At 38.7% G+C, this 141785-nt stretch overlaps 18 protein-coding genes across 23 annotated transcripts in view; 13 read left to right on the top strand and 5 right to left on the bottom strand.

Annotated features, from left to right (window-relative positions):
• Nucleotides 1-67, top strand: part of LOC118774152 (olfactory receptor 1468-like) — a 936-nt gene extending 869 nt beyond the window's left edge. Inside the window, exon 1 of the mRNA XM_036523308.1 lies at nucleotides 1-67. This exon is cut by the window's left edge and continues 869 nt beyond it. Within this exon, the coding sequence (XP_036379201.1) occupies nucleotides 1-67 (67 nt within the window).
• A 2954-nt stretch (nucleotides 68-3021) lies between these two features.
• Nucleotides 3022-3963, top strand: LOC118774151 (olfactory receptor 52E8-like). The gene has a single exon (XM_036523307.1). It carries the CDS (start codon nucleotides 3022-3024, stop codon nucleotides 3961-3963), a length of 942 nt encoding a protein of 313 aa, XP_036379200.1.
• A 4406-nt stretch (nucleotides 3964-8369) lies between these two features.
• LOC118774150 (olfactory receptor 1496-like) lies at nucleotides 8370-9317 on the top strand. The gene has a single exon (XM_036523306.1). It carries the CDS (start codon nucleotides 8370-8372, stop codon nucleotides 9315-9317), a length of 948 nt encoding a protein of 315 aa, XP_036379199.1.
• A 2194-nt stretch (nucleotides 9318-11511) lies between these two features.
• LOC118775506 (olfactory receptor 6N1-like) lies at nucleotides 11512-12432 on the top strand. The gene has a single exon (XM_036525460.1). It carries the CDS (start codon nucleotides 11512-11514, stop codon nucleotides 12430-12432), a length of 921 nt encoding a protein of 306 aa, XP_036381353.1.
• A 3455-nt stretch (nucleotides 12433-15887) lies between these two features.
• Nucleotides 15888-16835, top strand: LOC118774148 (olfactory receptor 52E4-like). Its single transcript, XM_036523305.1, has one exon. It carries the CDS (start codon nucleotides 15888-15890, stop codon nucleotides 16833-16835), a length of 948 nt encoding a protein of 315 aa, XP_036379198.1.
• Nucleotides 16836-19215: 2380 nt separating this feature from the next.
• On the top strand, nucleotides 19216-20172 carry LOC118774147 (olfactory receptor 52J3-like). The gene has a single exon (XM_036523304.1). The coding sequence runs from the start codon at nucleotides 19216-19218 to the stop codon at nucleotides 20170-20172; it is 957 nt and encodes a 318-aa protein (XP_036379197.1).
• Nucleotides 20173-23837: 3665 nt separating this feature from the next.
• LOC118774146 (olfactory receptor 52J3-like) lies at nucleotides 23838-24794 on the top strand. Its single transcript, XM_036523303.1, has one exon. It carries the CDS (start codon nucleotides 23838-23840, stop codon nucleotides 24792-24794), a length of 957 nt encoding a protein of 318 aa, XP_036379196.1.
• Nucleotides 24795-39504: 14710 nt separating this feature from the next.
• LOC118774145 (olfactory receptor 52D1-like) lies at nucleotides 39505-40455 on the top strand. Its single transcript, XM_036523302.1, has one exon. It carries the CDS (start codon nucleotides 39511-39513, stop codon nucleotides 40453-40455), a length of 945 nt encoding a protein of 314 aa, XP_036379195.1. The 5' UTR covers nucleotides 39505-39510.
• Nucleotides 40456-42882: 2427 nt separating this feature from the next.
• On the top strand, nucleotides 42883-48518 carry LOC118774144 (olfactory receptor 2G3-like). The gene is made up of 2 exons (XM_036523301.1): nucleotides 42883-43770; nucleotides 48513-48518. The coding sequence occupies exons 1-2, from the start codon at nucleotides 42883-42885 to the stop codon at nucleotides 48516-48518; spliced, it is 894 nt and encodes a 297-aa protein (XP_036379194.1).
• Nucleotides 48519-55127: 6609 nt separating this feature from the next.
• Nucleotides 55128-70858, bottom strand: LOC118774802 (glucose 1,6-bisphosphate synthase-like). 3 transcript variants are annotated; one of them, XM_036524314.1, is made up of 15 exons: nucleotides 70605-70858; nucleotides 70172-70285; nucleotides 63739-63906; nucleotides 62521-62627; nucleotides 60881-60965; nucleotides 60532-60615; nucleotides 60084-60277; nucleotides 59780-59969; nucleotides 59156-59253; nucleotides 58450-58630; nucleotides 57982-58075; nucleotides 57579-57708; nucleotides 57035-57224; nucleotides 56325-56458; nucleotides 55128-56126 (listed from the first exon to the last, which is right to left on the bottom strand). In XM_036524314.1, the coding sequence occupies exons 2-15, from the start codon at nucleotides 70271-70273 to the stop codon at nucleotides 56024-56026; spliced, it is 1860 nt and encodes a 619-aa protein (XP_036380207.1). In that variant the 5' UTR covers nucleotides 70274-70285; nucleotides 70605-70858; the 3' UTR covers nucleotides 55128-56023. The 3 variants fall into 3 exon arrangements, with proteins under 3 accessions (XP_036380207.1, XP_036380208.1, XP_036380206.1); XM_036524315.1 differs by lacking the exon at nucleotides 70605-70858 and adding an exon at nucleotides 70393-70514; XM_036524313.1 differs by lacking the exon at nucleotides 70605-70858 and having other exon boundaries at nucleotides 70172-70514.
• A 2060-nt stretch (nucleotides 70859-72918) lies between these two features.
• lipt2 (lipoyl(octanoyl) transferase 2) lies at nucleotides 72919-73842 on the bottom strand. The gene is made up of 2 exons (XM_036524793.1): nucleotides 73375-73842; nucleotides 72919-73267 (listed from the first exon to the last, which is right to left on the bottom strand). Exons 1-2 carry the CDS (start codon nucleotides 73817-73819, stop codon nucleotides 73011-73013), a joined length of 702 nt encoding a protein of 233 aa, XP_036380686.1. The 5' UTR covers nucleotides 73820-73842; the 3' UTR covers nucleotides 72919-73010.
• Nucleotides 73843-74132: 290 nt separating this feature from the next.
• Nucleotides 74133-78067, top strand: defbl1 (defensin, beta-like 1). Its single transcript, XM_036524794.1, has 5 exons — nucleotides 74133-74209; nucleotides 77024-77062; nucleotides 77367-77450; nucleotides 77694-77820; nucleotides 77970-78067. Exons 2-5 carry the CDS (start codon nucleotides 77047-77049, stop codon nucleotides 77992-77994), a joined length of 252 nt encoding a protein of 83 aa, XP_036380687.1. The 5' UTR covers nucleotides 74133-74209; nucleotides 77024-77046; the 3' UTR covers nucleotides 77995-78067.
• Nucleotides 78068-80700: 2633 nt separating this feature from the next.
• pold3 (polymerase (DNA-directed), delta 3, accessory subunit) lies at nucleotides 80701-91074 on the top strand. Of its 2 annotated transcripts, none has more exons than XM_036524759.1 (12): nucleotides 80701-80904; nucleotides 81418-81473; nucleotides 81764-81866; nucleotides 82147-82186; nucleotides 82535-82667; nucleotides 82990-83248; nucleotides 83488-83560; nucleotides 83704-83884; nucleotides 84283-84392; nucleotides 84929-85020; nucleotides 86841-86919; nucleotides 90602-91074. In XM_036524759.1, the coding sequence occupies exons 1-12, from the start codon at nucleotides 80848-80850 to the stop codon at nucleotides 90805-90807; spliced, it is 1389 nt and encodes a 462-aa protein (XP_036380652.1). In that variant the 5' UTR covers nucleotides 80701-80847; the 3' UTR covers nucleotides 90808-91074. The 2 variants fall into 2 exon arrangements, with proteins under 2 accessions (XP_036380652.1, XP_036380651.1); XM_036524758.1 differs by having other exon boundaries at nucleotides 84929-85029.
• Nucleotides 91075-101029: 9955 nt separating this feature from the next.
• Nucleotides 101030-108936, bottom strand: chrdl2 (chordin-like 2). Its single transcript, XM_036525084.1, has 11 exons — nucleotides 108764-108936; nucleotides 107856-107968; nucleotides 107283-107376; nucleotides 106818-106963; nucleotides 106366-106459; nucleotides 106068-106132; nucleotides 104987-105155; nucleotides 104489-104677; nucleotides 103757-103933; nucleotides 103515-103607; nucleotides 101030-101974 (listed from the first exon to the last, which is right to left on the bottom strand). Exons 1-11 carry the CDS (start codon nucleotides 108834-108836, stop codon nucleotides 101841-101843), a joined length of 1347 nt encoding a protein of 448 aa, XP_036380977.1. The 5' UTR covers nucleotides 108837-108936; the 3' UTR covers nucleotides 101030-101840.
• Nucleotides 108937-112405: 3469 nt separating this feature from the next.
• LOC118774861 (E3 ubiquitin-protein ligase RNF169-like) lies at nucleotides 112406-120589 on the top strand. Of its 2 annotated transcripts, XM_036524413.1 has the most exons (8): nucleotides 112502-112582; nucleotides 112684-112811; nucleotides 115149-115225; nucleotides 116451-116582; nucleotides 116940-117032; nucleotides 117231-117340; nucleotides 117625-117724; nucleotides 119370-120589. In XM_036524413.1, the coding sequence occupies exons 2-8, from the start codon at nucleotides 112778-112780 to the stop codon at nucleotides 120552-120554; spliced, it is 1731 nt and encodes a 576-aa protein (XP_036380306.1). In that variant the 5' UTR covers nucleotides 112502-112582; nucleotides 112684-112777; the 3' UTR covers nucleotides 120555-120589. The 2 variants fall into 2 exon arrangements, with proteins under 2 accessions (XP_036380305.1, XP_036380306.1); XM_036524412.1 differs by having other exon boundaries at nucleotides 112406-112811.
• A 7-nt stretch (nucleotides 120590-120596) lies between these two features.
• xrra1 (X-ray radiation resistance associated 1) lies at nucleotides 120597-128278 on the bottom strand. Its single transcript, XM_036524411.1, has 16 exons — nucleotides 127994-128278; nucleotides 127590-127747; nucleotides 127381-127452; nucleotides 127178-127250; nucleotides 126782-126879; nucleotides 126199-126347; nucleotides 125702-125806; nucleotides 125250-125451; nucleotides 124787-124918; nucleotides 124597-124690; nucleotides 124245-124363; nucleotides 123350-123646; nucleotides 123046-123199; nucleotides 122829-122944; nucleotides 122604-122709; nucleotides 120597-122390 (listed from the first exon to the last, which is right to left on the bottom strand). Exons 1-16 carry the CDS (start codon nucleotides 128085-128087, stop codon nucleotides 122215-122217), a joined length of 2145 nt encoding a protein of 714 aa, XP_036380304.1. The 5' UTR covers nucleotides 128088-128278; the 3' UTR covers nucleotides 120597-122214.
• A 1554-nt stretch (nucleotides 128279-129832) lies between these two features.
• neu3.1 (sialidase 3 (membrane sialidase), tandem duplicate 1) lies at nucleotides 129833-132213 on the top strand. The gene is made up of 3 exons (XM_036524669.1): nucleotides 129833-129956; nucleotides 130675-130923; nucleotides 131133-132213. The coding sequence occupies exons 2-3, from the start codon at nucleotides 130690-130692 to the stop codon at nucleotides 132138-132140; spliced, it is 1242 nt and encodes a 413-aa protein (XP_036380562.1). The 5' UTR covers nucleotides 129833-129956; nucleotides 130675-130689; the 3' UTR covers nucleotides 132141-132213.
• Nucleotides 132214-132278: 65 nt separating this feature from the next.
• Nucleotides 132279-136584, bottom strand: wdr73 (WD repeat domain 73). Of its 2 annotated transcripts, none has more exons than XM_036525129.1 (8): nucleotides 136522-136584; nucleotides 135933-136000; nucleotides 135722-135810; nucleotides 135439-135527; nucleotides 135017-135084; nucleotides 134452-134613; nucleotides 133791-134159; nucleotides 132279-133504 (listed from the first exon to the last, which is right to left on the bottom strand). In XM_036525129.1, the coding sequence occupies exons 1-8, from the start codon at nucleotides 136530-136532 to the stop codon at nucleotides 133263-133265; spliced, it is 1098 nt and encodes a 365-aa protein (XP_036381022.1). In that variant the 5' UTR covers nucleotides 136533-136584; the 3' UTR covers nucleotides 132279-133262. The 2 variants fall into 2 exon arrangements, with proteins under 2 accessions (XP_036381022.1, XP_036381021.1); XM_036525128.1 differs by lacking the exon at nucleotides 136522-136584 and adding an exon at nucleotides 136271-136337.
• Between the last annotated feature and the right edge of the window lie 5201 nt (nucleotides 136585-141785).

The raw sequence follows: 141785 nt of genomic DNA, 5'->3' as shown, positions 1-141785 counted from the left end.
ATTGACTGAAGTTCGTAAAAGAGCACTGAGAGCATTAATAAATTTCAAAGCAGCAAATTCTCTTTAATGACAAATTCCCTTTAATGCCATTTATTATTTCACATTATTAATACATGTCAAACTTGATTTTATTACACTATTATAATGACACTATTGTAAGCTCTACAAAAATATTGATATCATTTATGTACATAAATGACTGCTGTTTTCAGAGATGTTTCAGTAATGCTTTACATGGGCTGGGTCAAAGCTATGCAATTTGGCACAACCAAATCTCAAGAACAATAACCCACAGAAAATGTCAGACTGAAATCTCTTTGGTTTTGCTTTTCTTTTTGTTACCATAAATATTAAAATCTAATAAATGTGACAATATTTGTTCAAGAGGCAGTGTGTCTGTAAGTTTGCCTCCCAGAATACTGATTATATAAAGAGGTACAATCTTTTTTAACAATAAGCATCGGTTTTTAAAATGACAGCAAGAACCAATCATTCATCAGAATTTCATGTCAGAGATTCATCAGAACTACACCTCATCAATCTGACAATACTGAAGCTACATAATCAAATTAACCCCTAAAACACCTTACTGCCAGTCATGGAGATGGGGTGTTTCAAAATAGAAGAGGTTTTAAGGACGAGCTTTTATTTTGAACTTTGTTGGTGGGTCTTTCATTCTTCTCCTCAAATTTATTTTGCTTTAAGTAAATCCCCTGGATACAGTTATATGTAATACATGTTTATTCATATTAATGAATAAACTGAATATATTAATAAAATGAATGTATTAATCATGTTCACTAACAAAGCTCCTAGATCAGTGAGTGTGTGCATAACACCATTCAAGCCCCACCACAAGTTAGCTTGTGCAACCTGACTAGATAAGTGAAGCAAAGCACATTGCCATACATCAGTCACACGATCACAGAATCCAAAACATATTACAATACTACACATAAAATAAACAGCAAGTAATACAAATAATACAAGTAGCAGGTGTTAGGGGGTAGGGACTGAGGTGGAACCACGATGCAGTCTGAAGAGGTGGGTCTTCAGTCTGCATCAGAGGATACTTAAATCTTGAAACCAGAGTGATTAGTGCTGTCTGCTTAGCTAGCAAGAGAATCATTCATCATTCATGTAGAGTGATGAAGAGAAGTCGTTAAGAAGCCAATTCATGAATATGTTTGTCAATTTCAGGGAACTTATGCACCCACATATCTTTTAAATTGGGTGGTTTACTTTTGGCAAGATTTTTCCTGTGGGTGAGGAAGAGGGAACAGAAAGCGGTAATTGAAACTAAAATTGGAATGGAACTGAAACTGCAGTTGAGGATTTCACTTTATTTTACTTTCTAGTTTCTTTATTGTGCCTTTTATCCTTTTATTGACCATTGTGCTTGTGGCTTTTGTATTTGTTGCTTGCAAATGTACTGTTAATTGATCTCACCAGAATTCATTTAATGTAGGTCAAGTTCAGCTGCCATTGTTGATTGTTCCTTTTTCACAGCATGAGTGTATCCAAACTCTGTGTCTTTCTCTTTGGGGAAATAATATTCTGGAATAATAAAATAAAGACATTCTCAAGACTTTCAGCAGAGGACAATTGGAAACTGTAGACTTCTCTCCTCAAGTTCAGATTTCGTCTTCACAACACAAGATCACAAGATGGTAAGTGGCTATAATGTTATCAGTGGGGTGCTTTTTTTTAGCTGTTAGCCTACATGAGCCAAAAAAATCATATGTCTGTGGGCCACAGTGCTTCCACTGTTGGAGACCTTGTTTAACTATGAATAACCTCATAATATGTGCACGTTTCACAAATATTAACAATGTCTGAGCCAATCTGAATGTATGGTAGCTATCTAGAAGTAAATCCAGGAGACTTTGTTATAGTGATACTTAGCTAAAGCAAGTTTGCCTCATCACAGTGCAGGCTGACACACACACAATTCCCTGCCACCTCTCCCTTGGAGTGACAGCAAGGTAGACACATTTGCTAGCTAGCTTGCTACTTGCTTGCTTGGTACTCCCCCTGGTTCAGCTGAGTTGAACAATTCAACCTCATATCTACCCACACAAAGCAACTGCATAGTCAAAAAGAATTTGAATAAAATGTTTAGGTGGAAAATACTTTTTGTTCACTTGATAACAAAGTTGAAAGACAGCAAAATGATCAGCTGAATCATGTGTCACTGAAGTGTGAGTATGTGTAGAATGATACCTAACACAGAGGGGCGGGTAAGAGATATGTATTCAAATCAGTGTTCATGTACTGCTAAGCACTAGTGCTATCCAATTAAAATTGAATTACAAATGATTTGCTGAATTAAGGGGTTTTCCATTATATTTGAAATGGTCAGGCTCTTTTCCAACTACATAAAACTCCAAAAATATTCCTATGATACTCACAGGTGGAAAATATTCCAAGGTCATACTAATGTTCACATTTTGCAACCAATCAGCACACCCCTAATTATTATTACCATGTTTTGACGTATTCTTACATTAACTTGTGCAGACCATGAGGATTAGTTTTTGCACTTATTCTCTGCATAAATAAAAAAATATGCAGTATATGCATCCATGTAGGAGAGAATTTTTTTATGCACCCAATCATGTCTGGATTCTATATCTTCAGGGAGTAAGAGTAATTGACATGGTGTGTGATAACAGAGTATAAAAGAAGGGTTACAAGCATGCAGCTTTGGGATACTGGGACAGACATGTCTTTCTCACATCCTGTGTGCACAGTGTGCACAGGAACAAGTCAGAAGAGTTTTACTTTTACCATTCCTCGGAGTTGATATATTCAACAAATAGCCTTCAGTAAGATCAAAACAGAAAACCTTGTTCACATATCGGGTATATTTTTACTGCACGATGCATGTCTTGTTTATCATGGATACATAATGTACATGATTTCTCATAATTTTAAGTCATACATTTGTATGAATACATTGTTTCTCGTTAATGCTATTATCTTTGTCTAGGTTTGCAGTTGAAAGAAACAAGATTGCTGATGGACAATATATCCTACTTTACAGTATTCACTCTCTCAGAACCAAAAGCAACAAAGTCAGATAAACATATATATTTTGCTCTCTCTCTTATTTTGTATATTTTGATCATTTTTCTCAATCTGACTTTGATAGTGACAATCCTCCTGCAGAAAGCTCTCCATGAGCCCATGTATATCTTCCTGTGTAATCTGTGTATTAATGGACTGTTTGGAACAGCTGGGTTCTACCCTAAATTCCTGTCCGATTTACTGTCTGATACTTATGCGATCTCAGATGTTGGATGTTTTCTGCAGGTTTTTGTGATTTATGCCTCTGCTCTATGTGAATTTACAACATTAACTGTGATGTCTTATGACAGGTATGTGGCAATATGCAGGCCTTTGGATTATCACTCTGTTATGACAAACAACACTCTCATAAAATTGCTCCTGTTTTCCTGGCTATTACCTGTTTTCTCTGCATCTGTAGCACTCTTGTTAACAAACCGGTTGTCATTATGTGGATCCTACATTGATAAACTCTATTGTGACAACTGGTCCATAGTGAAGCTGTCTTGTGAACCAACTTTTATTAATAATATTTATGGATTCATCAATATATTCACATACTTGTCTCTTGTAGTTTTCATTATTTGTTCTTACTTTAAATTGATTGCTGCTTGTATAAAATCCATAGAGAGCAAAAACAAATTCATGCATACCTGCGTACCACATTTGCTCTCCTTAATTAATTTCACAGTTGCTTTACTTTTTGACACATTGTACACTCGATTTGAATCAAGGGATTTCCCACAGAGTCTACGCAATTTCTTGGTTTTAGAATTTCTAATAATCCCACCTATATTTAATCCTGTTATCTATGGATTAAAACTGGCAGAGGTTCGCAAAAGAGCCCTGAGTGTGTTTATAAAAGTGAATCACTCTAGGGTAAAAAATAGGTAGCAACTTACTGTTCTGTGTGACTCCTTAGATAACTTTTTAATCTTGATTTTAATATTTAACTATTTGTGTACTTAATTATTGTGCTGTGAAGAATTCTGTAATATGATCAAATGAATGGCAGGAAAACATTTAAAATGTAACCTGGTGGTTTGCAATTTGTTAAGACAATGATACATCCAGTTGATTACGTGTAAACTCTGCTGAGAAAACTGATGCACTGACTTATATACTATACTGACTCACACAGTATAGTGTACGCTTAGATTTATTTATCTTTATGTGGTCAAATGTCAGGCTTTTTTTTTTTTTTTTTTTTACGAGCACACAATTCACTGTCAGTTATTCATGTTATTGATGGGTGGGAAGGAATAATTGGAAAAAGGAACTATTCCATAAATCCTGATAGCCAAATGACAGAACAATACCATGGAAACATTTCTTTTTAGATCATTTGAATTTTTCATTTGTTTCATTTATGTGAATGTACATAAAATCCACAGAGAGTAAAAACAAATTTATGAATACCTGTGTGGCATATTTGGTCTCCTTAATTAATTTCACAGTTGCTTTTTGACACAATATACACACAATATAGAATAATGGATTTCCCACAGAGTCTACAAAATTTCTTGGTCTTAGAATTTCTAATAATTCCACCAATTTTCAACCCCTTTATCTTTGGATTAAAATAGGCAGAGGTTAGCAAAAGCCAGTTTGACTTGTATAAGTCAAACTGACTGACTACAGTGAAAAAAAGAGGTAGCAATTCACTGTTCTGTGTTCCTCATTAGCATCTTGACTGACTTTGTACAGTACTTGTGTACTTAATTGTATTGTAAATAATGTTTTGTACTGTGATCAAATGAATGGAAGTAAAGCATTTAAAAACTACCTTTGGCCATTTGTAGTTTAAGGCAATGATACATCCTGGTACATTACATTACATTATTGGCATTGAGCAGATGTTCTTATCCAGAGCAACTTACACAGGTTACAATTTTTACACCCATCTATACAGATGGATATTTACTAAGGCAACTGTGGATTAAGCACCTTGCCCAGGGGGACAATAGGGTGCCTCAGCAGGGAACTGAGCCAGCAACCTTTCGGTTATGAGCTCTCCTCCTCACCGCTGTGCTACATTACCACCCCCTGCCACCAGCTGCAGGCACTGCCCAGCCACTGCCTCCAGCTGAAGGCACACAAACTCTGTTGAGAAAACTGGTGCGCTGACATGACCATATACACAGTGCAGAGTTGGCACAGATGTACTGAACAATTTCAAGAGTCCCCAATGTCAGACTTCTCTGTTTTTAGCACACAATCCACCAATGGTGATTCATGTTATTGATGGATGGTAAGCAGCAATTCCATAAGCCTTAAATATCCAAAAAATGAACTATAACATGGAAACATTTCCTTTTGAAATCATGATTTATTTTGATTCATTTGTGTCATTTATTGGAAATATAAGTTATAAAAGGGACATTGTGCCCAACATACCTGGAAAGTGTTTTAAATGGCCTAGTTAGTAATATACAAACCACAGGTTATAGTCTGACATGGCTCAATCCACTGCTAATGCCTAAAAATGTGGGACAGGTCTGGTATCAATAACATTATAGAGTGGCCAGTCAGAACTTTCTCTGCCGTTGTTCCCAATCGTGGAATGAACTTCTTCCATTCTGCAAGTCCCTCACTATCATCAAGAAACATCTGAAGACACAGCTCTTCTGCGCTCACCTGAAACACTACCACATAAAGCAATTTCTTATGTCTTTTTATGTCTTTTTCTTATGTCTTCTTATGACTTTTTTCCTTTAAAAAAATTACGTTATGATTTAATGCACTCATATCCCTACCAGCTAGCTTGTACATTGCCTGGGTCAACTATTGAAACTTTGTCATGCAATGTTTCTAATATTGTTGACTCCTTATATGGGTTTTTGCTTGTGTTGTACCCTGCCTCACTTCTAGGTTGCTGTGGATAAAAGCATCTTGCAAGTGAATAAATGTAAATGTAAACCCAGACATCAAGCTCATCATATAAAGTTCAGTGATGGAAAGAGTACTGGGAAATACTGCTCAAATAGAAGTATACTGTTCATTAGAAAATATACTTGAGTGTAATTACAAGCACTTGACCTGAAAACTACTTCATTAAGGGTAAAAAAAGTATCTCATTAAAAACAACGTTTGCATGACATTTTTTGGAATCATTTACTATGATGTATAAATTACACAACTTTACATAATTTCCTTTGTGTTCCCCCAGCTGTCCTGTGCAACATTATGTGCATTCATCAAAAAGGAAGAACATACAAAATGTTTAGTTTGTTAACCATCTCACTGATATAGTTAGTAAGCCTACATGTTATTACAATTCTCTTGAATGTGGGGCATGATAGTATTATAGTGTAGCTAGCTGATAGTACCAAAGAATATAAAGAGGTAGGCAGTACATGAGCAACTAGCAAGTGACTAGCAAGTGGCTAGCAAACACCAATTGTATTTGTGAGTTCTTAGCTAACAGTACCACAAGCTAGGCTGGCAGGTTTGGCTTATACCATTTAGCTAAGTTTATGGGCATTTATTGTGATAGCAGCAAATGATTATCCTAGCATTGGCTAAGCCAATTAGTTGCCATTGTCATGGTACTGTTAACTAAATAGCTAGCAGCATTTAGCTTCCTTGCATCCTCTCAAACAATTATTTCCTAACAAAACTTTGGAAATCTATCACTTACATGTATCCTCAGCGTAAGGTAAGTATTGTATGCTAGCATCTCCATTCACACTACTTGCCTTTGTGTTTTGCAAATTCAATAGTTTGTGCAGGTGCAGTCAGGGATGTTCAGCCTCTCAGCACCTGGTAGTGGCCTTCCCCATGTCCTCCATTACCATTATGCCATATCTGTGTAAAACAGTCTTTAATCAACCACTGAAGAAAAAACTAATCACTCATTTTTTGTGGAATTTTGATTTGATTAGCTACTGACTTGCTACAATGACTGGTAGATGATTTAGCCAGTGGTGTGGCTCCAGTTATTTTCTGCTCAGAACTGGTGATATGATATGAACCAATGTGCGCAGCATTGTTTTGGATGCACTGCTTAGGGAGGGATATTGAAATAAAAAGTAGCATCTTTTATTCAAAATGTACACAAGTAAAAGTACTCTCATTTAAAAACACAAGATAAGTACTATTTGTTCAATGAAATACTAAAATACAAAAATGACAGTACTTATAATACATTGCTTTACACCTCTGATAAAGTCTTTAATGAAATGTTCCACGCGTCTGTCACAGGTTCACAACTTGTCTCTGCCATAAAGTGCCTGTCACACTCTCAGAATCTTCTTCCTTTAACTTGCACTAATGCAGAAGTAATAAAATATTAAGTTAGGGTCGACACTGTTTCAGTTTAAAAAAAGTTTGCAACAGCAAATACAACCTGCTCTCCCCTACCTTTCCCTATTATTCCACTCTACAGCTGCTTCCTTGGTGTCAGATGGTCGCGGAAAGGAGCAGCATTCATAACTTATTACATGAGTTTGCTGGTTTTCCCTAAGAGGCCACTGTTGTTGTACCCTTAGGCAAGTTACTTAACCTGAGGCACCTCTGTAAAAATATTCATCTGTATACTCTGAATGGAAAACATGTAACACTGGTAGGCTTTGTATAGCAAATTGCTCTGGATGAGAGCATCTGCTAAGCAATATGTACTTTAATGTACTTTAATTACCCATCACCTGGTCCAAATGCCTTCCACAACCTACTGGTCAAAACTGACATTAAAGAGATATGTTCAGAGTATTTTAACTTTAATAATAATAATAATAATAATAATAATAATAATCGTCATCATCATCATAATTATGAATTGACTGACATTTCTAGATTAACTTGTGCAAAACATGAGGGACAGTAAGGCTTTATGCCCCATTTGAATAAAAAAAGACATGTAGCCATGCCAATGGGAAGGGATGCATATTTTATTTTTAACTTGCTCAGTTGTGTCTGGAGGATCAAGGACCTTCAGGGATAGCAGCGTAACTGACATGAAAACTGAGAGTATAAAAGAAGAGATACAGCATCCAACCATTGAAGAGCAGAGTGGACAGTTTCCAGCAGAAACTGGAGTCACCCTCATCTGTGTGGACAGGAAAGAGTCAGAGGAAGGAGTTTACTCTCAGCAGTTTGTAGCCATAGTTAAGACCAAAGGATAAAGCTTTCTTCACATAGTTGGTAAATGTAAACAGCATGATGCATAATTTGTTTATCATAGACAATTTATATTTGTGATTTTCCATTATGTTATATCCTACACCCATATTTTTATTATTATTTTCTAATAACATGTCTTTTTCTGTCTAGGTTTTGTGTGAGAAGAAACAAGATCACTTATGGAGAATATATCCTACTTTACAATATTCACTCTCACAGAACCAAAAGCAACAAAGTCAGATAAACATATATATTTTGCTCTCTCTCTTATTTTGTATATTTTGATCATTTTTCTCAATCTGACTTTGATAGTGACAATCCTCCTGCAGAAAGCTCTTCATGAGCCCATGTATATCTTCCTGTGTAATCTGTGTATTAATGGACTGTTTGGAACAGCTGGTTTTTACCCTAAATTCCTCTCTGATTTATTTTGTGATACGTATGTGATCTCATATGTTGGATGTTCTCTGCAAGCTTTTGTGATTTATTGCTCTGTTATGTGTGAGTTTACAACATTAACTGTGATGTCCTATGACAGGTATGTGGCAATATGCAGACCTTTGGACTACCGCTCTGTTATGTCAAACAGCACTCTGGTAAAATTACTTCTGTTTTCCTGGCTTTTTCCAGCGCTATCTATGTCTGTCTTACTTGTGTTATCAAATCGGTTGCCATTATGTGGATCCCACATCGATAAACTCTATTGTGATAATTGGTCCATAGTGAAGCTGTCTTGTGAACCCACAATAATTAATAACATTTTTGGCTTCATAATTATTCTTGCATACTTTTGTCTTGTGATTTTTATTATTTGTTCTTACTTTAAATTGATTGCTGCTTGTATAAAATCCATAGAAAACAAAAACAAATTTATGCAAACATGCTTGCCCCATTTGCTCTCCTTAATTAATTTCACGGTTGCTTTACTTTTTGACACAATGTTTGCTCGATATGGATCAAGGGATTTCCCGCAGAGTCTACAAAATTTTCTGGTTTTAGAATTTCTAATAATCCCACCAATTTTCAATCCCTTTATCTATGGATTAAAACTGGCAGAGGTTCGCAAAAGAGCCCTGAGTGTGTTTATAAAAGTCAAAGTGGCTGACTCCAGTGAAAAAAAGAGGTAGCAATTTACTGTTCTGTGTGCCTCATTAGAATATTTTTTGTACAGTACGCTGTGTACGTTGTTGTATTATAAATAACATTTTGTAATGTGATTAAAAGACTGACAGAAAAGCATTTAAAACTAACTTTGTGGTCTGTATTTTGTTGTTTAAGGCAGTGGCACATCCAGCTGAAGGCATGCAAACTCTGTTGAGAAATCTGGCGCACTGACATGACAATTTATACAGTGTAGAGTCTGCATAGATGAATGATGAATGATTTTAACATTCTCTAATGTCAGACTTCTTTGTTTTTATTACACAATCCACCATCAATTATTCATGTTAGTGATGGGTGGGAAGGAGTAATCCCATAAACCTTACATAAACCAAAAAAGAACAATGACACAGAAAGATTTTAAATCATCATTTTGAAATTTTTATTTGTGCCATTCATTGGAATGGGGTATGTGTGCATGCCCCTGCTTTTGGATACAGGGGCTAAAATTTCCCTTCTAAATTTAGCAACCCACAATCCCTTGTTCAGCAGTATGGTGTAGTGGTGAGAAGCACCACCTGTAACATTATGGAGATGTGCTCAGAGTATTTTTTGGTCGTGACCTTTTGCTTCCCTTCTTCCTCCCATTGAATGAATGTCTTACAGCTACATATGTGTTTGTATATAAAACGGTTAATTCCGATCTATTGTTCCTATTTGTCCAATTACATTCCCTGATGTACCACTGGTAAATGAAATTTTTGTACATCGTCTGAATAGCATTGCACATTATAAAATCATTGTTTGATGAGCATAATGCTAATGTTAGCTAGTTACAAAAATGAGACAACAGGCCAGATTTGTCGAATTTTATTGATTAAATTAAACATTTGCATTATGCCTAAAAACACCCATAGCTATGCCAATGGCATTCATAGATTAACTGGTAGCTAGGTAGCAAATCCCAGCTAGGCTGCATGCCAGGGAAGTAATGTAACATTAGAATGAGCGGCCACAAGGTACAGCACTCACTACAAAGCCAGAGGTAACCATCAATTGAGAGCAGGAACCCATGGAGTATTTTGTCTGTCTGAAACTAAATGGGTGCATCCTCTGTTGCAAAAACAGAGACCAGTTTCCTGGACACTTACAGTATGTCAGTAACGTTAACTGTACTGTGAATGGTTGTGTAAGAATTAATGACTACAACAAAATGAACAACATTAACATGAAATAAATCACAATGTTTTTAAACCTCTGCTTGTTAGCCGGCTTGTTTAGTAGGTAGCTAGTGAATTTGGCAGCACCATTAGAGAAGGTTTGGAATGGGATTGTAGCAGCACTTTCACAAGAAGCTCAGTTACTACTTTCAATGACAGAATGATGTTTTATATAATTCATAAAATGTACATTCCGTCTCTCTTCATACTTTTTGTTTCTACATAGCAAAAATAATTTGAAGTCCATTTTATAAAAGCATAATAGCTCCCAAACCCATGGAATACCATGAATAGTGGCATGGCTAGGGAGTTGTAGGCACTCCTCTTTGTAACATGTTAAACAACAACCCCTATCCGTGCCAATATTCATGATATATCTTGGGTTTTCATGCTATAATGCTTTAATGTGTGTATTACTTATGCATTATATTTATTATTAGTAGCATTAGTAGTTCTATTATTATTATTATTATTATAGGTGTGGACTGATTACCATTTCTGCATTAACTTGTGCAAAACATCAGGGGCATCCTGCCTTCTGCATTTATGCTTTACTTGAACCACAAAACATAGCCATGCTATGACCCATATTTTTTATGCACTCATTAAGTTATGTCTGGGGGATCTTGGGTCTTCAGGGACAGCAGTGTTACTGACATGAACATTGAGAGTATAAAAGAAGAGATACAACAATGAAACTTTGCAGTACTAGACAGACATATCTTTTTTCAGTTTCCACTACAGACTGGAGTCATCATCATCAGTGAGGACAGGAAAGAGTCAGAGGAAAGAATTTACTCTTAGCTGTCTACAATCTTAAGTAAGACCAAAGAAGAAACCTTTCACATCATTGGTAAATATACTGCATGATGAATAATTTGTTTACCATAGAAAATTCATATTCATGATTTTCCATTGCTTTAAATACAGCTATATGATTTCTTTTGCTAATATGTCTTTTATCTGTCTAGGTTTGATGCCTGAAGAAATAAGATCACTTATGGAGAATATATCCTACTTTACAGTATTAACTCTCACAGAACCAAAAGCAGCAAACACAGATAAACATATATATTTTGCTCTCTCTCTTATTTTGTATATTTTGATCATTTTGCTCAATCTGATTTTGATAGTGACAATCCTCCTGGAGAAGGCTCTTCATGAGCCCATGTATATCTTCCTGTGTAATCTGTGTATTAATGGGCTGTTTGGAACAGCTGGGTTCTACCCTAAATTCCTTTCTGATTTATTGTGTGACACGTATGTAATCTCATATGTTGGATGTTCTGTGCAAGCTTTTGTGATTTATGCTTCCGTTATGTGTGAGTGTACAACATTAACAGTGATGTCCTACGACAGGTATGTGGCAATATGCAGACCATTAGACTATCATTCTATTATGACAAATGACACTCTTGTAAAATTGCTGCTGCTTTCCTGGATTTTTCCTGCTTTGTCTATGTCTGCAGCAATTGTGTTATCAAACAGGTTGCCATTATGTGGATCCCATATTGACAAACTCTACTGTGACAATTGGTCCATAGTGAAGCTGTCTTGTGAATCCACAATAATTAATAATATTTATGGCTTCATAATTATTCTTGCATACTTTTGTCTTGTAGTTTTCATTGCTTGTTCTTACTTTAAATTGATTGCTGCTTGTATAAAATCCATAGAGAGCAAAAACAAATTCATGCATACCTGTGTGCCACATTTTCTCTCCTTAATTAATTTCACGGTTGCTTTACTTTTTGATACAATGTACACTCGATATGGATCAAGGGATTTCCCACAAGGTTTGCAAAATTTTCTGGTTTTAGAATTTCTAATAATCCCACCTATTTTTAATCCTGTTATCTATGGATTAAAATTGGCAGAGGTTCGCAAAAGAGCTCTGGGTGTGTTTATAAAATCAAAGTGACTGACTCTAGGGTTAAAAAGAGACAGCAAATCATTATCTTCACTTATTTTATACAGTGTTAATGTGATTGATTGTGTTGTAAATACAATTTGTAATGTGATCGAATGAATGGCAGAAAAGCATTTAAAACGATCTTGGTGGTCAGCACTTTGTTGTTTTAACGCAAATAATACATCCCTTTGAAGGCACAAAAACCCTTTTGCGAAAACTGGTACACTGACATGACTATTTCACAATGAAGAGTCTAGATGTACTGAACAGCTTTTCAATTCTAAAATGACAAACTTCTTTGTTTTAGCACATCCATCATCAATTATTAATGTTATTTATGGGTTGGATAGTATGATTCCATAAAACCTTACATAACCAAAAGACATGAGAGCATGAGAATATTTTCTTCATTGCAATTGTTTGATCATCCCTATGGCAAAGCAGTGATGAATGTCATCACTGCTTTGCCATACCTGCCCACCACCTGCTCCACATGCCCTCCACAACCCATTGTGGCTAAGGCCAAAAACCCTGACATTGTGGAGATGTATTATCATTTCCATTATTATTATATCCACTCCCCCTTGCTTATCCAAAGTCTTGGAATAAGCAGAGTATAATAGACTAATGAGCTTCTTTTCCCATAATAAATTTCTATGGATTTACAGAAAAATCATTCACCTGAATATCGAAAGCATTAGTCAACAATGAATTCACCCTTGTTGTTTTTATTGACTTTGACACTGTCAACCATGAAATATTGGTTTAAAATGACCATGCTCAGTTCAATTTAATTCAGTTAATTGCTGGCAATTGACAGATTTTTTAGCAGTCATTTGTCTAACATAAAACATGTCAAAACAAATATGTCTGTTGGAATATAACTGAGTCCTCCTATATGAATGCACAACCTTTGGATTTCCTCAGGGATCCATACTTGATCCATTGTTATTATTTTTTTTATCAACATTGGTGATCTTCACCCTGAGTCAAAACATATATTCTTCATCCTGTTTGCTGATGACTCCAATATCTTTTTGGCACACAAAATAGCCAGATTTTAATATTTCTAATAATCTCCAACTAATCTCCAACAAAAATTGGTTTAAAGCCAATAAGCTATCATTCAGCATCAAAAAGTACATCCTATTTCCTACATCCCAAACATCTGCAAAAAACATCTATATATGTAACGTAATTAACGTAACCTATATATGTAATGTAAATTTACAAAATTGTTAGGTGAAGAAAGATTTCCTTCCAGACTGTTTTCATAACCAGATACTCAAGTTATTTTATTCTGCATTCTACAGGACAACCCATGGACAATATTCAATAAAATACAGAGAACCATTCTTCTTGAATAATTTACCCAGCCATTTGAATTTGGTTCCTTCAAAAAACATTTGCAAAAATCCATCATGGACCAGTTCCAGCAATTTCTGAAATCTCTGTAGCTCACTTAATCATTACATTATCTTTCTAGTCATTATGTAATCTGTTTATGTACAATTTTCATTTTTAATCTTGGTTGTTTCTGATCATAGTGTGTGGCTCAGTGTATAAACCCATTTTGGGTTTCTTCCCTCACCCTGCAAATGTATATTATCTTTAATCATATCTGTCTTGTTTCACCACTTCTTTCTCTTTCTGTGTGCAAACTAAATAAGGTATTTAATACTGAAATGAAAAACAATTCATATTAATATTTAACACCATTTTGCATAAATGTTTTAAAGTCTCTTAAAAATAAGTACTTACTAATTTCAGAATTTGTTCAATATAAGAAAAAGGCAGTTTTCCGGGTCTGAATAGGCCCTGGAACAAAGGAAATACTGAGGAGAGAGTAGCTGGTAAGAGCAAGACATGAAAGAAGTCAACATAGGTACAATGGGAGTTTACCAAGTATCGCCTATATAAAAACATAATGTTGCTGGCTACAAATGGACAGCAAGGTCTAGCCTACTGTTTGATATAAATGACAATGATGCTTTAACGATTTTACATTTGTAATGAATTGTAATGACGTGTGATAGGCTCACTCAGGCTTCTGTAGAACTGAGGGCAGAGCATGTACATACCATCACCATCAATAACATTTTTGTCATATTTTGTCAGTAACAGACAAAAACATACTTTGAACAAGGCTATAGGAAAAGCAATATTTGTTTTGAAAGCTACATTTAATTTCGAGTTTCTTCACAAGATTATCAGTTTGTTTCATGGGTGAGCTTACGGTCCAGCCATACACCTAAGTATTTGTAAAAGGACACCCATTTGATCGGTGTACCCCCTGACATGAGAATGCTGAGGCCAGTCAAATTTGGGTTTTTGTGCATCTGAGACTAAGTTAAGATAATGTAGAAAATGTTTTGTTGATTGTATAGCTTCTCCTAAATGACTTCTAAAAACAGAGAACAGAACAGGAGCCAGAATGAAGCCTAGAGGAACACCTCCTCTGATCTCAAGAAAGCTTGATTTATGACCCTCTGTATTAACAAAATTGGATATTACTTATAAGATAGCTGCTGAACCAACTAATAACCCTATCAAAATCTATACTAGTGTGTCTAGTTAAAAACAGTTCATGGTCATTTACTTTTGAAATACTTTTGAAAAATCATCAAAGAAAGCAGCCCAGTGTTTTTTCATTAAAGGCATTTATATCAGAATCAGAATCAGAATCTGAATTTCTTTATTGTCATTGTAACATGTACAACGAAATTTGAGTGCAATCCTCAACAGTGCAAACATCAATAAAAAAACTAGTAAAATAATCTATAAAAATAATTTAAAAGTAGACTATAAAAAAGTAAAAAAGGTAGAACACAAGTAAAAGCACCCAGACATATCTACACTGAAAAATTGCACAGATCCCTTGTTGCTTGCTGCCACCCGAGCTGCTGTTATGGTGCTATCTTCAGGGATAGCAGTGTTACTGACATGTGAAAACCGAGGGTATAAAAGAAGAGATACAGTTTCCAAACGTCGGAGTACAAGATAGACAGCTTTCTCACAGCATCCAGGAGAAACTGGGGTCACCTCATCAGTGTGGACAGGAAGGAGTCAGAAGGAGTTGTCTTTGCTGACTCTAACCACAATTAAGACCAAAGCAGAAAACCTTCACATAGTTGGTAAATATGCACTGCAAGATGCATTATTTATTTATTTATTTTTTTATGTGTGAGTGTGCGATCAGTTGTTTTTGGTGATTATTCAGACAAAGGAGATGCAGATAATGAAAGTTCGTGTGAAAAACACATGGTAATGTACAGAGACCACGCAGTAGCATAGAAAGGAGCAAAAGTAGAATACCAGAATACTGAACGTTGTGCAACAAAAATTCAGTGATAGCAGCGACCAACAATGCCCATGCCTTCAAATTCTGCACCCATATGATTTCTTTGCTTCTTGTATCTGTCTTTTTCTGTCTAGGTTTGTTGGGTGGAGAAAGAAGATCAGTTATGGACAATTCATCCTTCTTTATCATATTCACTCTCACAGAACCAAAAGCAGCAAAGTCAGATAAACATATATATTTTGCTCTCTCTCTTATTTTGTACCTTCTGATTATTATACTCAATCTGATTTTGATAGTGACAATCCTCCTGGAGAAATCCCTCCATGAGCCCATGTATATCTTCCTGTGTAATCTGTGTATTAATGGACTGTTTGGAACAGCTGGTTTTTACCCTAAATTCCTCTCTAATTTATTTTGTGATATGTATGTGATCTCGTATGTTGGATGTTCTCTGCAAGCTTTTGTGATTTATTGCTCTGTTATGTGTGAGTTTACAACATTAACTGTGATGTCCTATGACAGGTATGTGGCAATATGCAAACCGTTAGACTATCACTCTGTTATGACAAACAGCACTCTCATTATATTACTCCTGTTTTCCTGGCTTTTCCCTGCTTTCTCTATGTCTACCTTACTTGTGTTATCAAACCGGTTGCCATTATGTGGATCCCACATCGACAAACTCTATTGTGACAACTGGTCAATAGTAAAGCTTTCTTGTGATCCAGTTACAATTAATAACATTTATGGATTAATAATTATTCTTATATACTTTTGTCTTGTTATTTTCATTATTTCTTCTTACTGCAAATTGATTTCTGCTTGCACAAAATCCATAGAGAACAAAAACAAATTTATGCATACTTGTTTGCCACATTTGCTCTCCTTAGTTAATTTTACAGTTGCTTTATTTTTTGATTCAATGGACACTCGATATGGATCAAAGGATTTCCCACAAAGTCTACGCAATTTCATGATCTTGGAATATTTGATAATTCCACCTATTTTCAACCCTGTTATCTATGGATTAAAATTGACAGAGGTTCGCAAAAGAGCTCTTAGTGTGTTTATAAGAGTCAAAGTGACTGACTCTAGTGTAAAAAAGAGGTAGCAAATAACTGTTTTATGTGCCCGATTAGAACTGGAGTTATAGTCTACAGTGTGTATGTCCTTTACTGTATTATAAATATAAGTGCTCTAATACAACCAACTGAATGCTACCAAAGCATTTAAATCCTGGAAATTTATTTTTCAAGTACAATCTCTCATGTTCGTCTTTTTAGACCAATTTTGGAATGTGGTAGGGGGGCCCTGTCTAACAAGCATGCCATTTAGTGGAGTAATTCTGATTGGCACATCTATTCCAAACTCTGACCCCTCTGACTCCATGTGTTCTTTTTCTTCACCACCAACCCCTGACAATACATATATGATATGGAGCTCCAGACAAAGATTCGGGAGGAGAATTTTCAGAGAATCCCAAAGCAATTAACAAAACCTAAACACACCAGTCCCATCCACAACTGTAAAATCCCCGCTTCCTTTCCGCATCAGCTGTTCACAGCATCCCTCCTCCAGCCAATCTTCTCCTTACGCTTCCCTGTCGAAAATGTCCAAACGGTGGGTCGGCAACCTTGGCCCATGACCATATGTGATCCCTTTGGACTCCAAGCCAAATAGAAGTACCGCTATAACCACTTCAATCACAACTTCCACAGTTTCAGTTTCGTAAAATAAGCTTAATCAATGCAAAGACAAGGAGGAATCGGATACATCTTACAAAACAATACAGGTCAAACTGAAACCATCATAAGACAGATGTTCCTTACTAACTGATGTAATGGGATAATAGATATTAAACTAAAAGTGTCAGCTGACATTGTCATTGCCAAAATTATTTAAACGTGTTGAAACTTGTCAACAAGTTGTCAAACCTTGTCAAAAGCTGCCAAATTGGCATTTTAGTTTACTTACTAGTTACTTAACTAACACCTAGCTACAAGTAGCTGGCTCAGACAGTTTTCAGGAAAAACATTTGTCAGATAAATGTTAGTCATGCTATCATGTAGCTAAATGACGATGCACATTTAAGGAGGGCAAAGGGTTCATTGATCTTATAAATGTGTTCTGGCAATCTCTTTGGCTAGGACAAATGCACACTTATAGCAGACCTAGAGGAACAAGGTCAATAATTACCTTTAATTAAATTTAAGATTGATATTTCATTGTAATTTGCAGCTTTATTTGTTTATTTGTCAGCAAAAGTCAGAGATCAGTTATGGTTGAGATCCATATTTAACTATACATATTTTCCTCTATTAAGCATCATTACTGTGGCACTGCTGAACACCCAGCTGTAGCTATACAAAAGGAATGAATTAGGCTAATACCATTTTTAAAACATGTTCCACATGTTTTTGGTTGTTTGGTTTTTTTTTTTTTTTTTTTTTGCTAGTATTCAGAGAAATCTTACTAAAGTGATCTTAGAAATTTAGCAATTTAATCAATTTGAATCCTTCTTTTCTCTCTACCTAAACAATATATGTAACTGTATGCATATTTTATGTTAAATCACCATGAAAAATCTCACAAGCACTATGTAAATCTGCTGTTCATTCTGTAAAACATTGATACCAAGCCCCCTGCCTAACTACATGCTATCACCAAATGATCACATTGCACTAGCCATGGACAATGTTTCCTGCTTCAGCATTACGTTGAGCTGTGGTGTGTATTTTTGTATTAAAATGATTATTTAAAATTTAAACTTTAAACCGTTTTCCCTGCAAGTAACAAAATCATGAGGGAATTTAATGTACTCCTACTGCTACTAAATAATTGTTTACCGGTCTTGCAAAACACATGGGGTACATTACACCTACTGCATGCTGGTTGAACCAAAACAAAAATATAAAAAGAATCAATGCCTTAGAGAACCAACTTTTATGCAATTAAGTTGGGTCCAAAGAGTCCTGGCTAAAAGAAATATTTGAGTAAACAGCTGAAGAGTGAAGATCATGAGAGCAGAGAGTATAAAAGCAGAGATAGAGCATACAAGCTTGGGAGTACAGGACAGGGATGCGTCTCTCAGAGCTTCCAGTAAAGACTGGAATCACCCCTACCCTTTTGGACAAGAACAGGTAACAAACCAACAAGATGTGATATGGTTATAATACTCCCTGAGAGACAGGCTGCATTTAACGGCAAACATTTTATCTAAAACTGAATTAGATTAGGAGACATAGTATAAATGACATTTTTCATTGTTATGTGTACCAGGTGCACAATCTTGAAAAATAGTTTATGTGCAGCAGCAAACTAATTATACACATGTGGAAACATATTTGTAAATGGGTACTTTGCATAATCTGTAGAATAGACTATTGTACATTTTCAGGAAACCTCAAAGTTCAACACCCTTGTGAACACATTTGCTTACAATGTGAGTATTTTTTTTGTCTAGGTTTGCTGTTGAAAGAAAGAAGACATTTATGGACAATATGTCTTATTTTAAATTATTCACTCTGTCAGAGCTCAAAGAATCAAAGTCAGATAAAACAATGTATTTTGTTCTCTCTTTTTCTGTATATGTTTTAATAATTGTATTGAATGTGCTTTTGATAGTGACAATTATGCTGGAAAAAACCCTCCATGAGCCCATGTATATTTTTGTGTGTAATCAGTGTATTAATGGATTGTTTGGAACAACTGGTTTCTACCCCAAATTCCTATCAAATGTGATCCATGACTCCCATGTGATCACATATACAGAATGCTTTTTGCAAATTTTTATGATTTACACTTATGTTCAGTGTGACTGTACAACATTAACTGTGATGGCTTACGACAGGTATGTGGCAATCTGCAGACCCTTAGACTATCACTCTATTATGACTAACAGCACTCTTGTAAAATTACTTATCTTTTCCTGGCTTTTCCCTTCTTTCTCTACATTAGCAGTACTTCTGTTAACATACCGGTTGTCATTATGTGGATCCCACATTGACAAATTATATTGTGATAACTGGTCTATAGTGAGGCTGTCTTGTGAACCTACAATCATTAATAATATATATGGATTGGTTATGATATCCATATACATGTGTTTTGTTGTTGTCATTATTTGCTCGTATATTAAATTGGTAGTAGCCTTTATAAAATCCACAGAAAGCAAAAAAAAGTTTATGCACACCTGTCTACCACATTTGGTCACCATGATTAACTTTGCATGTGCTTTATTTTTTGATACACTTAACAACCGATTTCAATCACAGGACATCCCGCGGAGTGTGCGCAATTTCTTGGCATTAGAGTTTTTGATAATCCCACCTATTTTCAATCCTTTTGTCTATGGACTAAAACTGACTGAACTTCGCAAAAGAATTCTGAGAATGTTTATCAAAGTCAAAGTGGGAGACCCCCATTACAGTCTAAACATGGCAAAATAATGTTCCAATTCATGTGGGTAAGTTTGAAATTTTAATTTGCCACATATTTTTTCCATTTGTGTGTGGTAAAGAGAAAGTGTTAATGTAACCTAATAAATGGACAGAAACCTTGTCCTGGTGGCCTGCTTTTCTGTTCGGATGAATGATATTTTTGTTACGTGCTACACCATTGGGCAAAGTTGTGTGGTTTTCATTAAGCGTTCAAGGCTTTTAGGTTCATGCCAAGAAGATTATCAAGTGTTAGCAATCAATTTGATGGTGCTGGGCAGGCCTAAAAATGGGCCTGCACACACACCATGGTAGCACCGCCAGTCACGTCCCTTACTGCGCGGGGACACCGCCCCGATCCGCCACCTGCCCAGCCTGGGGCTCTGCTGCTCCGCCGCTCTCCAGCCTCTCTTCCCGTCTCCTTTCCCAGCCGGCCTCCATTGTATCGCCTGCTCTGTGCGTCACTCCAGGAAGGGGTCCAGGAAACTTATCACTAACAAAATATTTGCAAAGCAAAAAGAAACCCGGCCAAAAACATCAAAGAAAACCGAAACCAAAAATTAACCAAAAAGAAGCAATGAAAAATAATCAAACGGAACAAAAATAATTTCCCCAGTAAAACCAGCTAGCAGAGCCTTCCTTATGTATGTGATCTCGTATGTTGGATGTTCCTTGCAAGCTTTTGTGATTTATTGCTCTGTTATGTGTGACTGTGATGTCCTATCACAGGTATGTGGCAATATGCAAACCGTTAGACTATCACTCTATTATGACAAACAGCACTCTCATTATATTACTCCTGTTATCCTGGCTTTTCCCTGCTTTCTCTATGTCTACCTTACTTGTGTTATCAAACCGGTTGCCATTATGTGGATCCCACATCGATAAACTCTATTGTGACAACTGGTCAATAGTAAAGCTTTCTTGTGATCCAGTTACAATTAATAACATTTATGGATTAATAATTATTCTTATATACTTTTGTCTTGTTATTTTCATTATTTCTTCTTACTGCAAATTGATTTCTGCTTGCACAAAATCCATAGAGAACAAAAACAAATTTATGCATACTTGTTTGCCACATTTGCTCTCCTTAGTTAATTTTACAGTTGCTTTATTTTTTTATTCAATGGACACTCGATATGGATCAAAGGATTTCCCACAAAGTCTACGCACTTTCATGATCTTGGAATATTTGATAATTCCACCTATTGACAGAGGTTCGCAAAAGAGCTCTTAGTGTGTTTATAAGAGTCAAAGTGACTGACTCTAGTGTAAAAAAGAGGTAGCAAATAACTGTTTTATGTGCCCGATTAGATCTGGAGTTATAGTCTACAGTGTGTATGTCCTTTACTGTATTATAAATATAAGTGCTCTAATACAACCAACTGAATGCTACCAAAGCATTTAAATCCTGGAAATTTATTTTTCAAGTACAATCTCTCATGTTCGTCTTTTTAGACCAATTTTGGAATGTGGTAGGGGGGCCCTGTCTAACAAGCATGCCATTTAGTGGAGTAATTCTGATTGGCACATCTATTCCAAACTCTGACCCCTCTGACTCCATGTGTTCTTTTTCTTCACCACCAACCCCTGACAATACATATATGATATGGAGCTCCAGACAAAGATTCGGGAGGAGAATTTTCAGAGAATCCCAAAGCAATTAACAAAACCTAAACACACCAGTCCCATCCACAACTGTAAAATCCCCGCTTCCTTTCCGCATCAGCTGTTCACAGCATCCCTCCTCCAGCCAATCTTCTCCTTACGCTTCCCTGTCGAAAATGTCCAAACGGTGGGTCGGCAACCTTGGCCCATGACCATATGTGATCCCTTTGGACTCCAAGCCAAATAGAAGTACCGCTATAACCACTTCAATCACAACTTCCACAGTTTCAGTTTCGTAAAATAAGCTTAATCAATGCAAAGACAAGGAGGAATCGGATACATCTTACAAAACAATACAGGTCAAACTGAAACCATCATAAGACAGATGTTCCTTACTAACTGATGTAATGGGATAATAGATATTAAACTAAAAGTGTCAGCTGACATTGTCATTGCCAAAATTATTTAAACGTGTTGAAACTTGTCAACAAGTTGTCAAACCTTGTCAAAAGCTGCCAAATTGGCATTTTAGTTTACTTACTAGTTACTTAACTAACACCTAGCTACAAGTAGCTGGCTCAGACAGTTTTCAGGAAAAACATTTGTCAGATAAATGTCAGTCATGCTATCATGTAGCTAAATGACGATGCACATTTAAGGAGGGCAAAGGGTTCATTGATCTTATAAATGTGTTCTGGCAATCTCTTTGGCTAGGACAAATGCACACTTATAGCAGACCTAGAGGAACAAGGTCAGTAATTACCTTTAATTAAATTTAAGATTGATATTTCATTGTAATTTGCAGCTTTATTTGTTTATTTGTCAGCAAAAGTCAGAGATCAGTTATGGTTGAGATCCATATTTAACTATACATATTTTCCTCTATTAAGCATCATTACTGTGGCACTGCTGAACACCCAGCTGTAGCTATACAAAAGGAATGAATTAGGCTAATACCATTTTTAAAACATGTTCCACATGTTTTTGGTTGTTTGGTTTTTTTTTTTTTTTTTTGCTAGTATTCAGAGAAATCTTACTAAAGTGATCTTAGAAATTTAGCAATTTAATCAATTTGAATCCTTCTTTTCTCTCTACCTAAACAATATATGTAACTGTATGCATATTTTATGTTAAATCACCATGAAAAATCTCACAAGCACTATGTAAATCTGCTGTTCATTCTGTGATTGAATGAACAGCAGCATTGATACCAAGCCCCCTGCCTAACTACATGCTATCGCCAAATGATCACATTGCACTAGCCATGGACAATGTTTCCGGCTTCAGCATTACGTTGAGCTGTGGTGTGTATTTTTGTATTAAAATGATTATTTAAGATTTAAACTTTAAACCGTTTTCCCTGCAAGTAACAAAATCATGAGGGAATTTAATGTACTCCTACTGCTACTAAATAATTGTTTACCGGTCTTGCAAAACACATGGGGTACATTACACCTACTGCATGCTGGTTGAACCAAAACAAAAATATAAAAAGAATCAATGCCTTAGAGAACCAACTTTTATGCAATTAAGTTGGGTCCAAAGAGTCCTGGCTAAAAGAAATATTTGAGTAAACAGCTGAAGAGTGAAGATCATGAGAGCAGAGAGTATAAAAGCAGAGATAGAGCATACAAGCTTGGGAGTACAGGACAGGGATGCGTCTCTCAGAGCTTCCAGTAAAGACTGGAATCACCCCTACCCTTTTGGACAAGAACAGGTAACAAACCAACAAGATGTGATATGGTTATAATACTCCCTGAGAGACAGGCTGCATTTAACGGCAAACATTTTATCTAAAACTGAATTAGATTAGGAGACATAGTATAAATGACATTTTTCATTGTTATGTGTACCAGGTGCACAATCTTGAAAAATAGTTTATGTGCAGCAGCAAACTAATTATACACATGTGGAAACATATTTGTAAATGGGCACTTTGCATAATCTGTAGAATAGACTATTGTACATTTTCAGGAAACCTCGAAATCCAACACCCTTGTGAACACATTTTCTTACAATGTGAGTATTTTTTGTCTAGGTTTGCTGTTGAAAGAAAGAAGACATTTATGGACAATATGTCTTATTTTAAATTATTCACTCTGTCAGAGCTCAAAGAATCAAAGTCAGATAAAACAATGTATTTTGTTCTCTCTTTTTCTGTATATGTTTTAATAATTGTATTGAATGTGATTTTGATAGTGACAATTATGCTGGAAAAAACCCTCCATGAGCCCATGTATATTTTTGTGTGTAATCAGTGTATTAATGGATTGTTTGGAACAACTGGTTTCTACCCCAAATTCCTATCAAATGTGATCCATGACTCCCATGTGATCACATATACAGAATGCCTTTTGCAAATTTTTATGATTTACACTTATGTTCAGTGTGACTGTACAACATTAACAGTGATGGCATATGACAGGTATGTGGCAATCTGCAGACCCTTAGACTATCACTCTATTATGACTAAGAACACTCTTGTAAAATTACTTATCTTTTCCTGGCTTTTCCCTTCTCTCTCTACATTAGCATTAATTCTGTTAACATACCGGTTGTCATTATGTGGATCCCACATTGACAAATTATATTGTGATAGCTGGTCTATAGTGAGGCTGTCTTGTGAACCTACAATCATTAATAATATATATGGATTGGTTATGATATCCATATACATGTGTTTTGTTGTTGTCATTATTTGCTCGTATATTAAATTGGTAGGAGCCTCTATAAAATCCACAGACAGCAAAAAAAAGTTTATGCACACATGTCTACCACATTTGGTTACCATGATTAACTTTGCATGTGCTTTATTTTTTGATATACTTAACAACCGATTTCAATCACAGGACATCCCGCGGAGTGTGCGCAATTTCTTGGCATTAGAGTTTCTGATAATCCCACCTATTTTCAATCCTTTTGTCTATGGACTAAAACTGACTGAACTTCGCAAAAGAGTTCTGAGAATGTTTATCAAAGTCAAAGTGGGAGACCCCCATTACAGTCTAAACATGGCAAAATAATATTCCAATTCATGTGGGTAAGTTTGAAATTTTAATTTGCCACATATTTTTTCCATTTGTGTGTGGTAAAGAGAAAGTGTTAATGTAACCTAATAAATGGACAGAAACCTTGTCCTGGTGGTCTGCTTTTCTGTTCGGATGAATGATATTTTTGTTACGTGCTACACTATTGGGCAAAGTTGTGTGGTTTTCATTAAGCGTTCAAGGCTTTTAGGTTCATGCCAAGAAGACATTCAAGTGTTAGCAATCAATTTGATGGGGCTGAAGTACTTTGAACAACAACTTTGAGCAACTGAAAATCTTAATTAGTTGGGAATTTACTCTCGAGTAAGAAGATGACATCATCATCGTTGTACTGTAATTGCATAAACACATATTTTTGTTTTTCCACTGTTGTGTGCTTGGGTTTCACGTAGACAGCAACTGCCTCATGACAGTCCTGATACTACGCATGAATGAATAAAAACACCTAGCTGGCTAATTGGTGGGTCAAGCTGTAGCTAGCTAATTCCATTTTCAGTCAGTGGGCTCACTGAGTCATTGGTAAAGCAGCTGTCTCACTAGCCATCTACATTGGTAGCTAACATTATTTTTAAAGTTTTTTTTTCTCTAGGTAGATAGTATGCTCAACAGCTGAGTCACTGGCTAGACAAATAATTTAACAGCACTGTAACTACACAGATAGGCAGCTATCTACTTACCAGGATAGCAATTTATGGTAGGTCACTCAGTTTATAAAATGTAAATTTTGTAAAATTTTGAAAACAAAATGACTGAAACTGGAGAGAGAAATGAAGCATTTTGTCATCAGCTGCATATTACACCTTTACAATGCAAGAAATTGTATGTTAGGGTCAGTATGTAAAGTGGGAAGGTAACCACTTTGCCTTATTACAAAAATACTGTAGACATTCTGATTGTTTTAAACTTTAAACTTTTGTTTTGGTTCTTTTTGTGTGTGTGTGTGTGTGTCAGGAGGTAAGCTGACAGCTGCTGCCATGTGGAGCCTCTCATTCTGGGATGTTAATTGGGAACCGCAGGTGTATTGTGGAGCTGGGGTTATTCAATGATTTCCTCCGCCGAAGTGGCAGAGCTTGCAGCTGTTCTGAATTTTCATTACCAAGGTTACAGGTGTAAGAAGGCTACAATTCAGACAGTCAGGAGTCAGACGGCTCGGGGAAAGGAAGGCTCTGCTAGCTGGTTTTACTGGAGTTCCATATCATATATCAGGGGTTGGTGGTGAAGAAAAAGAACACATGGAGTCAGAGGGGTCAGAGTTTGGAATAGATGTGCCAATCAGAATTACTCCACTAAATGGCATGCTTGTTAAGGCCCATTTATACCCTCCGGTAATAACAGAAACGGACATTTTCATCCGTTTCCGGAGGTCGTTTCACCCGTCAGTTTGTCCGCTGGTCAAGAGCTTAGCATTCCGGTGAGCTCCGGGCGAAACGGAGCAATACCACATAAATGTGTGGGGGCAGTAGAGAGTCAGAAGTGTACAATTTCGAAAGTCCACGAAGAAGAGTGGGGTCTACGTCACATCCTTCTTTGGTCTACGTGAACTGTCAACACTGGACATTTAAATCTTAAAGAATTCTTAAAAATGGCGGCTAATTTGGAGGAGGGGATTTGCGAGTTGGTGAGGGGCTATGTACATCTGTACGACTCCACCGTACTGGGTCACCGTGACAAACAGCGTTGTAAAAACAGCTGGGAGGAAATAGCGGCAGTTGTGGGACTCCCGGTCAAAACAGTTGTTAACAAATGGACCCTTGCCCGTGACCGTTACGTTCGGGCGCACAACAAGGCAGTGGCAAAGAGGAGTGGGGATGCCGCTGGAGGACCCGAACATCCTGTCCTCCAGCGTCTAGCCTGGCTGAAGGTGCATGTGAGGCACCGAAATACTGCATCCAATTATGATGTAAGTGTATTATATTTATGTTTATTTTATATTTATTAGTATTTAATTATTTGATAATTTATTTGTGCTTTGTAAAACCATCAGTGTTAATGAGTTCGTTGTAGGTGCCATAGTCACTCACTTTGGTTATTCATGTCACATATGAATCAGTATTGATTATATTATCTGTATTATTAGCCTAATAATAATAATAATAATAATAACAATTTTGTATCTTTACAGACTCAAGATCAAGCGGGGGGAGAGGAGCTGGAGGGAGAGGAAGAGAGGGAGGAGGACGACGACAACAATGAGGGTGTTTCCCCGCCTGCAGGGCCTGTGTCCACATCAGCACATGTGGAAAGTACCCCCTCTCAGAGTCCCCACCCTGGATCTTCAAAAAAGAAGAGGAAAAATTCTATGGACGAGGTGGATGCTGCATTGCTGGCAAGGCTGGAGGAGTTACGAAAACAGGAGCAACAAAATAAAAATGTCTTCAGCACCTCTACAGCCTATCTAAACACCGTGCTTCAAGAGCTTCCTCAAGCTGAAGCAAAGAAGCTGATGAAAGAGATCCAGCAGCTGATGTTTAATTATCAGTAAATTATCAGTAAGATGTAAAGTGTTTTTATTACTGTTTTTACTGTTTCACTGTTTTACTGTTTTTTTTACCAAAGAGTTATGAAGCAATAGGTTCTTGTGGATTTAACTGTGTGTGTGAATTTTGTACCATCCCTGCTACTGAGGCTTGGGACATGCGCTGGGCGCGCAAGCCTGAGTAGTGGGTGAGTGCTCATTCAGTTTTGATGCCTTGAGTGAGAGTAGAGTATACTGTAAATAGTCATGAGAACACAGAACACATTGAATGAGGTGTGTCCAAACTTTTGGCATGTAGTGTATACACTATGTATTTGTTCATATGCTTTTCAGTTATCAATTTAGGTGTGTGCGTGTGTGCTCTTCTTTCAAGAATTTGACCATTGTATTATATTTTAGTTATATTTGCCCTTGCACTGTTCACTGTTCCCAGTGCCTATGGAGCTTAACTGTACTGTTTTAGGAAAATAAATGATCACTTTGTAATTGCCATTTTCCGACTGCCGGTATTTATTTGAAAACTTATTTAATTGATGCTTTTGCATTTTCCATGTCAAACAGGTTACTCCAAAATGCACTAGAATACAGTAAATTGCATCTAAGAAATCCATGGGGGTAATCCCCACATGTAAACAATGTTCAATGTACAATTTTCCTCACCAGCCGCCACAATACACATATAAAACATATACAACAAGGTAAAAAACTAACAATAAAAAGGGACCTAGTTTAAAAGTGTGCCACGTCTGACATGCCTGTCCTGCCACTCAATTCTTCCTTGGTCTGTTTGGAAATATTCCTTAAAAATCTCCCTAACAACCATGCCATCCTGCATGGCTCTTGCAGCTGTGATGCGGCGGGTGGGGAGGAGGTTGCTGTCTCCCTGAATCACCTGTCTCCATTCTCCAGGAGCACCTTCCGTGTCGACCATTCCGGGTGGTATGTACCGCTGTTGTTCAGGGAGGGATTGGTCTCCTTTGGACAGGAAATTGTGCAGAGCCACACATGCCTTTGTGACATCCTCTGCTGTTTCAATTGAGCACTCCATCGCCCTTCCGAGGATCCGCCACCGGGCAGCAAGAATGCCAAAGGCGTTTTCGATGACTCTCCTGGCTCTCGAGTGCCGAAAATTGTAAACCTTTTCCTCCAGAGACAGTTGCTGAGATCCTATTAACAGAATATAATTAGGCTATTAGAAATTATATTTACAGAGGATAAACACATGTTGCAACAATGTAGCTAGTCAGAGCCTTTGGGTAAAAGGCAATAAGGCTCCATTATAATTAAATCTTAATGTCAAAAATGAATTAAAGATTTATTAGAAAGATTTATTAGAAAGGCTACTCCACTCACTTACCAGGGAATGGGCGCATTAGATTTATCTTTTGTGGAAACGCTTCATCGGCCACAAAAACCGGAGGTGTGAGAACATCTGTTCCAGGCAGAGGAGCATGTGGAGGCAGAGGGAGACGTCCCTGGATTAGCTGCTCTCCAAACTTTGTTCTTGCGAAAACCCCAGCATCACTCTCCTTGCCGAAGGCTCCGATGTCAATGAAAGTGAAGCGATAATGTGCATCACAGGCAGCCATCAAAATAAAACTAAAAAAGCCCTTGTAATTAAAAAAACTACTGCCGCTGTTTGCCGGGGCTTTCACGCGGACATGTTTCCCGTCCAGGGCTCCAATGCAGTTGGGGTAATCCCATAACCTCCAGAAATCTCCACGGATGGCTTCCCATTGCTCTCCATGTGGGAATCTGACGTGGTCCTGCAAAACTACCCAGAGAGCCCGGCACACCTCCTTGATGATGTTGGACACCGTCGCGGTGCCCAATTTGTAACTTGCCGCCAGGGCTTGTTGACTAATCCCAGCAGCCAGAAATCGGAGAGTGAGGGAGAGGCGCTCTGCCTCACAAACGGGAGCTCTATGTGACCCTACATGGGTGATTTCTGGTGTTAACTGGCGAAGCAAATAGTCAAAAGTTGCAGCGGACATACGGAAATAGGAGAAATGCCTTTCTTCATCCAGTTCCCGCATCGGCAACACGAGTGAGAAAAATTCACCGTTCACAAATCGGTCTTCATTCAGTGGCCTTACATGCCACCGCCTCGCAGACCTCTGATTCTTTCGTTTTCTCCTATTTCTCAATACTGTCAGTATGATAACCTCCTCTACTGAAGCCATTACTGTTGCCGGTAAGCAGCTGACCACTGTATGCAGCCAAAGATACTTAAGTTATCTTCCTTGAAACTCTCTGATGCAGTTGACAGAAGCGTTGACAAGCGTTGACAAGGCAACGGCTGCCATGACAACGGCTCTGTAATTTACGACTCAACACTGCCCCCTAGAGGACACACTGACAAAACGCTGAAAACGGTCGGAGGGTATGAACACCAGCTCCGGGAGCAACGTCTGGAAGGGAAAGACAAATTTCGTCCGGATCCGGAGGGTATAAATGGGCCTTTAGGCAGGGCCCCCCTACCACATTCCAAAATTGGTCTAAAAAGACGAACATGAGAGATTGTACTTGAAAAATAAATTTCCAGGATTTAAATGCTTTGGTAGCATTCAGTTGGTTGTATTAGAGCAATTATATTTATAATACAGTAAAGGACATACACACTGTAGACTATAACGCCAGTTCTAATCGGGCACATAAAACAGTTATTTGCTACCTCTTTTTTACACTAGAGTCAGTCACTTTGACTTTTATAAACACACTAAGAGCTCTTTTGCGAACCTCTGTCAATTTTAATCCATAGATAACAGGGTTGAAAATAGGTGGGATTATCAAATATTCCAAGATCATGAAATTGCGTAGACTTTGTGGGAAATCCTTTGATCCATATCGAGTGTCCATTGAATCAAAAAATAAAGCAACTGTAAAATTAACTAAGGAGAGCAAATGTGGCAAACAAGTATGCATAAATTTGTTTTTGTTCTCTATGGATTTTGTGCAAGCAGAAATCAATTTGCAGTAAGAAGAAATAATGAAAATAACAAGACAAAAGTATATAAGAATAATTATTAATCCATAAATGTTATTAATTGTAACTGGATCACAAGAAAGCTTTACTATTGACCAGTTGTCACAATAGAGTTTATCGATGTGGGATCCACATAATGGCAACCGGTTTGATAACACAAGTAAGGTAGACATAGAGAAAGCAGGGAAAAGCCAGGATAACAGGAGTAATATAATGAGAGTGCTGTTTGTCATAATAGAGTGATAGTCTAACGGTTTGCATATTGCCACATACCTGTGATAGGACATCACAGTCACACATAACAGAGCAAAAAATCACAAAAGCTTGCAAGGAACATCCAACATACGAGATCACATACATAAAGAAGGCTCTGCTAGCTGGTTTTACTGGGGAAATTATTTTTGTTCCGTTTGATTATTTTTCATTGCTTCTTTTTGGTTAATTTTTGGTTTTGGTTTTCTTTGATGTTTTTGGCGGGGTTTCTTTTTGCTTTGCAAATATTTTGTTAGTGATAAGTTTCCTGGACCCCTTCCTGGAGTGACGCACAGAGCAGGCGATACAATGGAGGCTGGCTGGGAAAGGAGACGGGAAGAGAGGCTGGAGAGTGGCGGAGCAGCAGAGCCCCAGGCTGGGCAGGAGGCGGATCGGGCCGGTGGCCCCACGCAGTAAGGGACGTGACTGGCAGTGCTACCGTGGTGTGTGTGCAGGCCCATTTTTAGGCCTGCCCAGCCTAGCAGTGAGGGTGATCTGTACCGTGTGTCCCCCCCCCCCCCCCCCCCCCCGGTGCGGTCGAAGTTCCTGCTGTGGAGCTGCACGAGGAGGATGAGCAGCAAACACCAGCGTCTGGAGGCAGCGGTCCGGACCAAGAAAAGCAGCAGCATTCTGCCCTTTTTTTGTTTGGGTTTGGTTTTTTTTATTTTGGGGCGCAAGCGATGTCCGGCATAGAGGCATGGGTCGAGTTGCTTCCCACCCTTTTTTTTTCTTTTTGTGCGTGTGTTTGTGTGTGTGTGAGTGGACCTCCTCCCTGGTGTGTGGCACGCCTCCTTGGGCGGCCAAGAGGGGTCTCGCCTCTGTCAAGAGTCGCGTAATGGGGGGGGGGGGGTGGGGGGGGGGGGGGCGTGAGCCATCCACTCTATGAACTATGGTACTTTTACTGGAAGGCTTAATAAAGTTTCTGTACCTGTACCTCCAGTGTCCTGGTTGTCTGTGGCGGGCAGATCCTTTGGGGGGAACCTGTGCTGGGGTAGCAGGGGTTAGTGTTGGCAGCTCCTGACGTGTGTGTGTGTATTTCAATCAGACAGAGTAGTGTTACATCTCAAGTGGAACAAAGAACAGTTTACTGTCTGCCAATTAGCTAGCTCTTGCAGTATATAGTGCTGAAGAGCACAGTAAAGAAGAGAATTAATGAGACCTGACAGTAGAATATGGGGTTTGGTCTCCAACTGTAAAATAACAGTGTATTGTGACATGAGTCATGTGAGTCTACTTAGTAAATTATGTTACTGTTCTCAAATACATGTTACAGCCAGAGGTGGCAGGGTGGTGTAGCGGTGAGGAGCAGAGCTCATAACTGAAAGGTTACTAGTTTGATTCCCTGTTGCGGCACTGCTGTTGTACCCTTGGGCAAGGTTCTTAACCTAAAATTGCCTACATAAATATCCAGCTGTATAAATGGACCAAAAGTAAAATTGTAACCTGTGTAAGTTGCTCTGGATAAGAGTATCTGCTAAATGACAGTTATTTTTTCTTTCAATTCTCATAGAATGCCCAGACTCAGGAGAACCTGAGCATTGTTCAGTTTTTGGGATTCAGATTTAACATGCACACCCATGTATCTGTTCAATTGTTGCATTCAAAAATGCATGAATTGAACAACAGAGCCAATCATCCAACAATGAAGATGGACACAAGATAAACTTGCTTGCTACTCAAGCTTGCTAGCTAGCTAATAAGCTTCAAAATTGACTTTGTTCACAAGCAAGCTAGCAAGTAGGTTGTCAATGGAGTACTTTTGCTTTCTAGCTAGTAAGCTTGTTATCGGTCTTGGTAGCTTGTTTGATAATAGCATGTGAAAATGATATGCAAAGATTCACCATTTATAGCCTAAATAAACTTATCAATTATTATGCATAATTTCATTCTAATTGATAATTTATAGTACCAAAACAAATTATCTAATAAAGACAATAAACACAAACCGTGAACAAAACCTGAAGTGGTTACTCACATGTGCGATTCCCTGTGAGTTCGTATAAACACAAAAATATTCTAATCTTTAATGTCATTGATTAATAATTGGATCCAAGTTACACTAAACCATTTAAGTGTCTTTTTTTTGGGGGGGGGGGTGTCTCTTTTGTTTTGTTTTGTTGTGTCTCAAATTCAGAAAAGTGTCAGGAGTGATACGTGACATGCTATAATATGATACTGCTATGGAAAATGTATACTTCGGATGGTGTATGTCTGTGCATTCTTCTAACTTGCCTGTAGCTTCACATTACCTCTTTTTAAGTCCTAACTTGGATCATACTGTACAGTAATGACCTGTACTTACATTGTAGCAATACTTACACATACTGTATATATACCCCTTTTCTACAATCTATATTTAAAAACTGTTACAAAGTGTCAGATGCCAAACCTTGAAAGAATAATCTTTTCACTCTGACGTCTTTTCTATTCATGTCATCTACCACAGTTGAGACATGACTCTCCACAACAGATACGTGTATGTTTCCTCATATGATTTCTGATACTTACTGTAACATTACAACCTTTACAAGTACAACAGTATGACATACAGTGAAGACCAACTGTTACATTACAACAATGCCATACATATGTAGGCACCATTCTTATGCACTTATCTGAAGTGTTACAAAACCATGCAAAAAAAAACCTTGTCATGAACATAACTGTGTCTTGGTCTCTAAGACCATAATTATTGATAAATAATTATCACCTATAATTATCATAGTGATACATAGTGTTATCTTGTTCATACATTTTAATGGCAGACTATTTTTAAGTGTTTCCACCATCGTGTAGGAAAAAAGTATTTAGCATGTATGGGTAACTTGCTGTTTTTCTGTTTTCATGGAGAACAATGCAGTCACCACCTTATAATTGGGAGAAGTCAGGAGACAGGAAAGCTTCATTAAAGCAGATGTCTCTAAAAAGATATGCACAGATTTACATATGATTACAGCACCAGTATACTTTTTCTCACACAAGCATTCAGTACCTACACTCATACCTGTTAATGTGAGCTATCTTTGCTATATCTTTGGATATGCAGTATGTCTTTGTAAATGGGTGCATTTATTTCTGAGAAACTTTAAATACACATGGCATGTGTATAGATGAATATTAATTTCCATAACATTGGCCTGTGTGTTTCCTATAAACCCCAATAAAAACAGACACTAAAGGAATAAAAGGAAAAATAGGCAGAAAAAGCCCAGATGACTGAACCTACCACAAACATGTGTGGACTTTTAGATTGTTTTTGAGAAACTAACATTCACCCTAATTAATCTCACCAGTTAATCTTCCATCATGGCACATTCTCTAAGGGCCACCACAGACTTGGGGGTTTCAGTCCCATTACATCACAGTCTGTAATGATACACCTGATGATAACCCATCCTTCAGAGACAATCATTATTCATGTTCTCATTAAAAAAAATCAAAATGACCTGCTCTAAGGTACCAATTCAGACTTACTGTGGGAAGTTACTGACTTACTGTGGATTTTTTTCTGGACTCTTCACTATGCAGATGTCAGTTTTTTGGTATTCAGATTTAACTTAAAGCATACATCTATCACATAACAGCCAACACGTTATATGCTCTGTTTTTTTTTTCAATCCCAAAAACCACATCTCCGTGACCACAGCCTGGTGGCCAATAGATATTCTCATGAAGTTCCACTGAAGAATTTATCTGCAGGGCACTGAAACATGAAAGCTGTGAAAATGTTTTTGAAAAAATTAAAGTGGTGTCTGGAACCGACATAAGCAGTATCTTAAATATCAATTTCAGATATTTGAGTTAAAAAACCAAACACATGACAGTTATTTGTTTGAAAGTTTCCACTCACATGAGACAGAGAGTATGTAATTAGTGTACATAGGGTGAATAATGATATTCTTTTCAACAAGAATTTATTCCACTGAGAATTCAGCTAATCTCAAAATATCACTAATCTGCATTTTTGTAGAAATGTGAGCATATGCAAGCAATTTGAAAGTTTTGATTTTGTGTTTTTTGGGATTTCCTTGTGTTCCATTGAATAACACTACTTGGTTTCTTTCACAAAAGAGCTACAAAGATCCAATTCATTTCCTCACTGATTCATTTCAATTCCTGAAGTTCTATCAAGCTGACTCTGCTAATTGAATGCAATTCTGGTGCACAGCATTACAAAGGAAAACAAGTAATTGCTCCATCACTGAAATGTAATCCTATAGTCATTTTTTATTGTTCCTATTTTCATTTGTTGTTCCCATGGATATACTGTATTGGAATTAGCTAAACAAAAATTTGTTTAATATATTTAGTATTAGTTCTTATTGATCATTGGAATCTCAGTTTTACATATATTTACAGCTTTACATATTGTTTAGATTTTTCCAGATGGCCACCCTGTAGCCAAAGAACAAAATACACTGAACAGTATTCGCATAGTCATGAACCATGAAAAAAATGAACAAACTGGAACTGGAAATGAACTGAGAGAACTGGATGAACAAACCAACTGACAATCAGCACAAATCACTGATCTACTGATCCATTGTGGGGCATTGCTGATTCTATGCCTGAATAGTTTATGTTTTCCTGCACTCACTATCATTTTTAGATCTGTAGGCTAATGGTAATTGTTGCTCAATTGTTGCTCTCTATATACAACTGTTCTGGTTCTGATCATCCAGGCGCATGGCTTCTCCTACCACTGCTATGCTAATGACACCCACCTCTACCTCTCATTCCAACCTGATGACCTAACTGTCTCAGCGCGGATCTCTGCTTGTCTTTCAGACATCTCAGCCTGGATAAGGGAGCGCCACCTTCAACTCAACATATCCAAGACTGAGCTCCTAGTCATCCCAGCCAGCCTGTCGATCCAGCGCAACATCACCATTCAGCTCAGCTCAACGACACTGACTGTGTCCAGGTCTGCAAGGAACCTTGGGGTAGTGATTGATGACCAACTGGAATTTACTGACCACATCGCTACGACTACCATATCAGGCAGATTTGCGCTGTACAATATCAGGAAAACCAGGCCCTACCTATCTGAGCATGCTGCGCAGCTCCTTGTCCAGGCACTGGTCATCTCAAGACTGGACTACTGCAATGCTCTTTTGGCCAGCCTACCTGCATGCACTATTAAACCTCTGCAGTTGATACAGAACACAGCTGCATGTCTGGTTTTCAGCCAACCAAAAAGGGCTCATGTTACACCCCTCTTAGTCTCACTCCATTGGCTCCCTGTAGCTGCCCGCATCATGTTCAAGGCCTTGATGTTTCCACACAACTTCCACACCTCATCCGTTCTGCTGAGTCCCTCTCAAGAAACATCTGAAGACATAGCTCTTCCACTCTCACCTGAGCACCTGAAACACTTCCCCCCTTTTTCCTATTAAACTATATTTAAAATTAAAAAAAAAAAATGTAACGGTTTGGCTGTAATAGCTCAACGTAATGGTTTGGTGTAATGGTTTTGTAATGGTGTGGTTGTAATGGTTTGGTAGTAAAGGCTTAACACCCCTCTAATAGCTTTACCTGCTAGTTGGTACATCGCCTGGCCAACCTTTGGAACTTTGTCATGCAGTACTTCTAATATTGTTGACTCTGTATGGTTTTTTGCTTGTGTTGTATTGTATTAGACTTGTAAGTCACTTTGGATAAAAGCATCTTCCAAATGAATAAATGTAAATGTAAATGTTATGAACACATCTCTGAGCCTTAGGAGTCCACGCAGAAGCTGGTTGAGGTTTCAAGAAACTGATGGCTGTAAGATGCCAGCAACACCCCATTGGACCATTTTGCTATGGATGCAGACTGCTAGCTAGACGGATAGCAAGCTAGTTCAGTGGTTTGAGACACTTTCCAACTTTTCGAAGGCAGCTGTGTCTACTCTTTTATGTTATTGGTCCTTGGTACTGAAGCTTAAACTGTCAGCAATGCCAGCGTTTCTCAAACTTCTCCTGGCGGCCACTGTTCTGTGTATCTTCTATCTATCCTATCAGTTGTGCTCAGCTAATCAAAAGTGCCACTGATGAGTTCAGTCAAGTAGGTGGAGCAAGGATAGACAGAAGATATGCAGGACAGCGGGCCTCCAGGAGTAGGACTGAGAAATACTGAGCAATGCTGTTTTCAAACGAACAACAGTCATCATTTTTTATGACCCCTTCTAAAAACAGCTTTAAAGTATTATGGGTCATAATACAATTATTTCCATGTGTATTACGTTTGGATCATCACTCTATGGTAACAACTAGGATCATTACCAATTTAGTTTTGTTTTCCTTTATTTTCCCCTTTGTTTCATGTCTCCTGCAATTGTGTTAACAAGCAGGTTTCCATTATGTGGATTTCACGTTGATAAACTCTACTGTAACAACTGGTCAATTGTGAAGCTGTCTTGTGTACCATCTACAGGTAATAATATTTATGGGTTTAATGTAATCATTTCATTCATGGCAGATCAGATAGTAGTAATACTACTGCCAGCACGTAAATCACAGGCGTCAATGAATTACAGGAAGACTTCAGGCTAATTAGCTACCCTTATCTGTGTTTATAGTATTAGTCAACAATTGTGATTCATTAGCCAATTTACTGTATGTCATGCTTATTACCAAGCTATCAACTTAGATAATTTCACTCTTTCAAATCATACTGCTCTTAATCGACAAGGACGTCTGTACAGCAAAGACAATTTCAGGTAGCATGAGCAACACACAGCTGCTATTTGTCTTCATTAATTGTAGCTTTGTGATGTTATACAAAGTCTTCACATACTGTCAGTATTCAAATATAAGAAGGTCCTTTGGCTGACTGTTTGAAAGTTCGTTATTATGGCATAAATTTGCCCGGTGATGATTTCCTTCCTTTTTAGCTGATTGTTAATTCTGTCTTAATTAGATTGCAATTCGTGTTATGCACACATGTTATCATTTGATTGTCATTTGCGCTCAATCAAGACACATCATAACAAAACTCTATCCTCTGAAAAAACCTCTGTATTATGGATTTGTTTGTGCAAAGCAATTAGTAATTCCCAATTTGTTCAAATTATCAGAGGACAGATGACCTACATCTTCAAATAGAGAGGAGATAAAAATGGAACTGCATAGTCTTGTGATGCAGTCATTTCACCTGCCAACAGAACACAGGCACACTGAGACCACTGTACATAGAACCACCCCGTCACTTTCAAAGCAAGCAGGTAAAAATGGGAACAATACCATATGATTTGAATTTCTTAGATGACAGGTATAATTTGTCTAATGCAACTTTGTGGAGTTATATGACTGAACAAAATATTGAGTGTTAAGGTGAGCAGGTTTGCAGGTAAATTCAATGAGTGACAAGTGAAATTGTAGCAGCAGCTTAAGGCTGCTTAAAGAAATACATTTTGTGTTTTCTGAAAAGTTTGAGTTCTCTGAAAGTCATCATAACATTGTAAAGCTTGTTTTGATATGTGTAGAATAAATATAGCAGTATGCGGTTTTTGTAATAGTGTGGTTGTCAAATCTTTAGTATAGGTATAGGAGAATGGCTAATATATGACTTTTCCTGTTACTGCAGCATAATGATGTGCACAGCTATGCCACTGATAAATAAAACCTTTGCACAGTTTATGGCACTATGATTGTTTCCTTGTTACTGAAGAGATAGTGTAGAAACTGTGTGTGGAAATATACAAATGATTTTGATTGCATGGTGTTTATTGTCATATGGTGCTTTTGTTTTAATATAAATTACCTGTTTTCGATATGAAGATAATTAACTGCAAAGGAAGGGAAAGAGATGAATGCTCAGCAGAAATAAACATAGCATAAGGACATCTATGACAAGTTCTTAAGGAAAATGTTATGAAAAAGCAAAGCAAATGCAATTTATTTTAATTTGACTTTCTACTTTCATTTTTTCAAAACCACACAAATTTTCAAATGTATGTAAACGTCCATAACACCAATGCAGACAGGGCCTTGAGTGGAAAGGCGTTGCCTTTGAGCGCAGAGTGAGGCCTACAACCCATGTTATTTACCAAGAATAACTGGTATCCCATGGGGGTGGAGAAAATTGGCTTTGTTTCACCAGGCACGAGTTCCAAGGGGTTACTAGGTCATCCAGGGTTTTCTCTTCTCACCACTCTCAGGCACATGGCTTCTCTTTAGATGCCAACACATAGCTCAGATGATGTGAGCAGAGTAGCGCCTATCCTCAAATGAAAGCTGACTGCACAATGGTGCACTGTGGTGTTACTTGTAATGCAAAAAAAATATATCAGTTGGCTGCCTGTGGAGGATTGCAGTTGTCTCATTTTGTTACTTCTACATGGAGCAGGGATGCATAAAGGAGAAAAGGAATAAAACATTTAACTACATAATTAATGCAGACATGAATGGATTATGGTGCCAATCCAATTTTATATGAGGAATCATTACTTGCTACTACAGTATAATTTATTGACTAACAATTCACTTCAGGTGGCTGAAAAGAAGTTAAAGTGCTTCAGGTATTTCATTTAAAACAAGGAGCCTTTCACAGAGCAGTAAGTTTACAGCACTACCATTCATTGCTGTGTAGTTATTTCCATTTGGTGAAATGAAGAAGATCGTCATTGCTGAGGAAACCCCCTTTCCATGGGTATTGAATATTAAATCCCAACTTAAAATTCCAATTATAAAGTGGGACTGAATGTTGAATAATGTGCTTAGCTCACTTCTTAACATGAGGAAATTGTTTTTCAAAAAAAAAAAAAAAAAATATATATATATATATATATATATATATGTATATATATATGTGTGTGTGTCAGATGTACAGAGGACAGAGTTTTTTGTGGCAAACTAGCCAGCTACATCATGCTGGATTCTCATGGGTTAAGGAAGGATTGACTAAAAGAAGTAATGAGAGCTACTTCAGATGAAAGGCAGTTAAAGTGCATATATGTTATATATTGCTTTTTTTCCTTCTAGGTTTTATTCATCGAAATGGACAACACATCATTTAATATGGTATTCACCCTTTCTGCATTTAAAGAATCAAAAGCAAATAAATATATTTTCTTTCCTTTGACGAGTGCTGTTTATCTAGTAATTATTGTATGTAATTTGACCCTCATTGTGACAATCCTGCGAGAGAGAGCTCTCCATGACCCCATGTATATCTTCCTGTGTAATCTGTGTATTAATGGACTGTTTGGAACAGCTGGGTTCTACCCTAAATTCCTCTCCGATTTACTGTCTGACTCTCATGTAATCTCATACAATGGTTGTCTCCTACAAATATTTGTAATCTACTCTTACTCTATGTGTGAATACACAACGTTAACATTAATGGCTTATGACAGGTTTGTAGCTATCTGCAGACCATTGGAATATCACATGATCATGACAGCTCATACTATTGGCAAATTAATTTTATTTTCATGGAGTTTCCCCTTTCTGTCTGTGCTAATTGGAATTTTGTTGACAAACAGGTTGCCACTATGTGGATTTCACATTGATAAGCTCTACTGTGACAACTGGTCAGTTGTGAAGTTGTCTTGCATACCAACTACAACAAATAATGTGTTTGGGTTCATTGTAATCATTTTGTCCGTTGGACATGGAATTTTTATTCTGTATTCATACATGAAATTAATTCCTGCATGCAAAAAATCCAGAGATAACCAGAAAAAATTTATGCAGACTTGTTTACCACATTTAATTTCATTAATCAACTTTACAATAGCTATACTTTTTGACTTAATGTTCAGTCGATATGGACCAAAGGATTTTCCACAGAGTGTACGTCATTTCCTGCAAGTGGAATTTCTAGTTATCCCCCCTCTTTTCAACCCTCTTATCTATGGGCTAAAGGTTAATGAGGTACGTAAAAGGATTCTGAAGAAACATAAAGTCACAGATTCTTTACATACAAGGAAAAAAAGGTGAATAACTGAAAATATTCTGCAACTATATATGGTGTGTGTATTTTAATTTCCACCCTGTTTAAAATTGTTCTTCAACTTGAAAATAAACAGTGCAGCGCATGCAAAATCACATCAATTACTGATTTCAAGAAATGTATTACTAGAGGGTGTTAACTGAATGATCGGAGATCTCCAGATTGATCAACAAAATATTACTGAAGTTCCAAACAAAAGTTGGGAGGAATACTATCAGACAATTCCTATGCAATTAATCAAACCTAGACAAAATGTTCCTGTCCACAACTGTCATGACTGCGGCGTCTTAGCCGGTTGTTTTCTTTTCCCTGTCCATGTGCTTTGGTTTCCTTGTGTTCTAGCCCCGCCCCGCTCTCCGCCCTGTCTCCGCCCACCTGATTGTCTCTACCTGCCTGCCAGCACACCTGCTTCCCATCACCTCATCAGCCTAGCCCTATATCTACCCTGATTGTCTCTGTCTTGTTTGCCAGTTCGTCTCAGTTTGCGGTTTCGCTACTCGCCGTCTGTTCTGGTTTGCCTGTTGGTTCCTTTTGCTTTGCCTGTTTATTTTTGACTACGATTTCTGGACCTGATTTGTGGAATGTTTGCTGTGTTTTTCTGGTTTTGGACTTTGCCTGTTTTTCCTGACGTTCCTCATTCTTGCCCTGTGGTTTTGGTCACCATGTCTGCCCGGTTTTTGACTCTGCCTGCCCTGACTTCGTTTTGTGGATTACCCGTTTGGATTATTAAACCTGTTTTTGGCATCCATCTCCTCTGTCTGCGCTTGAGTCTCTGCCTGAGTTCTGACACACAACTATAAAAATCCCCCATGCAACTTCCTTTAATCATCAGCTGTTCATTGCATCCTTCCTCCACCCCATCTACCTTTTCCCTGTTTATGATGTCCAAACAGGTGATCAACAACCTTGTATGTGTTCCCTTTGTCAGATTCCAAGCCAAATACAAGTACCACTGCAACCACATCAAACACAGCCTTCATGCTTTGATTGTATGGAAATTCATATCTACTGAAATATTACTAATTAAAATTGTCACAAGGCTGTGAACATGAAGCAAAGACATTAGGAGACTCCTGGAAGACAGTGGAAATACTATTAACAGTGGGATCATCAGTTCATTTCATGTGTGTTATAGATACTGTGTTTAAGCTGATGAGTCCTTGTGTCTGTACTCCTTGATGTGTGGTTATCTACTAAAAAGTGAACTAGGTATTAATGTGAATGTACAGAACCTGATTGAGTGTTGCATAATGCAGGGCTATTTTAATAAGAACAATAAAAATAAGAATTTATGCACTCTTAACTCTATTTAGCTCTACTCAGCTTAGCTATTTAGCTCTACTCAGCTTAGCTAGCTCTACTCGTAGCTATTTAGATTCAGTAGAAAAAATTTTACCAGAGTTTCATTTTAAATTTCATTTCATTATAGTATTCCTAAGGCCCATAAAGGAAACAAATTCCTGTGATTGACATTCAGCTCGCTAAAATATAACATTCAAACAGTGCAACCGATTAGCTGTCCAACCAGTAATAAGATTTCTGCTGTTGCAGAACTTTTCAGAACATGAAAAAAAATTGCCGGGGAACAAAAAGTACAAAATGTCTTTAGAACTGGCCATTACAACAGAACAAATTATCACAACAATTTTACATTCTCATATTTCATATATAGGCATTGTAACAGGCAATATTTTTAGAATTATCTTTTTAAAAATTCTATGTTTTCAAGGGTTCTCATGACTACAGCCATATAACATGCTGTCCATTGTGTTCAGTGATGTATGCAACTCTACTTGCCAAAAAAGGTGTTTTTTTAAAAAAGTGATTACAGAGTAATCTGCTTTCTGTCCTAGTAAACTGGTTGTGAATTTCATGCTGACCCACCTTCAATGTACCTGCAGGAACCTTAGTAACCATATCTATATATATATAACCATAAGAGATTCAGCAGTTCTTCAATTTCAAAATCATTGTTTGATTGCTACATTCAACAAAGAAAAACAAAAGCAATGATTTTAGCTCGGCCTCTGAGAATTCTTCGAATAATGCAAAGCGATTAGGTCAATTCCCAGTGTCTTAACTATCGGAGGACCGAAACAGGAAAACAACAAGCGGCATTATAAATGATGCAGTATGTTCTCCTGATCAAGAACACTTGCTTTACCCTCAACCAGATCACAGGGACAGTAAGACTGCAATACCTGTATTCACTCCTATCATACTGGGAAAGCGAGTGGTTAACATTGCCAGGAGGTGAGTTTACTGAAGTAAAAAATATTGTTTTGGTAATAAATACTGAAGAATGAATGTAGCTGTATCACCTTGTTGATGTAACGTATTTAAATGTATATGTTATTTTATTTACAGATTTTTTTATCTTCCACCATTGATCTGCAAGATTTGTTGAAGACTTAATGGACAACATATCTATTACAATATTTACTTTTTCAGGAATAAATGAATCCAGGACAAGCAAACACATAATATTTGCTTTTGCTATTCAAGGTTACTTTTTGATCATTATTTTTAATCTGACTTTGATCTCAGTTGTCTTATTGGAGAAAGCTCTGCATGAACCCATGTACATCTTCCTGTGTAGCCTGTGCATTAATGGTCTGTTTGGAACGGCTGGATTTTTCCCTAAATTCCTGTCTGATTTACTCTCTGACACCCATGTGATCTCATACAGTGGGTGTCTGATCCAGAACTTTGTTATCTTTTCATACGTTCTATGTGAATTTACCAGCTTAACAGTAATGGCGATTGACCGGTATGTGGCAATATGTAAACCTTTACACTACCACACCATCATGACAGCTGAGACAACTGGCAAATGTCTGGTTTTTGTTTGGATGTTTCCTTGTTGTACAGTGGTGTTTTTCACCTGTTTGACAATCATTCGGCCCTTGTGTGGATCTCACATTGACAAATTCTTCTGTCAGTCATCTGCTCTTGAAAAGCTTGCATGCAAAGAAGACACTTTTGTGTTTGTGTTAAATGCAATTTTTATGTGTGTGATTACATCACTAGTGTCCTTTATCATCATCTCCTACTGGAAAATAATTGCTGCCTGCAGACGTTCCAAATCAAACCAACATAAATTCATGCAAACATGTCTACCACATTTAGTAGCTTTCTTCAATTTCGTGGTAGTCACACTGTTTGACGGTATAAACACTCGATTCCACAGTAAAGACTTTTCACAGGAGCTTCATAACTTCATATCAGTGAAATATTTAGTCATTCCTCCATTTATCAATCCTATCATATATGGTGTAAATCTTAATCCTATCAGAACACGGGTAAAAAACATATTTTACAGAAATAAAAATATTTTATAGAGTACATTTTCATATTAATAAAACATTAGTAACATGATTATCACTAACAGTTCTTGTGCCTGTTACCAATATGTGCAGTGAATTGCAATGCATGACCTAAATTAAAGACTATTTGCCTCTTATCTATAAAGCATTATTTGACTTCCTTTGCAATGCTGAAAGTCATGCACAAAGGGTGAGTGATGTCTACTTTAGGAGAAGGAGTAAAATAAATTTTAAATGTGCTTTAACACATCTATTAATATCGATGGAAAATTAGCTCAACCTAAATGAAGAGTTATAAAGAGCTAAAAACATATTCAAATATTTTTCTTTATTTTGTGCTAGTTATTTTTCTTGGTAATATCAGTTAATGTGCATCCAAACTTTGTGCTTTAAGTTCACTATAACATTCAGGCTTAAATTGTTTTATAGTTATGAAAATTATTTCAGAAGGCTTCCACCTGGTTCAGTTGACAAGGCATTCATTTTGAGTGCCGGTTGAGCCTTACAGCCCAGGTTTGATCCCAGCCATGTCATCAGCCAACAGTGACTAGGAGCTCACATTAGCAGCACATACCATCTTTGTTCTAGCAGGGTACAGGAAAGTATGTCAGCAGGTTCTCCTCCTCGTAGTGCTCTCAGGTACCCCGTGAATTGTCAGGTGCTTGGATACAAAGAGCTCGGATGGTGTTAGTGGAAAAGCACCTATCCTCCTGCTGGTGTCCACTCTCTGTGCCCATTCTCCGTGTGCACACTTGGACTTAGTGTGAAAAATAGCCATTGGCTTCATGCTAGTACATCAGGGGAATGTAATTGCCTTGCTTCAATGCTCCTGTCTGACTGCATAGGTTACTATAGTGAGATGAGCCTAGTACAACTGGTGACTTGTTGCATAAATGCGGCAAAAAGCATTCAGGACTGATGATGTGATATGTGAAGTTATGTGATGCTGTGAAACTAACTTCTCCCATCCCAGATAACTTCAGCTTGGGGAGAAAGAAGCCTGTTTGTTATGCAAAATCTGGACAGACAAAGACAACCAGAGTAAACACAAAATACAGTTTTTAAATGATCATTTTATTTATTGGAGGAAAAAGGTTATCCAACACTATATCACCCATGTGAAAAAGTAGTTGCCCCCCCCCACCCCCCAAAATTAATAACTGTTGTGCCACCTTTAGCAGCAACAACTGCAACCAGTCGCTTCCGATAACTGGAGATCAATCTTTCACATCGCTGTGGAGGAATTTTGGCTCACTCTTCTTTGCAGAATTGCATTAATTCAGCCACATTGGCGGGTTTTCAAGCATGAACTGCCCATTTAAGGTCCTGCCACAGCATTTCACAACACACTGCATGATAAGCGCTTGCATCTTGCAAAGGAAATTGGGGACATTGTGCAGATGATCTGAGCTTCTAGATAAAAACAGTTGTCGAGAGCTATCCCAGCGATGTGTGCATTGACATGCTTAGGTACGTCTGCAAGTAAATGTTTTGGATTTGTACCCAAATCTTAGCGTTGCCCTGCATTTATTGTTAACTGTACCAGTAACCACGGCATCAGGAGAGAGGAGAGTTTCTCGCGTCTCAAACTTGTAAAGAACTATCTGTGATCAACAATGTCACAAGATCATTTGAATGGATTGGCCAAAATTTCAAATGAGCACCAAATCTGTCGCAAATTGGATTACTCCAAGACAATTGAAGAGTTTGCAGCAGCCAAAGCAAGAAAGGTCCTCTTTTAAATGGTGAGTCAATGGTATTAATTCATTACACCTGTCTTAAGTCAAAAATAGGGGTCAATATGTGATAAATTGGTGTTTTTTTTCTCTTCAAAATTTGAACGTAGGGGGCTGCATATTCGTATTTTGCCCAGAGCACTGGATTGTCCTCCCCCGGCCCTGACTGTTGATATGATGTTCTTATTGTGGAATGCTGTGTTAGCTTTATGCTAGATGTAACGGTATCCATGTCTTCCAAAAAATTCCACTTTCGACTCATCAGTCCACAGAACATTATCCCAAAAGGCCTTGGGGTCATCAAGGTGTCTTTTGGCAAATGTGACATGAGCTTTTATGTTCCTCTTGGTTAACAGTGGTTTTCGCCTTGCAGCGCTTCCATGGATACCATTTTTGTCGAGTCTCTTTCTAATCGTGGAATCATGAACACTGACTTTATCTGAGGTGAGTGAGGCCTGAAGTTCCTTAGATGGTCATTTGGGTCTTTTGTGACTTCCCGGATGAGTTTTCAATGTGCTCTTGAACGAATTTTGGTTGGCCGGCCACTCCTGGGAAGATTCAAAACTGTTCCAAGTTTTCTCCATTTGAAGATAATGGCTCTCACTGTGGTTTGCTGGAGTCCCAGAGCCTTAGAAACAGCTTTGTAACCCTTTCTAGACTGATATATTTCAATAACTTTCTTTCTCATCACTTCTGGAATTTCTTTTGATTGCAGCATAGTGTGCTGCTTTTTGAGACCTTTTAGCCTACTTCACATTGCTGGAAAGGTTCTATTTATGTGATGCTGAGATTCAACAGGGCTTGCAGTAATCAAGCCTGGGTGTGTCTAGTCTAATTAAACCCAATTATCAATTGGACTTGGTTAATTGGTTGATTGAGTAACTATAGGGCACTTACTTTTTCACACAGGGCCAGTTGGTGTTGGATAACTTTTTTCCTTCAATAAATAAAATGATCATTTAAAAACTGTATTTTGTGTTTATTCTGGTTGTCTTTGCTTTACATTAAATTTTGTTTGAAGATCTAATACAATTAAGTGTGACAAATATGCAAAATAAAAGAAAGTTACCAGCTTAACAGTGATGGCCATTGACCGGTATGTCGCAATATGTAACCTTTACACTACCACACCATCATGACACCTGAGACAACTGGCAAATTCCTGGTTTTCATTTGGATGGTACCTTGTTGTACAGTTGTGCTTACCATTTACTGGACACTAAGTGAGCCCTTATGTGGAACACACATTGAAAAACTCTTCTGTCATAACTGGGATTTAGAAAGACTTTTATGCAAACGGGAGATGTATCAGTTTGTGTTGAATAATATTATATTTAATATACATATGTTAAATAGATAAGAAACATATTCTTCAGTCATAAACATCATATTTTCTAGAATGACATTTTAATTTGGATAGGTCTAGTTTTTAAGGATCCCTATGAATGCTTCATGTGTGTGAATGATAAGCCTTTTCAAAATGCATTCAAAATGCATTCAAAATCATCTGGATATTTCTTGAATAATTTCATTGTTTCTTTCTTTTAATTACATTATTTCATTGTCATTTAGCAGATTCCTGTCTATGTTATCCAATTACACAGCTGGATACTTGCTGAGGTATTTAGATTAAGTACCTTGCCTAAGGTTACAACAGCAGTATCAAATCAAATCAGCAACCTTTCAGTCAAGGGTCTTGCTCCTTTCCACTATGCCATACTGTTGCTTGTTTTCATTTGCATGAAGTTACTGTACTTTGCTCTGAAACATCACCATACCAGTCAGAATGATCACTGTTATTTGTAATGCAATAAAATCATGTGGGGTTGATTATGCACTGTGTTACATTGTTAATGGGGGGTAGGGGGGGAGTGGTGATTGTTATTCCTATTATATTCAAAGGTTATTCCACCTTGTAACATTTTTTTAATTATATCTCATAAATTTAGACCTCTGTCAAAAGACAGACATAATAAGCACTACTTGTCAACTAATCAGTGATCCAGTACTACCTCTGTGAATGTGTCATGTGTTACTGCAATTTGTAAAACTACAATGAAACCAGTTCTGTTTTTGAACCAAAACACAGGCACAATGTTTTGGCTGGAATGTTAATAAACTTCTAGCCTACTAGGAAAGCATGAAAATGAGAATTAAATGTATTCATGTGTTGCATACATGGCAGAAGTTATTTTAACACTGAAATTTGGGTTTATGCAACAGGTGATACTGGATTACAATTTCATATTAAAAATAGATGTTGGAAAAATTATTGCTACTGACTTAATCCATGTTGAAATTCTTCAAAAGGCTGACAGAGAGTGTAATCAGTAGCATGCTAAGATATATATTGGAACAAAATCCATAAGGGAAGGGATTATTCTAACACACCTGGAGATATACAGTATGTTGTACATATCTATCTATATGACACACCATGTCAAGGCTATACTGGAAAACACTATGCATTCATCACAATCAGCACATATACCTCAGACCATAGTAAAATTGTGTGTATGTGTGTTACAAATGAGCCTTATTTGAAAGCTGAGTGAGTGTCTGCAAGCAGTTCTTACAGAAGCGCACACCCCACAGCCAAATCCCTGAAGAGACCGCGTGAAAAGCTCAGTCAGGCTCATGAGAAGTGCCCCCTTCCTGAGCAGAGGCGTAGAATGCCTGTGCCTTTTAAAAACATGATACATTCAGCATGCACAGTACTACTTGTGTGCAGATATGTGTATGGATATTTCATATTAATTTGCAAAGGCAAGTCAAACATAATTATTTTTAAGGCAACATTATTTCTTCATTTTTATATCTCCAGTTGAGATCCTCCCTTCTTGCCTAGACTGTGTTTGCAGTCCTCCAGTAGGAGTGGTCATGCATACTTGAACACTGAAGATACTGAAAACGTAACTGTATACGGTAAAGAGTGTCCAAACCTCTCAACTGCCCCCTAATGCGAGAACCCCTTTTTCATAGGCTTGAACCCACAGGAGGGCCAGTTCCAGCTTATTACTTTACCACATAATTTAAGGTACAAGGGATTCTCCATAGACCCATCATACATCCAATAAAAATTGTTTTAATCAACTAATACTGAAAGAGGTACTAGTGAATAAATTTGAGGGACATAATCTACACTACAACGCATACGGGACAGGACAAACAGAGAAGACCTAATGAAACTGGGTGGTTTGTAGCAAAAAAAATCTGGAATCAAGTTTCATAAAATGCATGAGAAATTCATTCAGCAGCACTTTTCTGATAGAATGAGATGTAATGCTTGTATATGTCTAATTTTGGAAAAAAAAACCATTAATCTCACAGTAGAGTTCACTGCTGATTTTATTGAGTAAGAACAGGACCCATATTTAGTTTAGACATATGAAGAAAAAAGTGGCTCAAGATTTAGTTCAATGATATGCTGAGAAGACTATAGATTTGATCAGGGGAAGCCTGCCTACCCAATAGCAGCACCTGTACAGAATACTACTGGCAAAACAGTGACCTCTATAAACTGAAATTACATCATGTGTACACCCATATTGGTTGTACGCTTGGAAATATCGTGGTCCACCCACCACTCACCCAATCCTGGATCAGAATAAATTTCCACTAAATCATTGAGGATGTGATTAGTTGCAGTTATCTGATCTTATATTTGTGGATAAGGGCATAAGTGGATAAGTACCCATAGCATTATTAAGGTTTTCTACATTTTTGTAATTGGCTACAATGAGCAGATTCAGTACTATTTTGCTGAATATGAGGAGAGGGCATGGGTGAGAAGAAAGGATGTAAAATTAAGATGGAGAAGAGTAAAAAGACCGAAAAGAAAATGGTCCAAGTACAGGCAATTATTGTGGCCATTTCAGATTATATTCAAAATCTGTATTTAAATTAGTTTACATGGTACAGAAATAAATGTCTAATAAATCACTGTGGGCATTTATGTAGTTGTATCAGAGAGAGAAAGAGTCCACAGCTACATCTAGACTGAACAGGCCAGAGGTTTGGTGTTGGATGAGAGATTTGTTAATCTGCTACCGCTATGCCCCTGTTTAAAATCAACACATAAGTTGATATTGATTAGCTGCTGTGCCATCACAGTGTATATATTGTCTAGTTCCAGAGGACACTGTAAAATGGTATACATTCAGTTTCACAATCCATCCCATTGGCACAGTATGTGTAAATGGAACAGACTGTGGGGTACTTAAGTCTATCTCCACCATAAGAACAGATGATAAATACAGACATAACTACTTAATATAAACATTTTTTAAAAAATGTCTTCACAAAAAAACAGTTTTTCTTCCTCCATATTGCAATGTATTTGACTGTTTCTAAATTAAAGCAGTCAAATAAACAGCTGTGTTCCCATGATCCTAGTGTGTATCAGAGGTAACCACTGCAGTCGCTGTTTCCGGACAGTGTTTTTGTTGTTATCTACTGCCCTCAAGTGGTAACTCTTAACAACACACAGAGAAAGATGAAGGGTATTTCAGGAATGGTCAAACAGTCTAATCCACCAGTTAAAGTGCTACTCTGGATTACACAGGAAGTCAGACCTCTTATGAACTTGGCCTATGCATAAGACGAGCATTAAGCATTCCAGTACTAACAAATTTACATTTGCATAATATGTCAGGGGGTAGATGCCCACCTTGCACTGACTAGCTCATCTGGCACTGAACACATTGTGAATAATTGAATAACCTTTAAAAAGCAGTGTCCACGGAATAGATTTATAAAAATCTTAAAATTTATATGGTGGACCTCGTGTTTATTCATGTTTATATTTCAATTTGTTCCAGTATGCGAGTTAAACTTTGAAGTGTTTAAAATAAACATTTTTGAGGAACACACAAGTTGCAGTCATTTCAGCATTACGAAACATTCTTAACATCTTCATAAGCGTGACAATTTATCACACATTTGGGTGTCACACAAGGCTTAAAAACATTCACAGGTTTCCTATAAAGGCTTTCATTGCATTTGCTATGAAGTGGAGCTGTTCTTTTCCCTGTCTTAATGGCTTTTAAGGCCTAAACAAAGACATACACATTCATGAATGTTGTATGTCATTGTATTGCATCTCCTTTAAAGTGACAGAAGGTCAACAGAGGTGGAATAAGAAGGAGGTACAGGGTATAAGCATAAGGTTTAATGAAAAAAAAAGATGTAGTTAACTTACATCAGATTTCCAAAAAAGGAGGTGTTATATTTGGGATATAAAAGTGTGTGGTGTACTTGGGTGACAGGATCTGTATGATATATTATCACCTCTACCACTTGCCACCATTTTGTGCCAAAAAATTATGGATTTAGCTGGAAAGAACAAAAAACTGTCCAGGGGAAAGTGTCAATTAATGTAATTCCAAAATAACCAACAGTTTATCCATTGGTTATTCATGGGTCTCTAACAGACTAGATAATGTTGTTAAAAAGGGGTTTCCCCCCACCATAAAGTGTGTACAAAATCTGTAGCAAGTGAGAATAAACATTATGATTTACACAATTTCCTGGCAAAAGCTACTGTATATGAATTAATTCATGTCCTACCAGTAAGTAGTCAGGAATAGAAACTAGTTGTTGCTTCATTTAATAATTTAAAATTGTAGTTTAAAATACACTCAAAACTTTCCTCTGACTGTGAAAGGTTGGTAGCTAGCTAGCTAGGAACTGATTGTTAAGTTGCTCATTAAATTGCACTGCTAGCTCCAACTACAGCATCTGTAGCAAACAAAATGTCATTCCATCACATTGGAAATAAACACCAAGATCTAACAATACAGAAAAACTCCCAAAATAAAAACAATTCATAGTATTTCTGTTTTTGTGTCTGAAAGGATTCAATCCAACAGCATGAAAAAGTTGTAGTTTGTTTGAGTTTAATGAATCAAGGGATACAACTTTTCAACATTGAGCAACAATCTTGCAAATAACCACAGCAAATAAATAAATAAATAAATAAAAATAAATAAATTCATACAATGCAACACAAATTAAGAATCAACAACTCTCTGGTGGTGTGTGAATATTACAAAACTATGTCTACAAAACACAAGTAATTCAAGCCACAGATGGAAATTAAATTCCTGCAGCAGTTCCATACATCCACTGATCTCTATTTGCTTACTGGCTTGAGAATTGGCATCTGACAGGCTCAAGCGCACCACTAATTATTTTAGACTGTCTGTGTTGGGTCACTATTTCCACAAAATTAGCTAGCTCTTCAACACTTGCCACACGGCTTTTTACTTTTATTAAAAACAGTCTGGTAAAATACTGTAAAATTCTAAATTATAAATTATTACAAGCAATTTGAAAAATGTGCCTGCCTCACAGTGGCTTATAGCATTGCCTTTCAGTTGAAGCATGATCCCAGATCTATCCGGCCTTACAATGTTGATCAGTGGAGCTATAATGTATTGAACACATACACAAATTAACACTCAGGATACAGCTCAGCTTCCAGCTCTTTGCCAGACATGACATTGCAGTTTACCCTCCTTTGTATTATCGCATTGTTTTACTATTTTGACAGCCTGGATTTGCACAACATGAAATGAACAAGGGTTAACCTTTGGGAGTGTAAGCCTCAGCTTTGAAGAAAAAAAATATATATATATACAATTACAACAAACACGCATTGCGCCAGAACTCGTGCATCCCACACCTGACATTTGCAAACTGTAATATTCTCTTTGTTACTCCAAAATTATACTTTTTTTCTCAAAAATATAATAAAAATAGATGTAATATATGTCACTGTTTGTGTCCTTCTTTTGAGAAAGTTCAGAAATCCTCAATCTGAAACAATAAGGCTACTGTGGAAGTATCTGCTTCAGTGCAGAATGCATGCTCCCCTCTGAGAAAATTTCAATCGGGGCTCAGAAGGTGGGGTACCGTAAGACCCCTGAAATACAATGTAAAGCTAGAAACAGCAGACAGCAGCAACTGCCTGTACAAACTCTGTCACTCACAGATCTTTCTTAGGCTCCTATAAATGGAGTTATCCCCTTGGCCACAGCTACCTGTCCTGAAACACAGTGATCAAGAGCAATATCTAAGTCTGCACATGACATGCAGTAATTTTGACAAAGGTCTACCACTCCATGAACAAAGAACCTCTGGAAGACTCCTCAGTTCAAATACTACCCAAGTTAGTTGCCCTAGGGGGACAACTTCAGCCAAAACATATGTTCTACACTGATCCACAGAGTCAGACCAGCCATCTTACAGCTCAATGCAACTAAATGCAATAAAACTTCACTGTCCCTGATGAGCATTTTCATTTAACAACCGTATTTTAAATAATATGCAGAATATCATAACAGACTGAAATAAATACAAAGCAAAAAAATCACAGGTACGTCTGCCATCAATGTAAGTCTAGTCAGGACCCTTAACATATTGTTATTTAACCTCTGTGTTTTCAAGCATGTGTTTTCCATACAGTATAATGAAGGTGATTTCCTCAGATAATGTTGAAGTGAATGGATATATTTAATTACTTTTTTAATTCACATAAAACTCATTAAGATGCTCTTTTCCCCACAAATTTTAGGTTTCCATCGTGTTTCACCCCCCTCCGTACTGATTTTCCAGTCTCACTCCAGTAACAGAATGGTACTTTATGTTTTTTTAGCAATGGTTTAAAAGCCTTTGTTACCCATGTCTTATTACTGGGAAATACCTTGCATTTTTAATGGGTTTTGTACTGTCTTCAAAAAAGGACATACAATTTTAACATCCTCTATGAGTACATGTATATTCCAGTAGGTGGAGTTCACCCCTGTAAGCATTTTATGGAACCTTGTGTTCATTTATAAACACCGTAAACTGTCACTTCAGCACTGGCCTTTAAGCCAATAAAAGGTGAACACCATTAGGGTCAGCTGTAAACTGGTGCTCTCTGGAAAAATATATACAGTGTATAAACTCAAGATTGAACTGTGACACAAATCTTTATGAGTAAGGTGTAGTCACTTAAATAATTGATGCAGGTTAAGACTTCCCTCTTAAGCATATTTATTGGATGACTGAATGAACGAGGGGCTAATACAGGAGTGTAATTGCACGTTCTGCATAATACGATATTTATACTATCTTTTAGGTAAATGTAAGTGACAGGTGAATGTAACCAATGGAGTGAACATTTCTGGGGTACAGAGGGGAGCTCAGAATTCTTCACAAGCTTTGTGTTAACATCCCTCTCAGCTAAACATGTTTCCATAAAGGCCTTCATTGAGCACGTCACTGTAGGCTTGGAGAAAGTAACATTTGTTTGAAACCACAAGGGACTGATCATCTGCTAGGATCATGAAATGAGATCCATGGGAATGGCTGCTTTTTCCATCATCCAATGAGTTGTACACCACCTCTCTTTCTTGATTGTTCCTGACTGTGACTACATTTCCTTCCATTTATTCTCTTATTTGTCCAACCCTTTCAGCAGAGTTGGAATTTTTAGGTTTGAAACACAAAGAGCATGCTTTTCCCACAGCGGTCACCTGTGGCTGCGTTATTTTCCTGTTATTTTCCTGTTAGCTTATGTAGTCTTTACACAGCAGAAATGTTACCAAAACAAACACAAATGACCACAAGAGCCTTTTTCTGCCCCCTACCTTCCAACCACTAGCACTGCAACTATTTTTGCAGGTATATCTGAAGCAAATGCTAAACTATTCATTAATACAATGGCTGACTGTTTAAGTGTTTTTCAAATATCTTAAATGAATTACCAATGATGAAGACAGATTTACACTGATGACACCTAATCAATTATTAAAAGAAATTTTAAAAAACGGAAAATATTTGGTATTGAAAAATATTATGTGCCACTGCCTACATAGTAATATTTATTTTGATAAACAATGGTCCATAATTGTACTAAAATAATAATGTGCAAAAACAAAGTATTGTATATTCACATAAGATAAATAAATATTCTGAAATTTACATTTATATTTAGTGTACTATGAATGAAGTGCCCAAACAGCAACAAATGGCTTTAACATAATAGTAACACAATATCTTTAGTTTTGGAAAATTAAAAACACAAAATGAAGACTTTTGACATATTATGCACACATTATGCATAATATAAGGTGCTTTTAAAGAAGTAAAATACACTAGACTAACTATACTAACTTAATCGTTTGCAGTCTCTGGAGCAGTGGCTACACTCCAGTACAAATCACAAGACCTTTGTTCAGTGCTGGAAAGGCCATGTTCGATGACTGCCTGGAACATTTCATGACTATGTGAATTCACACAGTGGGAGCACTGGGGCAGGAAACACCAATCAGCTTGCAATGAACACATGGGCAGATGAACCAATGGACTATAGCAGTGACTCTCAACTAAACTCTATTTCACTCCACAAAATGCAGTTTCATCCACGTAAAAACTTATGCACATAGCACAAATTGTTATTACACATTATTTTGGACAATCATCATGATTATATATTTTGTGCAAGAAAAGTTGTAGCCATAAGTTGCCTGTGTGAAGAGAAGGCAAGAAAGTAATTTAAAATGATCTTCACTTTAAAACAACTTTATGCCAACCATGGCTAAAATGTACAGTTAAAATGATTTTTATTTTTCGCGTTTTTTCTAACTCTTCACAATGAAAGCCATTTCAGAAAATATAAGGTTGAGACCGGTGACACCCCACAAAACCCCAGTCCTAGAGGGCTCCTCTTGACTACTTTGGGCTTTTTTGATTACTCAGTAAAACTGTCTTTGGTCGATTACCAGATGATGGAAGATTGTCTACAGCATTTTAAAGAGACCAATCAGTCAGTGTTCTTCCATAGCAACGGGTCATCAGTGTCTGTGATGCCACTGAAGCTGTAATTTGTGGCAAAAACTTGCAAGTAAAAACTTGCAAGCTTTGTTGCAGGTTTACACATATGTATACAGTTTTGGCTCTGCAGTGTATTGGAAAGACACACTCAAAGTAAAGGCATGTGTTTGCTTCAAGATGAAACAGTGACTTTTTCTTTATTCCAAGGGACTCTGTGGGCAATGTCTGAAGTTGCAAAAAACATGAACGAAAAAAAGGTTTGCCTTGTATGTATGTCCTGCACTCCAAATGGTTCAGTTAGCCAAAGCACAATCTGCCCCCTCAGTTATTTCTATGCAAACAAATAAGAAAGTTTGTCCAAACCCTGTCATTTTTAAGACATGGCAATCAAGTGGTGGCATACCAGGTCTGATTCATGAAACTGAATCCTATGACACATACTAGAAATGAAATCATCCCAACACACGGAGGCTAGAACATACTTTAAATCCGCAGCAAAACTCTTTTGTATGATAAATCACTGCAACACGAAAAGAAACCAAAACAGCAAACGCTACATTTCACAGTAATCGGGAACATCAGGAGGACTTGTCATTTAAATGCTTTTGGTAGGGAAATGAAATGAAAGCAGGTTGATAAAATGAGCTGTTACTGCACCGGCACCTCTGCCCTTAGCTGGATCGCTTTATGAGGTTGTTCTTGTGTGGTTCAAGGAACTCTTCAACGAGAGCATCTGTTACCTTGCACAGCTCCTCCTCCATGCTGGAGACGTCCCTAAGAATCCAAAAAAAAAAGCCATTAAAACTTCACAGCAAGCCAATCGTACTAATTTTCCACTGGCTTGCTTCTCCTATATTCAGGGAGTGACCTTCACTGAAAGCACCCGTGAGTGCGATCAGAGGGACATCACATCATGGGAGAGCCTGTCAATAAGCCATCAACTTCTCTGGTCCTCTGGCCCCAGGCACTAACCTCTTCCCAGGGGGTGCACAAAATTCTGTGTAGTACTTGATCTTGGGCTCTGTGCCACTTGTCCTCAGCGTGGCCACAATCCCATTCTGGAAGCTGAAGGTCACCATTTGGCTGTTCTTTGTTATAGGCAGCACCTACAAGAGGAAGTGCCAGACTGGTAAGAGTGAAATAAGGGTCCTGCATGACCCCATTTTCTACATTGGACAGAGTCACTCACTCACTCAATGTAATAATTGCATACAATGGAGTTTGCAGAGATATGTCCTTTCAGAAATTGAATATAATTTAAAAAGGGAACAACAAAGCTTTACAGTAGTGGTTTTAATAGGCCATACGTAACTCCCTATAAGCACAGCGACAGCAAACAAATCATTGTAGGATAAGCCACCAGGGCATGATTTGTTAGCAAGTCATTATCAATGTTCAGGAATGACTTTTCTTCAAGACTACCTATATTAAGTGCCATTCAGATAGTAAACCTAAAAGAATCAAAAAGTAATGAATATATACAGAGAAAAAAAATCTTTTCCCTTTATTTCTCATAATTAGAGAAAGAAAACCCACAAAGTACAAGATGAGCTAACACAAGATGCCTTATATTTTGGAGAATAACACCAAGTAAAAAATAAAACATTTATTTTCCTGAGTTTGTCTATCCATTAATGTTCAATACACAGTACATGTTAAGGCACGACACACAATACACTTACACACTTCAGGTTGGGCTGGCTGCTGTCATATCCTGTGGTCACATCTCTGATGTTTGAAATGCTGTAACCCCCACAGGACTTTGGGTATTGTGGCTCACCTTCCCAGTTACGCAGACGAGTGAATATTCTCTTAACAGTAGGTGGGTCGTGGCAGATGACGTAGGATGTTGTTGAAATGTGTGAACCATAACTGAAACACATTGGGTACAGCAGTTAGTAAATCAAGCCAGGCTTCAAGGTATGTTACAGATATGAAACACCAGCCTACATGTTGTACTAGAGAAACGCCACACCATTCTACAAAGTCTGTTACAGATGTGTTACAGACATACCAGCCTTCAAGGTGTGACAGAAATGACATGCCAGCTTATAATAAGTGTTACAGAAATTTTACACCAGCTGAGGGGTATTGTTGCCTTCAAAGTATAATTACTGTCAAAAAACAACAAAAGAAAGAGTATCAAATAACTTCATTTATTTTTCTTCTCTTCATACTGTAAATAAAGAAAGAAGATGGAATTGTCTGAAAAATCATGAAACTCACGTTTCAAATATGTTAGCCAACTGCTGGCTCAGAGTGAGATTTTTCAAGTTGAGGTAGGCTGCCATTTCAGCTACCACAACTGCTGCGCTCACTCCATCCTTATCACGGACCATGCTGCCGCACATGAACCCTGAACCCCCGAACCACATGACACACAGACAGGGTACAAGCATATTTGGGAGGGTTATGTCTCAACAGGGCTACACAGTAGAATAGGAAAAAGACTTTTTCATTATGTTCCATGACAGAAAGTGTGTGATTCAGACTCCTCTACAGGCCACAGTTCAATATTGTGTGGTGGACCACACTGCTCATGATGCAGTACTCTAAATAATGCCACTAAAAGGAGAGAAATAATTAATATTAATATTCCAAGTACAGCTTCATCACAGCTTGAGCATACCTATGGACTCCTCAAAGGCAAAGAGCACCGCTTTGCCTTTCTTTTCCAATTCTTGGATTTTATTTCCAATCCACTTGAAGCCTGGTAATGTTTCCTGGAATGACATACAGATCAGGCTAAATAAGTAACTTAAAAAAAAAACACAGTGATTCATATATGGCCTAAACAAACACAGCAAAGCTCATAATATGAATGAGTTCCATCTCTTCCTACAAATGGAACTTTTAGTAGAGTAGACATTAATGAAATCAACACAATACTATCAAAGTGTCTTACAACATCCATAAGAATAACCTATTATATCGAATGTGTACTATAAAATGTCACACCCTGTCCATCACTAAGTTTAGAGGGTTGCCTGTAGAAAAATATTCATTGACTTTAAGTACTCCCATTACCTGAAGTACCTTACCTAGTACCTTCAGTTTCTCTCATTATATTTATTGAGCTCATCTGTCAAAAGTCTACCTCAAATTGGAAGCCTTCCATTTGCGCGATGGCCCGGAGGATTTTGGAAGACACCGTTGTGGCCAGCATATACACCCTCTGGGTATCGGCTGGGTCAGTGTGTGTCTCCCTCCAGTTGAATAGCATCCAACAGCCCAGCAGAGCGGCCAGCTCATTGCCTGTAAATACCCTCCACCGAGAGCTTCACGGCAAACGAGTGAGAAGGGGTGAGGGAAGGACACGGAAGAGTAAAAGAAAAAAAAGGGTTCAGGTCAACAACTTGTTGAAAATCATCCCTTTACAATCTTGGAGATAATGATGATCATAAAGATAATTGTACTCATTAACTGCGCTATTGGATGGATTAAAATAACCGGTGGGATTGATTTCTTTATTTTTGTTTCTCTTGAAGGGACATTTATTGGTGTATCAGTGAAAATCAATAGATGGAAATACACTGTAAAAGGCATAGATCTCTAGCAGGAATCGATACTAGGGGTTTTACTTGTTTTTATGACATGGACAATACTATCAATGTCCATAAAATTTCATACTCCAGACTGTACAGTAAAACATAATGGGTTGCACACAGGCTCAGTTCCATACCCCTGTCACTGATGTTCTTTGTACCAGTTTTGCACTGGGGGTCTACAGTTTATTAGGTCACAACCACTACAGAGCATCCTTTGCAATTACAACACACAAACACAGGCATACACTAACATACTTGTCACACTGCTCTGCAACAGCCAAGCGATCGGCATCAGGATCCGTTGCCAGCACTACAGTGGCCCCCTCTTTCTCAGCCAGGCGAAGAGAGAGCTCCTATAATGACACCAAGAGTAACACCACAGTTGTCTAGACATTGTAATGCAATGCTGAGAGTGTGTATAATGCTTATGAAAGCATGATCTATTTAAATAAATTATAAAGCAGAAGAATGCAGGGACATATACATGACATGATATATTTGGTTATCTGATGTCCTTTTCAGGGAGACATACGGTACATACAATTGATGTGTACATTTATACAACTGGATGTTTCCTGTTGAAACTGAAAGGAAACAGCTCAAGGATACAGTTGCAGTTCCCCATCTGGGAACCATACCTAGACTTACTTAAGCTTAATTGTACGTCTTCAGACTAGTTAATACAGTTCTTCAGAAAAGGACATTTACCCATATTCAGATGTAATGTGTTATTCAGATTTAATTATTTATTTACCTTCACCTACCTCTATCAGCATTTAAATACAATTTAATATGTCTGTGAATAAACAGAGACCATGAGAAGAAAGACGGCTGACTGGTATAAGACAAAGCAGAAATTGGACAGATTATGGCACTCACCAGGACTGACTCTCCTTCCTCTGGATTCGGGCAGCTGACAGTGGAGAACTCTGGATCTGGATCTTTTTGCTCCGGCACGGGTATGGGAGGAGGAAAGCCGAACGCTCGGAAAGCTTGCTGGACGTAATCATGGCCGACTCCGTGGAAGGCAGTGTGCACAAACTTCAACGGCGTCTTGCTGTTCAGTTCTCTGCGTGGGCGAAAGCAGGCAAACTTGTCATTAAGGCAGCAAAAGCATTGAAGATGAGCTCTAATGGCAATGAAAGATATCTCTTCTGACATTGAAAAGGTGAAGTTCTGTTACCTGTGAAAACAGATTGATTTCAGCTCCTCCATGTAACACCTGCAGATGTCCTCCAGGGGGTCTCTTCTCAAGGGGCTATGATCGGGCAGGTTCTCATTCCAGGACTCGCTCCAGGGCTCCACACTCTCCTCGATACACTTGAGAATCTCCTTGTCATGAGGTGACGAGATCTGGGCCCCATTCTCCCAGTAGACCTGAAAACACCAGTCAGGATCTTCAATGAGTTCCCCATCAAAAGCATCCATTTGCATAGGCAAATACAATGAGGGTGCTGGGGTTATTGTTAATTATTAAATATTACTCTTGTAAAACACATTACAGTGTGTCATGCAAATGTGAAGAAGACTTGCATTCTGTCATTGTAAAGGACAATGTGAACTGAGATGAACGGCACTGCATGAGGCAGCAGGTTAATGGATTTTCTGTGACGCGCAAAGCTGCAGTGCACCTTGTATCCATTGTCCTCCTTAGGGTTGTGTGAGGCTGTGATCATCACACCTGCAGCTGCGTTCAGCTTTTTCACAGCATACGGCTGCAGTGGAACACACACACGCACGCACACACACGCGCGCGCACACACGCACACACGCACACACACACACACACACACACACACACACACACGCTGGTTTATGACTTACACACATACTTTACATACATTTTTTTTTTTTCAGCCGTATGGTCTCATTTAGCAATTAGAAGTAAAAATAAAAAACTGCCATAATGTGCCACAACTATAAAACTCAGTATCTCAAGGTAATAACATCCATTAACCTTATTGTTACAAACAGACTTACCACAAAGGGGGTTGGTACGTAAGTAGAGAAGAGATACACAGGGATATCTTTACAAAGCATGACAGCAGCAGTCAACTTTGCGAGTCTGGAGAGAAAAGAATCTGGTTACTGCACAGCAAGCCACAACATGTTCACCAGACAGCAACCTGCAAATCAGACCATTTATGAAAAAAAATATCAGGCAAAGGTTTTTGTTGGACTTATGGTGCATGATAACAAAAATCTAATCAAAGTGATAAATGAATTAAGTTACACCATGACAGAGTGACATGTTTTTATAAATTAACCCTGTAATGTGGTCTGTTCAACAGAACACTTCACAATTTACAAAGTCTGTAATAGATTTCCTTTTTCTACAAAATTTCAAATTAATGTCAAGATCCAGTCAGGTATACATGTTGATTATTAACTATATGGTTAATTTCTGCATTTTATTGGCCCTTGGTACAATTTAAAGAGAAATTAAAGAGATCTATTTGCAACAAATTTACAGTTGTATTTTGATCAGAACCTACAGCAAACATAATCATATGACTACCATTTGATCTTTAATAAAAGGCTGGGTGGCCTGCTGACTGGTAGCTAATGAGACAATACAATATCCATGTTCACAGCAGAATTATTATGTATCTGTGTGAGCTCTTTGAAGTTATATCACTCCAGCTCCATTGTCTGTTTTAATCAGTTCCAAATGTTGACAGTGAATGTCAACAGTTTCAAATGTTTGAAAGTACGCCAAGAATGCAATCGATGATTCCATTGGAGCCATCTGTTTTGACCACCATAATCCTGTTGAACACGGGCACAACCTATCAAGAATGCAACCAATTAGCACCTTTTCAAGCACAATAGCATAATTCACAGGCACAAAGTGGGACAAAAAGCACATCAGGAGATGTTCACTTCATGCTAGAAGCATGGCACTTGCACACCTCTGCTGAATTTGCTTGTCTTGTGAAAAAGTGATGGTCAGGGAATACTTTGTCCACAGGACTAGTATTACTGCATGCATCCCTATGTTGCTTGCATTACATGTTCAGTTAATCAGGCGCATATTCATATATTCAGGGCCAATTGAATTATACATATTAATAATTGCATGTACAGTTGTTAAAAATGAATCTGATGTGTCAGGAGCCTTAATACTGAACTCAGCCTTACAATTACAATATCGGGGGTCTATATATAACACCTCATTGTGATGTACTGTAAGGGCTTTTCATCATCATAAAGGCCGGTTCAATGTGGTCAGTTTACCTAGATTCAGAAGTCTTCGATAAATAATATCCAATTCGCAATTCACAGATGCACCCACCACCAAAGTAACAGTTAGTGGCAAGACATTTCTCAGGGTACATGGTAAAATCTTTCTACACAGTTAAAAACCTTCAAGCAATAGCAAATGTGCATTTCCCTCATACTCTACTTTAAAGCCATTTAAGGAATGGATTTACACACACAAAATGTTTTGGATAAGAATTTAGGAAGGGATTCAAGGCTGAGTGATTCAAGGCTGGTATGTTTTACCACTCTGGCAGGGTTAATTTGAGAGGATTACAGCTGTTATATCCTAAACCAACTCAACCCACATTCTGTCAAGCCAGAGCAGCTGAGGGGGGAGTGGAGAAGGGGTGCGGTACCGTTCACTGCTGCAGCTGCTGGCTTCCTGTCCACGTGTATCATAGCCAACCACTAGGCCTCTGCTATCCAGGTCAGGGAAGTACTTGGCCAGGTAACGGTACATGCCCTGTGGGAGCGGGGGAAACGACAGCAAACACGCGGAGCGCAGTTTCACAGTACCTTCCATGCACAGAGGATGGAATGACAGCAACAACAGCAGCAGCTGTGATTTTAACATTCAGGTTTTCAATTTTCAAATATTTTCAGAAGAAAATATTTTCTAATTTTCACAGCATCACAAATTTCACATGCTCAGTTTCAATTTTTTTGTTCAGTTTCTTGTTTTGGTCACTATAATCAACTATAAATAAACCATTTAACAATTGTTTTTTTTTTCAGACTAGGATTAGATTGTGTAACTGCAGCTTATGTAAAAAAAAAAAAAAAACAGGTATCTGCTTAAGCATGTAGAGAATTTCTGTGAACCCAGAGCAGGCTTCGACTGTTTCACACCATTCCAAATTTCAAGGCGTTACAATAAAATCTGCTTGGTTAATTTAGGTTCTTTAAAGAAACCAATTATTTTTTCAATTCTAAGAAGTCCACAGACTAATGTGTGACCTTGTTAAGATGATGCATTCTAAGATGAAAGATGCCCAAAAAGATACCAAAACACTGGAAAAAAAACTTCAACAACTGTGTTTATCCAGCATTGGGTAATTGTAACTGGATACTTCAGCAGTCGATAAAGAACTCCACCTTTACACTGCTGATAGGTCTGGCCTAATTTCTTTTTTGACCAGTGGTCTTCACTGGCATTTCCACCTTTTGTTCCAAAAAACAGGCTGAACACTACTGAAAAAGACATAGCTGTAGAATGCTATGCAGACATGATGTCAAAAATAGACAATTGTTTTTTAAACCTTCTTTGTTTTCACTGCAGTATAATTTAATGCATTGATGTCTTTCCTATTAAATTTCCAGTTCTGATTATGTTATCAGTATTTCAAAAAATTTCAATTCAGTGAAAATGAGAATGAATGTCAGCAGCTGGGCTGATTTTACTGTTCTGGGCAATTGTGATGCTGCTGTTAGTTTGGTCAGGACTTTCCAAGAAATTCTACCGGAAGAGACTTGAAGCCACAATGGTATGGATTTTGACTGACTCGGCACCAGATGCTGTCACCCTATCTCCTGACCCTGCCTTGCACTATCCATACTTAGTCCAGGGGGCTGACCTGCGTCGACTGGATGACGGTGAGGTCATTGATGAGCGCAAAGCCAGCTCCCATGGCCGCCCGCAGTCCCGCTGTCCCAAAGGACATCCTGGAGCACAGCCTGCGCTGCAGCTCCTCCAGACGCCCATCCTTCAGCAGGGCCTCGATCTGGGCCCTCGTCCGTGGGTTCTGAGTAAAACACAAGGAGAGGATCATGTGTCAGCACACAGCCTCAAAGTGGCAGAAAACAGGGACAAACCTAAACATCACTCAGTCCTGGAGCCTCTCTTAATAGTCATTTACTTCAATGTCAAAACACTATATTTTTCAGCTTCCTGTGCTGAGGAAACACAGAGTTCACTGGAGTAAGCAATACTGTTTATGGGGGGTTGGAATATTACGTAACCTAAGAGGAAAATTGCTTAATACATCCTTTGAGTGAACTTTTCAAGGACCATTGGCAAGCGGAGGGTCAAAGGGTCAATTTTTTCCTGCTTTCTAGATCTCTTTCTAAATCTCTTTTCCAGATGCTTCTAACTCTGATTGCTGTTGAAAGAACAGTTCAGGGGCACTGCAGTACATAATCTTCAACACTTCTGGCAATTCGCCATATTCATCTTTTTTTTTTTTGTGAATGACTGAATCAAGTTACAATAATTAAAAAATCTTACTTAAAATTAAGTATGAGACACATTATGATTAGACTTAATCTGGCCCAAAGCCACTTGAAGGGTAGTCATATAAAATTAAGCAAAGATAACACCTTCAAGAATGCTGTGCAATATGTGTGAACTAAAGCAAAATACTTCCATTTTCAGTTTATGAAAGCAAAAGCATCTACTCAATGGTTACTGCTAGCAATGAAATTATTAAGGTAAAAAGGGCTTTTTAATCATGCTAAAACACACAGAAAAAATGAAAGCCTCTTGCTAAATGTACTTTGGGCTGCTTGTCTGGATTACAGCAATGTTGACCTCAGAAAGCTCACAGGAGGTACTTTATGTGTTTAATATCATCTAAATCCATTCATTCAAATGTGTAGTAATTTGAATGTTTTCAATCAATCTAATCAACAATTAAGCAATCAGATTCTAACCTAGACTTTAAGTGGTTCTGTCAGTGCTACTTCCTAGGAGTTCAGAGTTCATGAGCTCAGGAGAAGTATGGTGCTGAATCTGCCAGCCCTCTGCTGAATCTTGACATTTAAGAGAGGAGGTCAGGCAGATCCTGTGCCTATAAATCCCTGCGAAGCTAAACACCCCACAGAGCTGCTCTCAGCCAAAGCATAGGCATATGAGCAGGGGGGGCAAGCTATCTGATGTTAGCAGTGCTCAATACCACTTCAACATACATAGTGGCAACATTAATATTTATAGACTAAAATCATATATTGTTCAGCATTGGTTTCCGTTAAGTTTAAATGAAAAGCAAGAAGCCAATGCTTGGCTGATTGGTAATAAAAAGGTGAGTGACAGAAGATTACAACAGACAACAAAAGACGCTCGCACACAAATAAGAAATAGAGGCTTTGGAAAATGCTGAGATGGTAAAATACTTGATTTAATTAGACGTAAAGTGCATGTGCAAAGTGCAAGGGCAGACGGTTCTTGGCCAAAACGTCTGAACTTGCACTTTGCACGTGTGCCAATGAGATATGCTTCTTCAGGCATCTAGAGCCAGCTTCATTTGTTGGTAGTGTTCCACATGGACATGCTCCTAATGTCTCAGATACACTGAGCCAGCCACTGCAGCCTTATCACAGAGGACCATGGTAGGACCATTCATTCAGAGGCCCAGTGGTCTGCAACTGGCCTATAAAGACTAAGCGCTCATGACATTTTCTGTGCAACAGAAGAAGGTGAAGAAGAGAAATAAAGAAAAAAACAAATAATAAATATACTAATTTCTTATCTTGCAATACAGCTTGTTGTAATTCAAAGCATGTTTTAAATACTACAAAAAATGAAATCAGTCAGTCAGTCAATCGTGTGTCAAGCCCCAGCGTGTATTAAGCTACATGCATTACATTACAGAAGAGGGAGTAACAGTGTACAAACTTTATACCAGCCTACACACAAAGAGACACACACAAACACCAACTCTTAAAATATATCCTGACACACTACATCCACTGGGGTCAAAAGTGACATGGATATGACCCCGGGGTGACTAAAACACCACGCGTAACACTTAGCAATGTCTGCAGGAAAATGGCTTTGGAGAAAATGTACGTTTTGCCATCAGTGACCTTAGGGTCTAATTTCAGTGTTTCAAGTATTTAATTTTCACTTGAAATAGAATCTGCTTTATATACAATTAGCTTTTTTTTTAAGGTTCAGAGAGGTTCATCTGTTGTTATCCCATAACCGATCGAATAAAAGGACCACAATGTGCTAATATACATCGAATTTTCAGCCAAAATATTGTTTGATGTTAAAGGGAAGTTTGCCATCTTACTGTTCTCTGTATATAAAATTTAAAAAGTGATCGCTGTGGACTATGAAAGCCAAAAGACATCAAGCTTTAGCTTGTGTTAACAACGATATCACCACAATTCTCAATAAACTTCTCAAAAGGTAAGTTCCACAAGGCAAACATGCCCTAAAACATGTGCCACATTGTTGTGACAGGAATATCAACAAACTTCTCCCCCAAATTTTCTGTCTTCTACAGCACTCCAGAGACAAATAAAAGATGGAGTCATGGTGAAAAATGCCAGTCAGCTGTTCAGCAAAGGATTTACACCCACGTGTCCTAAGAACCTGGAATTTTGTAGTAACCTCAATATGCTGTTCTGATCTTTAATGTGCGTCAGAGGTTTATGTAATGTCTCTCAATGCCTTGCTGAAATAATGGACATTTCTGGAGGAAATGAGATTACCTTAGCAGTTTCTTTTTATAGGGTTGGGACAAGTATATGGATTAATCAAAACACTGAATTTTAAGAACCAGTTACCTACAAAATGTGGCATTTATGATGTCTAGAGGGACTCTGAATTTGGTGAAAAGGCAGATCAAATAAGAAATGAACCCCCACCTTTAGGAACACTACACTTATTTTGCCCTTTATTTTTACATGCTGTTTTTTGTTCTTTTCTCTGCTTTCCCCCTTCATGCAACCTTGTTTTGGAACTGCCTATAGTTCATTACCCTCATCTCACCTCTACAACCTCTGTACACGCGTAGAAGCGTTGGAGCAAGAAGAATGCAATCCTGCAATACAATCGCGTGCAGCCAAGGGCTGTTTTTCAAATTACAGATCACACAGCGCACTACAGTGGAGTGGGTGCTCATTGGAGGACAGACAACTCATTTACATCTAGTCATTTAGTGGATGTTCTTTTCCAGAGCAATCTGCAAAAGAATATAAGAGTGTAAGCTAAGACCAGAAGATGACAGTCTGATGTCATACTCTGTTAAGTGCCACATTAGGTGCAAGAGTAAGTCTGAGGGTACAGCAAATTATGCATTTGAGGATATAGCACAAATGTTTAGGCTTTGGTGTGAGCTGAACCAAGATGCAGTTTGAAGAGATGAGTTTTAGCCAACAGCAGAAGATGGTCAGTGATTCAGCAGTTCTCTCTGTGGTGGGGAGAGCGTTCCACCACTGGGGGGACAGCGTACAGAACAGACGAGACTTGAGATGGACCCTTTCAGAGGGGGATGATAAAGCAACCATAGGCTGCAGAGGAGAGTGGTCTGGCAGGAGTGCATGGCTTGACATCCGTGACATCATCCAGGCAACTTGCAGGCAACTCACAGGGTGCTCAAGAGCAGTGACACCACAAAGCCTCAGCCAACCTCCCCGTCCCAGTCCCTGCAGCCGGATCCCAGTCAGCCCTGGCAAATGACATGGCTGGTTTCAAACCACAGCTATAGGGCTCAATTGCAAGTGCTAGTCCTTACATGCAGTCTTCTGTTGCTTCAGAGAGGACTCAAAAACTTCACTTAAATAATCAGATACATGCTCTTAAGATGTGCACTTGCTAGTGTTTTTTTTCTAGAGCAGAGACAGGTAAATAAAACCATGATGTATAAATACATTACCTTAATGAAACTACTTGAAATCATACTTTGGAAAGGACTGTTAAGCATCTCTGTTAGCCATGCTAATATCTCAGAGAAGAACACTATGGGGTTTCCTTCCTGAGAAATTATTCTGTCCAACTAAGATCTACGGCAAAAGCCAGAGTGTCAAGTTGTGTCACCTTTTCCATAGAGAGGTCAACAGTAGAAACCAGGAATCAGTTATCTGGGAGTCATATTACAAAGGACCCTGGAGCAAGTCCAGACACAAATGCAAGATTATGCCAGAGACGTCATAATGTCCAAGATTAAATGTGCAGGGATAGGGCACCATTTCATAGCCCTAATATTTCACTGCATTGAGTGATTTCAGTAGTCATTTCATGTGTGGTGTTCCAAGCAGCATTAAATGCTTTTCAGTTTTTTGCATAAATATCACTCTCTTTTGTGTTGTAGAACATGTGCCAATACCTTAATAATGGCTTATTCTCCACCGTTTGTCTCAATGACACAAGCCAAGGCATGAACTTCAACCTAGGGATCTGATTTGAGTTGCCCGTAAGACCATTGCCACAAATTCACTGATACAACTATGGCTGGGATGGAAACTATAGGAAATCAATTGCAATTAAAAATAGCAATTGAACTGTCCCAATTAAGGGGGACATAACTGTATGTGAGGGAAGAGTAGCCTTTTTCATATATCTTCCTACCTAAGCAGTCTTCCAAACCCAAAATATTATTATCATTTTTAGAAAGGTTACTATTGTTGCTTTATTATGAGATTCATACCATGAGTAGCTGAAAGCTATAATGAACAGAGGCTAAGCAATATGGCAACATATTTTTGTTAGGTAGGAAGATTCAGTTAGCAATTTTTATACAAGCCCATACAATGATCAGGAGAACCAGTGTATACCAATAAGCCTGGGAGCAGAATTTCAGAGAAACAAGCTTACAAATATTGCTGTGTTGTATTGGTTTTTATACACATCGACAAATAAAAACAACATGTGTATATTCTGTCTTTGTCAAAAATGCACCTACCTGATTAGCTACTACAAGTAATAAACATGTACAGGACACATGACATGTATCTCTAATGAACTAAAATGTGCAATAAGTTGGCATGCTGCTTTTATACCTAATTTCCTAGGTACAACCTGGCAACTATAATGCCCCCCACCCCACCCCCATGAAGATAATGTCAAAGCTATCATGACCAAAATGAAAATGAGAAGTAAAACTAAAACAGAGCTTAGAAGCAACTTTGAAGGTGGTCAAGTACCACGGGAATTGCCTACCATATCACATGACCTACAGCTGCCATATTCCGTCACCCAAATCAGTCCTTACAAAAAATGTGTTCATATGTTAAAGCATTCTAAAAAGGCTGCAGTACAACTGTCTCACGTAGCAGCCCACCTCATCATGCACAAATTAAACAAATAGCTTTAGTAAAGGCTTCTACAAAGATATTGTTAATCAAATGTATGAGATGATGAACTGGGTTACATACACAGCCAATAATAGCTATAAACACTGATTTAAATTTGATGGCTACTGATTCTTTTTCTTAGGTTATCATCAAGAAATTAAGACACACACTTAGATATGTTTGAATGTATTTGTACATATTGCAAACTGATACAACCACTGGTTATTGTATTGCCTCTCATCTGCTATGTGATACCACCATAAAGTCATTATTTTTGGAGGCCATTTTTGTATCATGCAGGAAAAAAAAGAAACATTTCCAGGCACATCAACGATGAAATTAGTGAAAGTTGCATGTCAAAGCCTCAGAGTCAAGGCGATGACATGCAAGTGTAAATTACAAAAAATGTCCGTGTAATGTGATAAATTTGATGGGTTTCATGACTCGACTTAATGCTGCTTACTTATGAATTTTTGTTTTAAATTGATACAACAGAATCTAATATGGCGTCAATGCCATGTGACATATCGGTAATAAACGGGCTTTGAATCGAGCAGTCCGATAGCCCCCTGTGATCTTGCCAATTTTCGTCAGAATTGTCCGGATTTTACCAGCTTTTCAGGAAACTGGCAAAGGCATAAGAATTGAAAAGTAAAATACACGTCGAGAAGGAAAAGAACGCAGTGCGCACTCTTGGTACTTACTGGCAGCCTTTCCATTTCACCTGGAATAACAGAACAGCGTCAAGCTATCTTTATAATTATCTACCAAGGTAAGCTAAATTTGTCGTCCGCTCACAAATATTCATCAGATTTAGAAGCTAAACAAACGCGTGAGATGCAGATTAGTTTTAAATGACCTACCCTGTACTGTGCCCACTACAGCTGCAGATCCATCCAGTTATAGGTCGCAACACTTATGATAAAACATTTAGTTTGCCGCCACCAAGAAAATGTTGGGTTTCTGATTGCTATAAGATAGCGTGCCTACCTTATCCCAGGTGATCCATTGGTATATCGCTTTGTCCAGCTGAGAATCTCCAGTTGAATGACACGGCAGGTTTGCATTGAGATCCACCATATGATCCCCCATTGCTTTTCCAAGCTTTCAGAAAACAGGGAGCAATTCCTTATCTTTGCTGTTGTCGTAGCCCACGATATAGAAAATTTACAAACGCCTAAGAAACTGACAGGTAGCTAGCAACTACCCACCTAGCAAGCTGATACTTCATCTAGTTATCTTGGCACACAGCTGACGACTAGTTGCTAAGTCGATCACTTCGTTAGCTAGCTAATTAAACTTCAACCTTTAAGTCACAGCCCCAAACCTGACCCATTACTGTTACATGTAAATGGTTAGCCATATATGTATCTATGACAGGTAGGCAGGCAGCTTAATACTACACCACAACGGACCCTGTTACCTTTGGAGGTGACTAACAGCACCGCTGACAGTCCTGAATGCAACGCAGCTTCGTTTAAGGAAGCTAACGTTACTTTCTTGCCTAGCTTGCTAACTAACCACCTGCATACATTACAAAACCCGAAAGCACAAAACACTGAGATGTAGAGCAATTTAAGTCATCTCAAAGTAATTCACGCCTTCTCCCAAGCCAAAAGAAATAGCTAGGGCCGCTTGAATACTTGCCGCTTGAAACCCTGGCGCTACACTGTGTACATGTACTTTGACGCTCTGCGCAAAGCCCGCTGTAGCGCACTCTCTTTGACAGCACAAATGACTTTGTGTTGCCTGCTGGGAAACGTAGTTCACACAAACTACTCCGCCAGCCACGTTTCCCCGAATGGCCCGTGGAGCAATACATTTCGTTTTGAAACAAATGATTGAAAGATTAATTTTTGCATGTATTCAAATTCTGCCCAATCTACATGGAATGAGTCATCAGGACTACAAACAAGGCCACTCATTATAGATACTCCTTTGACCATCACTGTCCTTTCCAATTCAGCTAAAAATCCACTCTCTCAAATTATTTCTTTGGTTCTATTGCCCTGTTACTTGCAGGTCTCTTTTTGAACAATGCAATAATTATCTGTCAAACCACAGAAATAATTCTGTCGGCAGGGCTCCCTTCTTGGACTTTACATTCTCTGCGCCTACCACAAATATATGCTGCCTTTTTCTCCTCTCACACAGCTAACACAAGTTTCCACTACAGACCTCTTGTTTCTGTGCACATTAAAACCTATGCCATCATGCAGTAAAACGTTACCTGTTCTTCGTCTGGAGTCCATCTTTTCCTCCAGCGTTCCTTTGCTGCAAAGATCCTTACAGGAACATTATCTTTACTGCCAGTTTTTTAGCATGTCCACACCCTGTTTTCAATCCCCTTTACATTCAAATGAATGCCTTCCATTTACTTGATTTCCTCTGTATCTGTGATGTGTGAGGTGTTATTTTTTCCATAAGAGTTTGTGTTCCTCAGCATACACAACTGTTAGCTTGCATATTGATGTTGGTTCATTTTGATTATTTTGACATTGCCCACATTCTGTTCATCCTTGTTTTATCTAGTTACTATATGAATGTATTATGCATTGTATATTGTTCTGAATAAGAGTGCTGTTAGGAAACTTTTTGTATAAGAGTTATAACATATAATTACCATAGTGAGACTATTTTAATTGCGTGCTTTCAACATCCTGCTATTATGTATGTTTCTGTCTACAGCAAAAATGTCTTGCCATTGTTTTGGTACTTCCTCAGCATCTGAAAGGTCAGAATTAATGGGAACAGTAGCATAAAATCATTTGTCCAAGACACAGGTGCCATGAGTAAATGTACTCACATATTTTCCTTTGTTAACATGTAGTTATTCCTGTATTTCAATTTTTTTATTGTAAACCCTGAAATATATATTTTTCAGAACTGTTTTATTTGGTTAATGAGCTGTTACGAGTTCTAAATGAATCAGGATCATTCATTAATTGGAAGGACTTCAATTCATTTCACAAGATAATGGATTTGTTGCACCATTTTAAAGTATGAGCAATTTAATCTATAATGAGGATCCAGTAAGATTTACCACACTTACAGTCAATATGTAGTTAATATCTTGAGAATGCCAACAAACATTCTGTGTCATAATAAGTTAATATCACAAATAGTTGAGAGAAGTAGCCTATCATTCTAATTCCATTCCATTCCAAGCATATTTGTGATTACAAAATCATATTTCAGTAAGACTGGTAGGCAAAATACGTATGCAATAAACTGTCCTAAAACAGCAATACTGCAGCATTTCCAATACTAATGTCAGGCTTGGCGCCAGGACAAAATACAGAGGAGTGCAACAGCAATCGGGATATTCATAAATACTATGTAGACATCTGGATATAATATGACAACTGGGGGCGCACTGAGGTCTGTCTGGAGGTGCAATGCACCCCTACGGACCCCCATAGCACCGTGCCTGACTAACGTTTTGAAATAAAAATCCAAGTCTATTAATCACAATCTGCGAGATCAAAATTATCAGTGAATCAGTAATTTGGCATCATGCAATTATGTGTACAGCCATTAGATGGCGCTCATAACACATTCAGAGAGAAGTACAACGACACATTCTCAGGACCGTCAGATGATCAATGTTCTCTTCACTTTTATTAATGAAAATTAATGTATAATGGAAAATACAAAACTCTTGTTTCTGCAAAAACTTCAAAGACAGTCTACATCACTGCGAACCATGTCCTTAGAAATTTTCTAAAAGTTGCGTTGTCATGATAACCTATGTCCATTTTTATGCGTTATGAGTCACGTAATTTGCGCATTGCTGTTTAACATATTTCCTCATATATGGTCAACGTACCTACTTATCTGAAACTGGCTTTGCATTCTTAATAATCATATCTTCAAATGACAGACTACAGTTAAACTGTTCAGCAAAAGATTCCAGTAGAGTTGGGATAGCTTCTTGAATCGTAACTTCTCGTTTCAGTTCCTGGCTCAGGGAAGTGACTCCTTTGCCCACAATCCCACAAGGCACAATGTTGTCAAACCACCGCATATCTGTGTTGCAGTTCAGTGCCAAGCCATGAGAGGTGATGTACATTCTACAGTTGATTCCTGTAAAAATAAATAAATAAATGAATAAATAAAAACAGAAGGATATTGTATACAAAGAAAGGAGGCGCTAGCAATCATCTGATTTTACTTTAAAAAAAATCATTTACCTATAGCACAAATCTTGTTTTCTCCTACCCACACTCCAGTATTCGGAGAAGTGGAGGCTTTGATCCCAAACTTTCGGCACAAACTGATGACAGTCCTTTCTAGTTCACACACGTACCAACGGACGCTCTTTTTAAAACACCCAAGATTGACGATAGGGTAACAGACCAATTGACCGGGGCCGTGGAAAGTTATGAGCCCGCCGCGGTTGGTTCGGTAGAAGTCGGCACCTAAATCCTTTAGTCTCTGTTCCTCTTCTGCAGAATAGAGTGCCTGTCTTATCCCGATGCTGTAGACCGGCTGGTGCTCGCACAGCAGCAAGGTGTTCAGATCCTGGGACGAAGAATCTAGATGTCGCCTAACGTATTGTTGTTGGACCTGTAAGGCACGTCCATAGGGAATCTGCCCCAAGTTCACGACATTGACCACAACTTTACGCGATGTCATTCTCTCGTGTGCGTGCGCTGCTAAACTATGATAAAATACTATGTCCGTTCCAATCTTGACTGGAATAATTGATATAAGAAGCGACCATTTTATGCTCAGTTATTTCTAGAAACAAAACAATTATGACTGTGCCATATATGCCAAGGAACACTTCTTTTGGACTTTACTCTGATTCAGATATCCTTGTGAACACGTGCCTTCTGCCCTGGTTGTTAATGCTGCGTTTCGGTCTTGCATCATATATGTTTTCTTCTACGTAAAATCCCCTTCGGTCTGCAATCGTTAACCAGTGATACAGGATAATAAGTGTGAACACTGCTACGCCCAGCGTGTTTACAAAGACCGTCAATCCTTCAGCTTCGCTCATAAATTAAGTGGGGAAAAAACATGGTAAGTCAAAATAAATAAAAATATAACCCCTGGCAGCTGCTTAGCTTACTATCCTTTTGCCAACAACAGTGGGCACACCATAAAACTGTCTTGTTATGCCTGGTTAAAAATGTAATCACGACTGTCGTACAAATGCTATCTCATTAATACTAAATATGATTATTTGTAGCTCCTTAAATTAAAACATTGTATCACCAACTTTCTTCAACTGTCCTCAGCGATGTGTGCGTATTTAGCCTATGGGCGCCGCCATATTAAGCTTAGTGACTTTTCAAATAACTTTATTGACAACATACTTTTTAGCGATGGGAATTCCGGCTCTTTTTAGTGAGCCGATCATTTGACTCGGCACGGCTCAGCTCAGCAGTAAGAGCCGGCTCTTTCGCCTCCCACTTCTGGCTTTTATAATTCAGCCAAATTTATCAATGTTTTGACCTGTGATTGGTATGTGTGCACGTGTATTACTTAAACACTCACACAGCCGACTCGTTCGCGACCGACACATCACTAATACGTTCTTCGTTGCTTTTAGTTGAAACCCAGGGTATTGGCACTTTCTGTCATAAACAGCTGACTCTGCGGCAGATTGAAATACGAAAATAACCTGCTGGGGATACGATTAAGGAAGGAAATCTGACTGTAGATCTTTTGAAAAGGCTAGAAAGCAACAAGAGCGTAATTCAGGTTGACTAGTTACAGTACAGTGAGCCGAACTCTAATTGCATCACCACAATATGGCAAACTGTATCAGGAATAAACTAAAATTTGATGTTGATCCCACCCTTTTATTTAATGTGTATAATTCCATGCACATTATATATTGTTCATAAACTAGTTATATTAACCTATGGTTTATCAAAAGCAACACATCCAACAAGATGCCCTTTGTTTACCTTTCAGTCTGGCTCTGTAAATCTATCCAAAACATAAATACATTGGTAATTTAAATTTAAAAGACTTAAATTTCCCCTTTCCATGCTAAAACGCATCAATATCAAAATCAAGTCTGAATCACTCCAGCAGGGTACACCCTATATTTATATCCTGGGTGTTTTCCATGCTTTGTTCCAGTGAAGATGTCCAACAACAGTTGTTCAGTAGGATCTTTCTGGGGAAATACAACATCAAAAAACATTTTTTTTTGTATTTTTTTTTGTGTCTCATCACCAACTGTTTTATAATAAAAAGTTCAATTTGGAATTGCAGCAAATGGTAAATTCTCCTGCATGCACATGAATGTTAAACTTATACAACTATTTCTTAATTGACCCATTAACAAAATGTTATTGTCATTTTTTAAAGGCTAACGTTTATTTTCCCATTTATGTTTATATAATACGTTTTAACCTACATGAAATACATATTATATTAGTGGAATTTATCAGATGCTCTACAACCTACATAGGTTACAATATATGTATGTTTTGTGTTATGTTTACATGTTATCCATTTATACAGCAATATATTTACTCTGGCAATGCTGGGTTAAGTACCAGGCCCAAGAGTACAGCAGTAGTGCCCCAGCGGGAAATCAAACCAGCAACCTTTCAGTTATGAGCACTGCTCCTTACCATTGTGTTACACTGCCGACATATAACCAAAAAGTTGTGCTCGGACATCAATATTGCAGCTGACAGGACTTGGTCATGACGATCAGCAAGCTTTACTGGGATTTTAGTAACATTGAAGCAACAGTTCAATAGAAATTTGAGACCAGTAGCATTTGCAGGTTTCCTGGATACAGATGAGGGTTCCTATGGTGCTGGATGAAAGTGAAGGGACAGGGAAGGCTTCACATCCTCGAGGTAGGGTTAGGCAGCATGGGGGTTTCACCCAATGGCCTTCATGGAACTATGACAGTAATGCATAGGGGTTCCTAATGCTCAAGGAGGTTCCACAATATAAGGGAAACAGAAAAGTGTTCAAACAGAGAAGAAACAGGATTATTTTATCATAAGACATATTTAATCACTTTTAGTTTGCAGTCCAGAATATTTCTTTATCTTCAAGGTTTAATCTAGGCATATGCTAGTCTATGCACAATATTGACCCTGATCTCATGAGAATGACTGTTGAGAAATTGCCTTTGCAATATTATACCTATTTAACATTAACTTGTTTTACAAGTAATCGCTCTTTGTGAGGGCCCCCAGTTTCATCACCAGCTGTCAGGAACACATATATGTGCCTACACTTATAAGGCTGTGTCCCCTTAAGGTTAACTGTAAGTAAAGTGGGGATGAAAACAAATTGGCCATCTAGTACTCTATGGCCAGGGTGTGGCTACACTGTGTTTGGCAGAAGTAGGCGTGTTTATGGTATCAACAGAGTACGAAATGGCACAGTGCCAAGTTAGTGCAATCACCTACAATTAAAAATCACTGTGATTCACTGTGACTGTGAAAATCACATGTTCAAGTTAAAGCTGAACACATGAGGGCAGGAGACATCACTGTGTGGCAGAATGGCAGAGCATTTGTGTTTGTGTTTTTTTCACACTGGGGTCTTTCTACATATTTTATAGGTGTCTATCTTACTACACATAAGATTACAATAGCAACATATGGGGAAAGAAAACTACTGACCAAATTCTACAGGGGGGATATCTGTACCATTTTTTCCACCTAACAAGCTACTTTTTTATTTTTTGTTTGCTAGCAAGCAATTGCACTAGTTGCTAGTTTTTCCACCAGCGTAAGGGTTTCAGAGATCAGAGACCCCTGTTCCAATGGTTTAGGAGCCAGTAGCACAGCCCAGCACAAAATCTACCCCAAAAATAAGTCTGCAAGTAACAATGTGTGCTCTCTTCCACAGAAATTGTTGCCGTGAGGGGGAACATGTGCTTGAGATCAGGTGAAACAAATAGTACTTCTTGCCAGTTATTCGCTGTAGCATGTATAGTTCATGTCCCATGATTAGAACCAACTATGAATACCCTGTGCTGTGAGATGGTTCCTGAATTGCACTAAATGTGATTAGGCACAACATATCCATTCAGGTCTTCACCAAATTGCATTTTTGCATTTAAAGTTCTTTTGCTTTGCACAACAAGTAATGAATCATGGCCCGCCTTAAGTCCACTCCTCCTTCTCCTCCTCCTCTTAAAAACAAGGTGTAATTCCACTGCAAACCTAATACATTGCGGCATCTCCATCAGGGCATCAACACTGCTGGACGCGGGCCATCATGAACTATCAGCGCGTACTGGTTGTTGTGCTTCTGGCATTTCTATCAATTTCTTGTGAGTCCTGATACAGTTGCTGGCATGTTTTACTAAGAGTTTTGCGATGAAGTCAGTCTGCAGGACAATAGTAATTGTATTAGCACTAACAAAGGTGATTGAGTTTATCACATTTACTGAGACTGGGGCCATTTTCTGATGGATTTATAAATAGGGCTTCTGGTGTTTTTAAGGCTTAGGGTTTAAGACGTGTTTGGAGTGAGGTGAGGTGTAGAGACAGTTTTCTTTTCGTTTTCATTATAGATGAGGTGAAAGAGGCTACTGCTGCATCATTTCCCTGGAGCTGCTCCAGCTTCAGTGGTGTCTGTCGCCCAATGTGTCTGCCATCAGAAATGCACTTTGGACCATTTGGCTGTGCAAAAGGATTTTTGTAAGTTGAAATGCTGATCCGAGCACCAATCTCAGCACACTCTCATGCTCACTCTTCCTCACTCTCTCTCTTTCTCACTGCTATATCATAAAACATTTCTACTGATTTAATTTTTTTTTAATTAATGTAGTGCATATTTTTTCTTTCAGATGCTGTGTGTCTCATTTTGTATAAGAACTAGGAACCTTTTGGCTCAGCCGCACTAATTCATCCTCATTCCGAGCACCATCATGTGACTTCAGTTTATCAGTCTCACAAGTTCCATTAATGTTCATCATGTTTCCACTCTTACTTAAATGTTTGTTGAGAAGCTTTTGGTTTTGCAGCTACAAAATTGTCTTGAAGTTAAAGCTGTATTATCATTTATTCAGTAAGCAGCATTTACTGTCTCATTGTCATGTATAAGAAATGTTTTTTGGCAAACAATAAATATACTGTATGAATTGCATGTTTTTCCATTTTACCATTTTTTGTATGGCATATATCTATATTGTCTCTTTTTGTTTTGTTCAGAACATGTTATATATAAAATGAACACAGTGTAAGAAGGCCTTAGTGATTCAAGGGCCCCTGCTATTAACCTATTATTTGTTCATTAAATCTTACTCTAAAATCTGCATTGCCAGATAGTGTAGATTGATTATTACTGGAGGAAAATATGAATAAAAAAATCCTTTAAAATGTGAGCCTAGCATTCATCATTATAGCCTGTGTTTTAACGTGTGACTTTAAACATCATTACATTTACAGTTACAAAATTACTCAAGCATGTATGCAGTTATCAATATGTACGGTATACTACTGCTGATGCTAATGATTTATAATACATTATAAATGATCAATAAATGTAATTACCATCTAAATGACTTCGGTGAACTGACCCAGGTAGTAAAACTCTGTAACACAACTCTGTACATTAATTATGAGTCTGTGGTAAAATGGTCAAAGTCAAGGTTACACAGAAAAGAGCATTTCATTAAAAGGGAGCACCCTAATCCTCCCCAGAGTGTGTATACTGATGAAGCAGCTCTTTGGGAGAAGGACATATATATTTGCCATTACATATTATTCTGTGCATACATTATTCTTATATATTGGCTCCATTTAGCAGAGCTGCCTGGAGATTGCAGTTGTCCCAAGACAATTATATGACAGGGCTGTGCTACATGATGGTGGACAACATTGGAGAACACTGAAAAATCTAGAGAGGACTGCCAGTGGTTACTGACACATGAAAATAACTCTCACTAATTCATTCCCCACTTGGAGAAGTAAATAAATGTGACAACCACATTTGGAAACGTCTCTTTGGTTCATTTTAATGTACATTTATATATATTTTTGTCAGAACTCCCTGCTTTCCCGTCATCTGCTTAGAAAACAATACCACACATGAATAACTGGGATTTTCAGAGGAGAGTAATGGCATCTGACAGAGATGAGTTTGTAGATAGGGAATCCAAGTAATGACAGATGCACTGTATATTTTATATTCTTAAAGACCGTCACTTTGGTACAGATGTGATAGCATCACTGAATGCACAGACAGTAGTGTGGTTTTCCCAAAAAGAAACATCCAGCTAGTTAACGATCTGACTGTTTACAGTTACTGACACACACAACCCAACAACAAAAATCTCATGCCAGGTCAAAATATGTGTCTCTTTTCTTGCATTAGACAGCAGAAACATCATGCGCTCATACAAAACCTTTGTCAAGACCCCTTCAAATAGGGTGACCATGCGTCCTCTTTTTCCCAGACACATTCTCGTTTAGAGACGCATGTTTTAGGTCCCAAAACGAGGACATGTCCGGGAAAAAGAGGACGTATGGTCACCCTACTTCAAACCCATACAAACCCACTCTCAAGATACCCTTACCAACTGGCCAAGCCTACTTTTTAAAGCTGTCTCAGATCATTTGGATTCATTTCCCAGTTAAATGTTATATTTTTCATATTATATTGTCTATATGAACCATAACATGCTTGGTGCAAAACTAAACAGCACTGTGACTATAAACTCATATTCCTGTTGTCTGGCTTGCTTTACGTTTCTCTCCAACCAAAAGATTTTTCAACATACAAAAAAAACGGCAAGTTACTCAAATTTACAAAACAAACCTTTTCTACAACTTAATATATAATCAATATTGATTTCCGATTTAAATATATGATATAAAATTATGGCATGCTACAATGGTCAATTTGGGGCCACATCAGCTCTCACAACTTATTCAATGTGTCTGAAACGTCTTCATGTGAAGTGAAACCCAACCAAAACCTACACAGTAAATTATTCAGTTACAAACATGTAAGCAACAGTATAGCATCACTTAATCTCAGAAGCTTCCACTGATACTACTGGCCATTTGACAATGATATAACACATGAAATTTGACAGATCACATTTTCAAATGGTATGAAAACACCTTGCTGGTGAAGTTGCATGAAAGAACGTAGGACACAGATAACACTCTAAAATAGAACGCGTTTAGTTTGTGTGATCTGTTATGGCTATATATTTTTAAATTATCACAGATGGTGGAAATGGAATCTTTTAACAAACCAGGCCATGGTTTTGTTTTATTATGTGGTTTTGTTATGCAGGAAACCCTTATAGGGTATGAGACAGAATAATGTAGGTGTTTCGAGGTGAGTGTGCGAGAGCTAGCAACGCTATAGGATTTCTGATAAGGTCCCAGTTACTTGTTGTCAAGCAGCGTCTTTGGCGAAACGTGCAGGCCGCGTGGAAAGAGGGCGGTTGTGCAGACTGGGACGTAGGGACTTTTTTATGATCCCACTGTGCATCCGTAGTTGTAGTCATTTTAGCTATGACCAGGAAATACCCCCATGCACTTTGAACTCTGCGATATGGGGAGGGAACTGGAGGCACTTATTCCCGCCACAGTCGACTGTTGTTGCGAGTTAGTAAGATATCTTGACAGCGAATCTAGCTACGTAATTAGCAAGCAGTGTCAGTTTATTATCAAACCTTGCAAGTTACCTATCGAAAGACAACACACATTATGGACGACCTTTATTTAGAGAACATTGACGAATTCGTCCATGATCACAACAAAGTCGTGAGTGTGCATTTTCTGATATTGAGCATATGTTCTGATTATGTTGGCCAGTTAGCTAGCTAACAAGTCACAACACTGTTAGCCAGCTACCTGTGGAAATAGACTAACACTGTAGCAAGCAAACTAGCTAACGCTGGTATAACTGCAAAATATTGGTATGATTTGTGTCAAATCTGCATTAAGGCGTTTTCAGCATGTTTTGATCAGATTTGTGTTTAGCTACATAGAAAAGTACAGTGTTGATTAGACGTAGCTAGCTGGTTTGCCTAGATGTAGCTAGCTGGTTTGCTATCAGGGGCTAAGCTGACTACTAACATTGGCTAGCGAACTACCACGCACTGGTAGGAAGTAGATTGGCTGCACTGCCACAAGTTAACTACACGGACAGCTACTTAAGACAACAATAAAAATAGTTATTAAGCCATATGTTCTGAAGGAGAAAATATTTAGCTAGCTGGCGTCTCATATTAACGGTACCTGGTCATACTGTTGTTTTATTTGTTTGTTTCGCAGGTTACCTACAAATGGCTGAGTCTCACCCTTGGAGTCCATGTCAACCAGGCCAAGCAGTAAGTTGCCTATGCACGTCTTACTGGAGTACATGTATATATTTGCTTTCAGCTTTCCAAATAAATCTATATCATGAGTATTCATTGGCCCGTTTTTTAGTTGCGACCCAAGGCCAAATTGCACAATTACTTGAGTGAATTGGACTCAGATGCTCCTTAAGTAGAATGTTTTATGTATGTTGTATGTTATGTCTGTCTTGTATTTGTGTGGACCTTGAGTCTGACAAATAAAGGTGATGATGATGATGATGTTCCATTTCTGTAACTTAAAGGTTTTGATTCTTTTGTAGGATGCTGTATCACTACTTGGATCAGAAGAGGAAGGAGAGCTCGGGGTCTCGACTCCATGCTACTTATCTTGTGTCTGGCAAATGTGTTGAGAATGGCAATACGGTGAGAAGCCCTAATTGTCAGCAGACACACTTCATGGAAATACTGTACTACATTATTCTGAGAAACATCATCACACGGGGAAACTGGTTTGCTGTTCAAATCTTGAATTCATTTGTAAATTATCGCTTACCTTTACACCTGTCTTTATTTCCTACTAACATGCAACTGTCAGATTGATTGCTGAGACGTGAACATGGACCTCTTGGTCATAATGTATGCAAGATGCGTTACAGTGCAGAGAATTTCTGTTGACGGTATTCTTCCTTTGTTTCCTTTTTAGAGCCACAAGGTGGCAGTAGTGCGAGAGGATCAGCTGGAAGGCAAGTGGGGAATTTCTTGTTTAAAGCCTTTGTTTGAATTCAGCTGCGAAAACAACAGTATTTTGGCAATGCATAGTAAAGGGAAGTAACCTATGATTTCCCCATATCTGTAATTCTAATTATTGCCGACACATTTAACTATGTTGGGTTGTTGTAAGTGTGCATATACTTATGCAATACACTGTTTGCACTGCTGCAGGTGCTATGATTGTAGACTGCTATCAAGGAGCAAGTTTTTTTTTCTGTAGTATATGTAGCTGTTGAAAGATACAAACATCGCAGCTGTTATGATTGTAACAGAAGCTTTATTTATAGTTTATAGGTTTCAAAATCTTTTTTTCTTCTTAGATGTAAAGTCAAAGATGGAGTTGACTACCAGTGTACATGTCTACAGCATCCAGAAAGCAGCGCTGAAGGACAGCGGGCCACTCTACAGCACAGACTATGATGCCGTGAAAGAAAATCTAAAGAACTGCAGCAAGTATGTACCACAGGACTACTGTCACATTGTTTCTTAGTAAGCTTCATTCGATTCAGATTATGTGAGTCAATGCTGCATTGTGGCTCTGAGACCATTGCTTTGCCTCTGAATACTTAAATAAGTTCAGTAAATGAATTAATGGGTTAAAATGGCTTAAGGTCGTAATAAACCTGGTTGTTTTGAGTGGATTTTATAGACCATGGTTATACATGTAGTAAACTGAAATCGTCCATTTGGCCAGTTACCATGCTCAGTGTGTTTACTTACTTTGCATTTTGTGCTGCACAGAAAAAAGCCACACCAGGAATTTCTCTGTTTGCAGGTACAGTGCGATACGCTGTGCCGCTGCAGTCCCCATGTCCCCTACAGAGTTGCAAAGAGCTCGAGAGATGGCACAAGCCCCGCCCCCGCCGGAAAAGGAAGCCAGCAAAGCGGTCGTCAATGGTCATGCTGCTCTGGTCCCTAAAGCAGCTTCAAAGCAATCAAAAGGCATTATGGGAATGTTTGCCAGCAAGAGCACTCCCAAAACTCAGGAGTGCAGCAAAGAAGTTAAAATGGAAGTAGAAGAGGACACCTCTGTGGTACGTTTGTGTGTAGTGTAGTGCAGAGTGTGCACATCGTACAGTTAACTACTGCACACATAAGTTAATTTGATTAATTCACAGCGAAAACTTCAGCTGTATTCTATGGTAATTCTGCAAAAGAGGAAAGTTAAATATTTACCTGACCTGTAATATTAGTAATTTTGCACCACGTAATATGCCCAAATATCTGGCCAATGAACTATTTTGAGTAATGATGCTGTGGTATGTTACTGTAGGTAGAGACATCAAACAGTAAGCCAGCCTCCAAGACAAATGCTCTGAGTAACTTTTTTGGGAAACAAACAGCGAGTGAGTATTTTTACATTATATTGTGTAAACCCACTCTTGCCCCTTTATTTAATTAATCTTAATTTAATGATCTTAAATGCTTTACTTTGTCTCAATCCACCAATGCAACATACTTGCTGTAACATACCTCTCGTTTCACACAGGTAAAGCAAAGTCCAACAGTGTGAAATCAGATAAAGTCATAAAAGAGGAGGCTGGAGGCACTCAGACTTCCTCTGTGGCTGAAGAGAAGTCCTCGAGCTCATCCCCCAAAGCTCAGGTCGACATCAAGGAGGAAGAGCCCAAGAGCTCCGAAACTGAGGTGAAGAAATCAAAAGATAGGAGGTAGGTAAAACCAGAGATCTGTTGATAACCAAGCCCTCATTTTTCATTTATCATTTTCTGTCAGAACATTGGCAATTCTCCCACTGACCTTGGAATTCTAGAACACATAATTTTGCCAAACAAAGCAATTATATAGGAAGCAAAACTGATATTGGAATCTGTGCTGATCTATGCTGTACGTTGGTTGTGAATAAACATAAATTGAAAATGTAAACCAGAACAAAAATGTGTATTGAAGGAGACTGAGCAATTTTAACTGCTACATTTTTGTGAGGAAATGCTTGCTGCTTTGACAGAAAATTGTAACTTTCAAAGAAAGAACTTTGTTCATTGCACGTGAATTGTTCGTGAAAGAAGTGCTTATAAATCTTCATCAAACTCTCTTTTTTCATGAGCAGTAAAACGAAGAGGCTGAGCCCCTCGGATAGCGAAGACGACGTATGTGAGAGTCAGAAGAGGAAGAGACGGAGGATAAAGAAGCCCCAGCCAGACAGCAGTGATGACGAGGGTGAGCCGTGCAACGCCCTGCCTCTTCTCTGAAGGTGTATTCCAGGCTCTCAGCCCATCCTTCGTGCCACTTTAAGAAAAGAAGCATAAAAGGCATACAAAGTTTAGTCCCCTTTGATCCTGGGTGTTGTCTCCTGAAATAAGATAGATCCTCCCTTAAATTCACAAATCAGAAATGTAAATTACATGTAGTTATGTAGTTATTTTATTTCAAGGTGCTCCTTCTTTTTTAGCAAACATTGAAAGAGTCAGGTTTGTCCCTGACAAAGTTACTTGTAACACTCCGTGAAGGAGGAATGGTGAAATCTAATCCAGTATCTGTGGCACCCATAGTGATCATCTTGACTCTTTGTAATACCTCTGCTGTATTATTCAAACATAAAAACATATGTATCTCAGTGTTAAAAACTAGTGGTAAAGGACTCACCAGCCACTTTTTACATTGAATTATATATCTCCAGGTGCAGAAGTAAATTGACTGTTGCTTGTTTCTGACAAGAGAGAGACTCGTCTTGACACTCTTAATCATTTTACCAGTGATACCAGAGTCTCCACCATCCCACAATGTGGAGACCCCAGCAGCAAGTCCAGAAAATCAAGTGAAGAAAGAGCCAGTTCCACACACTGAGGCAAGCATGGTTGGCATATTACTTCCTATCACATCCAGTTAGCTTAATTTTATTTGCGATGGCACGTTTTTACAGTGGAAATTATCTCATTGTGCTCAATGTCCTGCAGTTCCTGAGGGAATTGAATAAAAAACAGGGCTAAGCAGGGAAAAACAGTGGAAAATTATTCGCTAGCCCTGGAATGACTCCTGGGTAAACAGTGAAATATGAACAGTGGAACAGCATTCCACTCTTCAGCTTGAGTCTAGAGGCAGTTTGGTGGCAAAGAGGTGGCTTTGTGGGCCCAGGTGGGCACCCTGCATACAGCAGTGGCCAGGCAATGTGTTGATGGTCCAGTTGTCTTGTCTGTGTGGGCAGGGTATTGATGATTAGGGGGCGGAACTGCAGGAGCACTTGTTTCTCAGGTGGCATGAGGGGGAGAGAGAGGGAAAGAATAAAAAGTTTAAAAAGAATGGCCAGGCAGTTTGGGTGCAGTGTGTATGTAAGTGAGCAGGTGAGTGACAACTTAGGTTGAGCACAAAATTTCCTGTCAATTTTTTTTTTGCCCAGGGCTGTCGTTTCTTTTTGGTTTGCATTTAAAAAGGATGTTTTATTTCATCCAGAGAGCACTTATGTCAGGAAGCACGAGTGTTGGAAAACGGTTACAATCTGAAGACAGGAATGCATAAATAAGCAACAAAAGTAGTCTCACTGCTAGGACCAGGTCTAAAATCTACAGTTACAGTCTAGGAAGGCTACAGCCAGGGTTTTTGATAAAAACAGGGACACAGTCCTGTGGTTATGATTTTTAGTTTCAAGATTTGGTTTCTTCAAAAGGGACTTGACAGCAGATAAATTTAGGTTTATAGGCATGTAGTTTGATAAATAAAAGGTATTAATGATATTTAACATTTAGTATTCAACATTTTTTTTAATCTGATCATATTTAAAATGAACAGTTAATGCCAGATTATGAGGAAAATTGTTTCTATTTTATGTCAGTACCAAGGGTGATTATGAGATGTAACTCTGCTACATGCCAGGTGAATCCAGTAGAGTCGAGGATAGGCAGGCTGTTTTTAGTGGATTAGATGAACAGTCAGTGTAAACATTAAAACCCTCTACAATTAAAACCTCATCGGATCTGACATGACTTCAGCGAATTTGTGTTGCCAGTCTGTGTAGGATCAAAGAGGTCAATAAACATTTGAAAGTATGAAAGCATTGGTTTGGAGGCACACAATTTCTTGTCATCAATGAGACCAGAAGAGTTTAAAACAAGAACTTCAACCATGGAGAACCTAAATACAAATTGTAATAATCTGCAAAGATCCTGGTCAATCTTGTAGCAATGCTACCCCCACAGCCCGATAAGCAAGGTCACTCTCTACTGGAGTAACCATCAGGGATCGTTAATTTCATAAACAAATATAAGCACTACACTTAGTCCATATGCAATTATCCACATATCTAGCATTGACAGAGCTAAAGGAAAACATCACGCTTGGAAGCCACTACTTGGGGTTTCTTGCAAGGTGATTACAAGTGCTAGTGGTTGTCCAACAGAGGAAAGAATATCCAAAGGATGCTGTAATCCAGGTGTCTTTGGTTTTGATTTACTCTTGTGAGAGAAGTTTACTGTATTTGAAATTCCAAAAGTTATTTGAAGAAAATTGCCAAGCACAGCAAACACAAAGGGCACCTCTGGTTCAAACTGTGTTCATTCATCTCACAACTAGCTGTGTCAGCAATGGTTGATTGCATTGTGTATTTTATACCATATTTTAAATAAATTAATAATTCACTGGTAATATGAAAATTAATTTGAAAATTGCTTACAGGAAAACCCGGGTGCCAAACGGAGGAAGAGAAGGAGAGTTCTTAAGTCTCGCACCTTCCTAGATGAAGAAGGCTGCATGGGTAAGTGTGTGGTTATGGATGTTAAACGGGAGGATCACTCTGCAGTACAGTCAGAGCGGTTAAACGCACCAAAGTGTTGAACAGTCACATTTATTAAAACCTTACAAAAGTGCACTGGCCTTTGGGATTACATGTGAAATGTTTATGTAGACCACTGCGTACAAAATCAATTTTCCCCTCTCCAGATCTAACGTGGGATCAGAATACAGCGTGCTCATGGAATATTTTTGCGCATTTGTTCCACCCTCTTTATTTATGAAAACATATCTTGACCTCAGGCTTTTATGTCTTCAGCTTTTCCCATTCCAAACCCACACTGGGTTTTATGAAATCAACTCAGTTTTTTGTTTTTTCAACTCCGAAGATGAGTGCGTTTGAAATTTGTATACCTCAGTCTGTTCATTGACTTTGCTGGCATGAAGTGACGTCTTCATTTTTGGCGCCGCTTCATTCAGTGACAGATGTTGACATCTGTGTATGTGTATGACTGTCCATTGACGTAGCTGACGCTTCAATGCAAAGTTGCTGTGTTTTGTTCATGTATTCAATTTAATCGAAGCTGGTGGAGGAACCACGCTGGAGGGTGTTTTTAAAAGGAAAAAAGAGAAGAAAAAAAAGGACCAAGAATCCTCTGTATGAGCAATGGCACAGGAAAGCTCAAAATAATGCCAAAGTTGTTTGTTTTTGTTTTTGTTTTCTGGCCATTCATCATGTCAGGACATCCCTTCAGACTCTTTCGCGCTGCAGTTTTAACTGGGTTCAGTGTCTAGGTGTTTGGTGCTCCAGTGTAATTCTATTTACTCGCCACCGTTGAAGTTGGAGCAGATTTAATCTGATAAGCCCCTCATCATGGAGTGTGTGTCTCAAAGCCAAGAAGTGGTCCCTGAGGTGATTAAAGAGGAATTTGATGCTTGATCACTCAAAACAGTGGTGGAGTGCTGGCTTTGTGACGGCTCTCTCTTTCTCAAAAGTCCTTTTTTTGGTTTCGTTTTCGTGCAGTAGTTTTTTTTGTTCGTACACTTCCAAATGTTCTAGGATCTACATGTTACCTTTTTGTGTCTGTTTCCAGCAGTGGCAGTGGTTTCTGTCAAGGCTCACTCGCTATGCTTGCTGCTCAGGAGACTACCAAATGTAACACTTAACTTATTGCTGCTGCCCAAAAGTAAAGCAAATTGCAACGTAGGTCCTGATGCAAAATGTAGTAATACAGCTGCTGAAGGTCAACCACTTATTCTGCAATGTGAAAATAAAAATTCCAACTTTTTGTTATGGGCAACATACATTAGATAAATTGATGTGAACTGAACTTATGACCAAAGACAATGTGATCACTGTTTAATAATGAAAAATGTTGTCCATCCTTTCTGCAATTTTAACTTGCCTAAAAAAGATGAGCAATTAAATTGTAAGTGGCTAGCTAATAGTTGAAATATTTGCTACTCCCAGATGTTTCAGCAAAATTGTATTTTCTTCTCAACTCTGTATTACAGAGGCAAGTGTATATGACAAGCTGGGTTGTAATATTTTAGTATTTGACATTATTCAAATATGAAAAGGAACAGTCAATTTGGTGTGAGAGTGCTTTTTAAAATAACCAAAACAATCTGAGAAATTCAGTTTTATTAAAGCGTCTCACTTATTAAATGTTGTGCTACTAATGGAATATGCTAGAATTGTTTTAATGTCCCAATGGAAAAGAAGCCAGTCCTGGAATAAGCAAAGCAAGATGGCTGTTTCTTAGTAGAAACAAAAAAAGATGCTGGCCAGAATCCAGCATAACTTATTCTTTAAAATAATGTTTACATGCTGCATGCCTGCAGTCAGCACACATATACAAACCTTAAAAGAACAGATTGTACAGTGGCATAGCCTTGAAAGAGTCATTAGGACTCCTGATAACAGTGGACAGAAATGACTGCGGAAATAAACACAGGACGCAGAGTTTGGTTACAGTTTATGTAGTTGGCAAGTAACTGCCAGTAGGGACCCCATTAGCTCTAGCCGCATTTGTCTTTTGCAGTAGTTTTACTGAGCTTCTTGGGACTGCAGTATCCCTGTTCTTTAAAAACAGGGAGTGCCGCCCTTATTGGGTGACTTGGAAAATTCCACCAGCGGTTTTTAAATGGCAGCTTTCGGGTTAATGGTCAACTTCCCTGGACCTGCACATCGCATTGTCAGTAGAGCAAGCATAAGAGATGCGCCAAAGGCTACTGCAACACTTTGCCTAACCTGCCGTCTCACAATATCAATCTTTTTATTGCCCACTTAGCACTAATTAAGTTACAGGGCATTTGCAAGTTTTTTGTTTGCCTGTCAAAGAGCAGCTGGCTGCAAGTTGGTAATATAATATAATATAATTAAAGGTGCTTACTAATAAATCTGCGTCACTTAGAGCTCTTGGTAACACATAATGAAGTTGGTTGTTTAGGATAAGGTGCCAGTGTCCAAGAAAACAATAAGTGGAAATTGAATAAGAATAGCATAGTAAGTAAGTAGAGACTTTGGCTCTAAATCCATGGTTTTCTTGTTATTAAGATTATGAACAATTAACAATTCCTTGCCAATATCACGTTTGTCACGTGATTCTGTTTACATTAGTGTTAGGCGTAAATGACAATCTAATGTGGAAAACATGCCTTTAAGGTGTTAAATAGTCAGTATGGGGAAAAACAGTTACATGTGTTCTCTGAAAAAAGGCTGTACACCAATAAAAAATTATATTTTAGGAAATATTTTTTTAGCTCAATCGGCATATTGAAACTATGTAAATTATTGCCATTTTGGTATATTGCAATATATTTCAAATGTTTTCAATGTATTTGCAATGTAATCTTGATCTGAAAAACATATTTCTCAATATATTCCAATGAACTTAATTTTCATATCAGTATTATTGCATCAGCAAATTCAATAGGGAAAGCGTGTCCAGTGCTCATGTTTTGTCTTTATATGGCCTGTGTGCTTTAATTAAAGGAATTATTATTGCATATTCATACTTTTTCAAGCATGGTCAATTTGTCAATCACTAGGTGTTGGTCATAGTTCTAATGATTCTCAGAAAGGTTATTGCCAGTGACCCCAGAAATAACATTGAAGATCCTCCTAATCACATTGAAGTCCTGTTTTAGTAATAATATCCATTTCATGTTTGACGTGAACAGTCTGTGTTTGCCTCTTTCTAAAAAAGAAAAATTAACGTGGTTGCCCAGCTGTGCACGCAAATGTTAAATCCTTTGAAGAACTGCCTTGTAAATGCAGTTAAGGATTCATGCCAGCATTCCCCTGAGAAATGGTGCTCATTATTACATTAAAAGACAGCGAACATAATTTTGTTACTACAACATGCACTTGCGTTCTTATGAGACTGTTGGATTCTGCTTAAAATGAGTTGGGCCAGTTTCGGTTAACTGTAGCTGAACCTAATGCGATCAAAAACAAACAAACATACTGATTTTTTGGATATGAATATTCAATCCCTTCCCTGTCAGTCACATTAACATGTGTCTGCATACAAAAATGTGACTTGTGATTTCACTTCAGGAAAAAGGTAGGAATACTAAGAAAAAAAAAAAGCTTTTTAAGGTTATGTAAGGGAAAATACATCCAGCTCTTGAGTTTTCATTGGCCTTCCTGTTTAATCTTAACCTGTAGTGGCTTCAAATGGTATTTGACTGTCTTGCAGTGACGGAGAAAGTGTACGAGAGCGAGTCCTATTCAGAGAGCGAGGATGATTTCAAGGTCAGCAAGCATCGCCCTAAGGAGACTGGCCCTCTGAAGTCATCAGCTGGGAAGAAGGAAGAGGAAAAGAAGAGCCAAAAGAATGTGGCTGCCACCACCAACAAAGCAACCAAACAGGCTTCCATTATGGGATTCTTCCAGAAGAAATGAGACCCCTCCGTTGCCTGGTACCCTTTTCATGTAGTACTAAACCACAGACAGCAATGACACCATTCAGAAATTGTCTGTGGTAGATGAACTGCAGTTGGTTAATTGTAGAAGAACAAAATGCAAGACCTCCCTCTTTCCCACAAAGGAGATGACCACACAATGGAGAAAAATTCCTTTGATGGCATTTGAAAGGATTCTGATGTGTGAGCAATCACAATCACAATTGTGATCACAGCTCACCACAATGAAAGTCCATAAATTTATGTAAACATTAGTTGTGTGTAAATAAAGTAACTTTTTTCAGTATGACATGTGCAAATGATTTTCATAGTACAGCCCTCTACTCCTTGTCAGTTTAGCCAACTGTATAAAATTGTGTGCAAGTGTTGGAGTCATGAACTCATTATAAATAAGTATATGTGCACAGTTTACAGCAAAACTGTAAAGTCCCCTATGCTGGTCACATGAGCAGTTAGACTTTTGTACTCTTCATATGGGGCGGAGTAATTTCTAGTTCCTTGGTGTGGAGTTTCTGTGGGTTTCCTCTTTCCTTTTTCCACAACCTAAGGGAAGAAACCTGTTTAGCTCTATAGTTTCCTCTACCTTAAACATGGATGCTTTTGTATGACACCTAAGATGGTGTGTATTATTTAAAAAAAAAAAAAAATTCACATGAAAATACTGGTAACCAACATTTTAGATTTAATACCTTTTGTAAGAGAGTGAGGTTACTTTGACAAACACAGGACATAATTATTAGCGAGGCATGTGTATTCCCTCTACGTTTCACAGTGCATCTGCAGCTATGTTTCCAGTAAGAGCTGTTTATTTGATAAGGGTGAGTGTTCTTTGTTTCCTGAGTTTTCGCATTTCTGCATGACATCAGTCTCTGGCATTAAGGCTGAGCTCATCTCTCAGGCCTTGATTTATAAAAAAAACTTCCACCTCTTGGCGCAATCCGTGCCTGGAAACGCACATCAGAACCAAACGAAACCGCTCTGATCCGGTGCCCACAGTCCTGAATTCAATCACTGCATGCCAAGGAACCAAATAATTTTTTTCCCCCCTCTTCTTAAATAATATTTCTTTGTCAAGGATTTTTTCGCTGGCATACATGCACATGCTCTTCACTCCAAACTGGACCCCCTTTTTCAGCCCGAGGCTCTTGAGTATCCCAAATCACAGAACGAGGCTTTCACTGAGATCCTTCCAAGAGTTGTGACAGAACTGTGCCGTCTTGAATTATGCCTGTTTCCAACTAAAATATTTCATGTACTTTCAGAGCTGCTCCAATATTTGACACCCTTGGCTGCCATTAACTGTTTGCATCCATCACACTGAAATGGCATTAAAACAATTAGAAACTAGAGCACTTCACAATAAAATATACAGTATTTTTCCACTTGACCATAAATGCAATGATTTACAGTCAGCAGTCCAGCATTTGTTTTTGATAAAAGTCATGGTGTTAATCGTTGTTTTCATGGTGCTTAAAATAGTGTATTTTTAAATAGAGGGGAGTAAATAGTTTGCAATGGTTGATAAAATCCCCGCTCAACTGGTTCAGATTACACAATGAAGTGCAAAAATGTACAGTTCTTGGCCCAACTGTAGGTGACCATTCAATACAATCCCATGGTTTTCTAAACAAAAACAAGTACAATGAGCCACAGGCCTAATCTTTGCTCTTACATGATAGAACTAGTTGACAGTGAGAGAGGGGGATGTAAACAGGGTTTAAAATCTTGAATCCAATTTAACTGGACTTGGGGGGTGGAGACTTAACACAGAGGAGCACTGTTTTGGTTCTTTCTGGCAGATGCCTCTTTTGTATACAAGGTCTTGCTGAAGCGCCAACGTGAAGTCTGGATGAAGCGATTTCTTCTTGCATCAGTGGGTGGTGCTGCTGCTTTCGCCTTGACGTGAGTCAGGCAGGGCAACAACCAGGACTGTATAAGGCAAAATTCTGCCCTGCTCACACGGACAGGCGTCACGTGACACGAGATTTGCTGCAGGTGCCTGAAAATACACTTTGTCTGCGGAAGGAACTGAATAAATGTCACAAAATGTCTTTCACAGCCATTAACAGGGAGTGATTCAAATTCAGAAGAGCTATTGAGCTGCAGTTAAACGTGTTTTAAGTTTCAGCAGGGTTACCACTCAGGAGTCAGTGAAGGGGAAATGCTGTATATTTCAGACAAAGACAAGAGGAATTTATGTCAAAAAAATCACAAGGCTCTTGGATGGAAAAAAGAAATAAGGCTTGCACAAATGTGTGGACAGATGAGTTTTATAATGGGCAGTATGTTCCAAGTAGAAAGTGACAGTGAGGTGGATGTGTTGATTGCTCATATACGGTGAAAAAGTAACTTATAATTTCAAGGTCTGCAACTTACAGGTATATCATTCAAAACTGGGCGTCTGGTTGGCGATGTGTGCTGTTCGGTTAGCTTTGAGCTGTGATGTAAAAGTTGGCTGCTGGAAAAATGCCTGTGATGGAAAATGTTGACGCGGGCCAAGAATATCGAAGGCATCGTCCTGTGCTGCGGAGGGGTCTGCTACTAACCCCAGCACACCTTACACAAAGCACACAGAGCGGGCCTGGTCTACGGCACACCCGGGCTGCTTTGGGCAGAGGTGTTCTCAGCTTGACGGATAGGTGTTAAATACGCAGGGTGCCGCAGAGTCTTCTTATGAAAGCGATGTCTAGATTACGAATCAAACCTTTGTGGAAAGAAGGACAATGGAAAATCAAGTCAAGCTGGTTCAAAGGCAGGCTCCCATCTTTATGACTTGGCGCCGCAATAGGAGAAAATGATAAACGGTTTCCAGGCCTTTCTCTTCAAAGGTGAGCATGTATGAGAGATGAGCTGGGGTGGATTTGGTGCATACGCTCGATCGCAGGCATCTGGGTTGTAATTTTTGTTTTGGTTTTTCATCCCTCCTTGCCTGGAGAGGAAAAATTGACAGGTATGGAGCGTGCTGAACTGAGAATAACATGGGGGAAGGATTTAGGTGTACCAAATTCACTTGCATGCTTTCTTGAGCGAAAGAACCAGGAGACCGTGGGGGTGAATGAACGGGGATTGCGTCCTATAGAACACATTGCATTGCTGTGCCATTGTTTTTTGGTTTTTGTTTTTTTTTTTTTTGGAAAATTTGCGAACCTAAACTTACATTGTTGGAAGCATGTGGGGGAAAAAAGGTGCAGGGAATGGAGTCCTGCTCCAGACAGAAGCAATAAATTCATGTACAGCTATGGCTCATCATCTGGCCTTTTACAAGAGCCCTTGAGTAAAAATAGATAAGTAATGTGGCTAAGCACATTACTGGCCCCTTAAGGTTAGTCCCCAGTGGTTTCCAAGTCTTCCTCCTTAGACCTTTATTCAGAATAATTTGTCTTATCTGCAGTGATGGGAACAGTCTGGTTCCCCTTAGCTTTACTGACTGATTTATTTCGCTAACAAAAGCCTGAGACGGTTCTAGCTGATGGAGGGGTTGGCTTAGAGGATACCACAGACATAAATGTGTTATTCCAAGAATCTAACTGCAAAAGTGTTGATGTTTAAATTGGTTCTGTTTTGGTTCAGAATAATAGTTTAACTGCCAGGGAAGCTTTCAGAGATCCATTATATTATCCTATAACAAAAGCAAAAACATAAGCCTTTGAATTGAATAACTCTAAATTAATTCACAGTTGTTATCTGACTCCCTTTGGTTTTCTGAATACTATTTTTTATATAAGCACTCCAAATGACTGGACAGTTTTGAATTAGAAACTATAGCAACAGAAGAACATTTTCTAAAGGAACATTTGGGAAAAGCATTCTGTTATGTTATTTCAGATCAAATATCCAGTTCTGGAATTGCATTCTATGGTCTGTAAAAATGCCATAAAGCAGCCTGTCAAAACTGTAAAAGTTATGCTGTAGATCGCATACAATTGCAAGAAATTATTTGCCAAAATGCTTTGATTTGCAGAGGAGCAATTGATCAGTTTCTCTGTAAGTGGTCTTTCAGGTTTTAAGTAGATATAAAAAGCTGAAATTTTCAGTCATTTATTCATTCATTTAGTGACTTTAACACAAAAAAAATTAAATTCCCAAATGTTACGGCAGCAACTGCTTGGAAGAGCAGTGCAAAATGTTTCTGTGTTTCTCAAACCCCACCTTTTGCGTCAAGTTTTCAACTTCATCTGTATGCGGTCCTCAACACACTTTATGAAACATTCTTATTTCCTGTCAGCTATGACCAGTAATAATGTTTGTTATATCCTGGAGTTCCATGTATTCTATATGTTGTATATGATCACAGCTAACCTGAAGGCATTGAACTTATAACCAACACTCATACCGGTCTAGTTTTGCTATTAGTAATAGGAGTAAAACTGTAGGCGACAGGAATAGCAAATTAAGCAAAACAGATCATGTATCGGTTATATATTGTCAGCTAAATATTTGTGACTCCATAAATCAATGGTACAAAAAAGCAATCTTACACCTAAAAAAGGACTAGGAAACTAAATATTTTATTTTAATGGAATGACTCTAGAAACTGTTTGTAACATGATACAATTTAGAGTTTATTTTAAGCATCCAAACTATTCAAGTGCAGAATCCAGCCTCTTTCCAGTCCCCCCCCCCCCCCCCCCCATTTCTGTCTCTCCTGCTCTCACTTGATCTCTCAGTCGGTCTTGTCCAGCGTACGATTTCAATTATATTCCTTTTGCACAGCTACACAGATGTGGAATGCCCTTTTCAGCCCAGGTGGAATAAATCAATAGGCATTTAAAAAATATATCAAGTGAATCCACGTTATTAAATTCAAACTGGCCTTGGGCAGTCGATTTCTTCTTGGAGTCTCTAAATCCTTTAAATATGAACTCCTAAGACTTCCGGGAAACTCAGATTTCGTTGTCCTATAAGAACGGGTCCTACCCATTTTCGGTTTATAACCAGGTGCATTTTTGTTCACATCAACACTCTTTGAGACCACTGTTTTGATTTTTTTTTTTTTTTTTTGTCACAGACATCCATATGAGTCTAAAGACAACAGCTGTTAAAATAAGAGGACACCATCATCATTTCCATTTCCAGAAAGAGCTGGCAAGAAATGTGTCTTCTTCATAGACTTCAACAAAAGAATTCCCTATTCCAATAATAATTCACTGAAAATAAATAAATGGTATCCATTTTGCTATCTAATGTTATGGATAGGTATTACTGAGGCCACATCACCAAATTTCTTTGTGTAATCATAATCATGGCATGTAATTTTTGGAGATTCCGTCATCTGTACATTGTTAAGGTTGTTCATCAACTTCATTGCCTACATATTTGTTGTTGTTTATGGTAAAACTGTTTAGATATATTTATTTCATTTGGAACCATTTATAAAGGAATGTCATGGCATTGGTTACTTATAATTCAGTGTAATGTTAGAAAAAAAATTCAAAAGCTGTGTTTTTATTTATTTTTCCCCCCCCCACAAAATTTCAGTCCTTAGAACCTTCAGGGGATATGCAAAATGTAAAACTCTATGCAAACATCTGAAATACTGAACTTCGATCTCAGGCATTTCAAGTAAAGTGAAATAGTGCAGAAGGAATTTGTATGCAGCCATACCTCCCCTGAAAACATGTTTAAGGTGGCTGAGGAAGCAGTTCACAACATATGTCAGCATTCATTCTCTCTTGGTTTCTAATATGTAATGCCTAAGTTTCTTAGCATACATGTTTTGGCTCTCTGATGTTGCAAACAACTTTGTGAAAGAGCCAGGATCAGACGACACCACTCTCTGTTCGTAATGTGAATGTTACACACAGCGTTACACAAATCACAGCTTACTTGTGACAGTGCAAATCAGACTGTTGGACGCAGCATTCTCTGCACGCACAAATCACTGGCAGGATTAATAATTTTCAAGGGGATCATGCAGATGACAGCATTTATCTGAAGTCAGCTGTATTCCAGCTGGCAATACATGATTGGGATCATATCTCAAAGTTATCTCTGCGGGTTTGTGTTTTTCTTTAAAACATTAAAAATCTTGTTGAAGATTTTTATTGTGCAGCGTGATACACACTTTCTCAGTGGTGTTCAACAGATTTACTTTTGCAATGCTGAATTCTCAATGAAATGCTATTCACGTACCATATAGTTGTTACCACTAGAAAAGGAATACTGATTACACCATTCATAATTTGATTTTTCACCACTGACAACCACAGTGTAAAAAATGACAACTTTCTTCTTCCCCATTGAAAATGAAATTCCAGAGGAGTAACTCAGATGTCTTTGTGGGGGAAACAATCTATTAACAATTGCCCCCAATTGTCCTCAAACAATCCTCTGATTAGCTCTCTTTGTGTTTCTGAAATGCCAGCAAGAGAGCTGATGGGAACTCCATTTCTTGTCCAAAGTTCTTATTTGTGTTTAGAATATTTGCCTCACAGATTAACTGCAACAAACACCATCAAAGCCTAATAACTAAAACATTCAGTTGTAATTTATTTTTACAATCCCCTTCTCCCTCTTTATGATAAACTCCTTTGGAGTAAATCATCATGTATTAATTGGAAACAGATTTTTACACATGCCCTTTTGGACTTGGTGATATAATCATTTTTGGCTGGAGGAAAACTACTCTCTGTCCAAAAAGGAAAACATGCAAGACACAGTTGGGAGAGGTGCTGAATAAATGCTTCTTTGTGAGGACTTGCAGGTTTGTCTATCTCAGCTGCCTTTTAGAAAGGGCCTGATCGACAATTGATGGCCTCTGATTGATTTGGAGGAAAATCAAAGCCTAAAACTATAGGGTTATCTTTTCTCTCTGGTCTATGAAACATTTGGATGTTATGGTTGGGTTCCTGAAGTGGAGTCTGCAGGCTCTTTGAGAGTATCAATGGGGAGCCCTGAAACTGTCAACCTGGCACAGGAATCGAAACAAAAAAAACTGATTACTTCACCACTAGATTGGCTCATTAATCAAAGTGCCAAATGAGTTCATTGAAGATCAGCTGCCTATTCATCATATTCGGGCTGATGTGACATTTTGTTTAAAAATTCTGAACATGGTTTTAATGTTACCAAACAGTAAGAGAGAGCACTGTGCCGGTTTGCAAGTATGCTGCATCCTCACCCCTTTGAGGCCTAGGTAGCTATTCAACTGCAGCCACTGAGAAACATTTTTTTGCAAGAACTTCTTAAATATAATGCTGATGGGTAGGGTGGGGTGGAGTGGAGTGGGGAGGAGGGGGGTAGGAGAAGAATCTCTACTAGTTTTAATATACTGTCTCTTCCTTGTCTCTCCTTTACCAGAGTGTGTTTTTCTTTTTTTGAGCCTCAAACAGTGGGGATCAGGAAAAGCACCCTAATGACCGGAGTGTTAATGATGAGGAGCCTGTATTGTCCATCTTTTCTTGGCACAGTTCAGATCATCAGCTGAAATGATCGGGCCCAACTTAATTATGGAGGGGGAGGGGGTGTAAAAACAGGTGCCCTTGATAGATTTCGGAAGTATTTCAATGGCGCATTAATTCAGGGGTTACTTGAACACCTTAATCAGCTATGAAAGCAAACACATCTATCAGAGTTAATTACCTTAAAACAATTTGGCGCACTTTAAATCAAAAGGCTGCCAGCTCAATTTTCAATGCTTCAGTTCCTCACAGACTTTGTATCCGAGAGGCACCATATGATGTAGCAACTCTGGGGCAGATATTTTAGAACTTGCTTTGCCTTTCTGCCTTATTCTGCTACAGCAACTGACGGAACCCTCTCAGGTATCGGATCATAAATACATGCTTATATGATAAGTCCGACAGCTTAGCAAAGCAGTTACTTTCAGTTACTTTGCAGTCTTAAATGTTGATATGGAAACAGATAAAACTTCATTGAGGCACTTCATTCATCCTGATATTTGAGGATTCAGAACATGCTTTTATGAAATCTTTTCCTCTGCTGCAACTAAGAAGACTTCTTTTTTTGAGAATTCCACGCAGACTGAGGGTAGCGATCTGCAGATCTGCTCATACAGAGAGCTGACCCTTCCACCTGATTTATACCCACTGACTGCCTCCAGCTGTTAAAATAGCCGGAGCCAAGACTAAGCATGCGTATCTGAATTGGCCAAATGCTATTTAGAGAAAATTCAAAACCTTGCTTCTCACAAATGAGGTGCCCGCTGAAATGTACAAAAATCATGTTGCCTCTTTGAGATAAGTCCATTTTTCGTAATTGCTAATTAATGAGTTGATTAGGAAGATCAAGTCTCATGTCTGTCACTGAGTCAATAAATAAAAACTTATATTCACACCATGAAGTGGCGACTGTTAAAATGCTTATATGAAACTTATTTATGAAATGTATCTATGAAATATAACCACAGTTAAACATGGTGGGCCAATGGCACTTAGTGCATACACAAAGTACACACACACACAAAGTACACACACACACACACACACACACATCCCTCTGTCTCCCTCTGTGAAGTGGAGCACTGAATGAAATCACCATTGCCTCGATTAGTGCCACTCAGACAGAACAAATTGCCAGAAACTGTCAACTCCAACAGCCAGTGGAAATAATTCACAGCTTCATTGTGTGACCATTAGGACTCGTATCTGAGAGGCTTCTGTTTCAAAATATTTTGTCAGGCCTACAGTGAGATGGGCAGCACTGTCTGGTGCAATGTGTGAGGCCAATACAATGAGTCATTGTGGCCAATAAGGGAGAGAGTGGGGTTTCTTTCGGGTTCACGGAGAAGGAATATTAGCTGCTTCTCTCCCACTGTAGTGCCCCTGTCTCATTGGGCCTCAGCGCCCAGCATCAGATCATTGCAGCATTGCAAAGGGGAAAAAAATGAAAGGGGATTATCTTACACCTGCTGACCCAACCCAGGCTGCTGACAAGCACTCCACAGACCCTGACCTATCAGACGACGATCAAGAGGGCTTCAGGGATATGTGAGAGTCTGCGGTTATCATCTTCTCAGAGACTGTCTCAAACCAAAGTGTTTTCCATAATTCACCAGTTGAGTTTTCTGAGGCTATAAATTCAGCTGGAGAGAAACAGATTCCAACATGTCTTTTAGCATTCGATCATAACGACAATAGAGCCCATCTGCCTCATACATTACGATGAATCACATGGTCTCCATATTTAGTTGAATATTTAATCAAACTGATCCCACTCCTGCACTGTGTTAGGAGTGGCATTCTTAGATCACCTGGCAATCCTCCTGATCCATGGTATAGTATGTCACATCAGGGCTTTATGATTCATGTTCAGCTGCAGAGTACGAGAGTGTGCACAGACGACTTCAATTCAAATGCGAGATGAAGATGTTAAATTCCAGCATTGCATGACTGTTGAATCCAACCTCCTCGGTTCTGTGGATTGGCAGAGTCTAGTGTGCCTCCAACTCCTGACCTACATTTATATCAAATTAACAGTGCCCCATTGTTGGGTCTTTCCAGTTAGGCCATTATGACTCTTGAGAAAACAAACTATTACACTGGAACACAGATCCAAACTGTGGGTGCAGTTGGTGAGAAATGCTAGCGGGAAAAAAAAATCCCTCTGTCGACTACACTCAGTGGTGGCAGGGCTAAAAATGCGGACTGAATTACAAGATACTTCCAGAGAAAACAACTGCCTGCCTTTTTTTCAGGAATCCTTGCCCCACGTTTACCATATCAGATTTTAAGCTGGCTCCCTCTTTGAGCCTTGTCATCACGTGAGTGAGTGTTTGACATGACATACCGCTGTGCTAGTGAATATGTTAACATCCAAAATGCAATCCCTTCCAAAGATGTCCTTGAGGGCTGCTGAAAATCCTTAAAAATCTTATGGCAAATTAACCCACCGTGATGAATTGGCTTTTCCTAAAAGAGGCTTTTGTAAGGGATGGGAAACATTTCCTTGAAGTTTCTTGAGCTGACATGAAGGTACTGACCCTGCCGGGTTGATGCCAATGCCTCAGAATTCAAAAGCATACAGAAATAATTCCGGAGTGCCTTAAGAATGTCCGTTCACGTTTTCCGTACTCTGTTCACTCATTCACCATAACAAGCGTACACACATACATATATCTACATACATATATCTGCATGCAGACACACACAAAAGCAAACATACAAATGCACGATTGTACATCCACACTTACACATGAAGTCATTGCCCAAAGAACAGACAACAGCTTGAGTTTTTGCCTCAAAATTACATTGTGTTAACTTGTATTTACAATAAATATGCTTCTCATTCCATAGATTATACTGGAAATGCATACTACTTCTTACAGCAGTATTTACCAGAGGAAAAAGTACAGAAAGTGATGGCAATATGGCCTACATCAACTTTATAAAAGTGTTCTGGCCAGGAGACTGTTTAATTTGCTCTGTTTTTTTTATCTTAAATATTTACAAAAACAGCTGTGGTTTACGAAATAACATACACCGGTTTCTAAATCTGGATCATCTTTCTGTATTATTTTTAAACCACCACGGTTTATTGGTTGAGCATCTCAGCGCAAGTAGTCCTATTACTCTATTTGTCTTCCATGAAGTAAATTGCTACTCCTGAAAAATGACAGCTGTCAGGCAGGAGGAATAAGAAATAAAAGATACTTCTGACTGTTCTGCGTTCCATCCCACATTACTTTCAGTCAATTTTTTACCTGACCCTGCTTTAAAACTGCCACAAAACATCTGAATGTTGACAGCCATGCATGCTAAGACCTAATAGGAAATTCTGGGGTCCAGGTTGCTATGTAAGCCCCAGCCATATTCATAGCTTCAGTTAAACAGAGAACAAAAAAGTCTCTGGTCTAGACTCATGGCAACATTCTACAGAGACTCAGTATCTAGCCATTGTGAAATGAAATGCGTACAGGTGCTGTGCTTTCTGAAGATGCGGTTCAAAATGTAACAAGCCACTTTGAAGAAACTGTGCGTCGTCCTACTGGCTGGGTTTTTCTTGGATGTTGGTTTTCCCCTCCCGAAAGTCAAGAGGCGAAGCAATAAGGAGGAATTAAGAGGTGCACAAGCTGTCTAGCTGCTCTGGGTTCAGGAACTTCACCACTTCTTTAATTCCTTCCTTGCAGGATCTGCTCTTTGGGAATTCCTTGCCCCTGTTTTCTTCCTCCTTGAATTTCTTCCAAGTCTCTGTGTAGATAATAGATGAAAAAAAGAACAAATAAGCACTCAAGCCTGTATTCAATCAAACCACAACATGTTTTTTCCTTCATGTAGATTATGATGTGTAAGATATGAAAAAGGGACACTTGCTGAAGAAAATACTGAAGTTAAATGACAACCTGAACCTGGTCCTACCACATAAGGTCCACATAAGCATTAGGACAATACATTCCAAATGCAACAGACAGGGTACTATTGTCAGAGAACAGCTACAGTACCAAATTTGATCTACCATGGTAAACTCACTTTTTGTGCAAAGAAGGGCTGACCCAGAGATGGTGACTTGTGAGGAGGAAATCAGAGATATTTTTCCAAATGTCTCACGGTGAAATTCAATTTCCTTTTGTCTATTCCCATGTCTCGGATGGGTTTCTGTTAGCAGGTGTTTACGGTCCACCCATCCAGCCCTTTCAGATGCCTGCCCATGACTCATGTCTTTTCTGTGTTTGTTATATCTTGTCTACAGACAGCCCTTGTGGAGTGAAGTCAGTTGGACAGAGGCAGAGACCCCCAATGTCAGCAGCTTCTTAGCACTATTGGTCTTTAAAATCAGGCCCTGCTCATACAGATGCCTGATGCTTGGCTTTGACCAGACCCATCCACCTTCTGAATTTAGCCTCAGCTTCCAAATCTGAATTAGAATAGAGACAGCTTTGCTGTGTGGTTTGGACATATGCTATCAACCTTTCAGGTACAGGAGCAAAGAAACCTTTTAGACTTTTTACAGATATCATTAGTATGGAGAGGACATACATAAATGTGTTTCCTTTTTCATTGGTTGTTGCAGGCACCCATAAAAAGGCTATTTCAACTAATTCATCCAGCACACTGAGATTTCATAAGTGCTGAAGAATGCTGGAAATTTTGTAATACTGCACATGAGTAAAAACTTTGATAGAAATGCATTTTTTATTTCTTTAAAACGAAGGGGGTGGTTGACATCAAACAGTTAGAAGATGTTTTAACTGGGAATATTATGAAAAATGAAAAAACATCTGAGACATTCAGAGACAGAAAAATCCAGCCTTCCATCTTGGCAGCGTGTAACTTATTACTGCTGTCTCAGTTCAGCAGAAAAGAACAACTACCCAAGTTTTTCCATTTTAAAGAATCAGCCCAAGGAACAATAGCAGCTCCAATCTGAATAATAACAAGTACTTTCTGTTCAAACCTTTTATAACTCTATAACTTTAGATCACGATTTAATAAACTACCAAACTATGTTGCACTGTGGCATCTGTTTGTGAGTATTGGTGAATTTAAAGCAGTCATCAAGTGAAAGTGGATAAATACATGAATGTGTATTGGACCTTTACAGGAATCATCTGGCGTTTATTGCTTTAAAGAGGTATTTCTCGTGTACTATTCTGAGTGGAAATTTGTCTTGGCATATGCAATCCTAGTACAATACTTTCCTTTCAGGACTTGTCTTTACCGGTCACACATTATGAAGACAAAATAACCATGACAATTTAAAAAGATATAAACATTTTTATGACATATTTACCCTCATCAAGCGTAGTCAGTAAGACATAGTTCTCTGGGTGTTCTGTAAGGTCTTTCTTTTGAAGGTCTCCTGTCTCCATTAAGTGCAAAACCCCTAGTGGAAACACACGTAATGTCCATGTTCACCATTTCCAGTCATTTCAGCATAACCATGGATTACTTTGCAGCTACACAAGCACATCCGTGTTATCAATTTTTAAATCCTTAGTAGCCATGTCAGTTATATGGCCAGGTCTCACTTGCCCTCTACTGTCTTCCACACTTGTACTTCAACCTCAGCAACCCCTTGTCTTTCAATGGCGATTATTCGGACAGCATCCTCTGTGGCAGACTCTGATGATGGTTCAACTTTGTAAACCAGGAGGTTGTTACTGTCCTGTCCCAGAAGACACTGTGTACTGTTGGTCTCTGCTTTCAGTTCTGGAGACAAAAAGACTTGTAATGTTGCAAGTACACAATTAAGTCTTTGATTTTCACGTATGGCTGTTGTTAGCTTTGTTATTCTGCATAAAATGAAACATGGAAAAAGCCATAAATAAATTATTTTAGTCAGCAGCTAATGTCTCAAGGAATTGTCATAGATCACTATTGACTTGATTTGATTCCGGTTAGCATCGGCCTTCATACTAAAGCTCACATTCTCCTGATGCTAAAAAGTACTAATAACCCACTTATACTTGTGTGTGTGATATTTGAAAATCAAGAAAGTTTAAGGATTATTTATTGCACTTGGTATTATAGGAAAAGAATATAATAAGAAAATTAAGACAGCAAAATTAATTACAGCAAAAGAAAATTAAGATGTCATGAGTAACACATACTGGCTAGATATAACCAATACCTACAGTAAGCTTCCGCCACATGGGTATTAATCATGTTCATGAGTTAAGATGTGACCCCCACTATTCTGTGCAGTAATGCAGACCAGTGGTAGTTTTGCATTCACTCACATGCTCCCTGCATGCAGCACTTTACCTGGACAAGTTTTGCAGCACTTCCCCTCAGTTTTCTCAGGGTGTTGGCATGGATATTGGCTGGGGCATGTGATGCGTTTGCACTCCTGCACTCCATCCCTGCAGGTGCACAGGATGCACTCCAGAACTTTGCCCAGCACAGGGTGCCACACGTCGCCATGGGAATACGTTTTGCCACTGTACACACAAGCTATAACAAAAGGCACCAATATATGTTTTATAAATACTCAGCTTTCTTGAATCCAACATAAAAAAACAAAGTTGCAAATCACTAAAGATCATTTTATCTTAGACATTGATTGAAATGACAATCCTCATCCTTATGGTCCAGTGGACAGTTGCACCTAACTGTTTGCTAACTAAGAACATCGTCATAAGATGTTCTTAAGGTGTCATAAGATCATAAGCATTGTATCTTTCCACTGCATCCCTTGGGGTCCCTCAACCTCCCCTTCCCCATGCCAACCACCAAAAAAAAATGTTTCAGCTTGACTCTCACCCCTCTGGTGTTTCTTCTGCATGAGGATCTTCACTGTGGTCTCGGCTGCTCCTTTGAAGCGGAGACTCTGGAGATTCAGGCTCCTGGGTGACCCCCTCACTGTGGACGGAGTGGCCCGGATGGCCCGGCCACGTAGCTGGTCCCCAGAACAGTGGTCTTGTGAATGCCTCTTACATTTTCAAGGGACACAAATGGCACTGTTAGAGCAGGGCAATTAAGAGGTACAGGCTCTAATTTCTGATGCCCTCGAAAGAAAGCAACATACACTACCGGTCAAAAGTTTTAGAACACCCCCAATTTCTGTAAAGGAAAGACCTACACTTTTAAGGCTTATAATGTTCTGTCTGTCTTCTTTTGTTCCTTTGTTGCACTTCCTGCAGTGCAATATTAGTAACATAGTCTGTTCTAACTGTCACTGCTTTTATACAGACAGAGAGTTTGTAAGTAATCAACAAAAGTCAGGACACCTGTAGGAACTGTTTGCATCAACTTTCAAGGCTTAATTTACTTCCATTGCTGCAGAAAAGCTGTATGTTGTTAACCCATTACTTGTTCCCTGAAAAAGGCCTTTTTTATAACTCTGAAATTTACATTATTTTTCAGTTTTTGGTAACCTAAACTTTTTTTTAACCTCTGGCAGTTTACCGCTTCCTTTTGTTCCATTTCAGGTTATTCACTGGACTTGAACTGCTTAAATTTCAATAAATTGGAAAGATGGAGGTGTTCTTAAACTTTTGACCGGTAGTGCAAATAAAGTCAAATTTTAAATAAACTTTTTTTCTGTTACATGTTAGCTTGCTATTGAATTGGAATGAATGCTTTGTCCAAGGAAAAAGAAAACAACAACAGTGTAGTTATCATTAGCTAGTTTCTGTTAACTACCATACCACTATTTATTTTTAGAGCAGTCTCTTGATAATATGCCCATTCAGTCTGTATATGTTGAGTATGTTGTAAAGCAGTGTATTTTATCTCTCCCTGTGAAGAAAAGTATCAGACAGCTTCCTTCCTAAATAGGGGCAGTCTAGTGGGATTTTCATACAAATGGCTGTGTCACTAAACTTGGAAAGAAAATACATACCACGCCTCGGTTTAACTGTTGTCCTCCATCCTCAAGTGATGCAGAATTTACATTGATGGCAGCATCTAACCAGGAGAGAGCAGTATGACAAAAAAGATAAAATATTGTTATTTTTTACTTAAAAAAGTGGTTAGCAGCCATTACTGCAGGTCTCCAAAACAATAAAAACATCTGACTAATCACATTAAAAGAGGAAGGCATCCTAGCTTTTTACTTTTGTGGGATATTATGAAGAAGTCCACCTTAAACCCTCATCAATCAGAGCTGCTCAGAAAGCAACCATGAAAAGTGTGATAACCTTTGCACATGAGGCAGCATGTGTCTGGAACAGGAACTGGTGATGAACAGGTGGGCGTCACACACGACTTCAGAGCGCAGAAGATGTTTCCATTCTAAAGCAACGAGTCATGTTTCGAAACCAAATATTAGCCATGAAGAAAAATACAGATAAAGAAAGTTACAGTGTTTAAATCACTCAAACCCTTTGTCTAGCACATTTACGCAAATGTTTTGCTTACATTTTTGTAAGCTGTGACTAAAGAAAAATTTCACTATAAAAACTCATATTCATAGCTTTCATTTGACAAAGAACTCAGTAAGAACTGGTGAAGGATTTGTTTGCTGTTTCTGTGGCTGAAACACATTTGATCGTTAGGATTTGACGTGTCAGTGTTACTGTGAATCAAACAGCAGAAGACGATGATTCTTTAAGGCTGTAAACATACAGAGGTGAATGTGAGGGTGACTTACGGAACAGGTGCACATGACACACTGGTTTGGCTGTCTGGATGGGAAAAGGTCATGGTTGGTAAAAGTCTCCCCAGGTTGATAGACAGTCCCATTGTACCGACAGGACTTCACCGGGGCTCTCAAACCCGCTGGGCTCCTGGGCTGATCTTATGAGAAAGGAAGGAGAAGGGGCATGCATTTCATACCAAAAACAGGGTGTGAAATTAATTGAGATTCTTTTCATTTTGGCAGGACCTAACATGGTGAGTACAGAGCACATGTGTGAGATGCTAAACATAGCATAAGTCTACGCTTCATTTGACTGAGGCAGAAACAATGACTGGCAGAACATCACGACTGCATGACTGATATAGGCACATCAGTATCTGTGAATTTTGCCATCTTTGCTGAAGAAACTACACACAGAAAATGCTTCTACTATGGCAATAAGCATTACATTACAAGCTAAAAGGGAAGTGATTGTACCTGTGCAACGGGGGCAACACTGCTGAGCGTCGGTGACTGGATTCTCACAGCGAAGGACTGGGCACTTAATGGTGTTACATTTCACATGGCCAGTCTAGGAGAATTTACAAGGTCCACATGACGGAATCCCACATGCATGTGTGCACGCATACAAACACAAAGTTAGACTGAGCACTTGGCCATCTGAGATTCACGAAACCATACACTGGATGACATGCTCTGTGAATGGTAACGATGGCTCAAAGTCAGATTTGACCAACAATAACAAAAAACCTAAGTGCCTGTTATGTTTCTAGAGCCAAATCTATTTCATATGATCTGAGAGCTTTCAGTCGATGTATACAGTTCAAATAACTCCACCATGCTCCTGTTTGCTCTAATTCCACAACATAAAAAAGCTCCTCCTTACAGTGAAGATATTGAAGATAAATGGTTCTATAAGAACAAATTTCCATTTAAATTATATTATACACCAACTAGGTTTTTCAATACCTGCGACGGAGAGGCTGTGACATATGACAAACCTGGCTAGTGGTAAAAGACCCACTAGCGGAAGGGAAAGGGAAACAATACCTCTGTACATGCACACCGCATGCAGAACATGAATCCAAAGGGCTCCAGATAGGGATGCCAGCTGTCCCCGGGGCTGTATGTTTTTTCTTTGAAAGTACAAAATACTCCAGAGACTGGTCGTAGAAACAAGCAAATCAAATTAAAACATTAAAAATTACGCTACACACACAATGGAGACTGCACACTGACACGAAGCATTGTGTGTTCAAATATCGTCTGACATAACTGCCCACATTTTAGGGTTCTTCTAAAATTTATGGTAATATACATGTATGCTATTTGTTGTCAGTTTGGGCTGGAATTAACTTATAGTATATGTTTTACAGACCTACTCGATTCATTTTGTTTACTGTGGCAACTACGTTTAAACACTGTTCTCCTTCACGAAACTCCTGATGTAAACCCTAAATACGTCGTAATCGAATCTGAATAAAATGCCGACGCCACAGAAGGCAGAATATTATTACTTTAAATCATTATTCCAAGCCGAAAAGAGCTTATCAGAGTGATATTTCATTCAAAATTACATTCAATGCCTGCAAATATGAAGCATCATGAAAACCATACAACTCAATTTTACTGAAATACCCCCATCAATGAAAAATAGGCTACTGCTTTAAGCAATGCGAGAAGTGCAGTGGTAGAAGTACAACTACTAATACAACTAGTGATAATGACAGCAACAATAAAATACCCACTACAGAAACAAATGGTTTCAAATCCTTGAGTAGCAGAAAATAATTTTATTCTATCATAATCTTTACCAAATAAGAATTTGTGCATAAAATTCTACTGCTTGCCGAATTTTAGAACTGCACGAACTTTCTCTTTCATAATCTTCACAGTATTGCAAAATGTTCGCACTTGAAAGAAGCATTGGCTTGCAATGGTATTTAATTTCCACTTACTCTTTGTTGGTATTGCTTCGGAATCACAAGCAATGTACAAAGGCAGGATTAAAAACATGAAAATGTTCTTCATGTCGGAGACAATTCCTCAAAGATATAAATAAAAATCTAGAATGAAATCGTTGCCAATAACTACTATACTCTTGGACTGAAACTGCGACAGCAAACCCCAAAACCAGTGTGACACTCCGCTTCAGATCATGAATCTGGGAGTTTCACCGAGGATGCGCGCCTCCTACAGGAAAATAGACTGTGCCAGTGCGCACAGTTGCCGAGACCAAAAGAGTGAATGGACAAAACACGCGTGAAAGCTTACTGTTTTTCTATAGATTACCTTTAGCATTAACACTGGCAAAGTTACAAATATATTTGATGAATAAAATAAAGCAATAAAAACAAACTATGGGTCGTCAAAAGGTAATCATGAGTTCCACCGTATTCCGTTTGTATGTGGACATATGATATGGATCCAGTCTGTTTTATTGCGTAACATTAAACGCATTTGTTTTTGCTAAAATGATCCCTTTTTCCATACATTTTGCCATAGGACAGAGTAGAATCGTGAAATGACTCATAGGGCGTCTGCCAAATGGCTATCCTCTTTCTGAAAATATATATTTTTAATAAGTATGTATAACCCAGCTGTCGCGCCTATATGCTTTACTCATGCCACAACAGTCAGTGAACTTACCCGAAACAATGAAGGAAAAAATGAATATATGGTCTAAATGGTAGGCCGTTGCTTGCCTGTTAACTAGTAACTCAAAAGGTCTTTTAAGAATAAATGAAACACCATCTTTTTAAGTATATATATCCAGTGCATAGTAGTCTTTTCTGATATATAAAAGGAGGATCTCATATAGAATATTATTAATTTATTTCTCTGCACAGAAGGTGCATAATTTTTATTATTGTTATTCTGTCTCTTTGGAAACAGGGGTATAAAACCCAGACTGTTTACCCAGAAGACATGAAATTTGGCAGGCAAGCAGAGGCTTCATTCCAATACCACATCCCAGCTGATCAGACAATTGATGCCAATGTAACAGTCAATTCAAACTTCAATTTTCAAAAAAAGTTAAAAATCACAAGTATGATTACTCTTAGACTTTCTAAAGAGGTTCAGTTTTGGTTTCCAGTGGCAATTATATCACTAGAACCCAAAAGGTCCACCATATTGTATTTTCTGTCATTTTAAATATTTTTGTGCACCACTTAAATAACATCTCTTACCAGACAATTTGACATATTGACATGGAAATTTAACTAATTTCTTAATTTGACATTTGTCTTTAAAACATATTAAACAGGCTCTTTCAGTCAAACAAAATGGCCACCATGAGCCAAATCTACATAAAAAATTCATGAGTGAAGAATGAAGAAATAGGCCCGCCACAAGTCACAATGATTGTCAAAAAGCATCACTTCGACAACATTCAACAACATCTCTTCCTCCTTATAAGAAATGGCCTGAATCTCATGAAAAGTCTGCTCCAAGTCACTTCAAAACAGTATGGCTGCCACAAGCCAATCTAATTGGCATTACCAGATGTTCCTTCAAAAGTATTTGAATTATGCATACAGACCCACTGCAAGTTGGAGGCTTCTGTACCAGTTTGTGGAGTGGCTGTGACAGAGCTCCAAAATCAGACACACAAAAAAGGTTGGTTGTAAGAAGTTAACCCACAGAAACTGTGTACTTCCATGGTAGTCTGTTACCCTGCAGTCTCACACTCCTGCCACTGTGTGTGGGTAGGTGGATACATGCCCATTTTCATAATGGGCATAATGGACATGTTTTAATTTGACTTCTTGTAACTTCTGTAATCCCCTGTCTAAACTACTCATATGTTCCAAAAAGTTTTTTTACAAAAAGAAATATCATCCAAGTAAATTAAACGAGCAGTCCATTGCAAGTCTGCTAGGGCTAATTCCATTAGCCGTTGGAATGTCCTGTGTTACAAAGAGTAAAGTGAAGAACGTTGAACAGCTGGAGCATTGATCATTATTTCTTTTCGACAGCTGGTGGTGCTGTTGCATATTATTAAAAGGTGAAAATCAAGGAATTAGAATCACTCTAACACAGTGTTTTTGGAGCCCCCCCTGTCCTGCATATCTTCTATCTGTCTTTGCTCCAAACACACCTGATTGAAATGACTAACATGCTCTTGATTAAATCAGGTGTGCTCAGCTAATCAAAAGTGATGCCACTGATGAGTCAGGTAGGCAGAGCAGGGAAAGATGGAAAACGTGCAGAGCAAGGGGGCCCTAAGAGCAGGATTGAGAATCAGTGCTCTAACACATGCTGTTTGGTTGTTGCTTTTTGTGAACTAACTTCCCAAGTTCTATTGTCTACAGAACAGGGGGAAACGGGTCTTATGTCCTTACTGTCAGCTCACACTCTACCGGCCTTTGAGACAAGTTGGGGGAAAAAAGCCCCACGCCCAAAGCAACCTGCTTACAATTCAGAATGGATTCAGATTGTGGTGGAAAGGTAACTTAAATTTCATCGGTGTGCCACAACCTATTGAATAACTAATGAGAATTTTTAAAGAATTTAAAGTTTTCTTACTTTTTCAGGCCATAATCTATAAAATTTGCTCATCAGCACCTGCATCAGGAACAGTAATGATTAATTTACACTTGCCCTAATGGCCTCTTCCCTCACAGGAGAAATGACATTTCACATTTCAAATGGTTTTTGTGGCTGTGTTTAAAATGGCTTCATTCAAAAATTACTGCACAGCATCTTTTCTATCCTGAGACCTTCTTTTTCCTATTCAGCAACACAGGACAAAGGATGAATGCTTCAGATCGAATGGGAGAATCAAAATGTTCTTAAATGATCATTTTAAGATTCATATATTACATTACATTCAAGTATAAGTTTAATATGTTACAGTGGGATTTGTTTATGAATGTGATCATGACTTTGGAAATATGAAAATATATTACATTAAACCATAATTATCATAAAATTAAAAGGTGCTGGTGAGACCCTTTAAAAGCTTTGATATTTATCCAGTTATGTAGAAATGTCTCCCTTGGAGTTCCTGGTGTCATATGAATAAAAATATCTCTTAACAATGATTATCAGCACTGATAAACTTTGTCTTCTTTCATGCCTCATTAAGCATTAAAAAACGTTTTTAGTACCTTTAAATTATCTGAATATCAAACGTGATCTTTCAGCTTCCAACCGGCCTCAATCCAACAGCAAAATAAATATGGATTAGCTGACTTTTTCTGCCAGTCCCCAGTTAACTTGCTAATTAGTCAATAACTTGCCACACCAACAAAATCTATCAAACTTTTTAGAAAAAAAATATATTATGGGAATTGGTTATACATCTGCTTTTGCCTTTGCCAAACTTTCTGTTATCGTTTTGCGTACTTTAACAACAAATAAATAAAAGCAAGAGCACGCACTGTACGTGCCCTGGGCAGAAACTGCAGATATATTTAACAGGGAGCATCAGCCAGGCGCGAATGCTGCGCCGATCCACTCACATTTATAGTACATGAATACGCTAAACTAATCAACTGTTTACACTATTAGCCTATCCATGTCGTTTATACATCAGTGAATCTGCGCGGCTCTTGCTCGGCTGATGCCTGTGAATATGCATAGGGACAGACGCAACAACAGAAATGGCGGCATTCAGCTCTGCCGAGCTGGGTGGGTTTGGACGGATGGAGAGAGAACAGAAAAACACAACCCATGCAGCTGGTGATGGTTCGGGAGCTGAGACAACTGTGCGACAGCTAACGCTAGAAGAGGCCAGATGCCCAGTCTGCTTTGAGATCCTCCTAGAGCCGGTGACTATGCCTTGTATGCACTCGGTCTGTCTTCCGTGTTTCAAGCGGACTGTGGAATTGACCAGTTTGTGCTGTCCGCTTTGCCGACTGCGAGTGTCTAGTTGGGCCCGTAGACATTCTCGGGAGAAAAGCCTTGTGAACACCGAGCTGTGGGATAGAGTTCGGCAGAGTTATCCCGAGAAGTGCAAGCGAAGAATGGAACAGAGGGAGGGAGAGGCCGTAGGAAAAGGTACAGTGCACTACCTTAGACAACTAGCTAGTTCAAAACTAACAACCGTGATTAACAATTAGTGGCATTTTTCTCCAGTAATTAAACAGCCTAGGTGTTGTCTTTTTACTGATAGCTTGCAAGTCACTTAGATAAATGTTAGTTAACTGTCTTGCTAGATCACTACATACTATTACGTAATAGAACCTTGACTAACAAGATGCGTTTTACTATATTGTGGAATGATTTGAAAGAAATTAAATTTAGGATACTAAATTAGAAGAGCACATCGTACAACAAAGTTATCCCTGTATGCCTCATGATTAGAATGCTCAGGATGTGTGTTTTATGTAACGTAAACGTTTATTATCGCAGAAACCTCAGAAACATTCCATAATATCCCCAAACACAAATATTTTACACATGTGTACACATTTCTGAGAATATGTAGTATAGCGGAACCTGTTCACTGAAAATATGTGAATTATTGCCATTTGGTATGTTGCATATGTCTACTTCGCATTGAATGTACTTGCAATATATTCTTCGACAGAACAACATATTTTTCAGTATAATGTATTTCATTTCATATTTCATTTTCGTATGGGTCTCAACGATCTTGTTAAAGTGCTTATGTCACTACAATGGTAAATTTTCATAACACAGTATTACTCTCTATGACCTACAGATGGACCATAAATAAAAATTCTTCTTTTTTTTTCCTGGTGAACTAAAAGTCGTGAATGTACAGCAACATTCTTAATGTAGCGCTGTAGACAGTGGTCTATCATAGCTGTGGTCCTGGGGGTGGAATTTGACTCTGATCTGCAGCAGCTGGGCCCTGTTTCCACCTGCAGGCTCTATGGGCTTCTGTTCCTTTTCTTTTCACTGTACTTGGCTCACGCCTCTTTTTGCAGCCATTGCCTTGATGGCTGGGGCACCTCTGAGTCACTTGAAAGCATAAGAAGAGAACAGATACTTTTGATTTAAACCCCCTCCCTCACTTTTTATTATATAGGACTTTCATTTACAGTTTTACAGGACATAAAAGTTTAAGGCAAAATAACCAGAGGAAAGGACCCCCTAAAAAACCAACCTGAAATTCTTTGGATAGTTTAAAAATAAAGAAAAAAACTTTTGGGACAAAGCATTTGTGGGTCCCACGGGTATACTGTATTTGTATTGATGTATAGTTGTGGAATGGCTCATAATAAATACCAATAAAGATGAGTACACAAACTGAAACTGTGATTATGTAAACACAACATATCATTTTGTTTAGTGATCAGTTCAAAGTCAGCCTTGCGCTTGTGATAGTTCTTGGCTTGATTTTTGACAGAACACTTCCAAGATCTCTCCGTGCATGAGAGAGATTTTGTGTCAGCGCAGGTTAGCCCACTTAATGCTGTCTCAAATAGACTGCCAGCTAAGAAGGTTCAAAGGGAGAAATCACATCTTTTATGTCAGATCAGGGTATTTTTCACCTGCGTCAGTCCAAATGCTCCCAAAGATGCTTTGAAATCAAAGTTTGAAAGAGTTTCAAAGAGTCCTGATTCTAAAATATCCTCTGCCCATCACACAAGTTTATTTGCATTTCTCTTTATGCTAGAGGCAGATGAAACAAATGAACAAAATAGGAAAACTGTCTGTTGATATGTAGGAAGGTTGTAGGCTCAAAAGTAAATGGGGAACAGGTGTGGTCACTAGTGAGTGGCTGTAGCTCAGTAGAGATGCAACATCAGCGTCCCTGTTATTAGTAATTTTTGAACTTTGAAATTCTTAGGTCACCGAACAGTTTTTGCCATTTTATGTAAATATGAAAGTCATCCTCTGAAGGTAATCCAGGAGTTTTCTCATGTTAATTGATTTCTGTATAAAATGCTTGTTAACTGCAACAACAGTGATGTTCAGCTCCTGTGTTTCCTCTGTCCTCTATCAGGGGTTCCATTGTTTAACCGGAGGGTCTGGTGCTGATTGTGTTCCTGTGCTGACTGAGGATATGCTGTCTGCTTTAGACCATGCCCCTTCAAGACTGTTCATATCGAGCTGAAGAAACACTGCATTATTGGCTCAGACTGTTATTGCAGTTACATGGAAACACAATATTCATTTGTTTAACATTCATGGTTTATTTTCCAAAGTGGCACCAACAGACTGTCAGACAGATTATAATATTTTTGTAGCATTCCTATCAGACATGTGCTGGTTTGTAGGGTATGGATTTTCAGTCAAATAAATATTTTTTAAAATGGAAAATGCAAAGCTGCTGTGTGTTTTTAACATCTGCTTTTAAACTTTTGCTGTGCTGTTTTGAGTTTGGTGTGTGTGTCTTACTATCATTGATTTCTTTTTCTTCAGAAATAATATTTCGTGCTCCTGTTCACATTTGCAAACCTGGAGAGATTCGACAGGAATATGAAAAACAAAAGAAAAAGGTTTGTTTTTAAATGTATTGTTCTTACAATGTTATTTACTGGGTGTTAGTATTAAACCTGTCTCCTCTGTGTGATTAACTTTGTATTCTTGTAAGGGTTTATATTTTCTCATATATTTATTATTATCAGATTGCCAAAATATTCTTCTCATTAAGTAAATAAATTCTATTTTCCAGTAGAATGGGAAGTACCCTTTAAAAATTTGATCATGTAGAGTATTTCAACCTTAATATTTATTTTTCCATGATGTGTTCCTAAACCAGTAGAAATACTGTTTAAAGAAAGTTTTTTTGCAGTATTTTGGAAAAATCCAAATGTACAGGTTTTTAAAGGATTATAATGATTATTTTTGCATAATCCTCAAACATTCAGTATTGTTTTTATAATTTATGTGAAAGTAACTGTCAGACAGCACCATCATGTCCTCAAAAGTCTAATACACAAATAATTAATTTTTAAAAATTCTTAAAAAGTATTGGAGTACTGGCAGTACTTAAGGAAAGACTATATTATTTATAAAAATAACCTCACAACCTAATTGAACTGATCCCTTGAAAAAAGGTTTTGAAGTGTACATTTATAGCCTAAACAGCAACGTAAGGTATGCAACGTAAATAAGAAGCTATGACTCAAAATGGCGGACAACAGTAAACAACAGCAGTGAATTTATCATTGAAGCTATTTTGCCCATATTTATCTTGCTGAAAATACATTTTAAAGAAACAGCATGTGTGAGTTGTTCCTGAAGATGGCCACAACAGTGCATGTACTCCATTGCATATACTATGCACTCTTCAAGGACTCTCATTTCAGTTACTGCTAGCAACTCTGACAAGTGCCACTGCTCTCCACAGCAGAAAAAGTGCAAGAGTGAGACAGATTTCTGTCACGTGGTTGGTTTCATGCTTTGCAGCATGGCCCTGTCATGTATCTAAAATATGAAAAAGATTAATGTGTTATCCCGGGTACTCCCGGGTCTTAAATCCTGGCATTTTCTTATGCATTTCATTCTTATTTTATGAGACCACAGTCTCTTCTGATGTCATGCAAGAGTGTAGCTTTACTGATAATGTTCTTAATTCGGTCAGAAGTTAAATGTGTAAATGTCATGATTTGCTTACGTTTTAGAGTCTTGTATTCCTCCAATGTAAAAAGCAGAGAAAAGTGTCCAAGCTTTCTTTGTGCAGATTGTGATTTTTAACTGTTTTCATGTCATGTGAATTAGATGGAGGAAGAAAAGGAAAAAGGAGAAAAGGCATCAGAGGAAGACATTCATAAGATTTTGGAAAATGATCAGAGACAAACGGGTAACCAGAGGAAGAAAACAACCTGTCACAAGCCTGTGGAGCCTGGACTGGTAGGAAACCAGTGATGTTAGCCTGGATTCAGCTACACAGCTACACCTGAATGTGACCTCAGGTTTGGCTGCATATATATGGCCTTCGGGTCAACGTTGTCCCTGTCTGGTTAAATTGTGTAAAACTGACTAAAGATGTGGCAAAATGTGTTCACTAGAACTGCTGTAATTTTGAGCAGTATGAAGAAATAAAAGCTATTTCAAAAAACATGTATATGTTACATTCCATGTAAGTATTGTATTGGCAGCACAATGTAGCACTTCAGACCTATATTACTGCTTTAATCCATCACTTCATTTGGGCTTCTCACCCAGTTGGATGCTTATGTGAAATTAGACATTTTCTTCTTTCTTCAGATACCATTGACCAAGGAGCAAGAGGATAAAAAGAAGAAACATCATCACCAGAGAAAAGAAGAGTTCGGAACACTAAAGCACATCCAAGATTCTGTAAGGTTCTATTTCTGTTCCTGCTGGCTGGGGGCAAACTGTGGGATTGACTTGGATGTTTGGCCTCATAAAGGACCACAGCTGTGATCAGTGCAACAAGCAGATTAACCTCTAAACTAAGAATAAATATTCAGGCTTTTATGTGCTAGCAATGCCCAGCACAAGTGGTGTTTGATCAGTGCCTCATTTCTTCTGCAGGTCCTTGGGGTGTTATCAGACTCGGAGAACGAGGAGCCCATAGGGAAAAGGACCAGACACACATCTGCTTTTGTTCGCAAAACCAGAAGCTCGTCAGGCTCCGGTCGAATGTAAAGCTCCTTTATCTGTTTGATATTATATTACTCTCCAGGTAGATTTACTTCAAGAAAGTGTACTTTAAGTGTTCTATTCTATTTTTTATTCTCCATCAAAGGTATATCCTTTCACTCTGGATGTTATGAAATGTGTTGTAAAACGGAACTAAATTTATGTACTGAGTTAATTATTGATACACAAGTTGATGTATTCTAGATCACTTTATATTTTTCACTTTCCACTATGTTGTAATGTGAGTGCAAAAAATAATAGACCTCCTTTTACTGGTTCTTAACAGTGTTCAGAGCCACGTGGGGCGACGCAGTAGAAGCTGCACCAGTACTGAAGAGGGCAGAGTGAGGAACAGTTGCCTATCCCGAACGGCTGCTGTAGCTAAGGTATATTTCCTGTTTCTGAAAAGGCACTGGTGCATCAACATAGCCAGAATTTCAGATTCCTTTTGTGTCTATGAGTGTGCACATGCCTTGCTTTGTATTATAGAAAATCACATTCTTAAAGAAGTGTTTCCTTTGATTTGAGGCAATATATGTTAAAATGTCTGTTGGGTGAAGGATAGCATTTCACAAAATTGCCTTGTGTCTTAGATCAGCGGTCCCCAACCAGGCACATTTGCTACTGGGCCGCACGGAAAGGATAAATAATTCATTTTTATTTTTTTTAAATTGGTAAAATAAAATAGTAGCCTAATAATATTAAAGTAATTAAAATAAAATAAAATTATAATTATATACAATTATAGGCTATTCATGCAGTAATTACATTGAATTTGGTGCAGTCTGTTGGTCCTTTTCTCACCACTAATATCTCTGTCACACAACAGTTTACAGATTTTGAACTTGAGTAATGCGCGCACCGCAAGTTCATCACTTACTATGGTCTGCGTGAGCTGTGTTGCCCGGCAACTTTATACTAGCTAGCTGACATGAATGAAAACGTCGCTGGAGCTTCTTCGGAAGGGGTAAGGGAGATAAAAGGCCCAACCACGATGTCAATAATGCAGAGACAGCAGGTCCTGAGGCTGCAAAAAAAAAATAAAAAAGCCTTATTCAATAGGAAATACGATGAGTCCTACCTAAAATATGGCTTTATTGCGACAGGTGACTCGCGTGCTCCAAGCACCCTGTGCATAGTATGTGGAGATAGGCTATCTAACAAGGCAATGACGCCCTCAAAACCGCAAATGCAAATGACGGTGGCCTTAAAAGTATGTTTGAGAACTTCATATCTGCCGACCTTCTGGCTGAATATCCTGAGATAGCCGCAAAAGCACTGAAAACGTTGCTTCCATTTCCAACATCCTATCTCTGCGAAGCGGGGTTTTCCGCAGTAACGGCAACAAAAACGAAATTACAGAGTAGACAGGATATAAGGAACACACTTCGGGTGTCACTGTCTCCCATCACCCCTAGATGGGACCGTCTTGTTGCTGGGAAACAAGCTCAGGGCTCCCACTGATTCAGCGACATGGTGAGTTGCAATGTTTTTAGACATAGAAAAATATGCACTTTATGTTTTTATAATATCATCACGTTTGACCTCCTTAAACTAAAATGTTATGAAAAAGCGGCTATACTAAACTTATAGGCCTAATCGGTATTCCAGTCGAGTCGTGACACCCCCCGACAGCCGCTCCGGGAAAATACTGTCTGTATCACTGTTTCTCAATCCTATTCCTGGAGGCCCACTGTCCTGCATATCTTCTATCTATCCTTGCTCCAGACACACCTGATTGAAATTAGTGTGCACGCTCTTGATTAAATCAGGTGTGCTCAGCTAATCAAAAGTGCCACTGATAAGTTCAGTCAGGTAGGTAGAGCAGGGAAAGATGGAAAACGTGCAGAGCAGGGGGCCCTCATGAGCGGGACTGAGAATCAGTGGTCTATATGAAACCGGTCTGTGGTGCAAAAAAGGTTGGGGACCGCTGCCTTAGATCATTTTCCTCATGCAGTTAAGTTGAGAGGCAACAAAACACCTTTGCTCGTGACCTTTTCATTTACCATCCGCTTTCTGTGTCCTTTGCAGACCAGCATTGCCTACAGCTCCAATGCCGGAATACTACTGTCCTCTGAAAACAGCCGATCCTTTTCCGCTCCCATCCTTGCTCCTGACAAGAGGCTTGCCTGGCGGGGTGTGGTGGGTTCAGCTGCCCCACTCATGCCCCCAAACTCCAAACCAGAGAGGTCCATCAGTCCTGAGAGCAATGACAGCATCTCGGAGGAGCTCAACCATTTCAAGCCCATTGTTTGCTCGCCCTGCACACCTCCTAAGAGGCTGCCAGACGGGAGGATAGTGGAGCCGGTCATAGTGAAATCCACGCCCAGGAACCTGAGCCAGAGTTTCCACAAAGCCACCAGCTATGAGGCCAGCCCAACCATCCTCCACAAGTGGAAGCAAATTGAGATGGACCGCCAGTGCACCAAGATGACCTCTAAAGGCACCATCACCAGCCCCATCTCTGAAGACTTCATCCCCAGTCAGAGCCCAGGCGAGAAAAAGAACAAACTCTGCAGCAGGACTCTGGAAAAAAGCGTGCTTAAGGACCACCTGACACAGGCTGACACCTCAGGACAGGACCGGGGCAAAACGTTAACGGGAAATAAGCGACGTTTGTTATTTGACACGTCTGCTGTTGAATCAAACGCCTCCGCAAACCAGTCAGCAAAAGTCCACAGCCCAACAAAAGCCCAGTCAACACGGAGGACTTGTAAAGGGACCGGCAGAGTCGGGTGTGCTCTGTTGAGTGGGACACCTTCAACTGAAGAGGTGTCACACGCATGTGGCAAGTGTGCAGGGGCCATGCGATGCAATCGAAGCCCCGCAAATGTTCAGGATCAGACGAACGACTCGAACGGCAGGGATGGGGTCAACAGCAGGCCTACCTCACGGAGGGGCCGGAAAAGGAGGCAAAAGACCAAGCATTTGGAAGAGGCAGGGAGGGTGAAAGGGCCCAGGCTGCAGAGCAGAGAGGACGGTGACATGGAGCCTGACTCAAGTTGCTTGTATGCACAGCGGCTGCAGCAGGAGAGGGAGGACCGAGAGCTGGCTCTGAAACTTCAGAGGCAGTTCAACATGGAGAGTCAGATGGCAGACAGGCGAAAGACGAGCCCTGACAAGTACCCTCTCCGCTCTTGGTCCTCTCACGAGAGCCGCATGGAACACTGTCCACGTCGATCGGTTAGAATCTCCCAAAAAAAACAGGCACTTTAGCTGCAGCTGTTAAAAACTTTGTTACTCACAGATTGTTGCCAACACCCTGTCCACACTTCGCTCTTTTCTATGCCCTCAACACTTCAGTTTCTCTCACGGTTCTCGCGTTCTCTGCCATCAGCTGGGAAAGATGTAATAGTTTCGTTTCCGAGAGATTTTGTTTCTCCTTTGGAAATAATCTTTAAGCTATTGATAATTAGTTTTTGGAAGTGTTTTTGGATTTTTTTCTGCTGCTCATATTTGTATTATTGAAGATAATAGGTTTTGGTTGCGTAACAGCATTATAAAGGGCTATATATTTCATTTTAGAAATATATTTGTCGCACATTTATTAAGAATTTTTGTGTTTGTAAAATAGTTTTGTTAAATGTATTTGTTAAAAAGCTTTATGAATGTCAGATATCTATCAATACAGCACTTTTGTCAAATAACTGAAAGTATATGTGCTGTATGCAAAGGCATATATACATTTCTATGTACACATACACACAATACATAGATTTAAATATGTATTTAACCATAGAGGGAAAAGCTGTTTCATTGGTGCCAAATGGTTGCCTTTCTGTGTGTTTCTGTACTTGCTTTTGTCATTTCAGATTTTGGTTGGGTTGCTGGGTTGCAAACTTGTAGAAAGTTTTATTTAGAAATGCAACCTAATTATTGCTGACATCAATTTTCTTTTCAGGGTACTTTTGATGCACAGATTTTAAGGAACTTGTGCTTGTCAGAGCATGGCAGTATAAATCAAGTCCTTAAGGGCTGGGTGATACCTGGTTTTTACTCCCTCTTGGCCTGCAAATTACCATTGTCATCTTAACACTGTCACTTCTCAGCAGCTGCAGTAATTACTGCTGAATTTATGTTCCTGAGGCCCTGAATTGTGTATCACAGTAACCAAAGCTCTTTGATAGGATCACACTGTGGCACAATCTCTGCTGTAGGTGATAAGTCCCAAATGTATAATCAGTATATGATTCAACAGATTCCATTCCCTGTGTACTTAGGAAATGAATTCCAAAAGCACAGAATACATCGTCATAGAATAAACTCAGATAACTTGCATTTTGGGGGGTTGAACTTAATGCTACACTGTTTGGCCAAAGGTTATATGTATATGTAAGGAGGCAGTTGGGTACAATAACAGCATCAACTCATAAACTGTTCAGGCAGAAGAATGCTTTTCCATAAAGTTGTTTTGTATTTGGATTTTTCTGTACGGTCTTTGAGGGAGAGGTAAAACTAAATGGTTTTGTACAGCTTTAGACTGCAACTGTTGTCTTCCACTTTTTTTTATTTTTGCACATTTTCTAATATGTACACTATAGGCTTATTTGAATCAAGTATACCTAGTAACAGAAACCTGTGGTCATTTGTACAGAACTCACCAAATAGCTATAATCACCATAGTGATCTGCAGGTAATATGTTTTGTTTGATTCCAGAAAATTATATAATTAAAGTTAAACTTGTAGAAATTTATTTCAAAGCATAATATTTTTATTGTATTGCAAAGCGTTTGTTTTAGGAAATGGTGTATTTGTTTGAAATTTGAGAGCCACTGTTTTGAGGCCAATATCTCAGTTAAGCTCTTCTCTACAAAACAGAATTTCCAAAGTGTGGGTGCTTGGGTAAAGAAACGTGAGGTCCAAACTAGTCGTCCATCATTCCAGGTTTGCTTTGTTGCCATGGGGGTTCATGTGTTTCTCATGCTCCACCTGGGCTGCTCCCTCCACTGCTTTCATGTGAACAACCTGATACTTCTTCTTCATGTCCCTCAGCAAAGTCAAAGCCTCTTCATATTCCTCCTTGTAGACATCCTTGCCTTTAAGAACTTTGTCTATTAAAAAAAATAAATCAATATGCAACAAGAATATCATTTACATGGGTTGTTTTGTGTTTTTGTAACTAAGTTCCAAGACAATTGTTATCCTGGGTCCTCTTTTGTGCAATTAATCTCTATATAAACAATTTACTGTAAAGTTCAGAAATTCCATAGGCCATGTACCTTCAACACATGCTGATAATTAAAATAAACCAAGAGGCCTGTTACCTAAGGGAACTTGCTTTATTGTTTTTTTGTCCCTCATTTGGGTCAGGGCATCTTCAACCCTCTCTCCTTTCAGCTTCCTTGGTTTTGCTGATGGTAGCTTAGTGACCTGTAAAATTATGTGTTAATATTTGTGACAGGTTGAGAGAAAAAAACATGTATTTCAATATTACTGTTACTCTCATATTCACAGCCCAGTACTAGGAACACAAACTCAGAATCACTTACCCTTTTCTCCTTTACTGTGTAGGATTTCTGAGGACTTTCAAGAATAGCCTTTGAATCTCTGTAAACAAGGAGGTTCTTGAGAGCAAGTTCTAGAGCGCGCACAGTGTGCTGGATTCCTGCATGTGCAGATATAAAAATAAACATCAATACCAGAAAATGGACATTTCATGGCAAACTTTCTGATCAATTTTGTATTCTTAGTGTAACACACTCTCACCAACAGGTTCAAACATGTAAGGATCTGTTTTAGCGTCCAGCAGTATCTCATAGCCTCTGAATTTTTTCGGAACTGAGCCTTCTCTTTGTTCTTCACTTTCAAGTTCTAGATCCGCTGATTTCACTTGCCATTTTGGTTTGTCCGGATCATTCACCTGAAGAGGAAAACGGAGTGCTGTGATTCTCCAGACAGCAGTCTGGCAGCCTTGATCTTGCAATGTCATTGTGTGGACTGATTGTACTCAAGCCAGTGCACAATCCATAGCCAGAATTCAACATACTCAAGACTCTAACATGTAAATTACCTGTGTTATAAAGAAGGTATCTCCGTCCTGGCTGTGAGCTCCTGGTATGTCTTTGGTGCTCCCCTCTACAGCCTTCAGCCCATCATCAGGTGTTGGGGTCTGTGTTTCCTCAGCTACTTGAGTGCTCATTTGAGAGGAGCAGTCTGAAGGCACACTTTTACACTCTGTGGGAATTAAATTCTTCGGCAACTCTTTAGAATTGCTCTCCATAACGTAACCGTGGCCATTAAGAAAAGAGCTTCCATCAGTCTCTAACTGCAAAGGTAATTTTGGGACCTTTCGAATTTTTGTGTTCACCTGAAAGGAACAGCCAAAAGCATAGCTTAGTTTTCTTGTCACATTCAGTTTACTGCTATTGTCCAGTTGGCAGTTACTGAACTGAATGAATTTCTTCTCGATTGTCTTTTCCAAAGGATTGTTGTACTTCAATTCCAATGAAGGATGAAAAACTATTTCAGTTTGGGGTTCAAAGTGCAGCATGCAAAGAGTATTGATCTCTTAGGCTTTAGTTTGCACAAACGAGAAATTAGCTTTCCCAACAAACAATTAATTGTTTTAAGAGGTATAGAAGTGTTACTGCATAAAATAACTCATAACAGTTGGTTTGATGCAGAGTGTTTACACTTTCTGCCTAATAAGGGCTATTGACTTTGTCTGTTCTTGGCATGTACAAGAATATACAATCCTGGGGTTTCATACAAATGTCAAGAGGTTTCAGTGCTTCATAGCTGTTTGTTCTCAAGTTATCCTTGGTTGTAAAGCACATCCTGTTTGATGCAAATCTTCACTGAATAAGGGGGCTGTGTAATGATAAAATTAGAATAAAAGCCAGCTTGTTAACATCAGAAAGTCTTTACGGTCCAACGTGAAATAGAAAAAGTTTTTGAAACCCCACCTTTCGTTTTGGGTCAAGTGGAATTACAATGCGGGGCTTCACCAATTGTGTTGTCTTTTTGCGTCTTATTTCAATGCCCAACCTTTCTTGGAGAAAGTGGGTCAGCATGGGTGGGTCCCCTGCATTGACAAACACAAAAACATGACATTCAAACAAATGTCCACAATTAAAACTAAGTGGCCACGATACAGATATAACTGCCTTAGTGATTCAATTCGGGCCTGTTTCATTACACAATTGTCAGTGGGATTTTTTTTTTGGTATAGACTTTTATATATTGAAACATTGATATAACTGTTTTTAAAATGTAAGAAATCCCAAGGCAGCAGACAATGAAGGTTGATCGCGTTACCGCTTCGCTGTGTGGCGAGTGGGTTTGAGTGAATCACAAGCTCACTGAGGGAGGGAAACAGAGCCACAGCCAACAGCGCCTCTTCTACCGCAATCTGTCGACAGTTACAAGAAACCAACCATTATAACTGTACAATACACCTAACTGCATCATCCACATGAGTTTAACTTTTCCCCATCAACCCACAGACCCTGTTGTTTGCCAGATTTAGGAATTTCAGTTCTGGAAGAGGCAAGTGTAATTCCCCCGTAAATTCCCTCTTAGCCTCAGGGAGAAGGGGTGTTTGGAGAGGAGAATATGTCTTCGGATGGACACCATCTTCCTTCAAGAACAAGAGAATAAAAAACAGAGAGTTGATGTTGGTAATCATTGGCATTGGCAAGCATCTTACTGCCTTACTTGCACCGGCTGTTTTGTAGTTTACAGTGTAGATGGTTCATGCAGTTGTTCAGTGTAGGGGAAAGGATGAGGGGCCAGGAGCAGCCAAATGGGATTCAAGATCCTTGAGGGAAATTTATATTCATCAAATTTTAACCAGTGCTGCTCTTATTATGCTCCTTCTACATCCTTGGAAAATCAGGTATGACTAAATTTGAGAAAAAAAATCTGAAAACTAGCTGTAAAATCTTAAGTACATAGTTTCATAAAAACACCTGCTGACTTTGTTCCGAACCAGGTCTATCCACAGATTTTTCATTGGCCACTAGTCTTTCTGAGGCTGAGACAAGCGCTTTCCCATGTCCCAGGTCTTCACTCTGTTGCCTGCTGCAGCGTTGCAGGTCCAGTAAATCTTCCATCTGTGGCAGGTAGGGTACCTCTGTGATGTAGTTTCCCTCGAGGTTTAAATGCTGTAGTCTACAATTTCACAGATAGATTACACATTCATAGTGTACAGCATATTATGTTTTGAAATATCACATCAAATATTGTTAAATATAAAACATAAAACATTCATAATAACTGATATGAAAGCCATATCATTTTGATACTAACTGGTGAACTAAGTGATACATGACATGATATTCTGTGGACTTGAGGTGATGTACAATTTCTAATATCTATGCTTTGGGTATTCCTACAGCATGACTATAATGACTTAACGTACCTTCTCAGACTTGCAAGGCTGTGGAAGACTCCTGGGGAACATAATTTATTGTCATCTAGCATCAAGACCTCAAGTTTACGAAATCGCACATCTTGATCCGATGTCCTGTTTAGGGAGATTTTTTCAAACTTTTCAATAGATCCACTGCATATGAAACACAATTGCATTTCTAGTAAATATTTAAGCAAATAAGTTTAAAATATCTAGTAAATAATTAAGCAAATATTAGTAAATATACAAAAAGAAATGTAACAAACACAATAAATGTCATGTGTCAGTCATATGCAGCAGTGTCCTGTTCTTAAGACTGTTACTATTAACAAGCAGTTTCACAGGATACTTTACTCTAGACAACTAAAAAAATGTTTCATTTCCACTGACCACTAGCCACTGTTCCTCTGATATCCACTGCTTTAATTCACTGCATTTGTATCAGAGTTGTGTAAAGCAACATGACTCTTAAGACAAATGTTTCACAACACAAAATCCCAACTCACATCTGAGCAGGGTCATAGTGTGGAGCAGCCATGCAGTCCGGTAGTGCCCGCAGTTCATTTCCTGAGAGATGAAGGACTTTTAGACAGGGAAGCAGACCAATAGACTGGATATCATCACTAGACAGGTTGTTGTAGGACAGGTCCAGAATCTGTAACCAAATTAATTATTTTATCAATTCTTGTCTTGGTGGTGATGTCATCCTAACATCTCTTCAGACTGCATCTTGGCTGCCATACCTAGTTGCAATACGTAAATCTTTTCTTGCATATTTCTGTAGGATATTGTTGTTGTTTTTTTATTGTAGCACTTCTGTATTCAGTACGGTTGTTACAGCACTGTGTGGCTGACTGATACATGTTCATGTGGTCTGTCCTTTCATGTATATACTCCTCTTCAGGTCGCTTTTATACACATTTTAATCATCTGCTCTGTAAATCCCTTGGAACAACATCTGCCATGTACAACCTAAATGTAAAACCTAAATGATGTAAAATGTTCAAACCGCAAAATCTTCCAAGCAGGGATACTGTTTTTTTTTTTTTTGTTTGTTTGTTTTTTGTCAAACACTTAAGGAGCCTTTACCTCCAGATGAGGGAAATCCCTGGCATTCACTTTAAGGTTGTGGAGGCCATTCAGCGACAGCTCCAGCTGCTTTAAGGTGCAGAATTTGCTGAAAGGCTCTAAAACAAAGAGAACACGAGAACACATTACATTACTTTACACTGTAATGTAAACAGCACATTTCTGTGCTGTTTATTAATGTAACCCATTGCCTTCCCAATACACTGCACACTGCTCAGAGAGGCACCCTGTCACTTAGTTCCATCTCAGGTACACAACAAAAACCACTGCAGTGGGGATGGCTTACCACTCATGAATAATAACTGACACAGGAAGCATTCTGTTTCGTTGTGCTTTTCAGTTAAGTTAAACAATATATGTTGTGTTGTTTATATTCACTGCAACTGCAAAACATACCTAGAGTTAAATGATTTTCAGAAGCATTGATGTAAACAACATTGTCAAATTCTTCAAAGTCCTCTGTCTTGACCTGATGACGACAAACAAGGGATGCACCCACTTAGTAATTAACCTTCAACTGCTCCAATAAAACCTGAATACCCGTGCTGTTGATGCGTTGCCAGCAGTGTTCTACAAGACAATAGACACTCCGATCTTACCGAGTGCAGATTCTGGTCACTAATGTCAACATTGCACAAGTCTGACGGTTTGTCCACACGATGTAATGCCATCTGAAATGCAACAAATGATTTTCATCCACGAATTTAGCCAAAATACAGTAACTAACGCTGCAAATGATTCGTGTTCGCTTGCGCTGTAAATGAGAATCTAATCTGAATCACAGAAATGACGTTCAATCCTTATATACCAATAAAGATCCATCCAAGATATTCCTGCCGGTGTCTGTTTTGCCAGAATCGTGACGTTTCGTGCAACCAGATACCACTGAGTCTTCTTCGGTTTTGTTAAATCTTCGGTACTTCTGTTCCACGGCATTTCTGTGAGCGACAAGCCAGTGTCCAGCTCCTTAAAAAAAATCAAAAAAGTTGATAGTGCTGGTGCATTCTGATTCAACCTGCAGATCAACCTCTTACTGAGTCGTGTGTAAACGACTCACGCAAGGAAAACGCATACTTTGTAATGCACAAGGTGGAAGAACGCTAAATGCATGTTTTATAAGTAGGCTAATATCAATGTCACAAATGTGTAAGATAAATGTAACTTTCACACCGGTTACACCTGACTCAATCTAAATCTACATAGACAGTTTACCTTCCTTGCTTTGCTGAAAGAATGATCTGACGGGAAAACAATCTTTAAGGTAAGTTTCTCCGTTGTCGAGTTTGTAACGTCCAGTTGAAGCCATCGCAGCTGACAGTGTAGTAGTGTAGAATCAGATACCGCATTTCATCTCAAGTATAAGGAGGTAAACAATCCGAAAACAGCACTGGAATGAATTAAACTATAAAAGTCATCCAATGACTAGGGATGTTTCCTGGGCTATGTCTGCAATCTCCCTCAAGCATTTTAACCAAGATTTTACTCTGTGATGATGGGTGTAATCTTTCCTTTAAAATGACTGGGTCTTGTATTTCAACACTTTCCAAAAATTTCGTGTCCTAGCGACAGTACGGAAACAAAGTGGGAATTGGGACTTGTAGTTCAAATGAATAGATGTGAATACAATTCCCAGACGTTCCGGCCTTATTTCTTCTACGCTTACGTTCCGTTAAGAGTTTAACCAATCACATTGCCAGATGTCATTGCGAGGGGTGCTGGAGTAAAACAGTTTTCGTATGGGAAGGTGCTGGGCTACAAAAAGTAAAATAGGTATTTTATACGTTAATTTTTTAAGTTAGCTTTTTTTCAGGTTGCAGATGGCATAGTGGATAAGGAGCAGGACTCGTACTTAACCCACAATTGCCCCAGTAAATACCCAGCTGTAGAAATGGATAACGTTGTAAAAACCTGTAATTGATGTAAGTCGCTCTGGATAAGAGCGTCTGCTAAATGCCAATAATGTAATGTAACGTAATGTAAAGATGGGATTGTAAGGGTATTCCTGTGTACAAGGTCCAGTGATGTCTGTCATAAGATACGGCTCTGCTTGAACTTTAGTCTTTATTTATGCGCAAAAGTGTAAGCCATTTGGACGATTTCGATACGGTTTAGATCTTGCAATTCCTTTTTAATGAACAGTAAAATGGATCGATAGTTTCTGAGAAAAGGTGCAGTAAAGAAGTGCTCGAGAAAGTAGGTAAACATTTGCAGTGTGCTAAGAAATGCATTTGTTCCTTTTTTAACTGCTCAATATGTTTTGAAAGTGTTATGCACTTAAATAGGTAGTCGTAGTTCATTTAATAAGCAAAGCTGGTTTTATCTGGAAAATGAGTGTGAACCGAGGACTCATTTTCCCCCTGCTACACCAGCTGAGAACACAAAAACACCAGTGAAACAGATATTACTGTGTAGCTAACGTGGCTAACCAGATTATCTGAGATTCTAACTGAAACACACACAAGAATGCTATGTCAGTTGACAAGTTGTGTAGGCTATATATAGGCCTAAGCACTGTACAAATACTATAACTAGCTATTTGTTGGATGTAATTGGAGTGTGATCGGAATCTGTGCAGCACCTGCATTAAACTGATGCTTAATTTATCTGTTCATTTTTTCATTGATTTTGAATGTAACATTAGTGACTCCTGAAAGAGGTAGAATGGTGCAAGTCTCACCATGGTTCATAATCAGTCAAGGCTGCGTAAATCAACGCTGCTTCGAAGAATGCTAGAGAAAATGATAAAATCAGTCTTTTTCAAGAAAGCTAAAAGGGTCCTTTCAGTCCATGGTGTTTAGGAACAGTGAAATCGAGACGTTATACGGGTTTCTCAGCTGGATTCGTGTGTATTCCTGTGAGTCTGGAGTTGGAACGAGTGAGAAGCACTTTATGGGGCTAGAAAATGGACCATAGCCTACTGTGCAAGACACATGCAGCCTACATCCACAACTGCTTACCAAGACTACAGCTGGAAAACTACGTTACCCAGAATGCGTATCAAAAGGCTTCCTTGTCCCCTGCATTTTTCACTGCTGCAGATGCGACATTTAACCGAAGTAGAAAGCCGCCTTTAGCGTTATGGGGAAAAAGAAGAATATTTGTGTCGTTAACCTCAGCCATATCTAATAAAGAAGAAGAGATTTGTGCACCGAAAGCCATCGTATCTTGCGTCAAGGTTGCTATGTTGCACTTTTATGTCATATTTTTTGGAATATTATATACCCAGCTACAATTGTTATGATCTGTTCTGCAAATTTCCATATATCTCAAAGAATGCGTACGTTCTGTTATACAGCCAAGTTGCGGCGTACCTACAGCTAGCTATCTAACGTTGATGTAGAAGTAGTAAGCTAGCGGCGTAGATGCTGTGCTTAAATAGCTAAAGTTGAGGTTCTCTTTGCTGAGCTGTGATACAAGAACTCCCATTCAGCTCTTCCCATTTTGCGATGAAAAGAATTAATACAAATATCAGAAGGGGTTGCGAGTTGTTAGCTGCGGGGCCAAGTTACAGTAGGCTGTTTGTGCTGAGGTTATACTGCGGTCATGTGAGCGCAATGATTTGACGCGTGAAAATGAAAGCTGCTGCCGGCAATTAACTAGCAACGCAGAGCAGTAAAATCCTACGATTGAACCGAGCATTTTATCTAATAGCCTACGCTTAATTTGTTGTCTGTCAAATGTGAGTTTTATTAGGCTACGTTTAGCTCAGTTTCAGTCTAGTGTCTGTCGATTGAGATTAAGCAATTCATACCATCTTCACGAGCCAGGTACACACGGCTGTTTTTTTCAGGTAGCTGTGGATACAGATTCAGGCGTCACATACAAGTGACATTAAATCGAAAACGCTTAGTTTATTTGTTAAGCGGTAGGTTTTCGTTTTCGTTCATTTTCAGGGGCATCATTCAATAATGGGCAACACAACATCGAGGAGGTGTTCACAACGAATCGCAATGGAGCCTAAAAAGACAACCCTGTTCAAGCAGGAGCAGAAGTGCGGGACGACGTACAGAATCCCGGCTCTCATCTACCTCACAGATGATCAGGCATACCTAGCTTTTGCGGAAAAGCGCTCTTCCCCCTGTGACAGCGACGCGAAAATCCTGGTGATGCGCAGGGGAACACGCCAGAATGGATCCATTCAGGTATTTTATGTTTACATTTAATCTGTTCATACTCACACATTGTGCATTGAAAGGAAAACATTCGACCTGTATTTCACAGTGTTGTGTTCAACAGCGTTAATGGCCAACCCTGTAATAATTACTATTAGGCAACTATAAGTGCATGACATTGTCCCATTTTTTTCTGTGTATTCATTAAAGCCGTTTTAATGCTTTGAAATGTTTTTCAGTGGTCACCCTCACAGGAACTGCTTTCAGCTGGTCTGCCTGGCCACCGCACAATGAACCCTTGTCCAGTCTATGAAAGGAAGTCCAAAACCCTCTTTCTCTTCTTCATCTGCGTTCAAAACAAGACGACGGAGCACCATCAGATCATAATGGGCAAGAACGCCGCCAGGCTGTGTTACATCTCCAGCAAAGACAGTGGCCTGAGCTGGAGTGAAGTGACGGACCTGACAGACAGCGTGATTGGTAAGAAGGTCAGAAGGTGGGCCACGTTTGCTGTTGGGCCCGGGCATGGCATTCAGATGGAGAGCGGGAGGCTCATCATTCCAGCCTACGTCTACTACGTCCACTGCAAGTGCTTTTGCATTCCTTTGCCCTGCTCTGTTTGGCCGCATGCCTTCTCCATCTACAGCGACGACCGGGGCGAGACATGGCAGCTGGGCCAGATCATTCAGAGGAAGTCCTGCGAGTGCCAAATGGCCGAGATTATCGACCACGAAGGCAGGAGCCACTTGTACTGCAATGCCCGCAACACCCGTGGTCACAGAGTAGAGGCCTTGAGCGAAACCAGTGGAGTGTACTTTGACAAGCCCCGACTGGCCCCAAAGCTGGTGGAACAGCAACACGGCTGCCAAGGTAGCGTGATAGGCTTTCCTGTGCCAGAGTCCCCCTCAGAGGATCAAGACGGCGCCAACACGGATTACTTAAGATTTCCCTACTCCTCAGACGCACAGACCTGGCTGCTATATTCCCACCCCACCAACAGGAGAAGGAGAATGGACATGGGGGTGTACCTCAACAGGTCCCCTTTACACACATCAGGCTGGGAGCACCCCTGGATCGTTCACCGTGGTCCCAGCGGCTACTCTGACCTGACCCAGTGTGACGGGAAAGAGCATTTTGCCTGCCTCATGGAGTGTGGGAAGAGGAGTGAGCTTGAGGAGATCGCCTTCGTGGATTTCCGTCTCAGCGATGTCATGGAAGCGATAGATGAGAAACTGAAGACACCCTAGACTGATGTATCAGCACTTTTAGGAAGCCAGTCAGGGACAGCATTTATCCTGTCCCTCAGCCAGTGAAAGTGAGCGGACCACAGATTCACAAGAACTGACTCTTTTAACATTCTCATTTTATTTACTCTTATTGCCTTATGTTTGTGTGACAACACAGTACTTGACATTTTAGGGTCAGAAATCTAAGGAATATCACACTCCGTAATCTCAGTCTGTGTGTGATCTTTATTTTGATACTTTTAGTCAAAATGACAGTTTTTGTTTTAGTCATTTAACAGAGTGTGATGTATACACTGAAATTCAGTAAGCAAAAATCATTTTGTATCTGGAAAAAAATGAATAAATGTCTGCTATGAGAGTCATTCCACTGTCTGTGCCAATCATTAAATGTACTGTAATATACTGGGATTGCCTGTGTATGTTCTCTAGATATGTGCCTGTTGTAAGTCAGAGGAAACCATATTGATCCACTGTACCTTGTGCCACATTAAACTGACTAATTGTACAAAAACTACGTGTCATTTGTTTCTCCATGAAGTCTTATATTCTGCGTAGGTCAGAGCAATGTGCAAAGGCTGTGTCTCATCTTTTTTGCTGACTACACATGACCAGTGTCACAGGTGCATCAGTTGTTTAAGTCCAATGGAAATATATGTCTATGATTTTCTTTACTGTAATAAGTACATGCTGAAAACTTTCAACTGCAATATTTTGGAGAACCCACGTGGATTCACATCTATTCCTCCACTGTCTGGATAAGTTTGTATAAAAAACAAACAAGGACATGTTTGAATGCTCAGCTCATGATCACAGGGGTTACACTTGTTTCAGTGTTAAGTAGCTAACATTAGGTAGTTAGCAGTTACAACAGACCCTGGTTTAGTTTCCCCTGTGCAAGCTATCTACTAAAATTACAAGTGCTTTCCTGATAACCACCATTACTTGGTGTCCTCCAAGCCCAAAACACACATTACTTTTGTATGTTAGGGAAAAAAGTAGTTTTTACATATTCAAAAATCAAGCATCATCACACATGTCAATCGGTAGTCTTCAGGCAAGGTCCAGAAAGCAAATGACCTCAGTAGACAGAAACCAAAGGAGCTGGTCAAATGTCATTGTGCCTTAACAGCTGGCTTCTCTTTTGTCAATCCAGTCCCAGACATGTAAAGATCCATTGGTAGCAGCTGACAGAACAGTCCGGGGTCTCCACGGATGCCACACATGCGTTGTGACAACAGCAGGGTCAGTGTCAACCTCAGATCCTGACGACATCATGTGACCTCTGTGCACAAACACTGGCTGTGATTCTACTGATTCTGGTCTCCAAGATGTGGTGTCATAGATTTGTACCACTCCATCAAAACCTGAAAAATATACAGAAAGACAAATGACAGCAGGTGCAAAAAGTACAGTTCTCCTTCTCATGCTACACACACAAAGTATTTTGTGTGTAGCAACATACAGAGTTAAGAGTACTCTACAGTACAGGTGTATGGATCGTGTACCAGATCATATAATAACAGATGGACTGGCTTGACTAAAATCCACCGTGTTGGCAAAATAAAAAGGCACAGCATTTTTCTTGATGTCTTCCTCTAGCTGACTCAATACAGCACACTGCACAGCATGAGGGACTCCTGTGTTGCCTACCTGAAACTGCAAGGTGATCATTCAGAGCAGGGGCCCATGTCACATTCATGAAGTCACTGCTGGGACAACTGTGTTGGACACGCAGATGAGCCCGACACAAAGGATGCCTCAGATCCCTCAGGTCTGACACGATAACCTGACAGGAGGAGGAGAGCCGTGCCACCTTGCAGGAGGCAGCATCCGATGGGGAGGGACCTTTCTTTAGCCCCATGCACCAACGGTGTCCTCCCTGCTCTCTAGCTGGGGTGTGCAGAAGGGACGAAGGAACACGTGTGTCCTCCACGCACAGGTCACCGCTTTCCGTGCACACCAAAAACACACTGGCGCTGACAAACTGCAGACTGCTCACTGAATCGGACGAATCTGACCCTGCAAAATGAGACAGCGTGCCACTGCATTCAAGGCAAACTCGGGAAATTAGAAACGTGAAGCAGCAGAGCAGAAATTCATCTGCATTTATCTTGTCTCATGCATCAGACCCAGCAGGGTAATTATATAGCAGGGAGAAGGCCACCTGGTAACAGCAGGGGGTAGTGTGAAAACACTATTGACTGTGATGAAACTTTTTTTTTATTCCACTGAAAATCACATACATGTAGTAGCCCTGTAAAGGATGCCTATGAACACATCTCAAACACAAATGTAAGAAAGTTGTAGCTACCTGCTTTGTAGAGCACCTTTCCTGAGGGTAGCTCAGTTAGCTGGATATCCCGGAGTTCAGAGCCATGTAAAATGCATGCAGTTTCAGTTAGTCCAGCGCCGATCTTGCACCTTTTATTCGAGTTATTCTTGAGCTCTATGCACCCTGTCTTCCTGATGACATCTATAATTTGAAAAAGGAAGATAAAAAGCACTTGGATAATTCTGTTGCCACATGTGCCACAGAATGGGATATTTGACACCTGTCTCAGATTTTATTGGAAAAATTAGTTTGCACCCTGAGCTCTGTTACAGATAAGCATAAACCTCTTGCGCACATTGTACGGAATAACCTTGTTATTTAGTTTCAAGCTCCTTAAAAACAATGCTGCTCAGAGAAGCTTCCTCCACTCTCCCAAAGGACATAAATCCAATTTCGTAATATAATTCAAGAATGAAAGGACATAAGCACATGCATTTCTCCTTATAAACACATCAAAACAAAAATCTTCACACAGCAAAATATGATTTGAACTGAAGCAGGTGCAGAGTGCCTGTTCACAGAGGACAAGGCTATGAATGCTCACCACTGTCCCCATCTCCAATCTGCCAAATCTGCAGGCTGGAGCCAGCAGCTCCACTGGTAACCACACACCTGACAGACAACAGGAAAATCCAAACATGAGGATTTGGAAGGGCACCTTGTCTGGTTTTCCAAAACAACTGTCAGTTGTTTAACTTTAAAACCTAACTGTAATTAAGTGATATATTTATTTAGAGGCTGAAATTAATGTTAAATTTTACAGGGAAGGTATGTAGTAAGCATCTGAAAATGAAAGCATTCAGTTATATATACCAAGCACTCATCAAGTCAACAGCCCTTATAAGGCTTCTTTGGTAGGCCAACTGCTTGGTTGACCTTTATGTGGGTTTTGTTTATTCACAGATCCATCCTAGGTGCCTTGTATGGCACCAGCCAACCAGTGTAATCAAGTTCAATACAATTTACCTGGTCCCTGGAATGTGCCTTAAGCAGTTAACAGGCTCCTCAGTGAAAGCACCATGATCCACTCGAAAATCTCTTTCAGGACAAAGACCCTGTTGACATTAAAAAAAAAAGCAAAAATAGCAGCCTGTCTGGAGACATTAACATATTTTGTCATCATGTTCTCACCCTATGGGTAAACCGTCCTTACCTCACTGTGTGGTGTTACTCATTCTTTATTCAGTTGTTTTAATGTTTAACATTTAAACAAATGTATTTTTAATAGTATAGGGCCCCAATTCCTTACCTGGTTATCTCTGGCAAAAAGCTTTTGTGGGAGAAGGAGCTCCAATATTTCATTCTTATTTGTAGTTGAGTAACCTGCCACGCATATACCTGAAAATGACGAATATGCATGACAAAATTATTAAACGATCCAAACAGCCATGTAGTAAACCATGCGTCGAAGGTAAATCAATAACCAATGCCGGTACAGCGGTAGAGCGCAGCTAGCTTACTTTTTTCTGCAGTCCACTCGATGACTTGGGTTGGTTGCTGAAGTTCGAATACGTGAAGATCAGTATATCTGAAAGTGAAAAAGGTGCACACATGCAGCAAAACACACGTGTGATTTTAGATTATCCGGTTAGCTACAACCTACAATTTGGTCTGTTAGATATGTACATAACAAAGGATACCTACAGGTAGGTAGCTAGCTAGCTAGCTAGCTAACTTGCTTGCATATTTAGCATGACCATTATCAGCTAAATGTAGCAATAGCTGAAATATACAGTGATTCTGTCTTCAGATAGACACAGTCGCTACGTTGCTTTAACTCTACAATGGTTTTGCTCACATGTGCAATGACTCGATAAACCACTCATCTATATCATCCTCGAGTGAAGTTTCCTCCATCTTCCACAGGGATATGAAAGGCATATTACTTCCGGGTTGCAATAAAGCATGCACAGGTATACGGTGCATAGAAACTGATCAGAATAAAAATTAAAATAATAAAAATCTGGAGTTCAGGTTTCTCAAGATCAGAAAGTTCCGGCAGCGCAACAACCCTCCAGAGTCCAGACTAAATTAACGATCAGTACTTACATTGTTTTCATCAATCAAGAGAGACATCTCGGGCATGCAACCGCTGGAAGCATGATCTTTTTCGTCTATCAGATCGAAAAATTTTCGCTCAAAACTAGTACCATGTCGATGAAACTAGAAATACACAAACACGGCAGTGGTTTTGTCAAGAAGTCAGTTGGTTCTGATTGGTTCATATTCCATAAAGTCGACAAGTTTGTGTGGGAAAGTCTCATTTCAAACAAGGAAGTATACAGATGTCCTGAAAACAACCTTATTAGTGTTATTGGAGACTTTCAATATGTAAAGCAGTGTATATTGTGATTAAAGAGGCAACGGTATTGAAGCACCTGAAGTAGTTAGTTGCATCATACCAGTTGCCTTTATCTTTGAAATCAAGTAATCTTTTGTTTTATCCTGCATTTTCCTTTGTATGTGCAGAGCCAGCCAAAGCACCCTGCATAAATAACTGCAAGAGAGAGCTGTTGGGTGCTGTGTTTAATAGTGTACCGTAACAACATGTGTAGGCCTACTCCACCAGGTGGAGGCATGTGTGCTACACTGCTGCCTGGTCCACTCCACAGTATATCCCCATGCTTGCACACAGTCACATGCAGTGTTGGGCCCGTTCACAAATGCCAGGGTAGAGGACGGCCAATCAGACCTTTAACTGAGTTTGAAGCTGGTTGGCCCTCACCACAAGCGAGGTCACCATCACATCCCCATTGCATCCAAGTTTCATAACAATGGGTTGGCACAAAGCTGCAACCTCTACCAGAAATCATTATAGTAGTACTCAGTAGCTTCAGAGCGTCCACTGGTCCGCATTAGACGGAGACATCCTATGGGTAACCTCCCACATTTTCTCAGGGATAGCCTTCCTCTGGGCAAGCAGCAGCACACACATGCAGGAGGAGGGAAAATATTATATCTTGCCCACACTACAGACAAGCTTGTTACTGTATCACCAGGCAAAGAATGAAAATATATTGAAATATTTGAAATGAAAATATATTGTCTATATATGACATATATGTATAGAATGCGTATGTAGTCAGCACTTCGCATTATGTATGTAGGCTACCATTGATTGTGTTGTTCATATTTTGAGACAATGATGCAGCATGCAAAATATAAGTAGTAAACGGTAGCATCTATTTTTCATTTGGGATTAAAAGTAATATGAGATTTTCACATTGCTTAAATCAATCTGGAAAACACATATGAAGTGAGTTATAGGTAACCATGTTCAAGGATTGACAGGGTTCAGCAATAATTCAAAATATAAATATAAATATAAAAAATATATAAATATAAATATAAAATATAAATATAAATGCAAAATATAAAGTTATAAGGTAACCATGTTCAAGGATTGACAGGGTTCAACAATAATTCAAAAGACAAATTTTGGTTGGTTATCAGAATCAGTTGAGTCTGTATCAAACCAGACATCATTTGAATGGGTAAGGGAGCCTTTAAAACATATTTAATTACATTTATGATGAAAAGTTAATGGTTTTACTTCTCTTAAATCCATTACTGGTTCAGACTGGCAACATGCAGCTGTGTGTGGGTTGCAATGATATTGTGAAGACAGAAAACCTTCTGTAAACAGATTTGTGGGGGTTTACTCCATTGTGGTGGTGTCACGCTGTGCTGGCTGAATAGCAGAGGTACAAAGATAGAATGATAACCCAGACGACAATGAAGTGCACAATGCCAGTGCACATGTTTACAGATGACACTTCTGCCTTTAACCTCTAAAGCACCAGATCATGCATTACCATTTCTTCAGAAAGAGCTGAATAGTGGCCCAGTTTGGTTTGTTTTGGTGTTGAGAGCCATTTCTGGTTTCTGTATATGATGAATGAACAGGCTTAGCATCGGTATGTGTGGGATTGTTCTGTTGCCATCGTTACTCATTTATGGGGTGGCCATATTCTTTTCCAGTGAGTCATTGGGTTTTTGCTGAAGATGTGTGAAAAATTCCTACATGTATGATGAGACCATTGTTTGGATATCAGTCCCTGGTGTGCATGCTTGTGCAATGACTGGGCTGAAATAATGGGGAAAGCACCCTGGCAGAAAACAGCGATGAAAGGCATTGCAAGTATTTAAAAAACGTATTGTGTGTGTTTTGTAATACTAAAGTAGATGACGCCTGCTTTTATTAAAAAAAAACAACTGAATGAGTGCTGACCACACACTATTGAAAGTGTGTTATGGAAGCAGTTGTAGGCAGACTTGCTTACATTAGCTTGCATCAAAGATCATATTGCATGTTCTTTTCACTGTTGTTATGTGCTAGTGAGACACATTTGTATGCATTCTGGTGATATATATGCATTCTGAATACTTCATTGAGGAAAAGGCCGGCATTAAGTCAAAACTTTCAGATTGTCACATTGGTAGGTTCATTTTTGTTCTGGATTTGTAAAATATGATCAATGAAGATGTGCAAAAATCTATTGCACACAGATGGTGTTTAACTCGATGTTTTAGAGCTACGAAATTTTCAAATTATGAGCATTTATTTCTACAGCTAGCTTTAGTATGTAAGGTTCAAGAATGCCATTGATTGAGCATGCTATATTTGGAGTTAATGATCTTGAGCTTGTACTTGCATTCTAGGGACAGCCCTTTTAGGTAGGTTAACCATTCTTTAAATTGTGCAATTGTATCATTCCAAGTAATGAGGAAAAACATTACTAAATGTCAAGATGCAAAAAATGACAAAAAAAAATGTCCAATGAGGACAAGGAACATCTTCATTTTGTTTTTCCTTTTAACACTTTATCATGTTTCCATTTTCCATAAATTTTATTTATAAGTTCACGTTGCTTTTGCTCATTTCTACTTTCCATTTAGCATTTGATAGACATTTTGATGCAAATTACCCTCCACGTGGCAAAACAACAACAGAAATTCAATGTTTTGAATGAGCTCCCTATTCTTTTAGGTGCTGTAGTCTATAGAACAATTGATAGTGAGCCAAGGGAAGAAAAATGCTCAGATTTATTTGTTTAACAGTTTATTTCTCAGTTAGAAAACACATCACTCCATACATACAAAAGAACTGTCAGTTGTGGTTGACATAAAAATGAACACGACCTCTTACACTTCATTCACAAAAGTGCCACTCTGTTGTGGCTACATATCTGGGTCAGTCACTTGACTCTGTTATTGTCCTGTAGCTGAACAATGCAGCCCACGGCAAAGCATGTCATACACAAAACTACGGCTGTGCTTACTGGTAAAATTTGACGAAAGTTAATACAATCAAAAAGTGGCAGATGTGGAACACTTGTGTTTTCAGTCTTTAGATTGCTTAGCCACTGTCTTTTTAGTTTACCCAGGGCCTCTGAAGATAGGCTTTAGAAAAGTGACATGTTAGGTAAATAGATGCTGCACTGCACCCATTTCAATTCCCAATGTCAGCAAAGTTTAAAAAGCCCAGTGGCAAAAAAGCAAAAAGCAGTTGCTGTAGCCTCAAACTTATCCATTTTATTTGGAGTAATTTATTTTTTAATTTTTAAAATTGACCTCTTCTGGATTTTTGGACATTTTAGACAGTGCTGTATTTTTTTCCATTTACAATGTTGCTGGATTTGCAAGGCTCTCCAGTACTTCATGCTGCCCATTGTTAAACAACCATTATACAATCAGGACTATACTGGATCCCACACCCGTGTCTTTGAAATTAATGTCATACTGAAATCTTGTCTAGTAAGCCTACAGATTCAGCTTGTCAGTGCAGTAATGGTTGCATTTCAGAGCAAAAATGTACTGCATGAGAGAATCTTATCCATTGTCATTTCCCTTGTATAGAGCCTGCTGTGGATTTGAAAGAAATCAAAGCCTGCCCAGGGTGGACATAATTAATTTTGTCCTTTCTGCTCAAGGAAGAACCAGCTTATTTTGTATGCCCGCACAGCAAGTTCACTTTAAGTCCTGTATGATGTTAACAGAAGTAAGTCAGTCTGTCCTCAGCATGTGGCGTCTTGCAGGTATCATTACTCTGTTGGTAGTTGTTACATCCGCATAGCACAGCATCTGCAAATGATGAAACAAACACAGTCAGTGCTTCACAAAAGGCTTCTTCCACGTAATCGACAGCCTTGGTAGCACCATTCTACAATATGTGCTGAGGGAGCAGGTTGCACACAGTCATAACCTAAAGGAAATTCACTGCTTGTTTTGGTGAGGTCTTACATTATTGTTTCTGAGCTTTTTAAATTATTATTTTAAAAAAGCCATACACATTCCATTTTATGTTTTCTTGCAGAATGAGATTAATTCATTCTTTACTGGTTATAGAAATGAAATTTTATTCATATTAATACAATGAACGAAATTAATTGTTGTGCTTGGTTGTTACAAATAATAATATTTTGATACATGTAATCTCTGCTGTGTGATTAAAAGATTCAGTGAAGGAAATAATAATTATTCTGATCTGTTGTTCAATAAACTTGCAGGGTCAAATTTGCACAGTCCTAATCAAAGAGACTCTGCAGAAAAGAGTTGCCACATCTATGTATTTAAAATGTGATTTTAAGATAAAATGAAGCTCTGCAACATTGTTTAGTCAAATGTTACAAGTGTTTTTGGCTTTATATGTGCGTGTCAACCAAACTATTTTGTCAATCATCATTTAAATTTTTAATTTCTAAATATATTTGTTAGATGTACACGTTAATTTTTTTTTTCATGCAAGCTACTGATACTTTATCTTTTAGAGATAAGCAATAGGTATCAGTTTTTCTTTATTTTTTTCAAGCAAGATCAACTAAACATGCAGGTCTGTCAGTTTAACTGAGGTGTGCTGAGACATGTACCTGTATCTGCGAGGGCAACCGTGGTGTCCAACAATGTATTCTTGGGCATAGCAGAACCGACGGCAGAGTCCTCTGTACCCGCATGTCCAGTACTGCGTCTCAGCATCATCAGCTATAGATGGAGGCAAGACAAACCACTGTGAGCACCACCAAAGGGGCCCCAGACTCCTAGCTTTCCTACTTCCTTCAGCCACACTTCCTTTTTAAATAATCAGTTCACACGTATCGTTTAACTCAGAGGCATATGCTGAAACAATAATTGTTTACATTGATGTTTACATATTTTAAATCTTTTATCATTTGAATAGCTATTTACTGTGATAAATTTTTGTTCATATTCTGTATTTCAATGCTAAATCTGCACACCTTATGATTACTATTACAATTATTTGTGGTATTAGTAGTAGTAGAGGTAGTTGAAGTAGTAGTACTAGTGGTATATTA

This window comes from Megalops cyprinoides, chromosome 3 (genome assembly GCF_013368585.1).
Source record: "Megalops cyprinoides isolate fMegCyp1 chromosome 3, fMegCyp1.pri, whole genome shotgun sequence".
Lineage (NCBI taxonomy): Eukaryota > Metazoa > Chordata > Actinopteri > Elopiformes > Megalopidae > Megalops > Megalops cyprinoides.
Note: the sequence above shows the minus strand (reverse complement) of the source record. Positions and strands in the feature narration are given on the sequence as shown.

Coding starts and splice junctions, on each gene's coding strand:
- LOC118774151 (XM_036523307.1), top strand. CDS start 3,022: ATGGACAATATATCCTACTTTACAGTATTCACTCTCTCAGAACCAAAA.
- LOC118774150 (XM_036523306.1), top strand. CDS start 8,370: ATGGAGAATATATCCTACTTTACAATATTCACTCTCACAGAACCAAAA.
- LOC118775506 (XM_036525460.1), top strand. CDS start 11,512: ATGGAGAATATATCCTACTTTACAGTATTAACTCTCACAGAACCAAAA.
- LOC118774148 (XM_036523305.1), top strand. CDS start 15,888: ATGGACAATTCATCCTTCTTTATCATATTCACTCTCACAGAACCAAAA.
- LOC118774147 (XM_036523304.1), top strand. CDS start 19,216: ATGGACAATATGTCTTATTTTAAATTATTCACTCTGTCAGAGCTCAAA.
- LOC118774146 (XM_036523303.1), top strand. CDS start 23,838: ATGGACAATATGTCTTATTTTAAATTATTCACTCTGTCAGAGCTCAAA.
- LOC118774145 (XM_036523302.1), top strand. CDS start 39,511: ATGGACAACACATCATTTAATATGGTATTCACCCTTTCTGCATTTAAA.
- LOC118774144 (XM_036523301.1), top strand. CDS start 42,883: ATGGACAACATATCTATTACAATATTTACTTTTTCAGGAATAAATGAA.
- LOC118774802 (XM_036524314.1), bottom strand. CDS start 70,273: ATGGGGGATCATATGGTGGATCTCAATGCAAACCTGCCGTGTCATTCA. Junction 60,966..62,520: donor AGCAGCTGCAGCAGTGAACG/GTACCGCACCCC, acceptor TTTTCTCTCCAG/ACTCGCAAAGTTGACTGCTG. Junction 57,225..57,578: donor TTGGCTAACATATTTGAAAC/GTGAGTTTCATG, acceptor AATGTGTTTCAG/TTATGGTTCACACATTTCAA.
- lipt2 (XM_036524793.1), bottom strand. CDS start 73,819: ATGACATCGCGTAAAGTTGTGGTCAATGTCGTGAACTTGGGGCAGATT. Junction 73,268..73,374: donor AAACAAGATTTGTGCTATAG/GTAAATGATTTT, acceptor TTATTTTTACAG/GAATCAACTGTAGAATGTAC.
- defbl1 (XM_036524794.1), top strand. Junction 77,451..77,693: donor GGCATTTCTATCAATTTCTT/GTGAGTCCTGAT, acceptor TTTTCATTATAG/ATGAGGTGAAAGAGGCTACT. Junction 77,821..77,969: donor GGCTGTGCAAAAGGATTTTT/GTAAGTTGAAAT, acceptor TTTTTCTTTCAG/ATGCTGTGTGTCTCATTTTG.
- pold3 (XM_036524758.1), top strand. CDS start 80,848: ATGGACGACCTTTATTTAGAGAACATTGACGAATTCGTCCATGATCAC. Junction 81,474..81,763: donor CATGTCAACCAGGCCAAGCA/GTAAGTTGCCTA, acceptor ATTCTTTTGTAG/GATGCTGTATCACTACTTGG. Junction 83,885..84,282: donor AAGAAATCAAAAGATAGGAG/GTAGGTAAAACC, acceptor TTTCATGAGCAG/TAAAACGAAGAGGCTGAGCC.
- chrdl2 (XM_036525084.1), bottom strand. CDS start 108,836: ATGAAGAACATTTTCATGTTTTTAATCCTGCCTTTGTACATTGCTTGT. Junction 105,156..106,067: donor AACAGTTAAACCGAGGCGTG/GTATGTATTTTC, acceptor TGAAAATGTAAG/AGGCATTCACAAGACCACTG. Junction 104,678..104,986: donor GCAGAAGAAACACCAGAGGG/GTGAGAGTCAAG, acceptor CTTTTGTTATAG/CTTGTGTGTACAGTGGCAAA.
- LOC118774861 (XM_036524412.1), top strand. CDS start 112,415: ATGGCGGCATTCAGCTCTGCCGAGCTGGGTGGGTTTGGACGGATGGAG. Junction 112,812..115,148: donor GGGAGAGGCCGTAGGAAAAG/GTACAGTGCACT, acceptor CTTTTTCTTCAG/AAATAATATTTCGTGCTCCT. Junction 117,341..117,624: donor TCGTCAGGCTCCGGTCGAAT/GTAAAGCTCCTT, acceptor GGTTCTTAACAG/TGTTCAGAGCCACGTGGGGC.
- xrra1 (XM_036524411.1), bottom strand. CDS start 128,087: ATGGCTTCAACTGGACGTTACAAACTCGACAACGGAGAAACTTACCTT. Junction 126,880..127,177: donor TGAAAATCATTTAACTCTAG/GTATGTTTTGCA, acceptor TCTTTGTTTTAG/AGCCTTTCAGCAAATTCTGC. Junction 123,647..124,244: donor CACTTGACCCAAAACGAAAG/GTGGGGTTTCAA, acceptor TGTTCCTTTCAG/GTGAACACAAAAATTCGAAA.
- neu3.1 (XM_036524669.1), top strand. CDS start 130,690: ATGGGCAACACAACATCGAGGAGGTGTTCACAACGAATCGCAATGGAG. Junction 130,924..131,132: donor GCCAGAATGGATCCATTCAG/GTATTTTATGTT, acceptor AATGTTTTTCAG/TGGTCACCCTCACAGGAACT.
- wdr73 (XM_036525128.1), bottom strand. CDS start 136,329: ATGGAGGAAACTTCACTCGAGGATGATATAGATGAGTGGTTTATCGAG. Junction 134,614..135,016: donor GATTGGAGATGGGGACAGTG/GTGAGCATTCAT, acceptor TTCAAATTATAG/ATGTCATCAGGAAGACAGGG. Junction 134,160..134,451: donor AAAGGTGCTCTACAAAGCAG/GTAGCTACAACT, acceptor CTCATTTTGCAG/GGTCAGATTCGTCCGATTCA.